Source organism: Mirounga angustirostris, unplaced genomic scaffold (assembly GCF_029215605.1).
Source record: "Mirounga angustirostris isolate CCGP_5_RB_7025 unplaced genomic scaffold, mMirAng1.0.hap1 SCAF_3, whole genome shotgun sequence".
Classification (NCBI taxonomy): domain Eukaryota; kingdom Metazoa; phylum Chordata; class Mammalia; order Carnivora; family Phocidae; genus Mirounga; species Mirounga angustirostris.
The window spans coordinates 177,712,596-177,856,774 of record NW_026991711.1 but is presented as its reverse complement, the minus strand read 5'-3'; the positions used below and the strand labels follow the sequence as shown (position 1 = coordinate 177,856,774).

General features: G+C 44.3%; 1 pseudogene; it reads left to right on the top strand.

The window, feature by feature from the left end:
- The first annotated feature begins 90,979 nt into the window (after positions 1–90,979).
- Positions 90,980–91,440, top strand: LOC123838307 (large ribosomal subunit protein uL15-like; annotated as a pseudogene).
- Positions 91,441–144,179: the final 52,739 nt, after the last annotated feature.

The window sequence follows — 144,179 nt, the reverse complement described above, 5'->3', positions numbered from 1 at the left end:
AAATTTCAGTACTTAATAATAGAGTCATCCCAAATCAGTGGAAAAATGAAGATCTTTTCAGCCCATAAAGCTGTGACAATCAGCCATTTGGGAAGAAAAGTCCATTTAAAAACATCTCGGGGGCACCTGGGTAGCTCAGTCAGTTAAGCATCTGACTCCTTGGTTTCAGCTCAGGTCATGATCTCAGGATCATGAGATTGAGCCCTGCATGGGGCTCCACACTCAGCATGGAGTCTGCTTGAGATTCTCTACCTCTCCCCACCTTCTGCCCCTCTGCCTGCATGTGCGTGTGCTGTCTCTCTCTCTCTCTCTCTCTCTCTCTCTCAAATAAATAAATAAATAAATAAATAAATAAATAAATAAAATCTTTTCTAAAAATCTCAGAAATATTTCCAAGTAAATTCTAGAGAAATTTAAAAGGTAAATAGGAGAAGTTACAATGATTAAAACAAAACTATAAGAACATGTAAGTGAATAGTATCTAATCTCTAAATGTCTAAAAGGAAATTTTAAAAAGGAAACAATCAAAAAATCTACAATTTATGCATTTAAAAATAAACAGGACAAAAAAACAAAATATTTACAGTAAATACCACACAAAAATTATAAATATCATATATATATAGGTTTTGGTAAATAGATGAACAGATAAGTGGACAAAGTGCATGGAAAAGTCACAAGCAAAAATAGAATGGCAAGCAAACAAAGGAAAACAGGCAACAGTTCAAGTAATAAGATGCAGCTTTTTAGCTCTAAAATTAGTCATTTTCTTAAAAATAGGATTGCCTGGTGTTGATGAGGTAGAGTGAAAAGAAAGCTCACTTCTGGTGGACTGTAAGTGGTATAATCTTTTTGAAAAGTGTTTTGGCAGGACACATGAAGAGCTCAAAAAATATTCATATCAGCTGAGCCATTCAGCCTGAGAACAGGAAAAACAGAATCATGCACAAAGATGCTAAATGCAGTACTATTTATAATAACAAAGAAGTTGGAAACAACGGAAATGCTTCAGATTGGGAGATTGGATAAGCAAATTATGGTGCATTCAAAAGAAAATGTTAGGCACTTATTTAAAATGTTTATAAAGAGTTTTTGGTAATATGGGGAAATGCTTACGTCAAATATTAAGCCAAAAAGCACAAAAGTATTCATTTGTTTAGTTCCATATGATCTCAGTTATGTCCACAATTAACAACTAGATATATTGTATATGCATATACATATATCTGTGTGTGTTTGTATGTGTGTATGCCAAAATGTAGCTTGATTGTCTCAGAATGGTAGGATAATGGAAGACTTTTTGATTCTTTCTACTTTTTACCACTTTTTTCAATTTCTGTAATAGGGGTGGAGGGGGCAAAATCTTGTTTAAATTTTTCAAAAAATAGTCCAGGTTTCTCATACCAATATTAGAAGAGGTTTTTGTTTGTTTGTTTGTTTTAAGAGAAGGGACTTAGAAAAAGAAACAATGTATGTTGGTGCCTGGGGTAAAGGGTTACCTGATTAATTAAAGACCGCTAAAGAAGGTCTCTCTATAAGGAGATTGTACTCCCCATTCAGGCCAAGATGACATAGTTACCTTGGAAGGGTCCGCACAACCTTCCAGAAACTGTCTGCTTTTCCAGTGGGCAGCCAAAAAAAACCGGGCTATCAATCCTAGGGGGGCACTGAAACCTAAAACAGTTGTGAGAAGCTTTTAAGTTCTCTATTTTTTTCTGACTTTTTGAAACCAGTTTCAATGGGGTTCCATCCATGATTTGCAACTATAAAGGCTTTTTCAACCCTCTGGTTTTGCCCACATGCTGCAGAAATCAGTATGAAAGTGATAGTCTCTAACGTGATTCCACCAGGGAAAAAGCCCAAGCAATGCCAGATAATTCAGAACAATAGATGGTTCCAATCAATAACCTTGGCATCTTTCTAAATCTTTTTATAGTTGTTCTTGTCTTGCCCTGGAATACATATTTGGTTCATCACCCGTGGGAAGCATGCAGCATGTTTAATCTTAAGATAACTGGTCAGAACTGCTCTGCATATATCAAGGGGAAAGCCATTGTCTCAAATCTCCACATGCCTTATTAGCAAGGAGTCTAAATCCCTTCTGAGATTCCTCTTACCCTTTGATAATCCCAACTGGCTGAGAACATTCCTGCAAGATGGAGATTCCTAAGCAGGTGATCACAGTTCTCCCTAGGAGCATCACCTAGCTTCTCAGTGTTCAGCTCCTCTGAAGCAGCATCCACATTGGGCCCCAAGATTTAGCTCTCAGTGCTTTGCAGTCACATCTGGCTACTGCTTGGGCCCAGAAAGCAAGTGAAGGTGAGGGCCAGGATCTGCCAACACAGAGTCCCAGGGCCCCTTTCTTCCCCTAGGATTCATGCCCAGAAGTCTGGACTTTGCCTTCTGAACTGTAAAAATACAAGTAATATAACTTGATGGTGTCACCCCCAAACAAAGAGGCTGCTCTTCTGTCTTCTAAAGCGGGTTGCAGGGACCTTCCTCCTAACCCCCTAAGACTTTCCAAGTGACTCCAGGTGCCCAGGTACCACCCACTCTTCTGAAGGCTACCTTCATGGTTTTTTGGCAGAGGAGAAGGTAAAATACATAAAGGTACCTCTGCTCCAGTAAAGACCTTCCGTTTCCGTGGAACTCCCCACCGCCAGGCAGAGCTGCCTCTTAATCGCCTTCCACACGTTAGGAATTTGAAGCTCAAAGACTTGCCTAAGGTTACATGGCTCAGCTTCCTTTTATACTTTTCCTTCTATCTCTTCTCTCCCCAGTCATCTTCCTCTTCCCTAGCTTCTCATTCATCAGCAATATTCATTGAGAACAAATATTAATCCAATATTTTACTAGGACACAGACATTTTTCCAGGCTCACAGAAAGTCTGTCATGTAGTTATAGAAATAAGACTCGGCAAAAGCTATGAAACAATCAAGCATTTTATTTCTACTTCTCATGTTTTTCTTCACCACAAACCCCACTCTTTCCCTTGTATCTTCTACTACCAAAAACAACAAAAAAACTTGATTCTTTTTCTTTTACATTTCATTACTGTATGCATCATACAAAGGCTGAAATATAACTATGATTTATAGAACAATAAAATAAGCATCTATGTACTCTCCATTCTATTTAAGCAATACCAGCATTCCCAAAGGTTGCCTCTTAGCAGGTGAGATCATTTGTTTCTGGGGGTGGTTCAGAATGGACAAGCTTGGCAAGACTGAGCATTCTTTCAATTCGAGAAGAGTTGAAAACAATAAAACGGTGCAGTCAGACATGTGCTTTCTGTTGGCAGCCCTTTGGTCCAGAGACGAAGTACGGACTGACAGCCACGTGCTACAGGGTCTTAATCCTAACACACTGCAGAGGGTTTGAGGAGTTGGGCGTCTGATGAAGGACAAAGGTATGACCATGAGAAGCAGTACACACAACAAAGTGTGTTGGGAAGCATTTGGGCAGGGCTGCATGAGCCTCACAGCATGAGACTGTCCGAAGGAGGCTACTATCCAAAAGGGGAGGCAGGCACAGGAACTCCTGGGAGAGAGGGAACCAGAGAGGAGCTTATATGTCTCCATGATGTCTAGGATCAGCAGGATGGCAGGGAGTCTCTCTCTCCAAAGGGCCCTCACAGCTTGGGGTTTAAAACCACAAGGCTCTACCTTATCAATGGCCCTAAATGGCTAAAATTATGTTTGTTTGGACTATTTTTTCTTAGGATTTTATTTATTTATTTTGAGAGAGACAGTGCACACATGAGCAAGGGGAAGGGCAAAGGGAGAGGGACAGAGAAAATCCCAAGCCGACTCCACACTGAGCAGGGCTCGATCCCACCACCCGAGATCACAACCTGAGCTGAGATCACAACCTGAGTGGAAATCAAGAGTGGGACGCTTAACTGACTGAGCCACCCAGGCGTCCCTGCTATTTCTTAAATAATTGAATATATAAAAATTTGAGTTTGGCACAAGTAGGATTTTGAGCTATTGGCTCTCAGTCTGCAGTGAAGAAATAAACAACCTAAGGGCCAATATACAGAGGCCGTCTTTGGCCCACTTCTATAACACATACCTATCCACTCAATATGCTAAGTGTTTGTCATCTCCCTTGGAAGAGACCTTCCACTACCCACCCCTGGTTGCTGCCTCCACCCTAACCCCTTCACCACTCCCACTTCCAATCTGACTTTCAGCCACTGGGTGATGCTGGGGAGAGAGGGGAATGCTTCCTGAAGAAGGCACTTGGACAGACCCTGAGCCTGACAGTTGGCAAAGCAACACATATGCACATCAGCCCCAAGAATGCCCTGTATTTACAGGGAGAAAAGATGGGAATCTTTCCCTCTCTCTGACCATCAGGGTTTGCTGACCACAGGTAAACTAAGAGCATTGCAGGTATCTCTAAGAGTCAAAAATGGACTTTTCCTCTTCTCTTTTTAGACACACACACACACATATCTGTATGCAGACTTTTTGTAAACTTTAGACCAAAAAAAAAAGTAAGCCGAACATCTGAAAACTAATACTTAACTGTGAGATCCTTCTCACTTTATTCCAAGATTGAAATATAGAAATAATGGTAAACTTTTCCCAAAACTTTATCTTGCAATAAGACCTTTACATCTCATGTCATCTAATGCTAACTGGTACAGAAAAATCACTCAGCCACAAAACAATGGGATGTTCAATAATCAGCATTTTAAAAATATATATATTTCTTTTGGCAGAATCAGATGCAAGGGTATTAAAAAAGTAAGAAGTATCAGATCAGCCAGTAGCCCCAGTGATGCAAGATTATTCTTATAATGTACCTACAAGGACTCATTCATCTAATGGACCCTCCATGGCACCTGGTGGAAAAATACTGCATGGTTTTACAGGTGATACTCTCAAAAAGCTTATTCTGATAATAGTGTGAAAAGAGCCAACCCCAAAGAAAAGCTAGGCATCTGGGGTTGAGACCATCCCCCTGCACAAAGTGGACAAGAGAATTAGGCAATTATCTGAATAATTCCATCTCACCTTTCCTCCTTCATCATATCTCAAGAAAAGCTTCAGAGAGCTCAGACAAACATGGGTTTGGTTTATTTTTGCTTTTGTTTTTTCACATTCATTTAATTATACAGGTAAATACATTATCCGGCCCTTTACTCGGGAAAAGGCAAAGGATCAAGGAACATCTTCCTGCCTTTACCGGCTACTGGTGAAAAAATACTCTGCAGCCCTGTACCTGGGCAATGTGACACATTTTTGTCAGTTTTCTTTTTCCCAGTGGGTGAAATTTAACCAATACTTTGTTAGCGAAGGTCTAGTTGCCCCCCAGAGGAAAATTACAGGAGTGAAGATATAACCTCTGCCATGCCACATTTGAGCTTAAAAAGATAGATTTCTAGGTCTAGCCACCGTTTTGAAATTAGATTTTAAAAGGAATAGGTTTGTTGCTATGGATTTAAGGGGCAGAAGGGCCAACATTCATTTACAGTTCTCAAAAATAACAGTGAGCAAGAATATTTCCATCCTATTACAGCTCAGAAGAAGGATTAAAAACAAAAAAGAAAAAAAAATGCTCCCTGTTGGACCAAAGAGAAGCACTGATGGCCATAAATGCTAACAACATTAACTTTGCCTTATTGAGATTCACACACTCACTCACTTCATTAGCAAAGCATCCTCCAGATTAAAAGAGACATAACTGGTAGCTTGAAACTAATAGCAAAGGGCTGCCTGGCCATCACTCTGTCAATTTCATCTCCAGGACGATTTCCCCTGACAGCTTCTTCCAGTGTATTTCAACCAGCTGTAAAATCTGCCTTCTCCCTCTTTTTTCCCTTTAAAGCAGAAGACTGCCAAAGGATTAGGACAGACTTTATTAAACAACTTAATCCATCTCTGCCTGCCTAGCATGGCCTAGGGAGTCCTAATTAATCAATAAGCATTTATTGAGTGTTCCAGTGTGCGTAATAGTCCTGAGTCAGATGCTGTGGAGCCTTCAAGGATCTAGTTAGGAAAATGGAGCACATTGCGTCCTAGAAGGTTTCCTGACAGTATGAGTTAGTACATGGGGAAAAGGATGTAACATGTGTTGAGGGCCTCCTGGGCACAAACGCCGTGCTGGATGCTCTATATACATGATTATTTCAGTTCATCTGCATTAATTTGCAGCGGCTGCCATGTGAAAGTACCATGGACTGTGGCTTAAGCAACAGAAATGTATTTCCTCGCAGCTCTGGAGGCTAGAAGTTCAAGAGCATGGTGTTGGCAGAGTTAGTTTTACTCTGCGGTTTCTCTCCTTGGCTCATAGGTGACCTTTTTCTTCCCTGTTTTCACAAGGTCTTTCTTCATTGCTCACTCATATCTGTGTCCAGATTTCCTGGTAAAACACCAGGGTGCACTCAGCCACCACCACTGAGGACCAGTTGGCAAATTCCTCAAATCACTAGTAAATATTCCATAGGAAAAAAAGAATGTGTTTCAGAGCCAAATGGTCTGGGGGAAACCTGTCCCCATCCTTTTGGAGGGTCATAGTAAACAAACAAACAAAAAGGCTTAAAGAAGTCCTGAGCTATTTCCTTTGGCTTGACCAGAATTTCCCAAACAACTTTTATTTGTTCCTCAAAACTTTTGTTTGTTGGTTGCTTTGTTTTGAACACCTATTAGTATCTTTCATATTCTGAGAAATGAACATTCTTTGGAATGTACTTCAGGAAGGAGAAATTGCTGATTTAATTCAAAGCCTGGTTTTTCAGAAGAGGAAACCAAGGGTCAGGGAGGTTAAGGGACATCACCAAGGTTGCCTGACAGGTGAGTGGCAGCCCTGAGACTAGGAGCCAGGCATCCTCCCTCAACCCAGTACAACCCATTTGTACTAACCTGCATGTGGGTGGTGGTTTTCAAAGTACTATTATGTGAAATTATTTTATGTTGAGCCCAACAAAACTAAACCTGACATTGTTCTCATTTAACATTTTGGGTCTCACTGAATGACAATGATAAGGATCATCTAAGTAGATGAGCAGTTCCTGCATTTCCAAGAACTGGTGTGTGTGTGTGTGTTTTATGGGCTCTTGCATGCACCCCACACCAGCACCAAGGGCACTCATAGTTAAATTCTTACCTGCAGCACCTACCCTACCTTACCTACTTCTCTAGGGCTAGGAATTATTTCTCTGTCCTCCCTTTCTTCTGTAGGTTTTGAGTGGATACATCAATCTATCAATCAAGAAATATTTATTGAGTGTTTACTATGCTCTCAGAACTGTTCTAGACCCTGTGGGGCACACAACTATAAATCAACCCGGTGATTACATATTGAATATTTATTATGTGAGAAGCCCTGCTAAATATTGTGGGAGGTACAAAGTTAAACAAGCTGTTGATCCTTTCCCAAGAAGCTTCCCATCCAGTAAAGGATATAAGGTATGTGCTCAAATAAATACAATGGAAGGCAACATATGATCATAGAAGGAAATTGTTGTTTGTTGGTTGGTTGGTAATGGTCAGGGAGGCGTCGGAGCTGGAGTTAAGCATCTGATCCACCTGCACTGGATCCTCTCTGCAGGTGAGGAGTGAAGTTATAAAAGCTGTTGGGCTCCTGATTTTGCAGCTGAATGCAGGAAAGCCTCTAAAAGAGGTTCTTAACCCGAACTGCAAATTGGAATCATCTGGGGAGATTTTAAAACACAGATGTCTGAGGTTCCATCCCTGACTAGCTGAACCCAAATCTTGGGGCTTAGGGCATTAGGATTGTGTTTTCTTTTTAAAGCCTCGCCAGGTGACTTTGGTGGGGTCAGGTTTGAAAGCTGCTGGCCTCAAGCTTTGCAGCAGGCCAGATGGAGTGTGGGGAGGCTGAGGCAAGCTGGGGTGGATGGGAACAGGGAGGAGTAGCTGGACCTGACACCATGGTGGAGGAAGAATCTAGGTCCTGATGAGAGGCTAGTACTTGGAGCAAAGAACAGAGTATCAAAGATGACTTCAAGACACAAGTGATGAAGCCTAGGATTACCACTGTGGAGAGTGTGCTAGACAACAAGGGTTAAAAAGAAACATCCAGAACCCATTAGAGTTGAACAACATGGATCAGGTCTGCCTGGAGCCTTTTTCTCCCAACCGGGGAGAGCATTCCCAACAAGGGAGACCACTCCCAACCAAGGAGACCACTCCCAATCAGGGAGAGCATTCCCAACCAAGGAAAGCATTCCCAACCGGAGAGACCCCTCCCAACTTGGAAGATCCCTCCCAACCAGGGAGAGCACTCCCAACCAGGGAATGAGCATTCATCCTGAACTAGTTTTTAAAGCACCTTAAGGGCCATTATTGTGCAGGGATCCCACAACCACTGCTCTGCAGCATCTTCTAACCACAAGCGAGTATGCCTCGGGATCTTGAAATAATAACCGCAAGATGCGCTAAAGCTAGTGAGTGTTTACAGTGTGCCAGAGCTGCACTAAAACTTAGGCTATCTTATCTCATCTCATCCCCCCAACAACCCCACCAAACCAGCCCAACTGTTATCCTTCCATCACAGATGAAGAAACCGAGATACCAAGAAGTTAAGGACCATGCCAGAGGTGCTACATCTTACGAGCAGAAGGACTACAATGTTGAGGGTCAATCTAACGAATGTTTTAGCCCTTCTTATTTTCCTCCGTAAAAACATACTGTGTGTAGAGTGTCCATGGTCCGATTTTGTTGACTGAAATTTTGTTGAATTTCGATTAGTACCAGCGACTGAGCTAAGTAGGATCCAAGATGCAGTCAGAAGAAGTCCCAGAGGATTCAAAACAGGGAAACATATGTAACTTCATTTAATTCTCACAAGTCTCTGAGAAGCCTGAAGTTCAGAGAGGTTCAGGATCTTCAACAAGCACCAGTGGGAAAAGGTGAAGTTGAGATGTGAACCCAAGTTTATCCAAATCTAAAAACCATGCTTTTACATCATAACCCTGTCCTGCCCCCAGTGTATCTAGGACTAACCTAGGACCCTGACCTGATGCCTGCTGTCATGAACAACCCCCCGCATGCATTTTTCTACCACCCACCTCCCCACATGCATATGCCCAGCTCCCTCTGCTGTGCTCAGACCATCTTGAGGCCAGCCAGGGAGTGTCTGGTCTGCCACCAACTGCTTCTGTCAAGCCACCTAGCTGCCAGAACAAAGGTTTGACCAGAACCCTCAAAAAGTGGAAAAATCCCCATCTCATCTCACCAGTGCCCTACAACAGAGGTAGGCTACAAGCTGAAACAAGTCAGGACCCCGCCATCAATGTGGATGGTGGGAGAGGGGTGGCTGGGAAAGTGACTGTCCCTCCTATGGGTACAACAGCCTTTGCAAGACAGCTCATTGATCACACCACCAGGGAAGGTGAGCAAAATCATCTAGCCCCTTGCTACTCAATGTGTGGTCCCCAGTGCAGCTGCAGCAGCAGCACCACCACCTGGGAGCTGGTTAGAAATGCAGAATCTCAAGGGCACCTGCGTGGCTCAGTTGGTCAAGCGTCAGACTTGTGATTTGGCTCAGGTCATGATCTCATGGGTGGTGAGATCAAGCCCCTCATCTGGCTCCATGCTCAGTGGGGAGTATGCTTGAGATTCTCTCTCTCCCTCTTCCTCTGCCCCCTCCTCTGGCTTGAACTCTAATTAATTAATTAAAATCTTTTTTAAAAAATGCAGAATCTTAGCCCCCACCCCAGACCTACCAAATCGGAATGTGCCATTTACCAAACTCCCAAGGTGACCATACACACATTAAAGTTGGAGGAGTGCTGATCTAGAGCACCCTTCTTTCTTTACAGATGAGGAAACAGATCTAAAGAGGTCCCCAAGGTCTCATAGCTAGACCACACCAGACCTGAGATGGATAATAACCCACACATGGACTGCACTTTCCCTTTGTTCATTCACTTAATCCTCATAACAGCTGCACACAGTGGGGCAGGGCAGAACTATTATCCCCATTTTACTTATGAGGAACCTGAGGAACAGAGATATTAAGGAATTGAAGGAATTGACAAACCAGGAATTGACAGAGCCAGAATTCAGGCCAGGGATTTACCTCATTTTGCCCAGTGTTCAAGGGCAGGGGTCCACAGACTTTTCTATAAAGGGTCAGATGGCAAATACTTTAAGCTTTGTGAACCAGTCAGCCTCCATCATGATTCTTCAAGTCTGCCATTGTAGCAGAAAAGCCATCATAGACAATAAATAAATTGGCATGACTATGTTCTAATAAAACTTTATTTATAAAAACAGGCAAAGGGCCAGAAGTGGCCCCCAAGCTGTAGTTTGCCAAGCCTCACATCATAATGCTCGATCTTTAAGAAGGCAATCTCTACTACATCAGCCTTCCTATCCTACTCCAGTCATTGAAGAGAGGAAGGAGTGAGTGGGGCTTTTTTCCCCCAGGGAAAGCCCCTCCCAGAATCTCATATAGCACAGGATATTTGTCTGGGGAAAGAGAGGCTTTTAGCCTGCCCCAAAGGGGTTTTGAACAGAACAAGGTAGACCTCACCAGGGATGCTGCATCTGGTTATGCAGGACATGCCCTGAGGAGGCTGTAAGGGGCTTAAATCCCTCCTACTTACCGCTCACTGAGCTAAGACCCTGGCTCAGGATGCACCAGTTGGAGAGAAGCAAGCCCTTTGCTAATTGCTCTGCCCAGAGGGGACCCTTCCTGCAAGCTCCCTCCCAGAGGGAGGGCCTTGTCTACTCTGCATGAAGGAACTTAGTGCTAGCAACAAACGCTGGTAAATCCAGGTCCCACCGCAGGCCAAGCTCTCCTCCCCAAAAGCATTCCTGCAGCGAAGATCTGCTGCAGCTGCTCCACGAACACACTCCACACACTTGTGTGGAAGAAAGGGCACACGAGACAAAAGGAAAGAAACCCCAGTAAGCAATGTCGGGCTCGGGAAACAAAGCTAGGGACTATCCTTTAATGTTTGTGTTCATTAATGTTCCTGTCAATTTTAAACACTGGGGTAGAGTTTCCAGACTTTGCAGATCATTTAAAAGCTTAAGGGATTATCAAACCAGTCATTTAAAATGACATTTTCACTGCGCAAATATTATTCTATTAAAGAGCACGCACAGCACAGGCCGCCATCAGCTTTGGCGGGGTGACAGGGCCTTCCTGCATTGCAAACCCCACTGTTTCTTCATAAAGCTGTCAAGCCCCCACTTAATGAAACATATATAAACGCAGTGAAGTTAGCCATGTCACAGCAAGCTAATTCATTTTGGCTTTTTCCCATTGTGCTGTCCCATTAAGGCTTTTATCAGTGTGTCCTCTTAGGATCAGCCCAGCAGGTCTGCCATTGGCCCAAGAGATGAAACCCAAGAAAGTGTTTAATTTCCAAAAAGGCCTAACATCTTAAAGAAATAAATAACCAACAGACCCAGTTTGAAAGCAATGGTATCATGCACAAGGCAGACAAAAGGGGTTTCACAGACCCAAGAGATACTGGAAGATTAATCAACAGCCCCGGTCCCTTCCCAAGGTCCTTTGACCTGATAGAGCTGCTGACTTCAGTTCTTGGGGGTAGGTTTCCTTCTTTAATTACTAAATGACTAAAAGAGAATCCAGTTGGTATGGCCAGGGCTTAGAAAAAACCTCTGGAAACTATTTCCAGACTGTTTTTCAAGATGTGTATCTGGCTGTTCTGGCTCTGCCAGGCTTGATCATCTCTGGGTTTGCTCATGTGGTCTGGGAGGAAAGGAGAGGCCTCGCAGGATGGCTCTCCCCTCAAGTCCAGTGAGCCAAAGGTGACTTACATGGAGAATGGGGAAGCCTTCACACACCCCAAAACCTCCAGAGTTCCAACCCTTTTAGACAGTAGTGAAAGAAGACTGGCACCGTAATCAACCCCAGGAGAATTCACGAAGCCAGGGAAGACGGTTTGCCAACCATACAAGGGGTGCCTGGACAAGAGCCATTGGACAAGTCCTGTCTCCTTTTTAAGGGTAAATAAGAGGACAGAACTGCTCAGGAGAACAACCATTTCCAGCAACTTTCTTCTTGCCATAAAATTATTTCCCTGAACACACGTCCCTGAGGAAAATTCACAAATTGGCCCAAATGACTCGATGTCACTATTTTCAGCTGCGGAGATCTGCTTACGTCAATGACAAGCTATAAATACTGAGCCACTTGGGAATAGTGTTTACAACAATTCTACCCAGAACTAGGCTTTGACCCTTGAGGCCTAGGAAGAAAGAGTTCTTGAGGAAATCTGTAAGTCTGAAAGTCCCCAAGGGGAGAGGGCAGAGCTGGACTCTTCTACCTTTCCCTTTCCAACTACGAGCCCAGATCTGTGCATGCACAAACACACACACACACACACACACACACCCCAAAGCCATGTGCCACCGTGTGCTGTGCATGACACCTGACTCAGGCCTCCTCTCTCCAGGGACAGCTAGAGAAACGCCTGCTCAACCTGCTTCTTAGAGGAGCCATTCCTGCCCATTTAAAGAAAGCAGTATTTCCCAGAATGCATCAGTGAAACAAAGGGCCACATAATTTGGGGGTTAAGAAAAAATGGATCCCTTTCCAGGTAATTCCAAACAAATTTGTACATTCAAGGCTCTGGAAAGTCCTGCAGTAAAGATACTTGTCCAATTTTGTTTAACCTGGCATTTGGCGATCTTGATGAGTGAAACTTTTATTCGACTGATATTCATGATCAAGGAACACAGTTTTAGAAACTCTGATAGAACACTAGTTAAACATAAACCACCACAAAGACGTCTGTAATCCTCGAATAGAATATTTTCAATTCAGCATAGAAACTTCCAGAAAAGGGGGCGATATGTGTGTGTATAATAATTCTGATCTTTCGAAAACCAACAACCCGCCCTCCCTCCACTGTACCGTTGACTAAAGCAAATACCCCGTGGGGTGTGCAGCTGAGGACAACCGACACAAAGGCATTTGTGTACAGGTTTTCCAAGCCATGGAGGGGAGAGGGAAATTCGTTGCTGGGGAAAAACCTAACCGCGCACTGCCAACACCAATAGTCTTCCTCCACAACAGACTTGGTGCCCGTGCCAAAAATCACCCTCGGTTCCCTTTTTAATTCTGCCCTCCTTTATCCACTAAGACTGGGGGGAAATTATTTTGATTGGAATTGGACAGCCACCTGCAGCTAGATCTTTAGCTGTTATTAGTGTTCTGTTTAAGCCCCTTTACAACAAGCTCATTGAAAAAGACAGTGGACTTTTGAAGTTGTCCAGTACTATCTCTAGTGATTTTCTCAAGTTAACCACCTCCATACCAGCCAATTGTACTGGCTGGGGAAGGTGATAATCTCCTCCCCAGGGTCGTGGTCAGGAATTAAGGGGTCTGGGATAAATTACAGAAGCAGTCTCTGCCAAGAGCTCTCTTCTCCTTGATCTCGCCCCATGCTTCCTCACTGTATTTTTATTTTGACACAATGCTCAGGTGCTTTTCTACCCTCTCTTTCCTACATTCCTCTGATAATTCAAGCCCTTGTGTCTTTCCCGAGCATCAGACCCACTCAGAGTGGTCTCATGGGTGCACAACTTCGAATTTGGAGAAACGCCTCTAAACATTGCTTACTTAAAATGATTTCTACCCAGTTACCTAATATTTCTTTCTAACGGAGAACACAAACAGCTCCCCTTCATTTTAAAACCTCCAACACTCCAACCTCCAACACCCACTACGTTTGTAATAATAAGCCTTTATATTTGCTTATTCATTTACAAAGAAGCTCCATATACAAAGTCCCCATTTATGTTCACATGGTACTGTTGCCATGACTTGGGAACATGGTTTTTGGGTGCTTATTATCCAGCAATTGAACAGGGAGCCAGTTTGTTTCCATTTTTCTGTATCAGTAACTGAAGGAACTCAACCAAGTCTGAGCTGGTCCCCAAGATGAATGACAAAGAGAGAATTCAAATTTATTTCCCACAAAGCCAAAGTCCTAAGAACTCAGAAGAGCCCTTATTTCTTTGTAATATTTAGGATGAAACTCCATGGGCAGCCACAGAAAACAGTTTTTGATCCTCCACCTTTGTTCTTCCTGCCCCTCCTGTCACAGCTGAGACCCATTCCAGGAACCATCCACCTTGTGCTACTTTTCTTGGGGGGTAGAGAGGGGTGGCGAGTTTCCATTTCTTTGCTTTAATTTTTTTCTAATCAGCGGGTATTCAACCCTCCACTGTTAACACTTTTCTATCCACAGATGAAAGTAGAAGTTAATATCACAAGAGTTGAAACAGTGGAAAAGCCCAAAGGAAACACTCCTGAAATAAGAAATAAATCCACCAGGATTCAAATCCTGGCTTCACCATTTATGGACTGGGTCACCTTGGGCAATATTACTTAACTTCTCTGAGCCTAATAGCCTTGTCTGTAAAATGAAGATAATAATACCTCCTTCATAGGGTCCTTGAAAGGATCAAAGGAGTGAATAGTTTCTAGCACCTAATACGTACTGGATGGTATTTTATTACTCTTCTGTCTGAATCAGCAGAAAAATAAGACTAATAATAATACATAACCAATCTTTTATTCTCCTTAGCACAATGAGCACCCAGCGAGCTTAAGGGCTATTCATGATGTCCTACAGCCCTCCTTTGTCATGAAAAGTCCCTTCCTTCTCTTACAGAAGCTCGTTATTAGAAAACCCATAGAAAGTGAATGTTACATTCTGAAAAATGGTAATGATATGTTGGTAAGTTTATAAGAGCTATGAAGAAAGTCTGGATTCACTTCACTCAAACATTAAAGGCAGGGAAACTCAAATTTATTGCATGTTTCTGAAGGGATTGATCCTTACTGCAACCACATGAGGATGTCACTGCCACATCCATCTCAGAATGACACAGTAGGCTCAGGCCACGAAGAACTTGTCCAAAATTCAGTAGCCTTTAAGTGGCAGAGGAGAGATTCGAACCCAAAGCTTACTGACTCTAAATTCTATCCTTTCTACCATACTCCCACCAAACATCAGAAAGGGGAAACTAACTAAGCAAAATTGTTGCTTTTATCTATTTGAGAGAAAGCAACTATCAGGTGCCCTCAGAGACAGATCTCCTAATATTGCTTTTATGCAAACTCACTGTTCCCTGGTACACCTATTCGACCCCAAAACATTAAATTAGAAATCATGACAGATAACAGGATTAAGGGAAGAGGACAATCAAATTGGAATAGAGGCTAAACAGATATACCACATCTGCCAAAATTGTACCCTATGATGTTCTAGAAGCTTCTAGAACACTGAAAGAGCCAATGGTTCTCAAGAACCAGGACAGTGATAGTGATGAAGGCCAACATGAGAAACAGTCAGCACAGGGCCTGGCTTTGGTTTTGAGTTTGGTGCTTTTTTTGTTTTGTTAACCATGCAAATTGCAGGGAAGTAAGCCTGCTTCCTACACCTAGGAAAACGCTGGGAAAACCTTCACTCGAATGATTTGCAGATGTTCAGACCACATCATCATCATAAACTAGCACAGTCCCCAGTGAAGGCTTCTGGAAACCTAACTGAGGCTCCTCAGAGGCCAGGACAGGGCCTGGGAGCTGGACACTGAGAAGAAGTAAGCCTTGAGATCTGTCCCATCTGTCCTCACTTGTGCCGGCTTCTGTCCTGCTTCACAGCGGCTACTCACCAACGAGCTGGAACAGAGACAGCCTGGACAAGCCAGCGTATGGATGGATCTATAGCTGGTTTCAGGGGTGTCCCCTGACAGCCTTAATCTGCACCCCCACCAGGGGCAGACACTAGAAGCTGCACACTCAGACCCTCACAGCTGAGAGCAGTGGGAGAACCAAGGCCCCAACCCAGCAGATGTGGCACTGGGTCCTTGCTCAGCCACATACCGGACGTGCAGCTTTACTCCATCCCCCCTTGGCTTCTTCATCTGTGAAGCAGGGTAACAATATCTACCACAGAGGCTATCATAAGAATTAGATGAGTTAATGGGGCACTTGGGTGGCTCAGTCATTAAACGTCTGCCTTCAGCTCAGGTCATGATCCCAGGGTCCTGGGATCGAGCCCTGCATCGGTCTCCCTGCTCAGTGGGAAGCCTGCTTCTCCCTCTCCCTCTCCCCCTGTTTGTGTTCCCTCTCTCACTGTGTCTCTGTCAAATAAATAAATAAAATCTTTTTAAAAAAAGAATTAGATGAGTTAAAAGACATTATACTTAGCACAGAACTTGTCATAGTAGCCATATTAATTGCTAACATTTATTGAGAGCTTACAATAAGCCAAGGCTACACACTGAGGGCTTTATGTATATATATCATCTCATTTAATCCTTAGAGTAGCTGCATGTGTTAGATTCCATTATTTTCCCCATGTTTACTGAGAAGGATGTGGAGGGGAAAGCAGCCGAGTAACTGGCTCAAGGTCACACAGACAGTGTCAAAGGGGAACAGAGTCAGGCAGTCTGGCTCCAGAGTCCATGTTCTCACTAACTAGGATACAAACATGGCTTCCATTCTGCCAAAGCTTTATCTGCAGACTCTCACCATAGATATCCACACTGAGTATCTTCTTTACACCAGACACAATTCGCAGGACACAAAGATGATTAAGACGCGGTTTCTTCCCTCGAGGGACTTAGAACTTAGCAAGGGAAGAGTGAAGTAGTCAGGGGGCTTTGAAAAAATGTGGTGCGTGCTATACAGTTACTCGAGGAAGAGGAGCTAAAGATCCATCCCAGGACCCTAGCACCTTCCTTGGGAAGGACCTAACATTTGTGCGCTTACAGCTCATCAAGTGCTTCTGGACATGCATCGCTTCCTTCCTACACAACCCTACAAGGAAGGCACCACTATTAAGCTCTTTTGATGGATCAGAAAAATGAGGCCCAGCGACTGTAATCGCTTGCTGGGGTCATGCATCTACCATGCATCCAATGGTAGAATCAGGATTCCTGACTGTGGCCAGATCCTGTGCATGCAGTGCACTAACCATAATGGGATACTACCCCCCATAGGTGCAACACACCAACTGCCCCACACACCTTCCTCTCTCCTGATCCTCTTATCAACCAGGAGAGGCTTGGAGGTGAGGAGATATTACTTGACTTGCTCAGATAAGCCCGGGGGTCAAGCACAAGGTCATAGAGCAGGTTTGCTGCTAATATTATAGCCTGGGTCTCTCCTGACAATGGTGTCTCATTGCAGGCAGCCAGGTAACCCCTGGCAGGCAGGGGTAGAGCTGGAAGCCTTGTAAAGACACCCATTGGGACACACGGGCAGCCGCTTCTGGCACACTCTCTCCAGGGAGCCCGGCTAGGTCCTTGCCAAGTCAGAGGCACAAAGCTTTCCTGTTTGAGCCATTCTGCCCTCCTGCTAGCGGGCCTGATGTGCAGAAAGGATGTGCTGACCCCTCTGTGCCTTGGAGAGCACTCTCCGGTGGTGTCCCCTTAGCCTTGAGAATGCAGAGTCATTTGCAAAGGGCCAGGATCGAGAGCTGTGGAGGAGAGAGGCAAGGGAATGGGGGTGTGGACCTACTTCTGTCTGGATCTGCTTAAAGTCAGGGATGAACAAGAACCTTCCAAGGGGCCCTCAAGGAATCTGCAGGCTCACTGAGGAAACAATAAACCTTGCAGGCAAGAGCTGAAAATCATGCAGTGCCAAAATGAGTGCCGGGCGACCCCGAGCGTGTCAAGGGTTCTGAGACAAGGAGAAGCCCCACAGTGACCGCTGCGAAGGTGTCATGAACACGGGGTCTGAGCCGTGCCCAGGAGGGTATACTGCAGCTCAGAATTTTAAATAGAGCCCCCTCTGAGCTCCTTCAACACTGCTCCTCATCCGATGACAAGGCAACTTGTTTCTGCTACAAATCTCTTTGCAACATTGCCCTTCATACCTTTGGTTCCAGATTCCATCTCAGACGCTGCTGGGCAGGGGAGCAAGACATACCGGTCCTGCATCACCCTGGCTCCTCTCACCCAGGGAGCCAGTTGAGGGTGGGCGGGGGTGGGGGCGTTGTCTAAGCCCTAGCATGGATTTAGAACCAGGTGCCCTCAGTAGTCAGACAGATCAGGCCTTGCCACACCAAGGCCTGCCACTGTTTTATTCCTGTTTCAAATTAATATAAGCATTTCTCAAGACACCCCTTGCATTAAATTGAAAAACAAAATCAAAAGCTCTCTACCTTGTAGCCAATAAAATGTGAGGCTCCCTCTACCAAACTCAGCCTCTTTCTGCCCCCAGTTTGTGTCATGGCGGACAAAGCATCTGAACAGGGCAGACAAGGGATGCTACTATGGGCCTCCCTCTTAAATACTGAGAGTAGTAAGTGTGGGAGGGAAGGCACATAATTGTTCCCTCTTCAGAGCATGGTGACCTCATTAGAGCTTATCTCTGGCGGCTAGAATGGGAATTTGATTTCTGGCTGGGAAAACCGGCAGCATCTTTTCCTTTGTTCACCTGGCAAAGATGCTGGATACCAGAGCCCCTGGGTCTTGTTACAAGTCTCATCTACAGCGGTTTGCAGGATGAACATAAAGTGAATGCTGTCCCCAAAAGGCCAAAGGTCACAGTACTGGAGATGAGATTTATAGAGTGTTTCCAACAGCTCCATTGGCTCCAATGAAGGAAAGAATGCCTGTGTTCCTATGGCAAATTCTAGTTGTTTTTTTTTCTACAAAGAGATCTATGAGATGGTGTGAGCAGACACTGGACACTATGCCAGGATTGGGACAAGTGAATAATTCCTTGCTTGTATTGCTTACAATATCTTAGACTTTAACTATTCATCACCCTAAATTTTATTTTTATGCTCATGACACTCCAACCCCAGCAAGGCAATTTGGGGGAGAATCATATTTTAAGGAATCTAACTAAATGCTCCTGGGGTTTCCACATATTTCTGGATCACTTTTATCACTGGTAGATGGGACCAGCATGTGAGCAATCATCCTTATTCATTACCAGCCTGAAATTCAGACAAGCTGAACAGAACAAATTAAGTTAAAATATTAGCTATAAAATAAAGCCATGTGTTTCATTGCACACCCCCAGGCTGATGTTTGAGAAAAGGTAGCACCTGAGTCTGAGTCCCCAGCAATCTCCTTTCTCAAAAGCATTGAGGATATCCCCACTTCTGAGGCCTATATTTTGGAATGGTTGCTTAACAGGAGGAACTCAGGATCTGGGAGGCATGGGATCAGCTGTTGTGCACTTAGGTATATATCATTGTATGCATTCAAACACTAATTTGACCAAATTAAAAGCAACTAAAAATAGAAGAATCCTTGAGAGGTCTCCCTAGTTACACCTCGCTGATCTGTCTTACTGGTAACTGTATAGACGACCATGTAAAAATCTTGGAAGAGACAGGAAAACCATGTCTTCTCCCAAAGGCCAGTATAGAGTCTAAAATAAATGCAAAGAAGAACATACCAGCAAAGGGAGCTGGGCTACTTCACTGAGATGTGAGGGAAGGAGCTCATATTTCCTGCGGTCCTACTGAGCCCCAAGCACTCATACACATCTCACACAGAAACCCTACAAAGTGGTACCATTATCACCCCTCCTGATTTTGCAAATGAGCAAGAGAGGTTGAGCTGTGCAGAGCAATTATAAAGGTCACTCACTTGGAGGTGGTAGGGTCTAAGGTCTGCCTGATCCTAAAGAAGGTTTTGCCTCAGATTGTGACACCTAGCAAAGATGCAATCACATATGAAAGGGTTTTTTGTCAAGGGAGAAATGAAATGCAAATATAAGGGACCTGGCCTGAGAGGTTCTCTCTCTCTCTCTCTCTCTCTCTCTCGCAGTAGCTACTATTTTAGTAGTGTAACTGACTCAGTTTCAGAGCTTCCCTTTTGATAATCTTCTCTCTATTTAACATTAAGTGTTGCTGATAATAAATACCCACTAAACCATACAAGAAGTTAGATGTGCCTTCAGTAGCAAGCCTCATGTTTATAAACAGAAAAAAAAAAAAAAAGTTGGCCTCAGAGCATTGCTCAGTAGATCCCTGATCTCACAGTGAGTGTGGCTTGGTGGAAGGAGGACACACAACTTGGATTCTAGTCTCTGCCCCACCATTACGAAAAACCTCAAGCTAGGCCAACAGACTGTGGGCGTCCTGAGGGCAGGAATCCTCCTGAAATTATCCACCTATCTCCAGGAACTAGCAAGGTGCCTGACATGCAGTGGACCCTCAATACATACATGCTTCTTGATTGATTAGATGAATAAATGAATGAACAAAGAGATTCTGATTCTACAGGAATTTTTTATGTAGAACAGAAAACACTGAACGAGGAATCTGAAGACCTGTGTTCAAGTTCTGGTTCTGACATTAACCAGCTGAGTGTCTCCAGAAGTCAATAAACTTCCTCTGAGTCTATATCTCCATCTCTCCAAATAGGGTAAAAATGCCTCTGCTGTATCCACCTTATGGAGATGCCGTATCAAAGGAAGCAAAATTTACAGATGAACTTGGCTTACATCTATTCGAATGTAAGTTAGACCACTGTATTATAAAGAGTCAAGGAACTGTAGTGTGTCACAGCCCATGCCATTGCTTTACAGATGGGAAAGCTGCAGCCCAAAAAGAAGGGTCAAGAATCGACCTTTTGCTTGCTGTTCTACCTTGCTGATGACATAGTGACTTAAGTTCATGGTGCCCTTGCCAGAGATGGCAGATCTTCTTCAGGCTACTTCATTGGGTGGACCATAAGCTTTTCTCAAATGGGGTACACCTCGGAAGCAGATTTGGACATAAGATTCCTCCTTGCATGCCTGCCTCTGTCTTCTGAATGTATTTGGGGCTGTTGAGCAGAGCTTTCCAGAATATGGGAAATACAGTCCAAACCAAGCTGATAGTTCTTTTTTAAAAAAAGATTTATCTACCTATTTTTTAAAGAGAAAGACAGAGAGGGAGAGTGGGGGGGAGGGGCAGAGGAAGAGAGAGTCCCAAGCAGATTCTGCACTCAACACAAAGCCCGATGTAGGGCTCGATCCCATAATCTGACACCACAACCTGAGTCAAAACCAAGTTAGTCACCTGACCGACTGTGCCACCCAGGTGCTCCCCAGCTGACAGTTCTTCTAATGATGCTTGGGCAGCTCCACAATTTGGCCCCAGTTTCTCTCTCCAACCTCAATCTCTGCCACTGTCCAGGGAACTCCTCTGTTCCTGCCAGCTGGTGTCCCCACCATCCTCTGATATACTTCACACACGCCAACCTCTGTGACTCCAGCCATATCATTCTTTCCTATCTCCCTCCACTTCTCCACCCAAATGCCATATGTCCTTGAGAAACTGCTCAAGTCCCACCACAGCCGAGATGTGATTGCCCCAATCCACAGTTCTTTCTCTCCTTTTTCCAGTCATCTCACACACTGATATCTCTTATGGGTTGAATCATGTCTCCCAAAAAGATATGCTGAAGTCTTAACCCCTGATACCTGTGAATATGGCTTTATTTGGGAATAAGGACTCTGCAGATATAATCAAGTTAAGATGAGAACTTACTGGATGAAGGTGGGCCTTAGATCTGATGACGGGTGTCCTTATATGCAGAGATGTGAATACACAGAGGAGATACCCCTGGGTTATATATGACTCTTGGGTATTGCTTCCCCTCTTCTCTCCCCTGCTCATCCTCTTCTTCACCTGGATCATCCCCTGTCTTTCCTCTCTGTGCATCCAAATCCTACCCAACCTTTAATGTTCAATTCAAGTGTGGTCCCCTCCAATAAACTTTCTTTCATTCCCCAAGTAATCACTCCAGTCTCTCAGCTCCCATTGAAACCTCTCTTTTGGCATCTGATTATAATTACCTTATTTCATGAGCATTTGGATCTATCTTTTATCTACTAGTTAATCCCAGTCTTAAAGGCTCTAGGCTCTTAAAGGCTCTCTAAAGGCTTAAACAATTAGGTCTTATAATTTCAAAGTTTTGGGAATTAAATGAGAAAATGTAATTAAAGGGCCTACATGATGCCTAGTACATAATACGTGCTCAATAAATGTCAAATCTATTCCTCCTTACATATCTCTGTATCCCCTAGAGCCACTTTGCAAAGTCCCTTGAATCTTGTAGCTGCCTAATAAATGTTAGGTGAACACATGAATCGGTGCATATAAATTGGTAGGATTTCAACCAAGATCACTGAGTACAATTTGGATATTTTCATTTTCCTCCCTCAACTCCTGAATTTGTGGGCCCATAAAGGTTATTTCTGTTACAAGCCTCTGAAGCAGAAAGCAGTGTTGTGATGCTGGAGGCACATGGTGGAAGGCCAACGTCACCCAGCAGTCAGTCCAGAAGTAATAATGTCAGATCACTGCAATAATCTAGAACAGGCTGGACAAAATGGGCAGCGTCCTAGCCTACCTTTAAGCCAGTTAATTAATTCAGTCCTTGTAAAAGAAATAGCGTACAATTAATCCTTAGTTTTGTACTCATCCCATGTCTTTGATAGTCTTTTATTAATTTCTAACATTTTCACGTTCACATGACAAATCTACGCCTCACTGTACATATCACCACTTTGCTTAGCAAGTTTAGCTTGCATAGAGTTGGCACCCTTTGGTACTCTAAGTTATTAGAGGCTGCATGAAGTCTATATGTTTCTGAGAGGAAGTAGCAGAGAACAGATACAAGAAGAGTCCTCCTTCATCCCTGCCCCTAACACCCACGAGACCTATGCATTTCTCTTGAAAGGGAGTATGAAGAATCCCAAAACCCTATAGTTGGCTGGTCACCCCAGAGCCTGGCAGCTAAACCTCTGGATGGAGCAGGCCTGCCCTCAGCATTGGGTTACCCTGTTTGTGTTAACAGAAAGAAAAGCCAGCCCAGAGCCCCAGACCCCCCTGGCAGAGCCCTGATTTCACACACATTTTCCCCAGATTCCTATTGGCTTGGCTGGAAACCACATATTAAAACCCACCAATCTTTCCACTTGAGCCTGATGAAAGCTTCAACAGAAACAGCTGCACTTCACATGTGGTTTAAGTTAATATCTTATCCCAATGGTTTAACTCTAGCTGGCTGGCCTGCTTTTTTAAGATTCACAATCCTCTTTTGTTTCCCATTAAGAGTATGTCTTTCACTACTCACCAGAGCAGAGGAGCACAATGAAGCTGGTAGCACTTCATTTCTGAAATGTCTGAAATAATTTTTTGTATTTTGTATTATTCAAGGAACACTCTGTGTTCGTTATCTCAGAAGCATACGAAAGTGTTAAACCCTAACATGAACATTGCCTGACCTACGGGGAACATTTTCCTATTAAAAAAGTAAAGCCACACACTAATGGCTCGGATTTGGTTTCTAGATCCCAGAGCTTGTTGAGTCAAGCAACATGATAAGTTCATTGTTTTGTTTCCTCCAATGGCTTTCCGAAACTTCCCATCCCTTCAACAGATAGGGAAGTTTAATCAATACGTAGCTAATTTCACACACGGGCATGCCACACACATATTTCATATCCATACTGGGCACAACTGACTTTCAAGTTCATAGAAGTCATGCAACTCTGCTTTCCCTGGAAGAACGTACATCAGGTGCCAAGGTTTACCCATAGCAGCTCCTCCTCATAGAATGTGACATAATCTAGGTGCACCTCTGCTCCATGATGTCATTTCTTGTGCAATGGTGAGCTTGAGGTGCTGCGAATATTTCACAGGTTTCTCTTTGTCCTAGTAGCTGCCTAAAAAGGCTCAAAACTGGAAAGACTTCAACAAGTCCTTTTTGTACTCATTAGTCATTAAAGATGCGGCTACATTTTTGGAAAGATCTTGAATTTTTCCCATGTTTTATTTCTGTGTTTCATCCCTGATTTTGAAGAAGAATAAAGAAAAAGAATTGCTAACTATTAATGAGTTCTTTAATATGTGCCGGTCCCTGTTCCACATGCAATCTAATTTAAGCCTTATAACAACCAACCCAAGGAGCAAGGTACTATTATTATCCCTGTTTTATAAGAGAAGCTGAAGCACAGAGAAATTAAGTAACTTATCAAGATAGCATAGTTAGTAAGTTACTATGGCAAACACTGCTATGTAAATCCCCATATCTTTTTTCTCATTCTTCTCTAGTCATAGAACTGTAGAAATCAGAGATGGATTGATTTCTATTGGCTGACTATGTGACCACCTAAATAAAGATGATGTGGTAATCAAAATTCCAGGGTGGCCCCCAGGGTCCCCACTCTCAACAGACATGCCCTATACAATCCTCTCCTCTTAAGTATAGGTGGGACCTGTGATGGAATGGTGCCTCCCTCGATTAGGTTACCTTGTGTGACAATAACAAAGGGATTTTATGATGTAATTAAGGTTCTAAATCAGTTGACTTTGAGTCAATGAAAAAAGAGTTTACCTTGAGTGGGACTTTCCTAATCTGATGAGTGCTTTAAAGGAACAGGGCCTTTGCTGAAGCAAGAGATTCAAAGTAAAAAAGATGCTCCTGCTGGTCTTGGAGAAGCCATGTTGTGGAACAGGCCACATGGTAGGGAATAGCAGGTAGCTTCTAGGAGTTGAGAATGGACCCTGGCTGACAATCAGCCAGAAAGTGGGACCTCAGTCCTATAACCACAAGGAATCAGTGAGCTTGGCAAAGCACCCTGAGCCTCATCTGAGATCACAGCCCTGGCTGACACTTTGAGTTCAGCCCAATGAGACCCTGACCAAAGGTCTCAGCTAACCCATGCCAGCACCCCTGACCCACAGAAACTGTGAAGTCATAAATGTGTTTAAGCCACTACATTTGTGATAATTTATTACACAGCAATAGAACAAGAATACAGACTACATTTCCCAAACCCCTTTGCAGCTGAGTGTTGCCATGTGACTAAGTTCTGGCCAATAGCTGAAGTAGTATGAGCAATTTCCCTTCAGTGCCCCATGCCCTCTTCCTTTCCTTCTCCTTTCTGGCTGGAGTATAGATGTTGTGGTGAGCCATCTTAAAGCATGAGGATGAGAGCAACTCCCTGAAGATGGTGGAGCAAAATAATAAGGAGTCCAGATCCCTCAAATCACAGGGCTGCCTTACCAGCCCTGAACTATTTGAAATAAACTTCCATCTTACTTATTGAAGGTGCTGTTATTTCATCTCTGTGTTATGGGAACTGAAACCATACCCTACCTAACAGTGGCAGAGCTCAAACTGAATCCAGGCATCTGACCCTAGAGCCCATTCACCTAGCTCCTGCACTATCCTGTCTCCCTAGCAATCAATATATGGCATCACAGTAGGATTAGAATGCAACACAGTTAGAGCTAAATGAGACTGTACTGGTTAGGTCAGCCAAACTAGTTATGCAGACAAGGAAAAGGCACTCAGACTACCTTGGATGATGGGGATTATTGCAAGGCTCCATGGGAAAATGGGGTGCCATAGAAAGTTGCATCATTAACTTTGCATCCCAGTTCGGAGATATACATCAACCTCATGGAGACTCAGGTCCAACTCAACATCTTTGGGTAGAACCAAGCTCAAGTGACCTGTCAGGTTTCTTGACATTCACTTTGAAGAAAAGACAACTTGATTTGGCCAGATTTCCAGCAATCAACTGAGCACCTTGGCTACGAAGACTCTCCACCAGGGACCTCAGAATCATCTGATGTCCCTTGTGCCAAACGCAGACATGGCTGTCTATGGCTTCAGCATGTCTGCCCATCCAATCAGCTGTAGCCAGAATAAAAGTTGGTTTCTCTTAGCCCCATGTCCTGAGCCATACATGAGATGTAAGAAAGAAGTGGTCTGAGTTCTGTTATCTGACAGAGGTGATGTTTGCTTACATGTGCCACTCCAGTACTGAGATATAGCTGGTCTCCCATTTCAGGGAGGAAGATCCCAAAAAGGGAAAGAGACTTGCCCTAGTAAAGAGAACAGTTACTTTCCTGCTCACCAGGACTGAGGCTGGTCTGCCTCCCCCGACCAGGCAGTACCTGTGGCCATGGCTTTTCTGCTTCTGGAAGTCACCCCTTGGGTTGCCTGAATGTAGACCTTTATGGTATCTCCAGGACAACACTTTGTCTTCTGTTTGTTGGTGACAACACTTTCCAGATTCTTGTCACTTTCTGCAGAACACTATTTCAGAACTCAACAGACACATTATATCATACAAAGTGAAACGAAGAACTAAGGCAATTAGCAGGTTTCTTAAATTCATTTCTAACTCAAGTAGCTAGATACCTCATCAAGTCTCCATTTCACATGTGTTGTGTTGATGTAAATTTGACCCTAGTGTATTTACTTTTCAATAAGTCCAAAATTCAAAACAACCCAACAGAGAAACCCCTCCTGGGATTTCACAGCCTTGGTAATGAAGTTCCCGTATTGAAACTCACTTAAATCTCTCTGGAGCTAGCTTAAGTCCTTCTGTGCCATCCTCAGAAAATACAGAACAGCCGGTGTGCGGGGTAGAGGGGGCAGGCATGGTAGGATAGTGAAATAGGTACACAGACCTTGATATTAAAGTTTTCTGATTCTTCAGACTGTCCAGGTGCTTGCTTTTTGAAATTGTACATGGCTTATACTGCTATTCTTGTAGTTTAAGGGGAAAAAGTAAGTAAAAGCATCAAAGAAAGCCAGCAGCATTTTAAGAGATTTCACTTCTTCTTGATGCTTGTATCCATTTTCTGGGAGCCAGGAGGAGGTATTATATTATACAGGGTCTCTGGAAATACTTAAAGTTCAGAAAGACCTACAACCTCAATCCCAAGCAGATCAGGGAGGGTGTAAAAGCAAAATGCTGACCTTATTTTCTTCTATATCACGTTGGGGTGAATGGTTTGCCCCCTCCAGGCCCAGCCTCTACCAGACTCTCTACCTGGGAGGCCAATCCACCTGCACAGCATCAAGGGGTTCCCACATCCTCTGATTGAGATTGACCAATGGGCAATGTGGTAGTTAACTTTATGCGTCAACTTGGCTGGCCATGGTAACTAGATATTTAGTCAAACAGTATTCTAGATATTTCTGTGAATGAGATATTCTTTTGGGTGAGATTAGCATTTAAATCAGTGGACTTTGAGTAAAGCAGTTTACCCTACAGAGGATGGGTGGGCCTCATTCAATCAGTTGGAGGCCTAACTAGGACAGAGACTCCCCTCCCCACAGAGAGAAGAAATTCTATCAGCAGATAACCTTTGGACTCGAACTGCAACTTTTTTTTTTTTTAAGATTTTTTATTTATTTATTTGACACAGAGAGAGAGACACAGTGAGAAAGGGAACACAGCAGAGGGAGAGGGAGAAGCAGACTTCCCGCCGAGCAGGGAGCCCGATGTGGGGCTCGATCCCAGGACCCTGGGATCATGACCTGAGCCAAAGGCAGACGCTTAACAACTGAGCCACCCAGGCGCCCCGCGAACTGCAACTCTTCCCTGTACCTCTAGCATGCTAGCCTACCCCATCAGGATTTGGGGCCTGCCAAATCTTATGAGCCAATCCCTTAAATCATTGTGTGTGTGTGTGTGTGCACGTGTGTGTGTGTCTGCATATCTATTGGTTCCATTTCTCTAGAGAACCCTGACCAATATAGGCAGCCATGGTAGAAAATCAGATGCAGGAAAGGGAGCAAGTATCTATTCCCAGCTCCTCCCCTCTGGAATCACCACAAAGGTCTTCACTCCTGACAGGCACTCTCACCACACAGCAGTGGCCACCTCTGGGGAAAGTAACCACACCATCCCTTGCATGGTCAGGCCTGCAGATGATGACCAAGCCTCTCTTACTAAGCCCAGGGGGACTGCACTAACCCTTAATGCTTTCTCTACACTCTGCTCACCCCTCCATAAATAATCCTTTTATTAAACTCTCTTCAAATTAATCCTACCATGAGCATGCTGGGACCCCAACTTATACAAGTGTCACCAGAATGTGGGGGCCACTGTGAAGTTGGTGTGGCATTCAGGGCCTTCCTTTATCTGACCCCCAACCTTCCCTTCCATATCATTTTCCATCAAGTCCATTCACCCCAAAAGACACGACACCCCACCCACAAAACATTCAGTACTTCTGCACTCCACCTGCTGGCTCCACCACAGCAGCTTCACACTGACACCTCTAATCACCACTGTGGGTGTCAGCAGCCCACTTTAAGTAGCCCCTTTCACGTTACTTAACAAAACAGAAGAGTAACTTGAAAACTCATGAAAGCTGGAGCCTCTGCCCATTATGGCTCTGCCCTATTTCTTCATATCCCCCAACTTCCATTCTAGAATCTTCTAGCTTCCATCTCACCAACCACTCAAGTTGTTTAAGTGTATTGATTGTTGCTGTGTTTCAATCCAAGTCTTCCAAGTCCCTGCTCCCCGCCTATAGTCGTATCTGTGGCCAAGTGGTTATGGTATCTAGATGGGTACAGAAATCTGTTAGAGCAAGTGACTGCTTCACTTTGTTTTCACACCATTTGCTCAAGAATATTTGAGCAGCTGCGGCGCTTCTGTTTTGTTTTGATATTTCTTAAGACTCTCCAGAGGCTTTGTTTTAAAATAATAATAACAATAATAATAATAATAAGTAAATGCCATAGGGGAAAGTGAAGAATGATACAGGTTTCAGAAAAAATTACACTTACTTCTTCTCTTGTGGGTTTTCCTAGATTGTGTTAAAAATAGTAATACATGTTTTTTCAGCCTACCACTGTGTCTACCACAGAAATAATGAAAAGCAATGAAAAATGGAAATGAGCCGCATGACAGAATCAGTCCCCCTGAGGTTTCAGCTAAAAAAGCAAAATGGAACAAACAGAACCAAGGCTGTAGCAGTACCTACAATTAGGATAATCAGCATCAATGAGGTGTCAAAATATCAGAATTAATGAGCCCAGTTCAGCCACCCAGGTAGTGGCCACCTAGTCCAAGCACACAAAAAGGGACTCGTGAGGGAGGCCTGTGGTCAGAGAAGAGATTCTGAAACTCTAAAGGGGGAAGACAGAAAGCAAGGTAATGAGCCACCCAAAAAGGCAAATTGTCCGTGTATGTGTTCAAATGGTTAACACTAGGTAACTGGGTTTTCGAAAACCAACACGTGTTCCTAATCTGGACTAGCCCGAAGAAAGCCTGGAAATTTACCACAGATGGCAAAAGAAAGGAAAAGGAAGAATCATTCCCTTGCCTCCTCCCACTTAGGCAACCCAGCCTGAAAACCCCACCCCACTGGGGTCCGTGGAAGGTTCCACGAAGCCCTGCTCTCAGTAGAGGACTAATTTAAGACATAATGGCTCCTAATGGCATACGTCTCACAATGCATACTCTTCACTGCAGTGGAGGCTGACCCTGATCCCTCATGTCCTGAGTTCCTCCAAGATGGATCCTAGGCACTCATGCACATTTTAGGTGCCATGTCCTACTACATCTGGGTTAATTTTAATATGAAAGGAATACTGTGCATTTCTTACCAGGTTTCTGGGGCAGGTTCTGCACAGTGGGCTTCTCCATTTCTTTCATTCTTTTTTTTTTTTTTTTTTTTTTTTTGAGAAAGAGAGAGAGAGACCGGGCAGAGGGGTCAGGGGAAGGGAGAAAGGGAGAGAATCTTAAGCAGGCTCAACACCCAGGGTGGAGCCCTACGCAGGGCTCAATCTCTCAACCCTGAGATCATGACCTGAGCTGAAATCAAGAGTCAGACACTTAATGGACTGAGCCACCCAGGCACCCCTGGCTTCTCCATTTCTGTTGATATCACCACACATGGCAATTGGACAGAAACAGATTTAAAATATCAACCCTTTGGAAAGTAGCTGAATTTCAGTGGAAGTCTCTTGAAGCTGGGAAAGCTGGGGGAGTTGAAGGAATGCATGTCTAATGGTGGAAAGATAGGCAGCTGGGCTAATACTTTTGGAAAGAAGATTTGCCCTGTCCATTCCTCTCTACCTCTTGCAGTGATGTGGCTTCTGGGCAAACCCTGGTCCTAGACTATATTTCTAAAACTGTATATCTATTTCCCTCTTTCAAGCTCAGAAGTAAGCAATGAGTTGTTGTTCTTCATGCATGAGAAGAGAGAAGCCTTCCCCTAGACTTTCCCTGAACTTCTGTGGCCTGGCACCAAGACAGAGGCTGGCAGAGACTGCCTCAAGACCATCTCCTCACGACACAAACATCAGCAGCCATCTCCCCTGTATTGGTCTGAAGCTATCTGTCTGCCTCATGCCTCAACATGACCAGAACACACAATCAGCTAAAGGACTGGAGAGCTGGGGGCAGGACTCCTCTCTTAGAAGCATAGACTGCGGGGCACCTGGGTGGCTCAGACGGTTAAGCGTCTGCCTTCAGCTCAGGTCATGATCCCAGCGTCCTGGGATAGAGCCCCGCATCGGGGTCCCTGCTCAGCTGGAAGCCTGCTTCTCCCTCTCCTACTCCCCCTGCTTGTGTTCCCTCTCTGTCTCTATGTCAAATAAATAAAATTTAAAAAAAAAAAAAAAGCATAGACTGCCCCTTATAACACAATGACTAGCAGGGCAGCTCTAAAGCCAACTTATCTGCCCATTCCCTCATTCTAGCATCTTCTTCCAATCAGGAGGACATCAAATTATACCTATCCATGCATCTTGCCATTACTTAATTTCCCTATTTGCTCCCTTTAAGATGGTAAAAATAATTTTTAAATTATTTTGTGGATGAGCCTACAATTTCTAGCTTAACCCTAAAGAATTGGTTATGCCATAAATAGATCCCCCAATAAGCAAACAAACAAGCAAACAAACCTCTCCTTTTAGAGTTGATTCACAGCAAAGAGTCTAAGGGAGGCTCTGTACCCCTCCTATCTTCACTGAACTATGGGCAGGAAAGACTTCGGCCCAGTGCCTGGCAGCAGAAATTAAATAAACATGGCCAGTTAACCCAAATAGGAACTCAAAGAATGGTGGCTTTTTTTTTTTTTAAGATTTATTTATTTATTTGAGAAAGAACACGTGCATACATGAATAGGGGGAGGGGCAAAAGGAGAGAATCTCCAGCAGACTCCCTGCTGAGAGTGGAGCCCCACCTGGGGCTCAAGCCCATGCCCATGAGATCATGACCTGAGCCAAAACCAAGAGTCACATGCTTAACTGATTAAGCCACCCAGGTTCCTGATGGTGGCTTTTTAAGAGCTTAATTCCAACCACCAGAGTCATCTCCAGGTGCTGTTACAGGATCATCTGAGGGTCTTCCATGGTCAGGCTGTGACAATGCATCAATCTCAACCAAGCCCTGGTTCTGGTCCCTCTCCAAAAGGGGAGTTCACCAGGACGGCTGCTCCCTGGTCCCTGTGGGTCAGGTCCTAATCCATGTCAACCCTATTCCCCTGCAATGTCTTCTCTACTACCACAATAGCCTCTGGGGTCTCAGAATCAACTTTTAAAGAGGTCCATCATCCCTTTGCCTCTGGCATAAGAGATCCACCTCTAGAATATGCAAGGTCTATCAGAGGGTCCTCATATAGGAACTTTGGTCCTTCCTCCACATGAGGTGTTGCACACAGTTACTTGCTTAGTTTGGTTTGGGTTTATTTGTTCAGGCGTTTGAGGTTAAAAAGTATTTATTTGTTAAATGCAAACACTGAAATATACTATAATTTTTCTAACTCTGTCTTGACTTTACTTCATTTTCCAATAGGTCATAATCCCCATAACTGGAAGTAACCCTGACCTCTTGATCTTCTAAAGAGCCCTTTTTTTTTTTAACAGAGCCACATCTGCCATGTTCGCAGAAGCATAGTACCTGGCTGGTAGCAGGTGATCAGTAAATATTCCTGATTCAACATCGCTCAGATGGCAATCAAGTCCCCATTAGTTCTGAGCTCAGTACCAACTAGTAAGTTCTTCCTTCATTAATTTACTCCAACAGTCTCAATCCTAAATGATCTCTCTTCTTCTCAGTGAAAAGCTGCTTTCACTCACCCTCCATGCTTATCCCCTAATCAATACACACCACTGGCATTCTCCTACCTTCCCCCGTGGTAGTCTTCTCCTCCGACCTTACAAAGGTACCATGGCAAAAAGGCAATTTTTCAAGCACCAGAGGGTGAAAAACATAAAAAGCTAACATAGCAGAATACAACCCACATTTAAGTACCGAACACTTCTCAGATACAAGATAAATTCAAAGACTATCCTTACACCTAAAGAAGAGGGGTTGCCTACAAATCCACAAATCCTTCCCAACTTACCGAGTGTGATCACTTGCCTCTAAAGATGACCATCATCAATTTCTCTCCCCTCTCCCCTCCCAGTCAGGAAGTGAAGTCTATACCTCTACTCCTCTCAGTCTGGGCAGCTCTGACCAATTGAATAAGGTAGAAATGACACCTCACCAGTCCTAGACATAGTCTTTCAAAGGACTGACAGTTTTTGCATTCCCCATCTCAGAGCCCCAAGCCACTGTTTAAAAAGACCAGGTTATGCTGCTGAGGAGAGAGGGGTCATATGGGGACATCACTAATGTGCCAGATAGGTGAGTCAAGAAACCACCTTGGATATCTTAGCTCCATCCATTCAAGTCATCCCATCTGAGGCCCTAGACATCCTGGAGCAGAGATGAGCTGTCCCTGCTGTGCCCCATCCAAATTTCTGCCCCTGAGACACATGGAAAATAAGAAAACAGAGGTGGCTGTAAGTCCTCAAGTTTTGAGATGGTTTGTTATGCAGCAATAGATAACCAGAATGCCAAGAAAGAATCCATGTCAGTGAAAGATTTCAATTTCAGAGTTAGGAGTTGCATTTGTATGCAAATAACAAAGACTAGGAAACACTGCTTTAAGCATATTAGGGCTTTATTTTCTCTCATAGAACAAGCGGGTACAGCCTCCCAGCATCACTTTGGCAGTTCAGAGCCCAGGTCTCTGCAAATCTCTGTTCTTTCCCTCATGCAACCAGGATGTCTGTTCTGGCTCCAGCTACCAGCATTCCAGGCATTAGGAAGGAAGGGATGGTGCCTTTATTAGAAAAGCAAAACTTACAATGAATCATGGAACACTACATCAAAAACTAATGATGTACTGTTTGGTGACTAACATAATTAAAAAAAAAAAAAAGCAAAATTTTTCTAGAACTCCCCCCACAGGGATCTCTGTTTCTATCTCATTGGCTAGAGCCATTCTGCATAGCCACCCCACACAAGGGAGACTGAGAAATACAGGTGTGTAACTGGCCATGGCCACCCCAAACAAGACTGGGGTTTGGTTAGTAAGGAAAAAGGAAAGAAGGACATTGGAGAGGCAACAAGATGTTTTTGCAACAGTCAATCAGGAAATCAGTTACATTAGCCGAAGTCCAGAAGCACAGCAGGCTTCTGGGTCAAGCCAGTGATGTCATCAAAGACCCAGGAACTTCCCATGTCTCCATTCTGCTATTCATAGCATTGGCCTCCACTTTGTGGGAAAGCTGACAAAAGTAATCAGGCTCCATGCCTCGTATCCAGCAAGAAAGTCTGGCTTCCGGTCCGTCTTTCTTAAGAGCAAGGAAATAAGGGGTCACTTTTAAGCATGGACATCAGTACACATTGAATACCTTTCCCTATTCCAGAGCCCACAGGAGTCTCACTGCCAACAAAGGCTTTCATTCACAAGGTTTGGTTAGGCTAAGAGTGAGGGCTCTGTAGTCAATCTGCCTGGGTTTATATCCCTATCACTTTTCTAGCTGTGTGTCCTTGAAAAGTTACTGAGCCTCTCTGAGCCTCAGTATCCTTATGTGCAGAAATGGGTTAACAGTATCTACTGGTATACGTTTAAAAGGAATAAATAATAAAATACATGTAAAGTACTTAGCATGGTGCCTAGAAACCAGCAAGTATTAAATATATGTTGGCGATTATGATTATGCAGAACAGTTTCACACAGGCCCTGTTTGAGTCTTGCAAACACAGAAATAAATGTAGGGCGCCTGGGTGGCTCAGTTGGTTAAGCGACTGCCTTCGGCTCAGGTCATGATCCTGGAGTCCCGGGATCGAGTCCCACATCGGGCTCCCTGCTCATTGGAGAGCCTGCTTCTGCCTCTCTCTGCCTGCCTCTCTGCCTACTTGTGCTTTCTCTCTGTGTGTCAAATAAATAAATAAAATCTTTAAAAAAAAAAAAAAAGAAAGAAAGAAATGTAAATCAGTGATGCACCAACCCTCCCTTCTCCTTTCTTTGCAGTTTTAATGATATCAACTTTCACACCCTGGAAGACCAGAGATACTTATTTTTATAAGCCCCTCTTCAGAAATGACCTGTCCCATCCCTCATGCTACTTACGGGTGAACTTGAAATTCTAACCATCCATCTAACACACAGACTTATCTGAAAAGATATCTGCAAATTTACTACTAAACAATCCACAGAAGGACCCCATAATTAATCCAATTCAGTCATTATCACATCTCTACTAAACATATCATTAAATAGCTGAAACAGTGCTTTCAGGGTTGGGTTTTTTTTTTCACAATTTATTTCAACAAGAATCTAAGCACCTAATAACGAAATCAGATTGTCTATGCAGTGATTTCATTGTACCATAGTCAGCACTTACAATTACCCCATAAAAGTAAATCTACAATATTATTTCAGTTTGACTAAATAATAAAGACAGAGCATAAAACATGTTCTATAATAAAAACCAATTGCTAATGGTTATGAACAATAACAGTTGGCATTGGTACTTAATTTACTGGCTACCAGGCATCATGCTAAGTGCTTAAATGACATTACAGAGAGTTACTATTATTATCCCCATTTTATAGATGAGGAAACTGAGAACCTAAGAAGTTAGGTGACTTCATTTATGATCAGAGCTCCTAAGAAGCAGAATCAGGATTCAAAAATCCAGGTCTGTTCTGACTGCAGAGCACAAGTCCTTGAATAGCAAGCATACCAAACAATGCAATATCACCTCTATAGAGAAACAGGCAGATCCTAACAGCTCATATCTCCACAGAAAGCACAGTAGGTGCAGAAATCATAGGTCTTGGGAGTAAAATCGGAATCTGGATTCACTCTGTCTTCATTAGTTGTATTAACTTTCTGAGCCTCAGTTTCCCCATCTCAAAGTCTGAGGCAAGGAGGGAACAGGTGCAAACATGCTCAAGTGGTCTAATGCCCCATACGACATGGGCCCTCAATAAGCCTTGGCTTCACTTTCCCTCATTTCCTTTCCTCTTCCTGTCTAATCCTCATACTATCCTTTGAGGAAAAGCAATAATAAGCAAGAGTTATCACTGTCACTTTCATCTTCATCACATTCTAAAAATACAGAGTACTCGAAATTTTGTTGAATTAATGACCATCGATAGATAGTTCATGTTTATACAAATCAACATATTTCTTCTAAACAATGCCTTAATAAGAACTCTCATTTTAATTATTCGATAATTACATCCAACATCAGACTCACTCCTGCCTAGCATCTGTGGTGCCTCCACTTAGGGTTACATTGGTCCCTGAGAAGGCTCAGTCCCCTTCTGGCCATACACCTGTGAGACTGGAACCAGGGAGGAGTCCTCCTGGGAGGTCAGTGGCTGGGAGGGGCCTGGGAATAAGAATGGGAAATGTAATCACCCTTCTCAGGAACAAGCCAATTGGAGTGGACAATTTGTCGCTCTGAGCCATCCAGCACCTTTGAACACCTCTTCAGTATCTGAAGAACTCCCCACCTTATGAATTCTCATCTCCCATTGTAGAAGTCAAGTACTTCCTGAGTCAGATTATTAGCAAAACGGCCACGATAATCCTCATATGTCCGTTTGCCCTTCTCTTTGCCTTGTGATATTGCTGCTCCTTTTGTCAGGAAACAGTATGTATTTCTGCACCACTTGAGCCTGGGCATAAGTGATATTTTGGCACTTTGGAACCTATGTCTCAAGAGAACTTGTGACTTCCATTGTCACCCTCTTGAGCTCATGCTGTCCTGTGAAGAATCCTAGGCTAGTCTCCCTGAAGATGAATGACCGAGCAGAAGAAAGCAGCACTCATCCAGCAACAATAACCGCTAGTAAAGTGAGGCCATTGTAGACCATTGAGGCCCAGTTGAGCAGACAGATGGAACAGCCACAGGAGTGACCACAGTAAAAAAAAAAAAAAAAAAAAAAAAAAGTCGTCTAGCTAAACACAGCCCAATCTGCTAGTTATGTAATCATGAGCAAATAAAATAGCTGTTTTAAGCTATTAAGTTTTGAGGTAGTTGGTTACACAACAAAAATAACTGAAACACTTACTTTCCAACATTCCTTATAGCTAGAAGGAAAACATGGAATCTAGGGTCCACCAATGAGAGACACACACTCATCCCAGGCTTTGATCAGGAGTTAGTGGCTTGAAGAAGCATTCTGTCAAGAGTAGAGGTAACAACGTCTGGCTTCCAAGGGACAATGGCAGAGCTTCTAGCGGTAATGTCCAGTGCCAAGATCAATAGCGACTTGTCTGTGGCCCAATGAAGGATGACTTGAGGCATCATTTCTAGCTATTTGGTCTCCCAGCCTGGTTTTCTGGCTCTCCTAGGGACTCCCTGAGCTTCCTGTTTGGTTTGAGTTCTCTCAAAAGCAGAGCCTAAGGCAAAGACATGGGTGCAAGTAGCTTATTGGGGAGATGATCCCAGAATCAGGAGTGAACAAGAGGGGAGAGTAAGAGAAGGAGGAAAAGTCAGTAAGTATGAGTAACTGGGGCTCAGTCCTACTGGGGACCCACTGAGGAATCATGCAGAATGCACTGCAGAATTGTCTCTCTCTCCAAAGGATGAATGTCTGAAGCATCTATTCTCTGGCTTCCAGCCCCCATTGGTTGAGTTTGCACCTGGAAGCACTGACTCCCCCATATAACCAGGCTGCCCTGTGTAAGAGCTGGGCAAATTTCAGGGCTTCAGGGGAAGCCCTGAACCAGAAAAGAGGATAAAGACAAAGGATACTTGAGGTGGGATGCACTCTGTGCTCAGTGCAACTGACCGACATAGCTATAACTGAAATCAGAAGTAGACCAAGGAGATGAGACATGAGCCCAGGAAGAATTTGCTATGCTACCTAATCAGCATCCAGCCAGATGCTGGTAAATGTTTAAAAACTGGCTCTCCAGAGGAAAGATGGGGCAGGCGGCTCTGGACTATATTGTTTGCCAGTTTCCCTGGTGCCAATTTCCATGGTGTAAATACTCCTACCACGTCTGATTTCATGCTACCAATGTGACATCAACCAGTTCACAAGACTTAACTGGCTCGCAGGAACCATTACGAGCTGGGTCCATCTCACCACAGCTTAAGATCTCTTAAAAAATTCCTTTTATGCTTAAGCTAATTTTAATGTTTTCAACTAAAAACCTGAGCAACTAAAATCAATGACACGAGGGAAGGTTTCACAGGTTGGGAATGGGGGTTTGGGCAAAGACCAACAGTCTGCCATCCTAGGTATGCCTCTGGGCTCTCCAACCAAAATGGCACAAAGCCTTCCCCAGTGGCTCAGGTGATAATTCTTGATCCTTCAACTAAGCAGTGGAGATCGCTCAGGACTGTCATTTCAGTCTGAGCAAGAAATTTGGAGGAAAGGGCTGGGCAAACATTAATAGAAACTCTTTTAAAGAGAAACTCTGTTCAATGTCAGGAAATTCTTCTTTCCCAGAAAATCAAATCCCCCATGTAGTAGTTAAATGTTTTTCCACCAGTTTTATTCTTACTGGAGACAAAACAATTATCCCCAACCTTCTGTGGAGTGGTCTTTCACATACTTGAAGCCTTTTCCTCTCCAGAGGAAATAGTCCAAGTTAGGTTGGCCTTTTGTCAGAAATTCAATTTTCATGCTTTAACCTTCTCTGGGGGTTTCTTTCTAACCTCGTCCAAGCTCTGCATGGCCTTATTAGCTATAGAACCCAGACCTGGAGCCAGACTTCTTGCTGAGCTTTTCGGAGAAAATAAGGAAGAAACGGGCCTCTTAGGGTCCACGCATCCCATGGTTATTTATAGATTCCACATCATCGGGTGTTTTCCAATTCAACAAACAGCTGAAATGGGGCAAGGGGACAACTGGGGGAATTGAAGTGGTCACCTTTGTGATTGTGATGGCCTCCCCTTTACAGGTGGAACAGAAGGCCTCCTGACCAGAAATGACAGCCTGGTCATTTCTTATAGCTACCCAGTAGAAGCTCTTGCTGTCACAGTCTGCCCTACCACCATGAGGCCTGCCCTGGAGCCTACTTGCATCAAGCACCAGGACACTGGAACATTTTTAAAGTTCCAAAAGGCACACCGAGGTAAGAGAATTTAGTAAATCTTAGAATAGAAACTAAACTCAAGAACAGGTCATAAAAATCTAAGGCATTTTTGCCTATCTCACTAATTCTCCCTCACTAATTCTTGAATGCCCAAATTCAGACCCAAAAGATGGCTTAAAACAGTGCTATCCAATGGAAATATAATACAGCCCACAAACATGAGTCACAGGTGTAATTTTACATCCTCTAGTAAACATAGTTTTGCAAAAGGGGAAGTAGGTGAAATTAATTTTAGTAACATATTTAGCCCAATATGTGCAAAATACCATCATTTCAACATGTAATCAATATTTTAAAATTCCTAATGAGATATTGTACATTCCTTTTTCATACTATGTCTACAAATTCTGGTGTATATTTATACTTAAAACACATCTCAATTCAGACTAGCCATAGTTCAAGCCTGAGTGGCCACCATATTAGTTAGCATAAGTTTAAATTATTGATTCCCCAAGTGTGGTCCCCAGACCAGCAGCATCAGCATCACCTGGCAACTTGGTAGAAATGCAAAATTTCAGGCCCAGACCAGAACTACCGAGTCAGAAACTTCGGGCACAGACCAGTAATTTGTGTTTTAACAAGCCCTCCACGTGAGTCTCATGAATTTGAAAACCACTATCCACATACTGCGAAATCAGAAATGCTTAATCTGGTTTGAATTCATACTATCACTAATGTCTAATGGGGGATATGAGTCTTTAAGAAACTAACTCTCCCCGTTTTCCTGTTGCTAAGGAGCCTAAAATAGCACATTTGGTTCCCATGAGATATATTTTTAATTTTTATTTTTGTGCCAATTAAACAAGTTTTCCATTGGCAATGTCCTATTTTTCAAATGATCCTTCCTTCCTCTTTGTCCTTGGATTTGGTTCCTTCATCTTCTTGGCTCTTTACAGTGACCACAAGTACACTCACCTTTTCACGTATTTCAACGGTTGCCAGATTTAGCAAATAAAAATACAGGACATCTAGATAAATTCAAATCTCAGATAAACAATGATGTTTTAGTATAAGTACACCCCATGCAACATTTCCCGGAAATTGCAAGAGATATACTTATGCTAGAAATTATTCATTGTTAATTTGAAATTCAAATTTAACCGGGCTTCTTGTATTTCCTCTGGCCAATCTATTCATATCCCCCTACGTCCTTCTCACTCCAAATTCCTCCAGTGACCAGACCGTGAAGTCTCCCGAGTCAGCGAGGGAGGGCCTACAGAAGAGCAGCACTGACTCTGAGAACTGCAGGCCTGTGTCTCACTTCCCAACAAAAAATCATTCTGGATAAAACCCGCTGCCCAAATGTATTCTTTGGCTTTTCAAGGATGGGTCCTCTGGCTTCTAGTGAATGCCAGCTGCCTCTCAGGATCAAGCTCTCATTTAAAAAAAAAAAAATCAAATCAAACAAAGAGTGCACTGTCAATCAATCAGAGCTGCACAAATGCACCCACTTAGCTCACAACTCAAAATGGGCCTCCAGATTTGTGCTATTGAAAAGGAAATTGGCCTTGCTTGCTTCGAAAGAGCCCCAGAGTGGGGAAATTAATACAGAAGACGCCAACTCATAATGAAATCTGGCAAAGGCAGTGGGTTGTGTGGCATCATCCAATTACAGCAAACATAGACACTGCCCAGGGGGAGAAGCAGGTCTGGACACCAAGCAAAATTAGGACCCTATGCTGTCTTTACCAGCAGAGAGAGGAAATTTGTTAGAATGTTTCAAAAAAAATTAGAAAGTTTGGTAAATGCAAACGGCCCAACAAATGCATGGGATCACTACTCCACACAGCTCCACAAAAAAAATGTTCTCAATACAAACCAGACTCTGAGCTCCTCCTGTGGACAAAGCCCCTAGAAACCAGATCTTGGCTTTCTTATCACCTCTTCCCTGAGCCCACCACAATCCACCTATGAACCCACATCTTTAGTGAATGTGTGTGTGCCTAGAGATGGTGTTCTTTCCCCTCCACAGCCAGGTAGACTCGAGGAGCCCTAGCCACCAGAATGGAGCCAGGAACAACACCCCAAAGGCCTCAAATTCGTCTTGTAAACCAGGATGACACCAAGACCCTTGGTAGGAACCTCAAAGTATGCATGAAGGAAACAGGGAAGCAAGACAGGGAGACCAGAGAGAGAAGCGACTCCAAACCATGCTCAGCCAAGGTCAATCCATTGATCTGAAAACCCCTAGTTGATGGTGAAAGCAAAGAGATACTGTCCCCCATGTTTGGACCCCACATGGGTTCATAATCAGGTAGCATTATCTTATTTCCCTCTGCAATCTCTTCCACACTTGGGGGAGCATAATAGAGGGCTGCAAACGAACAAAAAGGGCTATGAAACCTGACTGTCTTCTATTCATGATTTCATCTTGGAGTTATCTTTAAGGTGAAGAGCATGATTTCACGGTGCCTGGCTGGCTCAGTCAGAAAAGCATGTGACTCTTGATCTCGGGGTAGTGAGTTCAAACTCCACATTGGGTGTAGAGATTACTTAAATAAATAAACTTTTAAAAAAAGTGAACAGTGTGATTTCCAACCTAATATTAACAGAAAAGTGATTGTATGCCTTTGTCCTGTTAAAGATAGAACAGTTCGTTTGATTTTTAAAAGAAAAACACAGTAATGTCCAAATAAGGGTTAAATACCAAATGAATAAAATGAGAAGTTTATACCATCAAGTCACCTGATTTCCAGAGGCTAACAGAAAATAAAATAAAAATATAGCAGATATGGGTCTCGTATAGATGATGTAACAGGAAAGAAGAAAACTGTTATTTTTATAAGCATAATGCATTTTGAGCCAGGAAACTGAGGAGGAAGACAGAATTTCTCCTTGAGAAAAACCTTTTCTTTTGGTTAGAAGAACATATCAAAATATTTGATTATGGAAGATGGGACCCCTGGTCATCTTCTAGACAGAAGAAGGTAGACTGTTCTAGCTAAATAACAGGATTTGGGGAGTTTATGGGTGGCTGCTTACTAGTAACTTAAGGAAGAGATTTGGGGAACATAAAAAGGAGAACAAAGTTTCACAAGGATGGGGCCACCTGACATGAGCAAGTCTGGGGACCTAAGAAGGAAGGTTAGAGAGAAATTCCCATGATGGAAAGGGCCAGGAAATTTGGGAGCAGGGGTGCACAACATTCAATAACACCTCTGTAGTTCTGCAACATGATCCCAAACATTGGGTAACATCTGCTGTATGCAAGAGCTTTGGGTTGAAGGAAATTTGTGGGGGCTGCAGGCTATGTTCAAAATGATGTAGGGCAGATAAAAGAGATACAGGAAGCAAGACTTGCATGAGAGCAAGAATTTCAGCAGGAACAGGAAATCAGCATGAGAGGCAACCACAAGACTATAAGCCCTCTGGGAATTTGCAGAACCACTGGGTAGAGGGCCAGACTTCCAGCAGGACCTCTGATGGAGGTTTGAAATAAGGTTTATTCTATTTTAGATCAAGCTAACCCCAAGAACTAAGATAAATGATTTATACCTCCAGAATTAAAACAACTAAATACTGGGAAGGAAGGAAGGAAGGAAGGAAGGAAGGAAGGAAGGGAGGAAGGGAGGAAGGGAGGAAGGGAGGAAGGGAGGAAGGGAGGAAGGGAGGAAGGGAGGAAGGGAGGAAGGGAGGAAGGGAGGAAGGGAGGAAGGGAGGAAGGAAGGAGGAAGGGAGGAAGGAAGGAGGGACGAAGGGAGGGAAGGAAAGGGAGAGGGGGGAGGATAAGGGAGGGGAGGGGGGACAGGAGGGAGGGAAGAACAAGATAACAAAGAAAAAGAGAAGTCTGATAACTAAACACTTTATCTGGCATTGGGTTAGTCCTGAAGGATATACATAATTTAGACATCATGGATAGAACAAGTAAAACTGGTACTGATGAAGGGAGAAAGTAAAATGTAAAATAAAGCAGGTGAAATCAATACAAGTAAACTTTGTTAATCACCATGTACAAAGGCAGTATGTTTTCAACAAGTTAAGAAGGGGCTCTCAAGTCAGACTGCCAGGTTCAATCAATTCCCAGCCCCACCACTTCCCAATTAAGTGATCTTAGCAATTAAACTAGCCCTCTCTGAGCACTGTCCTCACAAGGAAAAGGAAGATAATACTACTTTCCTTACAAAATGGTGAGGAATAATTGAAATAATAATGTATGCCTATTAGAGTGCCACTCCAGACCAACATTCCCACTAAGATTAATCAGAAAAACTGAACAATTCCTTTTTACATGAGGAGTAAGACCCCACAGGTCTTTGGGGTCTCCTCCTGAACTCAGACCCAATGTCTCCCCTCCGCAGCTCTTCCTTGAGTTCAGCCACTAGGCTGAATAAAATAAATCAGTGCCTTCCCTACCTTCCCTATGTGAAAGTCTGACACGGCTTTAACCTCCTTTCCATAATTCCACTGCAAGAGAAATATGTGTGCAGCTTGTCTCTAGATGTCATGGTTTTGTTTTTGTTTTTTTTTTCTTTATAAGAACTCTATTCTGCTTGAAACCTGTTTATTTATAGCCAAAGAGTACTTTTTAGTAATAAGGGCCCTGGCAGGTTAATGGTGTTTAAAAAAAAAAAAAAAGTCAAGGTCAAGGAAAGAAAGACAAAAAAATAGGTAGGGAAGGGGGGTTAGGAGAGGTGAAGGGAGAGAGATGAAGTATGAAAGAGAGGAGAAAAAGTAAAAAGGAGTAGAGCAAAGAAAGAAGATGAACCCTTGGGCAGCTGCCTGAGGGTCAGTGCCAACCACCAGTCCAGGAAAAGAGATAAGGACACACCTACTCAAGGACATGGTACAGAAGACACCAGGTGCATCAACATGACTTTGTGATTTGGTCTAAATTCTTGTGAATACCCAGATCCTCAAATAACCCATGTTCATCTGCCAATATAACAAATGCACATGGAGTATTTAGTATTAACAGTGCCACTCAAAAGGAAAACCCAGGGTTTTCTGAACTTGTTTTCACATCCAGCATCTTTAGTTTTTAACCAGGGATATAAAACCGAGGTTCTGGCAGATTTCATTCATCCTCACAATGACCCCTGGAGAAATATGAAACTCGTGTAATTGTTCACATTTTCTGGTCTCACACTGAAACTTGTATGGAAAATAAGAGGGCTGTCCAATAAACGTGACCCCAAATATAGAGTGTATCACTTTAACCACAAGATAACCCTGTTTATCATAGTGTGTGGTTAGAGGGAAAATTTGTGTGTTTGTGTGTGTGTGTCTTAAAAAACTGAATGATTTTACATAAACCTTCTGATCTGTTCCCTATGATTTCTCCAGAGCTCCAAGCAGGATATCAAGGTGATTCACTGGATAAATGACTTTCTGATCTCTACAGCTAAAGTGATCTGGTTTAGTCTAGGGAAAAGTAGGAATTTGCAGTGGCAGTGCTCCAACCCCGAAACCTGGGGACCTGAAAATAAGAATTTTAAGCTCAGAAGCTACAGTGAGGAGTGAAGTCACAGCTGGTTCCCTCAAGGCTTGATAAGATCAAGGGAAGAGGTGTAAAGCGTGGAAGTCCCATTCCCAGTGCCACTCTTTTCAACAAGCAAGGTCTAATTAAGGAGACTTTCCACCTGTTCATCTGTTTGTCCATGAGTTTGGTGCCTACTGCTATTAACTTCTGTTAAAAACCCATGGGCTTACATTGGGCTCTGTTGTTCCTCATGAAAATAGAGAATATGCAAGAGGGAAAACATACAAGGACAAAAGGGTTATCTTTTTAAAGGATAAGCTCCTTGTGGAAGAAGGATATTCCATGGTCTCGGTGACCACTTAGGAATGCTTGCTTAACAGTGTGTTTTGTTCCTGGTTCTCAATCTATGGAGAGGAACGTGATCAAGTATTTGTCACAAAGCACTCCTCCGGACATCTGGGGAGGCTGTAAAACCTAAGACATAGTATCCCTCCTCAAAGACTGTAAAGTCAAGTTGGGAAGGCAAGAAATAAAGATATGGAAAGGTAATTAAATAACAACACAGGTTAATTAATAAGACAACAACAAAGGACAAGTCATGAAGCAATGCATTTTTAATTTCCATATGAATTGCACAGCGAATAAATACCTCAAGAGTACATAGAGATTACTTCAAGCTGTGGTGGAAATGAAAACTTTCATGAAGGAGGTAGGACTCAAGCTGGGCCTTAAAATTTGCATCAGATTTGGATAATAACAGAGCTTATGAGGTGTACGTGCTATGTGATTCAAATACAGTGGCTCATTTAATAGTCTCCTAACCATGATAGGGTTGATATCCTTGTCCCCATTTTGCAGAAGAGGAAAGTAAGGCTCACTAAGGTTATATAACGTCACCCAGCCCAATCCAAACCCAAGTCTCACTCCGAAACTCACATTTCCAGAACACATTGCATGGCTATTTGATACCTTGAAAATATTTAAGCAAAATTCAGAGATGGAAATGCATAATGGCCAGGGTGCACTGAATATACTGGTCTAACACAGTGAGAAGTCCGTTGGAACCCTCAAGATCAAGATTCCTGGAAAACAGTGACAGAGCTGAACAGGTAGGTTGAGTGAGATTTACCTACACTCACCAAATTGTAAACAGTGGTTATTATCATGGAAGCAAATTATGAAGAACTGAACTGTTTAACTCAGAATATTTCTACTTCTTGTTCTCTATGTGATTCTACAATACTGAATTCCTTTTAAGAAAAATGCCAGACCTCCGAAACTTTTCATTCTGAACCTAGGATAATCTACATATGATTTTGCATAAGTTTGCATATCAAGTTCAAGAACTCCTCCTCCCCTTGGCTACATGATGTTAATTAATTGACTACTGCAACCTCCAGCAGTTTCCCCCTCTGCTGCCTCCTCTGCTTGCTGCCCACCAAGGTGCAGGTGTTTTACTCCAGGGAGAATCCGGGGCCATTCTTGCAGAAAACAGTTGGCGTGGCTGTTTATCAGCCCCAGCTCTGAGGCTCTGGAAGAGAGAATCTGCCTCACCTTGTTGGGAAGAATGACAGTGAGCACTTGCCCCCGTGATCCCTGCCTGCCCTCCCTGCAGCTCAGAGGCAGAGAGGAGGTGTCCAGAAGCCCTTGGTCTTTAAATAACAACCTGGGAGAGGAAGAGGTTGGGGGAGAAGAGTCAGCCTCAGATTACCTGCAGAGAATAAAGAAGAGCTAAAGACAGAAAAGAAAATAAGAAAACCACAGTCAGATGGGGTCTTCGTGAGATTTCAACTTTTCTTCCTCTTTTGTCTTCAGGCAGTAGAAAATTACGGAACTCAGAGTCCCACAATATCATGATAAATGGATAACACCCCCTACCTGAAAGGGGACAACAAGCTCCCCTCACTACAGTTCAGGAGAACAGTCACCAAGGCCTTCAAGACAGCCACGGTCTCCTTCTGAATGCCTTGGCTGAAGTCTCTCTTACAAGCTATAGGAAACACCACCTAATTCCCTCCTCTTACCTGCTGCAGAAGAGGAAAAACTAATTTCCCTCTACCATTCTAGGTTCTTGGCTGAGAACCCCACCCCATATTAGAAAGACAGATTAATAGGAGAAAAACAAATAGAAGTTTGATACCCAGGGAAACTGAATAACTCCCTAAAATGGCCCAAGTTACCACATTAAATACCATCTCCAGCTAAAAACAAAAGAGGGTGTTGGGGGGCAGGTTGGGGAGCCAGTTATAGGAGGTTATCAGGCAAAACACAGTCAACAAGGGTAGAGTTGTTATTTATGTCATTCATTGCCTTTTCTGTTGATTAGAGTTTTTAGAGATTTGGTCATCCTCCTCTTCCAGGTACAGCAAGGGAAATGGTAAATGTAAATGTCTTAATAAAAAAAGATTTATTTATTTTAGAGAAGTGGGGAGGAGCAGAGGGAAAGGAGAGAATCTCAAGTAGACCCCACTGAGCACAGAGCCTGATGCAGGGCTCAATCCCACAACTCATGAGATCACAACCTGAGCCAAACCAAGAGCTCGTCACTCAACCAACTGAGCCAGCCAGGCGCCCCAAATGTAAATGTCTTATAATAAATTTCCCTCATAAATGTGTCTCTTATAAAAGGGTATCTTCTCCCCTTTTCAGAGCTTCTCCTGTGCCTGCTGTTTCTTAAAAATAACCAACTCCAGATCATCCTTATGCTAAAGAGGCATATTTGGGGTAACATATTCTGCTCCCCTTCACTGCCCACCACCTAGATCCAACCATCTGCACAACCCAATGTGGCAGTCAGGTCCCTGTTTTTCAGAATCAGCAAAAGCCCGGATTCTCAGTTCCTGGAAAGCCGGGCATGAGTCCCCCTCTAAGCCCTTTTAGCACCTAAAACACCTCCCCACTCAGCTTTTCTTTGGAGATGTGAGAATGACTTCAGTCAAAGTGTTATCTCTCCTTGAGCTCAGAAAATGGAATGCTCAGAAGAGTGAAATAATTTTAGCAAATAGTGAATTTTAGCAAATAGTGAATTTTAGCAAATAGGGGGGTGGCAATGCAGGGGACAGAAGGACCTTCTTTTTGCCCCCCAAATCATATCACACTTGTGAGTCACCATAAGGCTGATCTTGAAGGCAAGCCAGCTTTAATTATTTTAAGATATTCTGAAAGAAAAAAAAAAGTTTGCTCGAAAATCTACAGCCCTGAGTCATAAAGGATTAGTAGAAGAATGATTGAAACCAATATTTCTGAGGAATCAGATTTAAGTACTTGTCTTTTGACAAGTCTGTGTCAGTGAATAATGCTTGGTTTTGGGTCCCTCCCATGAGAATTAAACTATATCCATGGTGTCAGGCAAAGAGCCAACAGTATGACCATTGTTTTTAAAATACTGAAGAACTTGCAAAGCCAAAAGAGAACAACTATAAAAATACACTTTCTTCTTAAAAATAAATAAGCTCAATTATTTGCAAACCATTACCATTTATTGCCTAATTAATATACAAAACAATAATCATGCATATTGCCAGATTAACTTTTAACATTATTTATTACAACCCTGAAACATTTATGTAAATGTATTCTTAGTCTTTCTCTCCCATTCCACAAAAGCATATTCTAACCTCCCTGACTCAGTTTCTTCTCCTCTCTTTTTGAGAAGGGCTCTACCATTGCCAGGTTTGTTCTGTGGAGCTTTTGTGAAGACTTGGGGGCAGGGGGACAGACAGAAAAGGGTAGAAAGAACAAACACACAATTAAGTCTAGACCTGAGGGGAGTGAGTTCTCAGAAAGTTTAGAGGCAAATCCAGGGAATGTGAGAGCATTAACCAAATAGAAAAGGTAATTTTTTTAATTATTACTGGGGACTTTGCATCCAAGTCACGATGTTTGAAAAATTACAAGAACCAGAGATATTATAAAATTGTCTTTTGGTTCCTGGGCTATTTCTTTGACTGTAACTTTGAGAGTGCATCCCATGTGGTCACAGCTTCAATAGGGTTGCATGGGCTAATCCTTCTTAGCTTGTACTTAAAACTTAAAAAGCAACTGGAAGGGAAATTGCTCAATAATTGCAAACTCTACCCCTCACCACCTCCATCAGCCAAAAGCCTTACCATGCTGGTATGTTCTTCCTTATATAGACATTGAGTTGAGTATTGTGTTTGCATATACAACTAGTTAAAGCTGTTTCATGAGACCAAACAAGTTAATGGCAATAGATCAATGCTCCCAGGGTGATTTCGGTTTTCAGCTTCCCTCCCAAAGGGGTTATGAAGATTAAGTGAAATAACACAGAGTGCTTATAAACTGCAAAGAACCATATGAATGTGACATCTCTGCTAGTGATCTTGGACAGCAAACTCTGCAAAAGATGCAGAGGTTTGAAGCATCATAATTGCTGAATTGATCATTCAGACTTCTATCAGAACTTCAAGAAAATGAAAGCAAATCTATCCTGCGTAGATAAACATCTGGGGTCCCATTTCTTTACAATATGGGAGGAAATCTGACTTAAGCCCCATCCTACATATCAAATGATTTTTAATTGATCCCCAGGGGTCTTAGATGGTCTCCCTCATTCAGATTTCCTGTTCCTGGTGATCTCACAAATTGTCACATATCCCCTTCTGTGGTCACTCTTTCTGTCCTGTTCCAAGCTGAATATGAGGTGCAGCTTTTTTCCTGTTAAATCTCCAAAGCCCCACCCACACTAAAGTTGTTGCATATTGCAGATAGACTTTTTTAGTAAAGGTAGGGAATTCCAGAAGGAATTCTATCATAGAACCACAAACAACTTAAAAGCCAGAGCTCCTGGGCCATTTCCACCAGAGTCTCCCTCACCAGACAACTGTCTTCTGCAGCGTCCCCCTCCCCATCCAGTGGCTTCTGTCTCTGCATCACTCCCTCCTCCCATTCACTTTTCTGTGTTCTCTCCCCTTTATTATATAGTCATTCCGACCTCTCTTTGCCTCACTCCTTTTCAAATCAACCTCTGGAGGAGGAGGTAAGGCTTCATCTTTCACACCGAAGAGGCCATTAAGGTACTTAGCTAAACAAAGAGCCATCTCCCCAAATGTGAAATATGCCACTAGCCTAGTAAGGCAAACGGTATACACCTGCAGTCAGTTCTTTTTCTCAGTAGAGATGTTCTTTCTTCCTGCTCTGCGTGCATGCACTGATGAAGGAAAGGGAGGGGCTTAAGGAGATTTTCTTGAATTACCCAGACTATGCCCTGCCCTTAGTGCTTGATTTTATGTGGCTAGAGAAAGCCAGAGTGTGCTTAAGTTTTCCTGCTGTTTTTCATGTCTGTGTAATGAAGGAACAGCTGATCCCTGTTTTTAAAAAATCTAGCAAAGTAGCCAATAGCTTAAATGTGCAAATCAAAGTTATTACACTGGACCAAATTGGGCCACTGGCCAATCAAATGGCTCTGTAGAGGCACATTTATACTCCTATTAGATCCCCGGGCTGAGAAAACAGCTGGAGGAGCATAAATGAGCATCAGCCACAAAAATCCAGCTGAACCTGTTTCTTGACAATTCATGAAAAAGACTTAGAACATAATGGTTCTTGCTTTGGATTTTCTAGTGATTACAGAGAATCTTGGTGAGGGGGAAGAGTGACGGCAGATCTGAGTTCAAATCTGCACACTGCCTCTTCCTAGCATTGACATTTTGGATACTTCATCTGGAAACTACCTTAAATCATTTCTGGAGCAAAATTAATATGGATCCATGGATGGATGGATAGATGGATGGACGGATGGACGGGCATTCATCTGTGAAAGGGAGACAATACTGTCCACCCAGCCTGTTTTTCAGGGGTTAGTGAACACTTTGCTACTATTGTGGACTTTTTTTCCTTCTTCTTCTACAGCCAGAAGAGACACTACTATTAATTTTTTCTGGAAATGCAGATACCAGTGAATTTCTAAAGGGCCACTACCAAAGGAAGTTCTGTAGTTACAGAGGACACATCTTGGGAGCAAGGCAGAAGACAATAAACAAGCTTCCCCCCACCCACCCACTTCCCCTGCTAGTTCCCATCCCTTCCAATCTCCCCTGCAATACTCCACATTTGCCATCTATCATTTCCCACCCTGTCCTTTTTTATCCTAAAGCAGTACTTGTTAAAGGCTCTGTGACCACTCCAGCTATTTCCTTTGAGGATGATAATGCTGCAGCAGAAGCTTCATTATTATGCTAATCGAGCTTGGCCTGAGCTGCTTTCATAACTGCCGCATTAAAGCAGCCCATGAAGGAGAGACCTCCAGAGCCATTTGCAAGGCACTGGGTGAATATTAACAAAGGATGAGTCCAGAGGAGTTGTTTTTGAACCCCAGCCATCAGGTAAAGGGGCCCAGCTTTCACTACCATAAATAAATAAATAAGTGAACAACCAAACAAACAAGCAGACTATAAAACACAAATGAGAGAGAGCAAAGCTTCGGAGGAAGGAAAAAAGGAGACTACTGCACACCTCAAATGTCGTCCACTGCATGGTGTGCATTGCTCTTTCAAGGAGAGCATGATTATCCGTATTTTAGAGATGAAGGAACTAGTCATCATAATTGTGAAAAGATTTACCCTGGACCCTACAGGTCCTCAGTGACAAGGCTTTGCTCCCCTTCTGCATGGAAGCCAGCCAGTGACAAAACTGGGGAAGCCAAGTTAGGTCAAACTGCTAAAGGTAAGAAACGAGAAGATGATAGATCCAAATCAAGTTGGATATCTTCAAGATTTGGACCCCAGGAAAAGAAGTGCATAGCTGTACATCCTGATGAAAAGATATTACCAACAACCTCTCTGCTTACTTGGCTACTTTTCAGTGGCATCTTTTGGAAAAGGGAAGAAGGGATAAGGCCTATAAGTCCCAGAGGCACTTCTGGACCACTGGGTGGACATGGGAGAGGAAAGGCCCCTGTACCGGCAGCATCAGGGTTTGGGAGAGGAGTCTCCCTTCCTTCCTGGCTGTAAATCAGGAAGCTGGGCTAGAGGAGGAGGTCTGTGCTGCTCCCCTCCCTATACTCCAGTTTCCCACCATGGAAGCCCACGTCAATAACTCATATATCCTGTAGGATTTCCACTCCTCTCTACTCCTAGCCCAAAGAAGAAGAAATCCTGAAAACAGCATCGCTGGCTGCTACTCTCATGAAGTAGCCGTGACTACATGTTCTGTATCTTTCTCACTAAGTCTGTGGCCCCTAAATCTTTTAGTCACATGGGAACACTCCTCATTTATATAGGTGCTCAGCTTAATTCTTCCAACTAGGGAAATAATGACTCATATGTTGCAGGCTACCCAACAGTATTCCCAACCTCTTCCTTCCTGGCTGGCAGATATCTGCAAATTCTCCAGATATTTTCAGCAACCCTCCCTTTCTCCCCTTTGTCTTTGGCCAAGGACACTCCACTCCCATCCAGGAGTAAAGGTTAAATGTTGATTAGTTTAAGCCAATCATGTTGATCCTTTTCACGTGCCAGTAATAGATTTAGACCCAAGCACAGGATGTAACCCTGGCCCATAAGACATAAGGACAACACTCTCATGGGTCATTGGGGAAGTTTCCAGTGTTCTAAAAAAGGGACACAAACCGGAGACTTTTCCCTCTTCCTGCATTTGAATGTGGCAGTGCTTTGAGCTGTGACAGCCATAGTGAAACCAAGCATATCCATAAAGCCAAGAGAATCATGGAGAGACCAACATCCCTGAGCTGGCAAATCCAACTCTGGAACCACCTACTACTGGTCTTCTTGTTACATAAGATAATGAAATTTCTCTTATTGTTTAGATCATTTTTATTTGGATGTCCTTATACTTGCAAACAAAAATTGTCCTAATATATCCCCTGTTCCACTGGAACAGAATCCCAACTTTGTTTGAATAACCTGTACCCCTACAAAGACTATGTGATTAGCTAAATTAATGGTGGTAGTCACATTTCCTTACCTGGAATTGGTTTAGGGTGCAAATGTGACCCAAATCTGCCAATCAAGTTGAGGAAAGGTCTTCTGGGAGCTTCTAGGAAAGGTTTCTTGCTTTAGGAAAAAAAAAAAACACACAAGAAAGAGAGATTTTTCTTACCCTGCTGGATATCCTCATGTTTGGTTGTTCCATTCATGGAGTTACAGCAGTCATCCTGCAATCATGGTGTGAGGACAAGTTAATGGGTTGAGAGTGGTGAATCCTTATTATTAAAAGAATTTCAAGTTGGGTCCTCTTTTATGTGGCCATGCAATGAAGAGCTTTAGCTTTGCAGTTTAAGAACAGATTACTTATGGTTATCTAGCCAGTCACTTGCCTTACAAATACTCTCTTGAGTGGAGAAGAAGGGATGGTATAGCAGCTAGATAAAAGGAATTTGTACACACTGGTATCCTGTCCTATATAGGCCACAGGAGTAGTGAGTTAGGGATGTACCATTAATATTTGTGGCGACTACAGGTTACTGTGGTGCTTGTTTTTATTTTATTATGACTTCTGTTTTCTTTTAATTTAATCATCACTAAATTTTTTATAAGGAAGAAGGAAGGCAAGGATAGATTAAGAAAGCCTGTAAAAGACATTACAGCTTTAAAAGATGGATTTTATTACTCACATGCTTGTAAAATGCTTTCATGAATATCAAGGTCCCTCATACCCTCCCCCACCAAAAAAAAAGAAGAAAAGAAAAGAAAATGGGAAGAAGGATATGGTTATGGTGCTATTTGCTTTGCTTGTCTACAAAATGGTTTGGATTCTTTGAAAACCTAGGTGGGCTCATTACCATGTATCTGGCATATGATCACCATCTAAGGTGTGTATCAGGACAGAATGTGACTGAGAACCACTGCTCTGGCCTGTGATCATTGACTTTGACTGCTACTCATTGGGCCTATCAAATAGTCAAAGACAAAGTTGGAGAAATTATCATTCTAATTTACAAACCTGCCATTGAACATCAACAAATACAATCATGCCAAATAGATATAATAAGTTCAGCAAAAAAAAAAAAAAAAAAAAAAAAAAAAAAAATATATATATATATATATATATATATATTTTGTGATCCCTTATCTTCTTTTCCAAGTGGAGAGAAACATCACCTGCACAAATCAGTGTGAGTTGGACTAGATTGATTAATGTGGTTTAGGCTAGTAGAAGGCTGCACGGTAAATGCCAGGTCATAAAAGGGGTTCTAATGGAGAAAAAAAAAAAGATATATGTAACCAATGACTTAGAAGACAAAAGTTCATTCTTTTGAGAGACAATATAGTAGAGTGCAAAGAGCATTTGTCTAGGTCCAAAAGATCTGAGTTGCAGCTTTGATTTCATCAATAAGTAATTGTATGTCTTTGGCAAATCATGTTACTTCTCTGGATCTCACTGCCCAGTCTTACGTCCACCAAAAAGATATGTCCAAGTCCTATTCCTTGGTGCCTGTAAATGTGACCTTATTGGGAAATAGGGTCTTTGCAGGTATAATTAAGGATCTCAGGATGAGATCATTCTGGATTTAGGAAGGACTCCAAATCCAGTGACCAGTGTCCTTCTAAGAGAAAGCAGAAAGAGATTGAGATGTGGACACAGAAACACAGTGAATGAGGCCATGTGAGGACAGAAAGAGAACAGAGGGAGGCCTCCACAAACTGAGGAACCCAAGGATTGCCAGCAACCTCCAGATTTTCCTTCAGAGCCTCCAGAAGGAACCAACACTGCCAACACCTTGATTTTGGACTTCCAGCCTCCAGAACAGTGAGAGAACAAGTATCTGTTGTTTTAAGCCCCCCATGCGTGGTGCTTTGTTACGGCAGCCCTAGAAACTACTACAGATTTTCCAATTCAGAGAGAATACCTGAGGGCATCAGTTTGATTAGCATCAGCTCTCTCCATTCTGTGATTTGGGGTGAAGCTGCAGGGAAATTAAATTTATATTAAAAAATGAAGACATCTGAATCCTCTGTTTTGGGGTCCGAGGGAAGAACAGTGTTCAGATTTTCAAATTCTTTTCTTTCCCTCTCACCCTCATCTAGATAAGGCACTAGAACACTCAAGAAAGGACTATTTTTAAAATATTCTGGGCTTGTCAAAAATAAAAGCAACATAAATCTAAGTGGAAGATGTATGATTCGACCAGGACAATCACATTTACATTGTGATTAGATTCGAATAAAACTCCATCTTGTTGGGACATGAAGAATGAAAAAAGCAAAAGGGTGTTTATTTCAGCAAGATTGTTCTATCTTAAAAGTTTCTCCTAAAACATACAGATTACAACTCAGGAATGAATCTTGTATTCAAGTTGATGCTTAGCTGGAGACAAATACGCCACTGCATCCATCCATCCATTCACTTATTCATTCAACAAGCACACACTGCACCTTCATCATGCACCAGAAGCTGACAATACATTGGAAAACAGAGAAGACAAGACCCTGGTCTGATGGAGGACCAGGAGGTGGAAGGAAGTAAGAGGAGACAGAAAATAACCAAGTGCACAAATGCATAATTACAAATTGTTATCAGTTCTATAAAGAGTTCAGGATCAGACAGGGGATCTGAGACATGGGAAGGCCTCTCCATAGGTACAGTGCATAAGTCTATAATATTTAAGGTCTGAAGATGAAAAGGAGCCAACCAGGCAAAGAGTGAGGCAGAGGGAGTGTTCTAGGCAGAGCAAACCACATGTAAATGCCCGACATGAAAGAAGCCAGTGTGTCCAAGGGACTGAAAGGTGGCCAGTGTGGATGGAGGATAGGGTTGGGGGAAAGAGAGTTATCAGATGACCTGGGAGAAGGAGGCAGTGGTCAGATCTCGCAGGGCCTTGAGGGCCATGATAATATGACTGGGTTTGTCAAATATGCAATGGGAAACTGCTAGAATGTTTTTAGCAATTTGTGTTTACAGGAATAGGAATAAATGTAGGGAGATCATTAGGAGGTTCTGGCTGTAATCTGGGACAGAAATGACGGGGCTTGGATGACATGGTGGCAATGCAGGTGGAAAGTAGTGGATGGATTGAGATGCATCTCTACCAAGAGGTAGCTAGGAATGGTTTCCTTCACTCCCACTGGCATTCATTTGTAGAGTACTCGGAAAATCCTCTGGGTGAAATCACCAAAGAGAGAGGCCTAAGCATTAGCCCTTGACACGCTTGTAATCCAGAGAGTCAGGGAGGAAAAGAAATGTTCACACAAGTCAACACTTGGATTATGAACTTGGACCTATTTGGAAATCTCATGAGAAATCTCAATTTATTGTCTTTGTATTTTGAGATTATTGCTCCATTTCAGAAACTGGGGCTCAAGAGCTACTAAGGAAGCCAAGCCAAACTTAATCAGCATTCAGAGAACAAGGATGATGGTGCTATCCTGCCAGGACATTCCAAAAAGGACCATCAAATATGAGGGTGTGGAAAACCAGGGTGTATCAGAGGAACTCTAGCAGAAATGGGGTGCTTGGCCTGGAAATGAGAAGGCTCGGCGGGGGGGCACTTCCACAAAAAAGAGTCCAGTTATTTCCTGTAGCCACTAAGCCCCCAGCTGAGTCCAGTGTTAGAAGCTGCAAGAAGCAATGGAATGGAAAGGAACTTCGAAACTGTCAGAGCAGCCATACTACGCTGGGCTACCTTGTGGGAAGTTCCTCATCTTTAGGGCAGTTTAGGCAGATGGGGAAGACTGCCTACCAGGAATTTTGTAGAAGGATTCATATATCTGGTACAGGCTGAGTGGTCCCTAAGGGCCTATTAATCTTCCTTTTAGCAGCTGTTTGTGTGTATGATCACAGGGAACCATAGGTTGGAAGAAGATCCATCCCTCCGAAACATTCCCCAGCCTTTTGAAAGAAGACGGTCCAAGACCAAATTCTTTCTTTCCTCTCCTGAGCATTGCACCAGCTGATACTACAGCCCCCACAATAAACAAAATTTCTGCCGAAGAACTTGGCAATCTCTCCCTGTCTCGATCATTCCTTTCAACCGCTTCCACGGCCAGCAGACTCAGGGCTCTCACTAGCGGCCGCAGAGCTGCCTCACTAACCTTGCAGTGCAAGGAACCACATCAAAAACTTGTCATGTTACAATGCCTTTCTCCAAACGATGCTAAGTTGTGCCGCGCTCCTGGTGCACATGTGAGGCATCATTAAATCTCATGACAGGATGTGAGCGAAACATCAGGGGCCTTTGGGGATCAAAGAAGTGCAACACAGTTGAAAAGCAGCTCTTTAATAGAAGGGTAGGAGCAGGAAGTCTCCCTTTGTTCAACAGCAGTTCTAATGACTTCTCTCTGCTTTCCTCATAAAGGCTGCCTAATTATGTCACATATGTCTGCACCTCACATTCAAGGCCCCCTCGGTGTCTGGGTCCCCTACTGTCAACCTTGCAGCCCTGGAGGTCATAAAAGCCAGGGGGAGGCTGCTGTTAGAGAGCTGGTTTTTCTGGCTTCGGACAGACAAACAAACTCTCATTATATTTTAGCAGTGAAACTGGGGAATGAAGAGGAACAGTTCTTCCTCCAATGAATCTCTGCTTGTTTCATCTTCTTTCAATCCTGCGGAACCATCACACTGGTGTTTAAGACGAAAGTTGGCATCTCATTTTCAGACAGAGAGCTAAAGAGGTCCAAAATGTATCTCAGCAGTAGGTAGACCATATATCCAATTTGTCAGCTCAGGCTGTATTAAGACTAGAACTAATTGGACTCCCGGCAGTCTCACAGGTGCCACGGCAGTCCCTGAAGGCAACCAAAATGGCCAGATAAGCCTCACCACATCCTGAAAGACCTCTCTCTTCTAGGTCTCTGGAAATACCCAGTATCTGGACCACCCATTTTGATATTTTAGATACCTCATTACCCTATGGTAGGTCTCTTCTTACATGCATCTCTCTCTTTCTCTCCAACTTGGATGAAAGCCACTTAGGAGGGTTTGTTTGGTTTGGTTTGGATACACCTCTACAGGCCCCTATAGGGGGTAAGGCAAATAGCAGGTAATGGATGGATGGATGGATGGATGGATGGATGGATGGATGGATGGATGGGTGGATGGGTGGATGGATATGAATGGATGGATGGAAGGGTGGGTGGATGGATGGATGGATGGGTGGATGGAAATAGACATTACCATGTTCCATATCATTAAATACCATTTTAAGATGTGAATCCACAGCTTCCCAGGTGGGTTGTAGGATCGCATTGATCACATCTACAATATCTGAACCTCAATTCAGAAGAGCCCTTGCCTTAAGGTTAATTCTGTCGCAAGAAGTTTTTCTGCCTAATACTGGACACTGCAGTGACTCATGAATATTCCAATATCATAAATCTGAACTCTGGCCTTTGGAAAAGAAACATGAAAACCTCCCTGGTAGAATTTTATTTTAACTCTTATGTAACCTATTTCTGTGGGCCCCCTTGTGGCCCTTGCCACCCATCATAACTGCCATGCAATGCTCACCCACCTGGCTTCAGGGGCAGTGCTCCTGAGGGGCAGTATAGTATGATGGATATCCTCCTTTTTGAGTTGGACAAATCTGAATTTAAAACCTGATTCTGCCACTTTCTAGCCATGGGGCTTTGGATGGAACCCATGACGACCTCTGAGCTTCAGTTTCTTCATCTATAAATTAATCTGCACTCTGTTGTCAGAAAGGTTTAAGGAGATAATGTCCATACAGGCCTAGCATGCAGCAATCTGCTCACTGAATAGTCACTATTCTTACTATTCCCTGGTAGAAGAGCTTGTTCTTCAAGATTCACGGTAACTAAACTGGGTACCCACCTACAAAAGACACAACAAAAGCACAAATACATCATGCTGAAAAATATTTACACATAATGCAAACCAGCTAACAAACATCAGGTTTTTATGAAAACGCTCAAGAAATGTCCAGATGCAGAATCCCATCAGGATTTGACCCCTGGTTTAAAATGGTTCTGATTTACAGCACCTTCATTAGGAAAACAAAACACAGTCATGAACGCTGATCATTTCTCCTTGGTAGCAAGGCAACCACTCTGGAAAGCAGGAAGAGATGATATAGCTTGACATTGAAGGTGGTTATTACTCATAATAAAGTTTTTATCTACTCTGCCTCAGTTTTCTTACCTGTGAAATGGGACCATGGACACCTTGGTTAGTTGTATAATTCAGAACTGGCACAATTGCTGATACAAAGAAGGCATTCAACTAATGTTTGTTGAACTACTGGTCATCCCAGGTATTAAAGGCATTTTTGATGGTATTATATAGAATTTTAAGTCTTAAGTTTGATTCAACACTTGAAAAGATATTAAAATGGCAGCTTCTGGGACACCTGGGTGGCTCAGTTGGTTAAGCGTCTGCCTTCGGCTCGGGTCATGATCCCAGGGTCCTGGGATAGAGCCCGCATCAGGTCTCTCCTCAGCAGGGAGCCAGCTTCTCCCTCTCCCTCTGCCCCTCCCCACACTCATGTTCTTTCTCTCTCTCTCAAATAAATAAATAAAGTCTTTAAAAAAATTTTTTTTAAATCCTGCAGCTTCTTTACAGTAGAGTTGTAGGTAGATTAGTTGAGTGAAGGCTGTAAAAATGAAGAGGCAAGAATATAGAAACATCTGACACTCGAATTTGCTTCTGAGAAGAAACTCTTTTTGGATTTTGCTTGTTGTGCTTGACAGGTTACTGTTGTTAGGGCAATCACAAAAGCTCCCCAGTATGTGGTCCATTTGGGAACAATAAAAGAAATACAAGGGCCAGAACCAGCTCCAAGAAGAACATTTTTAGTTTCTTCTTTGAAGCCAACATTACATTGTTGGCAGTGGAACTAAAGGCTGTCTCAATCTGGAGCTATGTTTTATCTCGAGATGCAAATTTGTCATGCAAACACACATGTAGCTCCTTCACGTTGGTGCAAAACCCTGAGCTGCGCCCTTGCGGGGCTCTAGGAGACTCATTTTGCTGCTGACTGCAGCAGGAAAGAGAGAAAAGTCTCCTTCTGGAGCCCTGCCTGCCTCCTCAGTCACCCATGAGGGAGTTTGGTGTCCCTGCTCCTTGGGTAACCTGATCCCATTCTGGCATCCTGCTATCCCACTATCACCGAGTCGGCACTGATCTCTAAGGCATTAATCCAATTTCTCTCCCAATGCAAGAAATCTCTTCACTGTCACTCTGACTGGTGGTCCTACAGTCTCTAAATGAACTCCTCTGTTGACAGGGAGCTCACTCCTTTGCAACCAAGGTCGTTCTATGTTGAACAGCTCTGACTTTCAGAAATGTCTCTCATAGTGAGCTGAAATCTGCCACCATATACTTCCTACCTATTGCTCTTCGTTCTGCTCATTGGAATGCTAAAAATAAAATAAATTAATACTTGAGAGGGTCAAATGATATTGAGTTTACCACAAACACAAATATTTTTCATTTTGAGTGTTAAAAAAAGTTGCGAGACCCATATGGCTTTCCCCTTCCCTTCCTCTTTCTGCTTTAAAAAAGTATTTATCAGCTTCCTCCCTTCTTTCCTCTATCCCTACCACCCACCTTCCCTCCCTTCCTCCTTCCTTTTTACCTTCCTTCATCAAAAATGCCATTAGGCAGGGGCGCCTGGGTGGCTCAGATGGTTAAGCGTCTGCCTTCGGCTCAGGTCATGATCCCAGGGTCCTGGGATCGAGTCCCACATCGGGCTCCCTGCTCCTTGGGAGCCTGCTTCTCCCTCTGCCTCTCTCTCTCTCTGTCTCTCATGAATAAATAAATAAAATCTTTTTAAAAAAAAAATGCCATTAGGCAGGCCCAAATGAGACAGGAGATCTCGGGAAGGCAGGCCCAAGCTTGTGTCAGGGTTCACACACAAACTGGGGGTCATGGGATCTGGAGGTTAACTATGTAGAGTAGCTGAAATAAGGGGAGCCCAGTTTCTCTCAAAAAGGAGGTACAAATATGGAAAGGGCAAAACTAGAATATACCCTGTGATGTTGGATTGTAATTAGAAGCATCAATAGGAACTCATGGTTTTCAATATAAATGTACATTTGTGTGTATTATATACTGTGTTATTTCCCAGCTCTGTTCATGGATGGAGCCTGAGAGCTGTACCATCCCACTAGCCATGAGCACACCTCTGGCCCAAATCTTGGTTTGGAAATACTGTTCTTCACTAAAAGGAGCCAGAGTTTCTTGGAGACATGGCTGATTCTAGGGCAAAGGAAGGGAAAGTAGATGTGCTGCCAGAAAGTAAGAAAGGGCTTTAAAAATGATGGAAATGTTTTAAAACAATACAGGAGCCAGTTTGAATGGGTCCCTACTGGCCAAATCTGGAAAAATTAGGGCATCAGAATAAACAGTGATAGTAACAGATTGTAGCCACTGAATAAAATAGGAACATAAATCCACGGAGATATGAAATTGTAATGAATAAATAAATGGAAAGAAGAAAAGCTTTTCTTTGCAGTAGAAAGGCAACCACCAAATGAAGACGGAGTCACGGTATTTGAAATTCACCATTTGGCAACCACCATAGCAACAATTAATTCAGGCAAGAAGCATCAAGAGAGGCTATAGCCTGTGGGTGAAGACAGAGTGAAGAATGGATTTTACACAGTGCCAAAGTACCTTCCCACAAAACATTCATTAAAGAGGAAAAGGGAGAAAGGATCTCTTTAAGTGGAGAAACCTGCAGACACCGTCTTAAGCAAGTGATCAAAATTAACATCACCACTTACAGGACCAACAGACATCACACACCGACCACTAGAGAGGTTTCCGTGAAAAGAGTACAGCATTTATGATATTCTGGCTAAAAACACATAGCCTGGGTCTAATGGAGAGGAAACAATGCACAAACAGAAACCAAGGGACATTCTACAAAATAACTGGCCCGTACACCTCAGAATTTTCAAAGTCATGAAAATCAAAGGAAAAGGAGGAATCAATCCAATCCCAGATTGAAAGAGCCAAGAAAGACAAGACAACCAAGTACTACGTGTGATCCTGGACTGCAGCCAGCGCTAAAACTGAAGTTACTGAGACACTAGCAAAACCTGAGCGGGATCAGAGTAAAAGGTATACAGGACTTCTTTGTACTGTTTTTATACTTTTTTAAGTTTGAATCTGTTTCAAAATAAAATACATATTTTTTCATTCATACAGGAATCCAGTGCTTTTTGAAGTTTCCCCCTTAAGAAAACCCTCTCTACTGATGATACCTAAAATTCCATCAATATGGCTTCTACCTAGAACCGCCCTTTTCTTACTGAGACTTAAAACTTTGAACTTTGTTAGAATGCAAGTATCCATGGGAGAGGTAATATTTTAAGCCAACACTCATTTTCATTGGTGTTTCCCAAAGCATCTCACAGTATATTAGGTCTATGAGACCCTTATTAGTTGGTATTAAGGAAAAGGAGGGGTTTTTTGTTAAAGAAATTTGGAAAACACTGAGGTACACAAAGATTCTTTACTGCAGGACTCCTCAGAGCCTTTAAGAAGTTGATGTGTATTATAAATTGTCCTGAGAGGGAAAGGTGCATTTGGAGTTATACGATCATTGCACCATAGGTTCCAGAAAACGTATTTTAGAAAATGCTGGCTGGCAGATTCCAATCAGCAGGCAATAAAGCATTGAGTTTGGCCTCTGGTGTAAGATGGGCTGGGTTTGAATCCTGGCTGCCCAGGATTTACTAAGTTACACTTAGTAACTGTATGGCCTTAGGCAAGTCAAGTAAATCCCCATGTAATATGGTGGTAATAAGAGTTGTACCTCAGTGTTGGGATAATTAGCCATGATAGTAAAGATAGCACGTAGCATGGTGCTTGGCGCTCGTTAAGGACTCAGTGCATTTTTGCATTGTGTGTTACTGTTACTCCTGCTATTATTTTTCTTTCTTGGGAGTCTGTTTAGACTGCAACGGAGTCTGAGGGTGTTAGGAGTTAGTTGGACAGTTAGGTAGTCAGGGCCAGAGTCCCCAACAAGAAAATACGGAGTCAGGACAGCTAAGAGAAAACAGCACTGACATCCCATTTTGCAGCTTACACAGAACTGCACTAATATTCTGCTTTGCAGCCTTTGCAGAAATGACTTCAGCAAAACATCCTAAAAGAAGGCAATTAACCACAAAGCACTTGTCATTATCACAGGCAAGGGGCAGTTAAGACATAAGCCCCCAGATGTCAGCAAAAAAAGACCATCAGCACATTGACATTAACCTAAGAGGTAGACAGATACGTGATCAAAGCCCTGATTGGCATGACTCAGCACACCCTGATTGCTTAAGATAGTCCCACAAAAGAGCTCATTAAAAACCCCTAAACTCAGAAACTCCAGGGGCAACCCTCTTGGGTCCTCCTCCCTCTCTGGGAGCTATATACTATTACTCAATAAACTATGCTTTGCTGCCCACCATTCTTCGTCTGGTCTACCTCTTCATTCTGCAAAGCAGTGTGACCAAGAACCACGTGCACTAAAAGCAGAGAATTCCTGCAACAAGGGGGCAGGGACATTATAGAATGCCACCAAGGTCAGGAGAAAAGGGAATGGGGCAGCAAGAACTAAGAAGATGAAGGTACTCAACACAAACACCCTCACAGCCTGCCTTTGAGAGTATTGGTAAAGCCTCCCCCTACCTACGCCTCCATCTAGACTCCCCCAAGAGACTTTGTGTGCCCTGGGGGCAAAGACCCAGACAGGCCAGATTGCCCCATCCTTCACCCCCACCAGGATACCCATCTTCCCCAGAGAAGAGCAAAAAAACATGGTTCCCCTTTGCAAATAATCGTTGCCACTGTCCTCTCTGTAAATGTATTCAACAGGTCCACTGAGTTAGCAGCCCACTGCCCACCCCTGGCCCCTTGGCCATTCCCTCCTGTTGCAGCAGAAAGGAAGAGTGGTTGGGAGACTGGCTGCCTGCCAAATGGGGTTTCCAAGCCATACCCCCATGCCCCAGAGTCACTGCTGTGTTGCTGACCCATGGGGCTGTCAGCTCACCACAGACAGACTTCACCAGCGCTTCAGAAAATGAAAAGCTTTATTAAACTTTCAAGTCCAGAACAGATGTGTCCAGACATAAATATTCAAAATATCCCATCTGTTAGGTAAATCGTCTTTCGATGGGATCTGGGACCATACGTTCATGAGACCCCATAGCTCTGAGGGCCCAGGAGTGTCGGAAATCCTGCAAGCAGATGCTCCTAGAATCAAAATAAAAGAAGCCTGAGTAACAAAGAAAAGTCAAGGCAAGACTGGGCAGTGGGGAATTTCACGGCCGTGCCAATCAGGACCCCTGTGGGGTCAGGAGCCCCCAGAGAGATGAGGCCAATGATGGAACCCTCCCCCAAAGAGTGGTTGGGTGGGGGGCAGGTGGGGTGGTCAAGAAAAAATAACCAAGGGACAACCACACACACCCACAAGCCAGATCTGGCTGGAAATGTTGAGGTTCTCCAGGCAACAGATGCTGTGTGCTCCTTCTGCCCCGGTCAGTTTGTGCCTCGGGCAAGACACAACCATGTGCACCTGGGCTTCCACGTTTAGAAAATTAGATTACCGAACACCGGCTTCAGGCCACAGTCTACATTAAAGAACACATTGTGGAATGGAACACATAATAACAAAAATAATAATAAGTCGCTTATACTTCAATAAACTTACTCTGCGTCGGGCACTGTTCTCAACACTGGAATGTTCCCTGACTCATTTCAACTTCCCAGCAACCCTCTGAGGTAGATACCACTATTATTCCCATTTTACAGATGAGGAAACTGAGGCACAAAGAGAGTGAGTGACTGGCCCAAGGGGCCATGGATGGTAAGCGTGGGGCCAGGATTCACACCCAGGCAGACCACATCACCACAGGTTGAGCGCGGGACCACCAGGCTAAAATGAGAGAAAACCAAGAGGCAGAAGTGCTCCCTGCCAGGAAGGGGCTCACACTCTCATGTAGAAAAGTGAAAGGCATATTGGAAGACTGAAGAAAACATATCCTCCACTGCTGAGGAATCCCACTCCAGAGAGTAAAACAGGGTGCTTCAGTTATGGGGCTGTTGGGGACAGAGGTACTGACCCCCACCTCCCAGGTCTGGAACCCCAAAGCTTGGGATGTAAGCTCCCAGACCAGTCTGCCTGCTGTGTCCTCCTTCCCTAAGCTTAATAGTCAGTCTGATCTACTCCCTTCATCCTGACCACACTTTGCATTGCCCTCTGTCCACATTGCTCACCACCCACCTGCAGCCCCACCCCCCTCCTCCTTGCTGGCCACGGTCTCCCAACAGTCCCCCAAAGGTTCCTCCACAGTCTCCCCATAGGCTCCTACAGGCTCTAGCCTTCAGCACAGCCACCCAGCAAGCTTCCACCCTCCCCCTGGAGTCCTTCAGCACCTATCCCATGCCCCATGCTTTTAACATATGCTTTCAGTCCTGTGTAGTTAGATATTCAAGTGCCAAACATGGGCTCAGTTCCATACACACACAGACAGACACACACACACACACACACACACCCCCCTATACCCAAGCGACACTGAGCCTTTCACCCTCCTATTGTTATCATCACAATTTCTATCTGGGTCAGAGCAGACTCTTCATTGTAAAATAGAGAATTCCAACCAAAACCAGTTTAAGCCAAAAAAAAAAGGGGGGGGGGGGAATGTACTGGTTCCAGTAACTGAGATGTCTGGGCGTGCTGAAAGCCTCTGCATAAACAGGTCCAGCTGGATCCAAATGCTCAAATAGGGTCCATCTCCTCCCTGCCAGCCCCACTCTCAGACAGGTGCCCAGGACGCCTCAGCAAGATGCCCATCCATGGCTTCAAGCTCGTATCCCACCAGCCCAGCAGTCCAGCAGAGAGAGGGGTCCTCTTTACAGTTCCAACTGGCTCGGGTCAGGCAGCAGGCACCATCTCTGAATGAGTCACTGTGCAGCAGGATTCACTGGTCTCCCTGGCCCAGCCTAGGCTATGTGCCCCCGTCTGGGTCCCACAAGGAGGGGCAGAGGAAGCAGCCACACCAATATGACCTGACAGAGGGAGAGGAGTTTCATCAAGTGCTGTTACCAGAAAGAAGTGAAGGGACGCCAAAGCAGGCAGATACTACAACATCAACAACCACCAAAACTGATATTCACTAAAGAGATCCATTTGTTAAGTGTTTACTCTGTGCCCAGGATTGGATGAACAAGACCTACAAGCGAAGATTCTATAACATATTTCAAGCACTTCACCCAGGCTGCGTGCATAGTAAATGCTTAGCAAATGGCAGTAAAATACAGGTGACTAGGTAGGTTGTATTATTATCTGCAATTCACAGAAGGGGAAACTTGGTTGAAAGAGAGTAAGTCATTTGTCTCAGGCCACACAGTTTTGAAGGTCCAGAGATGCCAGTTTTCGAAGTCTACTGAAACCTACCTCCCCTCCCTCCCTCCCTACTCTTCCTGGCAAACCAGCCGAGAGCTAGCTCACGTAGTCAATAGCATCCTTCCCTTGCATTTTGAATACCCCTCTACTACAGCACCTAAAGCTCCACATTATACTTTATTTCTTCCATTTTAAGATGTGTATTGTTTCCACATTTCAAGGTTTCCAAAATTAAAACTCAACACACACTGTGTATAACTAAAGTGGTAGCAGTTCTTTTATACCCAAAATCTGTTTTTAAATTAACATTGCACTTTACAATCAATCAGAGAATCAAGGAAATACCTATTATTTCTCTACAGGTCTACACTAGACTGTGAGTTCCTCAAGCAGGAGCTTACTCGTTGTGTGTCCTACTTAGACGAAGTCTTTTCTGTCTGTGCCGGTTAACCCAAGTAGTGCTATTCAAGGAAAGATACCTTTAACTTTCATTCATTCAACAAATATTGATTGAGCACCTACTATGTGACAGGCATTGCATAGGAGGTAGGGTTTATAATGTCAAACAAGCCTGGTTGGGGGGGGCCCTGCTCACCCATCTCTGTTGTGTCAGTAGGAACAGACATGAATCTGAGGGGCAAGGGCAGCGTCATGCCCCAAAGCTAGCAATTTATGTGTGTTGTGTCGGGCCAGCACAGAGATGAGAAACCAGGAGGATGCAGGAGATGAGGGCAGTTAAACGTGAGTTTGCAAAGGTCTTAAAACCCATTAAGTTTAGATTAAAGGTGGGAAGCAAATGGGAGCTCCTGCTGATTTCTGAATGGACAAGTGACAAAATCAAAATAGTGCTCAGAGAAAATTAGCCTAGCAGTTGGGTATAGAATGTGACGGGAGGCATGGGGCTGCAGGTGGGAAAGGCTCACTAGGAAGGAGGCTGCTCCAGAAATCAGCATATGAGACCGTCCGAGCCTGCATGCCAAGGGAGGCTTGGCTGTGCCAATAGCTCAACAAGGTCAGATCCCAGAGATAGACCTGCCAGCCCATTCTGAGAGGGACAGACCAAAAGAAGAAGCAATCGAAGGTGAAAGGTTGAAGGCTTGGGTGGCCAAGATGCCCCAATGCCTGTAGGCAGAGGACAAGGCAGAATGATAGGAGGCCAGGTTTTTGATGCCCTTGGGAGACCCATCAAAGAGAGAGGGTGAAGGTCAGGGCTGAAGAGTAAGAGAGAAGATGAACCACATCCACTAAGGCATGGGGTGCCAAGTGTGGATGGACTGTCCAGAAACCAAGAGAAACCCTTCTCCTTTCTGGGCCTCGAAAGGCAGCTCCGTCTCCCCTTCCTGGCCCGAGAGAAAGACCAGAGTAAACTCTCACCTTACCTATTTGTCTTAATTTAAGTCAACAATTATGCAGAAGACCCAGGCTCTGAAGGGCTAATTGGCATAACCTTGAGTCACCGCAGAAGCAAGATAATCAGGGAGGATTCATTAAGCAGCAAAACGAAAGGCCCAGAGCCCAGGGCCACACAGAGCCCGGGCTCAGCCTCCAAATCTCCATGGAAGCTCACTCTCCCCCTATGGCCACACGCTCATTAAAGGCCTTAATACTCACTCCAACTTCTGGTCATGCTTTACTGCACTTTATGGGGGAACAAGGTAAACTACAGTGGTATTTTTGAATTTGGTGAGTCTCAGGACCTCAGCCTTCCAGATGTTAATGGACCAGAGGACTAATGAGCAAAGGAACAAAAGTTCCTTAGAGGCCTGGCACATAGTGAGTGCTGCAGAAATGCTTCATCCTAAAGATGCACTTGGCTGTTAGGGGACTGGGAGAAATAGGTGAGAAACATAGATTCTGGTACCTGCTCTGAAAGAGACTCCTGAAATCAACAGACCTCGCCTTAAATTGCTACAAACTCTCCTTCAACCTGACTTCTAATACAGGAACAAAGACCCACATCTCCACTCTTTTACCTTTGGAATGGTGAGTGTATCTTTCCTGTTAAATGCTTAGTCTGGTCCAGTTACAGATTAGAATCAACACCTCCCCAGGGTCATTTACATTTCCGGCTTCCTGGCATCTGAGACCAGACAGATCCAACCCCCCCTCCTTCTCGGATGGTTCAGACCGGGGCAAGCCCACTGGCACATCTCCTGCCCACACATCCTCTGGGTGTTGGAGACCAGAAATGGCTTTTTTTTTTTTTAAGATTTTATTTATTTATTTGAAAGAGAGAGACACAGCGAGAGAGGGAATACAAGCAGGGGGAGTGGGAGAGGGAGAAGCAGGCTTCCCGCAGAGCAGGGAGCCCGATGCGGGACTCGATCCCAGGACCCTGGGCTCATGACCTGAGCCGAAGGCAGTCGCTTAACGACTGAGCCACCCAGGCGCCCCAAGAAATGGCTTCTTAAGAGGAGAGGCACCAAACTCGCAGGCCTTGGTGGTGGGGATGTGAAATGTACAACTATATGGCGTGGAGGCATAGAATTACCACATGATCCAGCAATTTTGATTCTATGTATAAATTCAGAATGATCAGAAGTGGGACTCGAACAGATACCTGTACATCCATGTTCCTAGCAGCACTATTCGCAATTGCCAACCACCCAAATGTCCATCAGTGGAGGAATGGATGAACAAAATGTACTTTATACATACAATGTCTATTTCTTAAAAAGGAATGGAATCTTGACACATGCCACAACATGGATGGACTTGAAGACATAATGCCAAGTGACATAAGCCAGACATGAAAGGACGAATAGTGTATGATTCTGCTTATATGAGGTGCCTACAGTAGTCAGTCACACGGAGATGGAAAGGAGAATGGTGGTTGCCAGGGGCTGGGGGAGGGGGACATGGGGAGTTATTGTTAAAGGGTGTGGAGTTTCAGTTTGGAAAGATAAAAAAGTTCTGGAGCATTTAACGCCACCAAATTGTACATGTAAAAATGACTAAAATGGCAAATTTTATGTTACGTGTATTTTATCACATAAAAAAAGACGTTCGAAAAAATATAAAAAGAGTAGAGGCACTTAAAACGCTACCTTCTCCTATATTTCAGCTTTGTAGGGCCATTTCAGAGCCACTGCAAACCTTTGGGGTCCCCTGCTCCAGCCTCAGCCAAGTCCATCAGTCACCTTTGTGTACTTTTCCCCAGAGTGGCTGCCCAGCCTCTGACTGAATGCGTCCGAGCCCCGGAAGCTCACTCTGCCTGTCAAATGGCTTGGCTCTCGTTGGTGACAGCTCTGGGTGGCCGTTCACTTTTCTTTCCCACACTGCTCAGCCTTCCCTTAATCAGATTCCTGGGAGGAAACTAATTAGTCCAACCCCCCTCTGCTGTTTTCCCACAAAAAATAGACTCCAGCCGTTTTATAGGGGATGTGACTAGACCAGTGGGCACCTGTTTTTCTTTACACTGTCTTAAAATGGGGAAACATGGGGATCTTACATCTTAGCCAGACTGCAAAAGCTGTCAGAAGGCAAGGTGCAGGAATTTGCCTCTGGCTTGTGGATCAGTGGCACTGTGGATTCCAGTTCGTGAAACGGCCTTGACTATCCACTTAAATGTCTTGTGGAGAGGACCCACACAGTTATCAGGATACTCCTGAAACACAAGCCTACTCACGGCAACCAAATGACAGCACCAGGAATCCAGCCAAGAGAAAAATGAAAACATTTGACCATGGAAAGGCTCTGAGAGTCTAAAGCTGCTTTGATCAGATCTTGAAGGAGAAAAACAACAGAGGCTGTTTCTGCACAGAGGGCAGAGGTACCCACCAGGGCACACCCTCCCCAGGATGCCGGCAAGGAACACCAATCAGCTCTCCTGTCCTGGGGCAGCAGAAGCCAGCAGGCTTGACTCACACCCCTTCCCTCTCAGGACAGGCCCACGGCCCCAGCGCCCTCCTGATACCTGACTTATAGTAAGGACAATAGGGCTACTTCCATGCTTCTCGAACTTGAAAGGTCATGGCACTTTGCAGAACTGTTCGTTTTGGGGTCGGGGGAGATAATTTGGCTTTGCTGTAAGTAAGTGGCTGTCCACTTTGGTTCCTACTTGGCCTCACAAGCAGATATGAGCAGTCAGAAGATTCAGATAGGCCAGAAGTGGAAGAGACCACCCCCCAAGAGCAACTACCCCCACCCCGTTGTTTTGTAGGTGAGGCCCAGAGAAGGGGCGCCCCAGCCCACTCAGTGAGGGGCAGAACAGGACTAAGCCTTAAGCCTGGCCAGGCAGATTACCCCCAACCCTGGGCCACAGAACTCATCTACAAACACCCCTAATGGCTCTATAAAGCCTTTCACATCTGTTAGTTCTTTAAGGATAAAGACTAAGAATTAACCTTGTTCCCTACTCCCCGACCTGTCCAGCCCAGCGCTGAATGTGTGGTCGGAGCTCAGTAAATTCTTTCTGAATGATAGAATCCCCAGGACAGGCCCAGGAAGGACATGAGGCCAGGATTAGTGTTCCCACTTACAGAGAGGAAGGCGAAGTCCACAGAAGGTCCCCCCAGCGTCAGCCAGGACAGGAGGGGGCAAGGGGAGCCTTTCCGTTCCCCTGCAATGACATGAAAGCCAATAATGTCATGTCTCCTGTACATGCCACCTATCCTCATGTGCTCTCGTTAGCTCGGGCACCTAGAGTCAGGCTTAAATCTCCAGAGTCAGGCTTAAATCCCTCTAGAGTCAGGCTCAAATCCCTTTCCAACTTACCGCAATCCCCAAACCCCCCCCCCATCCACACATGCCTTCTCCCCAGGGGACAACCCACATCTCAAGTGCAAGCTTGCTCAGCAGTATGATCTGACCCTTTCCACGTAATGCATGAAGCAAGGCAGAGCTCCTCATCTCTCCCTTGTGTCCCCTCCTCTTCCCACCTCCCTAAGCATTGCTGGTGCCCCTTGCAACAACAAATGACTTGTCGTGCTGTTTATAGGTGGCAAAAAAGAAGCAGTGAGTTGGTTTGATACACGGTTGTCCAGAAGGCCACTGTCCATTGACTGCTCTGAGGTGGGGCCACCTTTCTCAGTCACAATCTCGTTCCCAAAAAGGATCAGCAAATGGCCAGCCTGGTCGCTCCACACAGCCCCAGCACAGAGGTAAACCCGGGAGTCTGATACTTTGAGGAGCTGGGCTTTAATGAGGCAGATTTTCTATTTCATCTTTACTTACACTTTCGTCCTGAAATGTGTGTGTCTCTGTGGTACTGATCTCTTTCTTCTCCAAAGTCTGTGGACCTCAGAGGAGAGGTTCGCTGTTGCCCTTTCCTGTCTGCCCAGCTATGTGTCAGCCCCCCGTCTCCCCGATTTTGTCTTTAACACCCTCGCTGGTCCCTATAAACAGGTGGAACCTTTTTACTATCAAAAGCCACCACCCCCATGGACGCAATCAAGGACCACACATAAGCAATCACATTCAGCTGACTTTATTGCTTAGCTGGTTTTGGAGAAAAGAAAATTTTCAACTTGCTCCATTTTAAAATTATGAATAGGGAATGGGAAACTTTATTTTCAGTAAATCGAGCCCACCTCTAGCAATCCTGTAAGATATGGAGGTATACGCTTTGTTTTCTAATTTGACATTGTCTCTTTACTAATCCTCTCCATTACAATTTCTTCAGCGATTTACATGATCCTGTGGCATGTACTTGGGAGAGACAGCTCAATTTTTTTTAAGTCAGGATGCAAAAAAATACATAAATAAATTCAACTCAGAGGTACCTGAGTGGCTCAGTTGGTTGAGCATCTCACTCTTGATTTCAGCTCAGGTCATGACCTCAGAGTCAAGGGACCAAGTCCCACATCGGTCTCCGTGCACAGCAGGGAAGCAGGGAGTCTGCTTGTCCTTCTCCCTCTGCACCCCCCAACACTCGCTCTCCCTCTTTCTCAAAATAAATAAATAAAATATTTAAATAAATTCAATTTGTCACAAAAAATAAGAAAATACATTTTTGTAACATATATATGTATATTATAAAACATGTATATATGTATAAAACATATATATATGTTTTATAAATGTATATATATGTATATTATAAAACATATATATATATATGGCCAGTGAAAGGAAAAGGAAAGCAGAGGAGGGAACAGGAAGAGAGGAGAAAAGATAGAAAACTAAAGAGTAAGTCAAAGAGCAAAGAGGGAAAGAAAAGGAGCGAAAGGTTGGATGGTGGGAACAAGTCTCATTAGCCTGTGCTTCCCTGAAAGCTAGCACGAGAATGCGTGCACATGCATGCAAGAGTACACACACACACACACACACACACACCCCTCCCCACTGAGTAGAATTCTCTCACCAACTGGTCCTCTGGACCTAACAACCAGAATTGCTACTAATTGCTGAAGGCCCACCATGTGACAGGTGCTATGCATTTGTTATTTACAGTCTTCAAAATAGCTATGAAGTCGGAATTTTACACTTGAAGAAAGTAGGCTCAGAGCAATAACATCATTGCTAAGGTTGTATTGTAGTAGGACGTGGGCTGTTTCTGTTAGTTCAACATCCATATGCTCTTGCTCCTCACTGACAAGAAAGTCTTACTTTCCCTCTGGGAAAACACTCTCCTGGCCAGTAGTGTACTCTATCCCCCCACCCACCACCACTACCACCACCACCAAGACTGATTCAGAGGCAAACACAAGACCCCATCCAGGCCAATGAGATTCAACTCTGAGAATTTGGTTCAAAACATTCAGTAAAAGGATTTCTTTCCATTAGGGTAGAAAATGAAGCCATGTAGAAACAGGAGGAGGTAAGGATGGTCAGACAAAGAAAGAAATCAAGAGGCAAGTCTTTACAAGTCCCTTGAGCTCCTGCATACAGCTGTGACTGCACTTCCAGTTTTGGAAGCCAGTAAGTACCCCATCCCCACCACCACCACCACCACCACCCGCTTTTTAGTTTTGTCAAGCTAGCTCAAATTCTGCCACATGCAACCCAAGGAGTCTTGACTACCATTCTTTGTGTATGAGCAACTGATTCAGACCAGGCCCATCCAACCCCAAATTGTGTGCCCTCCCTCTCCCACCACACCACTCCCCTGGAGCATGGCAGGTCTGGCAAGACAGGCGTCCTGACCCCATTCCCTCACTAGGGAAATCTGAGCTTTTGGCCTGCTGCCTCCCCCAATCCAACATCCACCGTGCCCACTTAACCTCTGGAATATGTGGTCTCAGAGCAAAATGAGCAGTCATCCAGCAAGGGCCTGGCACAGCTAGACTGTGTAGTTGACACATTAGTGGAAAATCTGAGCCATTTGAGAGACATATAATCGAGCTCGTTGATTCCAGCAGGAAAGGCTGAGATGCTGAAATGACAATGCAGACAACGTGTCTCAAAGAAATTAAAGCCACAAGAGTTAGAGCAAGCTCAGAGTTCGAGGTTCCCCATCCTTGGCAGAGATTTCTAAAGAGGGGAAAAACTGATAGGAGTCCACCCTGACACTGTGGCAGAGTTTACGGGACACAAATCTAAATCTAGGATCTTGGACATGGTGGGAGCTTATAAATCATCTGGCCCAGCATCGCCCAGAATCAGAACTTTCTCCCAATCTCCCTGAGCACTGATTCTCCAGACTTCATCTGAATTATCCCCATGACAGGAGAATCCCTGCCTAATGGAGTAATCTATTTCATTGCTGAGCAGCTCTGCTCGTTAGCAACTTCTTTCTCAAATGATGAAAATAAAAATGATTAATGTGTGAGTGTCCCCCTCCTTCATCCTTTTTAAGGAGAATTCTGTCTTTGCAATCTCAGTTTCTGGGACGATGGAGAGAAAAAGAACAAAACTGGAAATGCAAAAATGGGATATATGTATCAGAAGTTGGCATGGAAACAATCAAGGCAGAAGGAAAGGGGGAAGAGGAAGAAAATACGGGACCTACTAAGGCAGAGTGATGGGAAAATGCTCAGTTTAGAATCGGAGTGAAGGAGAGAAGACTTTGGTGGGGTGGGGAATGGAAGATACGGAATATACCAGAGATGGGAAAAGCTTAACAAGTCTTGCTGTACATTAAAAATATATTTACTTTCCTTGACATTCTTCCCAGAGATACCAGTAAAGTTTTAATTTAACTTAATTGCTTTTGGTTGCTGGACGGTGTTCCTTAGAGTGCAATTCTCTGCCAAGGCTAGCCCACATGAGGCCCAGTTTGGGGTTGAATTACAATTATATTAATTTCAAATCTACTTCCTTATAAATCCCACCCAGGTTGTAAGGGAAGAGATGCAGGGATGAAGGCATAGAACCAACTACGGACCTGGGATACAGGATGGAGACCTGATTATAAAAGAGACAAAAATGAAGTTACTACAAGTACGGCCTATGGTCAGAAGGAAAGTAGCTAGAAGAATGACTGATTTGACAATGAAACCTAAGTAAATTTTCCAAGAATGCCACTGACAACAGCAACCACACACTGAAGTCAAGTGTGGAGAGAGGCAAGCCACAAAGATGGGGACCCATGAAGGTCATCACAGCAGGGGTCTGTTGGGGTCCTTCATTGCAAACAACAGAAGCTCCTCTTCCAAGCACAAAGGAGTATGGGACGATCAGCAGCCCAAGAAGTGAACTTTGACTAACAAAAAAATGGGAGAAAGAAGGGGGCTAGCCATTAAACTCCCCAACCATAATCTCTCCTGGGGACAACTATGAGGTGTGGTTTCTTCTTCAAGTGTAGTTTCTCTTTCCAGTCCTTCTACAAAGTCCCACATGCCAAGCAAATACATTTGCTGAGTGACCTGCCCTGTTTCATTAAGGACACTTCACTGCGAAGTGCTGACCAGTGTCCTCCATTGTATCCCAGTGTTTCACATCCTTCTTTGCCTCACTTCTGCTTTTCCCTCATAGTCCTAGGCTTGCACCTCCCAAATAAAATGTTGGCACTTTAACCCTTGCCTCAGGCTCTGCTTTCTAGAGACCACTAGAAAATTCCAGAGAACTCTACACTAAGACTTCCATTATCTTGACTCCCAGCTTTAATGTTTTCTTACCACCCTCTAACATCAAATGTGGCCCTCTCCCCTCAAAATATATAAATACGTAAGTGTGTGTGTGCGTGTGTGTGTGTGTGTGCATTTCTCCCTGACCCTGAAACCCAGTGCTTTAACCTAGCTCTTGACTGCCTCCAAGGAAAGTTAATCTAATTCCCTGTGAGGTCTCATCCTCCTCCCACAGGAACCACATTAGTAAATCTTTAGTGGAAGTTACGAAGTCCTCTTTCCTCACTTGTTTGACACTATGATTCTTTGTCCTCAAAACTCTATGGATATCTACATTAAGCTATTCTTAACTCCAAGCCCTACTCTCCATCTCCTTTCACTCATCCCAGTTTCTCCTACTCACTCCCTTACTCAAGTAATTTCTGCACTACAGACTTAAAGCTTTCTCTGATGCCATTTTCTTTTATTTTCCTAAGCCTTCTAAGCCCCTCTCTCCAGCTTTTCAAACATCTCTTAAAATTCCAGCTCTCTAAAAATGTATTCCTTAAAAAGTACAGGTGGTGTCTGGTTACCTCCACCACTCAATTCCAGAGTTAATAGGATATGACGCTCCAGACAGCACAACCTGTACGTATAACCCATACCCAGTAGACCTGCTGCTCCTGCAGCTCCCCAGACATACCTGTGTTAGAGCACTTACACCAAGAACTGTAATTGCTTGGGCGCCTGGGTGGCTCAGCTGGTTAAGCGACTGCCTTCGGCTCAGGTCATGATCCTGGAGTCCCGGGATTGAGTCCCGCATCGGGCTCCCTGCTCGGCAGGGAGCCTGCTTCTCCCTCTGGCCCTCCCCCCTCTCATGTGCTCTCTGTCTCTCATTCTCTCTGTCTCAGATAAATAAATAAAATCTTTAAAAAAAAAAAAAGAACTGTAATTGCTTACGTAACTGTCTTCCCAAGTAAACTGTGGGCATCTTGACTGTAAGGGGCAGGTCTTATGTATTTTTGTACTTCTAATACACATTAATACTTCTTGCATGATTGGTGAGTAGAAGAATAAATGGATAGATACATTTACGTATATGGATTAATTGCTCTTGCAACAAGTTCCAAGAAATCCATTTGGATTTGTTGGTACTCTGGGATACTTTGATATCAAATACTACTTAAAAGACTCCAGTTAGGAAAAAAAATTTATTATGACCCAATGGAAAAATGGGAAAAGATAGTCACAGCCAATGCAGCAAAATATAAACAGAAGTGGCCAATAAGCATGAAAAGATGCTCAACCTCACTAGTAACCAGAGAAGTGTAAATTAAAAGAATAAGCATCGTTGGTGAATACAAATTGGCATAGACTTGGGCGCCTGGGTGGCTCAGATGGTTAAGCGTCTGCCTTCGGCTCAGGTCGGATCTCAGGGTCCTGGGATCGAGTCCCGCATCGGGCTCCCTGCTCCTTGGGAGCCTGCTTCTCTCTCTGCCTCTCTCTCTCTCTCTCTCATGAATAAATAAATAAAATTTAAAAAAAAAAAAAAAGGCAGTGAAGCCTTGTCTTTAAAAAAAAAAAAACAAATTGGCATAGACTTTTGAAAGGGCAATTGGACAGTATTTATCGATATTTGTTTTGATGAGACAATTCCAATTCTCAGGACCTATCCTACTGAAAGGCCAGAAAAGGTATATGTATAAAGGTGATAACTACAGCACTATTTGTAATGATGAAAAACATAGGTTATCTTAAATGTTTGTTAAAGGAGGAACAGTTAACAAATTATGGATATTTATATTATAAAATATTAAATAAGAGTTTAAAGAGATATGGTAGAGCTACGTATTTATAGAAAGTCTGCTGAGAGGGTGCCTGAGTGGCTCAGTCAGTTAAGTAGTTGCCTTTGGCTCAGATCATGATCCCAGGATCCTGGGATCGAGCCCCACATTGAGCTCCCTGCTCAGCAGAGAGCCTGCTTCTCCCTTTCCCTCTGTCTCCTGGCTTATGCTCTCACTCTCTGACAAATAAATAAATAGAATCTTTAAAAAAAAAAAAAAGAAGAAGAAAGAAAGTCTGCTGAAAGAGAGAGAGGGAGAGAGAGAGATGACTTACATGTGTATACAGGAAAGGGAGGGGGACAGGGCCATAAGGGGAGGTGGTTGAATAGGAACTCTTACTTTTCATTCTATATGCTCCCATGTTATTGGAAGTGTTTACACTGAGCATATGTTCATGTACTACTTTTGCAAGTTAAAAAGATGGCTGGTGTTATGCAGATATCACTCCTGTGTCAATCCTTAGAACCAGTGAATGTGTGAACTGCAAGAAAACTTAGCATCATCTACTCTGGGAGTTTGTAAATTGCTTTCCCTAGGGCTCCACGGGCTTACCCAAATGTGGCAGAAGCCGCACTTAAATCCATTGCACATTAACTTGTGCTTGGAGAAGCTCATGTTCATGCAGTCCTCACACCAAACCTTCTCAGTTCAACTAAAAATCTTCTGAGACTGCAAGATACACTACCAAAAACAATTACATGTGCAACTACTTATGCATATGAAACTTGACATTCTCACTGATGCACATCCAATATAATATGCAGAATTCAATGTGATACTTAACCCTTGGTGGCAAATGTCACCCATAACCCTGATTTCAAATGTTTATATTCATCAGAATAGCCCCATTGTTCTCAGTAACTGAATTTATAATAGGCAAACCTATAAAATAAATCCATGCTAATAAAATACTATTTATTTTATACTGAGGTCTATAAATGATTTTATTTTTTATATTTCCAGAAGGGAAAAAAAAAGTTTAAAAATCACAGCTATAATCTAACCTGCTCATTTTTCAGATGAGGAAACTGAGCAGAAGTAAAGGTGAGTGGCCAAGAACCCTCAGTTCACTGCTCGGAGCTGGGCCGCCCAACCCTGAGCCAGAACTTGAGGGCTAAGCTCTTTTCACACATGTTGTCTAATCTAATCTCACAGCAACCCAGTGGAGTAGGGATTGTAATACTGTCAGTGAGACAAACAAGGCTCTGACATATTGAATAACTTTCTCTAAATCACACAGCCAACAGGTGGCGTGGCTCAGCCTCCAAAGAGAGACCTCTTCCGTCTACATCGCTGGATGAGATCACTACAGGGGGTCAGGAGGTAGGGTGGTTTGTCTCTGGAGTCCTTGGGCCAGGTACAATCCCTAACATTGCCATCTCCACAAAGCTGCTGATAGAACAGAGGATCATATGAGAAAAGATGCTCACTAATTAGCCTTCCAATCCACACAGACCTACTTGTCACTTGCTCTGTGTCTAGGCAGTACTAAAGGCAATGGACATTTTTGAAAAGAAGCCACAACCATCATTATGAAAATGTACTTGAGTGCTGTCCCAGGCATGGTTCCTGATTGTATAAAATATAAACTAATTTTGTTGAATTTCAATGGAATCTCACATTACAGGAATTGCTAATAAGACTAGAGATTGAAGCTCTGAAAACAGGGAGAACTCACTTGATGCCAAATAGGCAGAATGACGTCCAAAATCACACCACAGCAGAGATCGGGCCACAGACCCCACCCATCCTTGCATGTGGCCCACCAAGCTGGCCAGGCCCACAGTACAGAAGCATACTGCTTATTCTCATTGTTGTCAACAAAAGACACCATTTGCTGATATTGCTGCTTCTGAAGGAATTAGTTCTACACTGGACTCTGCTTTATTATAACTCTCTTTAGATTCAAGGTCTTAAACACAAGCATCTGATTGACCCAGTGCAGGTTGCAAGCCCAAGCTTAAGCATCCAACTGGTTCAGTTGAGACCACGTGCCCAAGCACTAACTGCCAGGAATCTGAAAGAGGAAATTTCCACCCCCACTTTGGCTTCCATTGTGGGAACCAACTGGGGCATGCCTCCCTCTGTGTATTAGTTATCTATTGCTGCATAACAAATCTTCCCAAAACTTAGCAGCTTAAAACAAGAAACATGTGTTATCTTCCACAGTTTCTGAGAGTTAGGAATCTAGAAGCAGTTGGGTAGTTATGGCTCAGTCTCTCATGAAATTGCAAATAAGATATCAGCCAGGGCTATGGTCTGAAAGCCTGACAGAGGCTAAAGGATGTGCTTCCAAAGTGGTTTGCTCACATGGCCCACTAGTTATTGGCAGGAGGCTTCAGTTCCTCACCACAAATTCTCCATCAAGTTGTCTGAGTGTGCTTATAACATGACAGCCGTCTTCCCCCAGAGCAAGGGATCCAAGAAAGAGCAGAGCAGAATCCACCATGTGTTTCATGACCTAGTCTCATAATCATATGCAGTCACTTCTGTGGTATGTTATTGACCACACAGACCAACCCTAATAGAATGTGGGAGGGGATGACACGAGGGCATGAAGATGGGAGACAGGGGTCCTTGCTGGCTGTCTTCAAGGCTGGCTAGCATATTTGGGTTTTGCAAAAACAAGGAAAGGTGTTAAGAGACTGGGTAGTGCATAACAGTTAAGGTCCATTACAGGTAACTCTCAGGCACAAAGCCCACCTTCTAGGTTGTTGGCACTGTGATGGAAGAAAATATTAACAACATATAAGATAATGTTATCTCAGTTTAATATAAATAAGTGTCAAATTGTATCTGCTCTGGGTGACATAATACACTACTTTGAATTAGGTCATGAGTAAATGGAGGTGGGATAGCCTTGAAGACTTTATAATTCTACTTGGACTTCGCCCTAGACGTAACCATTTGTACATTCAAAGCTGAGAGCCGATAGAAAAATAAATATTTCCATTTTGAGTGTGTTCCTAGGTGTTCTTTGTTCCCCTGGCAGCAATAATCCCAGTAATTGGGGTAATCCATGACCTGCCAAGGGGTTCCAAATCTTCAGAATCAAGCTCATTAGAGTTCTGTTTTCATGATGGACTTTTCTATATCTGATTACAAATTAAAGGAAACAAGTATCATGAAAAGCTGGCCAGGCCCAAGGTATGGAAGCACAAAGCATATTCTCCTTCCTTTTTCCAAATCACCTTTTTCTTAGGCATGAAAATACCCAGCCCAGCCTCTCTCGGACTTGACCCATTACCTTGACTTGCATCCATTCTATCCCTTCCCTCCTCTCTTAAATTCCCATTCCAGTACTTTCTTTATATTCCCTTTATTCAAGATGAGATTGCCTTCAAGTATTCCCAGAGAAGAAAGTACTAAATGGGGCTGGGGGGGACTCCATATCTGTTTTGTTTTCCTATTCTAGACAACCAATGTCATTCTCAGAATTCTGAGCCAAGTGCCTAAGAGAGAATGGAGTCAGTTTTTAAAAATTGGAGCATCTGGGGTCCCCAGTGAACTAGAGCCCACTACATTCCTAGACTACTCTAAGCAAGAAACAAAACATATCTTTAAGTTTCTCAGCAAACTGATGTGCATGTGACAAGAGCTGTAATCAATAAGTAACTTGATAAAGTGGGTAAAAATTGACCCAGGAAAGGAGTGTAACATCCTATTAAAGCAAATTCAGCCCAGACCACTTTCAATCAGGCATACCACACTGCAAAACTCAGAGACCGAAGTCTCTGTGGGAGAAGCTGGATCAATATTTTAAGCCCAGACTCCTTAAGTTTGTGCTAACAACAAACCAGGAAAAAAAATTATTCCCTCTAAATTTAAAGACAGAAAAAAGGATGGGGAAAGCAGGGGAGGGGCAGAAAATATGTAGGTTGTAAGTTACACACAACTCCCAAGGAATAAATCTGTCTTTCCTGAACTAGACAAACACTTAAATCCACCAGCCCAGCCGCAAATGATTCTTCATGAATACTGAAAAAGGAGAGGGAAATATTCAGGTCACAAATTTATCTGATTGAAAGTCAGGAACTAAGTGAAGGCTGCAAAAGTTTGATTTCTTTTTCATTAATTTTGGGGGAGGAAAGAAAATACCCTGAGATGCTGGGGCACACAAGAAAGGGAAGCATCACAGTCTGCAATTTTTTCCCCCAAATTGCATGAATACCACCATATAAATATTTTCATTTGTGCAGGAAGTGTGATTCTGTGCAAGAGTTCTCATGAATAAGTACCAGGAATTCAAAGCAGACCTCCATTGGAATTCCAGAAGCATTTCGGCCGCCCTACCTGAGCACCCACCTCTTCTTACCTAGCCACAATAGCCAATCAAGAAAGCAATTCTCAAAATTACAGTCGGCTGAGAGAGGATATCAGAGGCTGAGGTTTGCAGCACTTTGATTGGATTCTAACTCATGGGGGCCATCAAATGTCTACTCACATAAGGCCCAAACACGGAGATGAAAAGTGAGAAACAAGCCAGTAGGACCAACGTAAATTATTCTATAGCCATTTCTCCTCCACCCTGGCTCCCCTTGAAAAGAAATTACTTAATCAAAACTACTTCTAATTGTTCCCTTTGCAACCTAATTTATGGTGGGTTTATGAGAACCTACTATGTGTTAAGCACCGCAGGGTATGTAGAAGGAAAAAAGTGCCTAAAGCAGGTCCCTCCCTCAGGTTGCTCCAAACCATCCAGCGTTTGGGGGAAGAAGAGGTAGCTAGTAACAGATGGTGAGCCAAGAGTCAGAGCCAAGAGCCAGAAAGTGGGTGTCACCATTCACACCATAGGTGTTTGTAAACGTGGCTGAATGGAAGCGACAAGGGCTTTTGAATCAAGCAATAAGGGTCCAGGAGCACCTGGGTGGCTCAGTCAGTTAAGCATGCAACTCTTGGTTTCAGCTCAGATCATGATCTCAGGGTTGTGAGATCAAGCCAGCTCTGCGCTGGGTGTGGAACCTGCTTGGGATTTTTTCTCTCTCTCTCTGCCCTTTCCCACCTCTCTCTCTCTCAAAAAAAAAAAAAAAAAAGAGGATCCAGGTCCTGGCTGTGCCCCCTGAATTTGAGCAAGGAACTTAATTTACTTGGGCCTCAGTGTCCCCATCTGCAAAATGGAGAGAAAATGCCTGCATTGTTTGGTTTCATAGAAGATTAAATGAGAGCTAGGAAAGTACCTAAAACTAAGTAGGTAATTGAGTAAACATCAGCTACTTCCCCTGGAGGCAGCAAGGAAGATGAACTCGCCAGCCCACGCTGGCCCTGTCAGCTCACCTGCTCACTGCTGCAGAGCTGAGTAGGAAAAGAATCGGAGTGGGGAGAAATTGGATCCAACTCTGGGAAAGATGATTGAGGCATTTCGAAAATTGAAATGGTAATGTGAACAGTTTTCAACGTCATTCCTCCTCCTTTGTAACTGAACTAAACAGTCTGCTGACCCTTGGAGGAGGGGAGTGTCTCTGGAAGGAGCCCCTTGAGCACCCAGACTCACTGAGCAAAGAATTGAGCTGGATACTTGCATGGATACAGGGGCAGTCAAGACAATGCCCTGCCCCCCAACGAGCCTACAAGTGAGAGGAAAAAAAAAAAAAAGACAGAAATGGATTAAAAGTTGGGTGTCAATTACAGTGTCTGCCAATGGCCACTCCCCATCTAAGGGACACCCCCACCCCAACCCCACCCACACGCTTCGTACTATGTGATTCCTCCACCTGTAGCCATGGGAGATGAAACCAAGAGTAGTTGAACAAAGGAGCCAATTTATAGGTTTGCCAGGCATATTTGATGTGGCCCAGATATAAGAACAGACTCTGAGCCCATCTGATAACTTGCTCACAAATGTTAACTCCTTAGCAGTGGGAGCTAAAGCTGAAAAGTTATAACCTAGAGAATAGCAATGAGATGGACCATGTGCCAGGTCAAGTTGGGAAGTTGTAAGAAGTATGAATGAGAAGGCAAGGGGGAAAAAAATTAGGCAGCGTGGGTTGTATCTGTCAACCCACCTGTCAGGATCCTGGCAGGAAAAGGACCATACACTCAAATTGAGTAATTTGAGAAAGGTTGGATAAAGAGATTATGTTCCAAGCTAGGGGCAGGGTTTAGGGAATTAACAAGGGATAAGGCAGTACCTGAGGGCCAACCACACTGAGGTCTGATGTCGTGGTCTGATGTTGTCAGACCAGGAGAAGGGAGCTGAACGAAGGAGGAGACTGCCTTGGGCAGAGGTTGTGGCCAGCCCAGAAGGAAAGGAGCCAGGGAGTAAGTCTTCAACTTAACTCCACTCCCTCCTGTCCCATCCTGTGCTGCCTCCATTAGCCAAACCAAACCTGAGCCAGTGGATCATCCATTCAGGTGTAGAGGGAAAATGTCCTCCTTGCAGCATACTTTGCCTCCAATGATATCAAAACTGAATTTGTGTAGTGTTGTGGCTGGTCCTGACGAGCTGGAATTGTTCACCCACTGAGCCTCTTGGGTGACTCCAGAAGTCCAGACCTTCAGTGGACCTTACTACTGTCTCCTTCCTCACCAAGGAACCATGGGACCTATTTGAATAAATTGGGCTCAGACCTATGGAGAGTACAGGTCTTGATCCTTCACTGGCATGACCATTCTGACACCCTTTTACTAAGTCTTTCAAAAAACACCCTGACTTTTCTGAGAGCAACTCAGTGGATTTATTCACTGGTGTGTGTTCATTTGCCTGGTAGGTTCACAAACTCGGTTTCTGCTTTAGCTCTAATGGTCATTGTTTTACATGGTTCAGCCTCCCAGGGCACAGAACAGGGTCAGGATGAGTGAAAGGTGGTTCTGGAGGGGTAGACATAGCTATTCAAAGTGGATATTTGGGGGAAAGGTCAGTAGAGAAAGAAACTGAAGGAGTAGACAAACAGGGAGGAGCAGAGTCCCTGAAATGATGGGACATACTTCCATCCATGGCCAAGTTCATAAACTCTTATGTTCCCCAAAGCCATGTTTGGGGCTTTAGGTTGAATCTCCAACCCCACTCTTCCTGAGGCTGACTCTTTGGCACTGTCTGGATTCCCACACAATTGTTCCCTTAAGTACCGAGATATCAATAACACTAGCCACCTGACTGCATCCCTTGAGTTTCCCATCCAGGAGCTATTCTCCTCACCTGCTATCTTTCTCCAACTCCTCCCAGGGACCCAGTGGGCTGCCATTTGAGGGGTTAAATGTAGGTCCTTCAACAGTTAGGATGCCCCTCCCCACGGAAGTCATCAAGGAGGTGGAGTGGAGCAGCCCCCTACTCCTTTACACTCTGTCTGCAGTCTCCCAGAAACTTCCATACCAGGCTGTACAGGTGTTTAGGAAGTTCTTTATTGAAGACTTAGGACAAATCCCAAAAGGGAATGATAACATAGCAGAGGACCAGTTAAAGGTCTTAATAACTTAATCTTTCCCCAGCGTCATCCAAATAGAAATGCAGTATGGCTTCTTCTTAGCTCCATCTTGGGAGCCAAACTCAAGAGGAAAGGAGCCTACTTCTCTTTTAACAGTTACCCCTTGGTTACCAAAATAGATCAGTCTGGAAAGGTCAGGATTAAATGTTGTTGTTCTCCCGCCAGGGAAAGGGAAGGGGGGCAGAGAGAGCGTAGTCAGCCTCCTCTAGTTACACTTATAAGAAGGTCCAGAATGCATGGGCAACCCAAGAGAAGTTTGGTTCTTGCAACCAAAAGCCAGGGAGAGATCACTGTGGGCTAGTGGGGTCCAGCCAAAGACCACACTAAATATGTCATCCTAAATCATCATCAGCCTCCAGGCAGCAAGGCGGGAGGGGTAAGGGGGGTCAGTAACACAATACAGTCAACTCAGGACCGAGGGCAAGGAGGAGTTAATTTAAGCAGACACATGCACTATTTAATCTGCAATTGGAAATTCTACAGCCAAAACATGTGGAAAGCAGCTCTGTGAGCAATATTTTACAGTTTTCATCAAAGAAACTCTGCTGCCTGCCTCTCTTGGGCTCATTTCCCAGGAGAGAAGAAAGGAAAAGCATGCAGAGGTGCCCTCTGTGTCCTTGACTCAGGTGTGTGTGTGTGTGTGTGTGCATGCGCGCATGTGTGTGTGTTTTGGGGAGCATGTGGGGGAGGAGTGAGAATCACTCCAAAGAAGACAGCCCAAGAGAGGATGCATCCTAACCATGTCGGAGAAGGAAGGGAGTGCTGGCAGTGGGGTGAGCTGTACAACCTGCTCCTTGGGGACCTTCTCAAAGATATTATAACCCTACTATGAGCAGTAATATCACCTACCCGAAGCCAACTTCATTTAAGATGGCCACTGGGCGGGTCTCACACATCGGCAAAGCAGGGAGTCATCTAGAGGCCTAACAAGGGGCCCAAATGCTCCCCTAAATTTCACCTCCTCCACTGACTTCCACCGTGCCCCCAAATCCCCACCAGGAGAGTCACCTCTGTCCACAGATGTTCCTCTGCTCCAATGTAAATGTCACTTCTACAAGTCTGTACGGGTGATTCTCAAATTCAGCATCAGTCTGCTGGAGGGCTTGTGGAATTGTGAGGTGCTGGGCCCCAACTACAGAGTTTCTAACTCCATAGATCTGGAGTGGCGCCCGGGAATTTGCATTTTTATAAGCTCCTGGGGGATGCGGCCACTGCTGGTCCGGAGACCACTTGCTGAGAAGCAAAGGCCTGCGCTGAGAGACACCGCTGATTTCATTGAACCCGCTTCTGTTATTTGGCAGGGAGCAGATATGGGAGAAGGGACAGGACACAGGAGCTGTAACATTTGACAGTGGAAGGTAGGAAAGGTGTCCTGGAGGAGGTGCACCGCCCAGCAGTGAGCCCCCTCCCACTGGACGACCAGCCTATGCCAGCAAATCCTGGAGGGCCGGAAGAATGCGGTGCGAAATCAGATGGGATGTGAGGGGGGCCTTCACTCCTTTCCTTTTGTGGGGGGCAGACACAGCCAGGACCCTCCAAAGTGGGAGGGCGACCTACAGTTGCCACCTGAAGTCTCCAACGTGGCAGGTGTGGAGCAGCCCCACAGGGGGGGCTCGAGGGCCCCTGGTTCCTTTCCTTTTATGTTTACTGTTCACATCCAAAGCTGCTTCTCCACACTCAGCCCTGTTTACCCGAACACTACAAATGAGGGGCCCTGCATGTGACTTTGAGACATCTGTTTTCTCTTTGCATGTTCTCATTCTGATTCCTCTCTCCCCCCTCCTTGTCTTTCTCTATCACAATGCAGTTTCCCAGAAATAGAATTCTGACAAGCTCCAGGAAAATCCGAAGGGTCCACTCGGTTTAAACTACAATTGAAAATCTTCCTGCTTCCACTCTGAAAAGGAGAGCACGTGTTTTTCGGAATTGGAGACAAAAGGGCCACCCCCTCCCCCCAACCACACGGTTCTGCAGGATTGTTTCAGGACTGCAATTAGAAAGAGCTCTTTGGATTTTAAAAATGGATTTCTAAATAATACATGTGGTTTGGTTTTTTTTGGGGGGGGGGGGTTTGTTTTGTTTTTTTCAGAAAGAATAGCTTTCAAAGGTCCAGTTAGCTATTCCTTTGCATATTAAGGAATGTCTTTTATCTATCAAAAGTATTCTGTGGATCAGGCCAGGAGCAAGGACAGAAACTTAAAAGACTGGGAATAATTGGCTGACCAGTGAAAGATATTAATCATGGTTTGATACCTCTACAAAGAAGGCAGCGTTCCTCTAAGTACTGATGCTAAAATGCCTAATGCAAAAGACTGTGGCCTAATGGAGTAGTGGAATGGCCTGGAAAAGAGATGGGCAAAGATATCCCTGCGTTAGTCAGCGGCTTCTTGGATGCAGTTTTGCTTGGGGCAGCTCTTTAAGGAGAATAAACTAAAACTGTGAGTCCACACTCCCCAGCCCCCATCCTCAAACCCCGCAGAGTTCCTCTGTGACCCGATGGTCCACTTGTCCCTGCTTAAGCATCTGCAGGGATTTCCTTTGGCAGCCCTGTCCACCCCCCCCACCCTGACCCACCAGGTTGGTCTTGCTCATAGCAGTGCGAGCACTCACACACGTACACACACACCAGCTATCTTTCCCCATCCTCGCTAAGCTGCAGTCATCATGAGATGTGTTCAAATAACAAAATCACTGTTCTGTGTATTTCTTGGCATTTACAGCAACACCTTGTCAGGTTTCCCCAAACCCATAAATACTCCGTCACAAAGGTCCCCCTTTATAGGCCAGCGTGGAGGAACTCAGCCATCTGCTTTCGGCTTTCAACCGTTTTCACTTATCTTCCACTTTGTTTTATGGGAAGGGATTAGGCCTGGATTTCCGTAGGTGCCCAGGTTTCATTCCACTGCCTGTCAGTTCTTCCATCTCTGGCCACATGTGTAGGCTGATAAGCGGAGCTCAGACACTCATCCTGCCTCACCAATGGGTCCCTGTCAAGGAACTTTAACCTCCTCGGTGTCGCCCATATTACAAAGCACATCTTTCACCTTCTCGGGGATAAGCTAAAAAAAAAAAGAAAAAGAAAAAGAAAAGAAAGAAAGAAAAAAAGAAAAAAAACAAACCCTGCCCTGGCATGATGTGGTCAAATGGGGCAGTTCAAGAAAGCACAACAGCTGTGGAATCCCTCAACATGAAAGGACACTCCACCCATGGATGGTTCTTGGGTTCTGAGTGCACAGAGTAGCTGCACATGCTTTTGGAAAAACAAGGAGATTCTGAAACAGACCAGAATCGTGTCCTTGAAGGAGGAGGAGAGTTCAAATCTACCACATGGGCTCAAGGCAGGTGCGCTTGTGGGAAGGGAGAGTTCTACAACAGCCTACAGAGTGGTTCTCAAGGGTGGTACCCAGAGCCGCCCCAGTAGAGTCACCTGCGCTCGTGTCAGAAAGGCAAATGCTCAGCCCCACCCCAGACCTGGTCACCAGAAGCTGCATTTCATACACCCTCCAGCTGACTAGAGAGCACACTGGAGTTGGAGGAGCCCTCGCTTAGTGGTCAGGGTAGGGGTGGCGTGTGTGGGCCCTGTGTAGCTGGCAGCCTGCTTGGGGTAACAGGGCAGATGCCCGCCTGGTTCTAGACCAGCTGGCAATCTGGGTCAGTCACTTTACTACTTGGGACAGCTGTAGAAGATCCCTGGTTTTCCAGATTCCAAGGAGTCAACTCCAGATTCCAGATGGAATCATCTGGAAAATCATCAGATTCTCCGCCCCCCCCCCCCCCCAAGATTCTGATATAATGAGTATGGAGTGCAGCCTGGGCATCCAAATTTTTTAAAGCTTCCCAGGTGATTATGATATGAAGCTAAGGATGAAAACTGGAGCACTTGATGGCCCTCAAGGTCTTGCTAGCTCTAAAACTCAATTATTTGGCCAATTCCATGGCTCTAGATAAGTACTAGAAGTTAAAAAAATTAAATTAAAACAAATTTAAACCTAAAGCTAGGATACACCTAAGTCTTGATTTATTTTACTATATACCTGATTTAAGTAGGTTTAAAAATAATAATTATTGAAATCTCTGATTAATTAGTTTCCAGTTAATTGAAGCCTTACTCTAATATTTCTTTTAGTGGATTTCATACTTTATGTGAGAAGTTTCACGTCATGGACTCTGTTTCTCAACAGATCTCCACTCTTAAATTTTATTTAAGCAAGTGGATGAATTGCCTATCTATTTTTTTACTTTGAAGTTAAGGTATAAATGTATAGTGAGTTCTATCCTCTAATACCAACCTAGGATCTTTTTCAAAACCACATGTTCACTGAAGTTAGAGGAAGATACTTAAAAATAAAGAGCTGTTTTCAGTCTCCCTTCTAAAGCATTGCATTGCATTTCATCCCTTCCTAGGTGGATTTCTTGCTGTTTTATTTGGTGAAAGACTCTGTGGTTTGGGTTTCCATGGACTGACCTATTTAGCTTCCCCACTTTGGATAAGTTTGGCTAGGTGAATCAATTTATATAGTCTCCTCTGAATTGTCACTCTTTGTGACAAGCGAAAAATTGAAATTTGCAAGCCATTAACTGTTAAGATGGTACACAAGATTTTAAGATTTGTTAGGGGGGAAAAAGGAAAGAAAAACTCAACTGGTCAGATTAGGAGTTCTTTTTTTTAAGCTCTATATATACATGGTGTATTTTTAAGAGGGTTTTAATAAATTTAATAGAAGAGAATGCATCTCAGCCTTAGGCAAAACTGAAAACTTGTCTGTGGAGCCATACGGAACCAGCAGACCCTCCCAGTTTCTCTCTCAGAACCTCCTGCTTTGGGGGGCCGTGCTCTCTAAACACCTGCTTCATCCTTCTCTGTCCAAGGACCAGGTTTTTTGGATTCCCCACACTCATGACAGAAAATGGCAACCCACCACTTTTGAGTTTATAACACTCAAGCATAAGCAAATGGTCCCTAATTAACATGACTCTTTTGGTCATGGTTCTGAAAACCCACAAGAGAGGATGTGATGGCCCAGCACAAGTTGTGTCCACACTTGTTTCAGTCTGTGGCCACAGATGGGTAGAAGGATATTCACTATAAACATGGCTGTCATCACTCGCCATATTGGAGAACAAGAGTTAAAACTCAGAGAAAGGGGGATATCAGGAACTGGGCAGATTCCCCAAAAGGAGTTTTCAACCGTTACCCCCTTATTTGAATAATACAGTTTCATCAGCATGTTCTCTGAGCCTCACCATTATTCCTTCAAGTTGGGCTTTTGTCAGGACTGTCAGAGATATGGCCCCCCACCCAATCCTTCCCATGCCTCACTGAGCAGTGATGGATGCAACAGATGATCCTGTGTTCTATATCATCTCAATCATGATTCACATGACAAAGACTCATGATTATCCCCAATATCTATTCCTTCTTCTCCTGTAAAATTAGAACTTGTGGTTAGGCAGATGGCCAGCCAGAATAAAGATTACATTTCTTAGCCTCCCTTACATCTAGGTATGACCATTTCACTAAGTTCTGGCCAATCGGTTCTGAGCAAAAATGGTAAGTGCAACTTTTAAGCCACACTCATAGAAGGGGCTTTCCCTCTCCTCTTCCTTCTTCCTCCACCCTGCTGCTGAGAACACGAGCATGGCAGCTGGATATCTTGGATCGTGAAGATCAGGGAATGCTGGCAGAGCAACAACATAGAAGGAGCCTGGGCCCTGATGATGTCAGAGAGCAGAGCCACTATATCAGCTGACCATTTACATGAGAGATACGTACAGGTCTACCTGGTTTAAACCACTTTTATTTATGTCTGTCGCACACAGCAGAAACTATGTCCTAACTAACACTGCTTGTACAGTCATAAACTTCCAGAACTTTAGTGTGATAATGTAATTTAGAAATTATCCAGCCCAACCCTTCATAATACAAATGAGGACTTGGGCGCCTGGATGGCTCAGTCGGTTAAGCGACTGCCTTCGGCTCAGGTCATGATCCTGGAGTCCCGGGATCGAGTCCCGCATCGGGCTCCCTGCTCGGCGGGGAGTCTGCTTCTCCCTCTGACCCTCCTCCCTCTCATGGTCTCTGTCTCTCATTCTCTCTTTCAAATAAATAAATAAAATCTTATTTAAAAAAAAACAAATGAGGACAGATTTAGCAACTAAGAAGAGAGAGTGAATGCCTCATTGCACATCTGGGACTCGACCTAGGTCTTCCGGCCCCTTCTGACCCCCCTTCCAGCCGCAGAACTTTCTATCTGACTCCACCAGTCTCCTCCACTCAAAAGGTAGTGAATATTCAGCAACATATGATCAAATTTGGTTTTTAAAAACTTTTTCCTACATACAAGATGATGTGTACATAAAACAACAGCAATCTCCCTTTCATACAAGGAAAAAAGAGTCTCTGTTCTCTTCTTGGTCTGCCTACTTTTATTTCTTTACAGCTCATACTTTGAATCCTCACTGTATCTGCCCTCCCTCAAAGCCAGACCCAGCATAAGGTGGGTGCCATGGGACATGCAGGAAGACACTGAATCTCCCTGGGCCTCCCATTCCTTCCTTGAAAAATAAAATTAGACAAATCCGTTCACCTCTGAAATTCTGCAGTTCTGTTAAGGTTGTGTAGGCTCTCCAGTCTGATCCTGACAGAAATGTGATTTCCTTGGAAACTCTTTCCCACTTTGAAAGGACAAAACTAAGCTTTCAAACATAAAGGCTTCAAGCACCCTGCATTCCATGCTCCCCACTGCCCGGACCTCAAGAAGACCCTGCTGGGTACACAGGAGTTGGCATATGGTAGGTAAAGTGCCACGACCAATTGTTCACAATCAGCTCTTGTTTTGCTAACCTGTTATTTGCCCTTTCCCTTTTGTGGAATGGATGAGCCAGCTGGGTTTCCTGCACCCCAGAGTGCATCTGGGAAATCGGGACCTACAGAAGCAAAGGCAGACAGGGAAGATCAATGGTGATACCACTCTTGCACTTGACTTCACTGAGCCCTTCTTGGTGTTTACAAGCCCAGAACCTGGGTTTGAACTCCCATCTTCGCCCATTTTGTGGGAAAGGAAAGGCACATATAGAACCCCCAAACACTAACAATCTGATCATACCTCACCTGAGACCCATCATCAGTTGCTTTTAGAAAGAAAAAACTAAATACATGGGGAGATGAAATCAGAAGAAAGTAGAAAAGGCCCCAAAAAGTTGTTTGCCTCAACTGAGAAAAGAGCAAAGACTATAGAAGGAAAATCAAACCAGAACACAATGGTATATATATAGTCATCTACTTCTTGCCTTTAAAATAATTTAAGAGGTGCCTGGGTGGCTCAGTCGCTTGGGTGTCTACCTTCAACTCAGGCCATGATCCGGGACTCCCAGGATCAAGCCCCACGTCTGGCTCCCTGCTCGGCAGGGAGTCTGCTTCTTCCTCTGCCCCTCACCCTGCTCACACTCTCTCTCTCTCTCTCTCTCACTCAAATAAATAAATAAAATCTTTAAAAAATAAATTAATTAAATAAAATAATAATTTAAAATTATGCCATTACTAATCTAAAATTAAATTTTGCCTCTCTTTTACTTCTTTGCTGTCCACACTTTAGCTCATCTCTGGAGTGTCATGTCACTCACTACAGAGCAAGATGTAGCCTCCATGACCCCCTCACAAGGGGATTGATGCTCAAGCACCAGTAGTCCAGGACAGAGAGTGATCACACCTCCACCAGGGAGAACTTATGGAGCCTTTCAAGGGGGGTCCTAATCCCTCAGTCAGAACTGGGGAGATAGGAGGAACAACTCGTGAGGCTTGCAAGAGTGTTCTCTCTCTGCCTCTGGGGCAGAAGCAGCACCCGGATTAAGCCACATCGTACCCTTACCATAGAGAGCTGCCCAGGAGCTCATGACATCCTGTGTACTTCTGGCCTCAAAATGCTTCACCTTGCTTTTCCGTCTGGGCTGCCGACATGCCATCCAGACTGAGGAAGACCTGGAAACGTCGGGGCCACGTGAGCCACAGCCACGGCCACCTCGGCAAGCAAAGAAGCACCCAGGAGGCCGGGCTAATGCTGGTGGCATGCATCACCACAGGATCAACTTTGACAAATATCACCCAAGTTACTTTGGAAAAGTTGGTATGAGACATTACCACTTAAAGAGGAACCAGAGCTTCTGCCCAACTGTCAACCTTGATAAACTGTGGACCTTGGTCAGTGAGAAGACATAGGTAAATGCCACCAAAAACAAGACTGGAGCTGCTCCTATCAATGATGTGGTGCAATCGGGCTACTACAAAGTTTTGGGAAAGGGAAAACTCCCAAAACAGCCTGTCATCATGAGGGCCAAATTCTTCAGAAGAACAGCAGAGGAGAAGATTAAGGGTCGGGGGCGCCTGCGTTCTAGTAGCGTGAAGCCACGTTGGCAGGTGGGGGGAGGGGGTTCATTAAATGCTAACAAGTGCTAAAAAAAAAAAAGAATGTTTCACCTTTCCCCATTTGTCTCCTAGGCCCTAGGGAAACATGGCTATTTGTCTGCTGGACACAGAGGATGAACCTAAGGGCCAAGATGCTACCCAAAGCCCAAGCCCAAGGCTCTCCTTGGAGTCACAAGATGCTCTGCCAAAGGGAAAACAGAAGGGTCTTTCAGGACAAACATCTCCAAGTTGAGGATGAGGGTCTCCAAGGCAGGCTGATTTCTCCTACCTCTCTTGAGCATGACCACACTTCTCTTCCTAAACGACAGTTTGGCTAGTTGTACTCCAAGAGGCTGAAGCTAGGAGAGAGTCATGTCTGGGGCACTAACCACACATTATCTCATTTAATCTTCACAGTCTTCCGCTTGAGAGCTTTGCATGATCGTTATCCCCCATTTTGCAGATTTAGAGAAAGTGAATTGTCCAAGGTCATAGGGCCAATCAGTGGTGAAGTCAAGATTCCAATCCAGACCTGAGCTCGCCACTAAATCATAGCGCCTGCCGGAGCATAGATGTCCACTGGAGAAGCCACTCTGTGGGCCCCAGGCACCAGTGGGTATCACCATCCCCTGCTTCCTGAAGGAAGGGCCTGTAACAATGTCCCCTTGGAGGACAGCTGGGACCGCCGGTTACCTTCCACTTAGGAGTTGCTTTTTTTCCAACACTTTTGCCAGCCTGTGGTTCCCATTCTGGGAAAGTCATAATCAGGATAATAAATTTTCTTTCTAGGTTCCTGTTTTTGAATGCTCTCCATTTTAAAGAACACGGGTTCCCGTTCTAGGAACTATTGGTTGTTTCTATCACTGGGTTTCTCTATGTATTTCTGAAAAGCTTTAAAAATCCAAAGTGGAATTGATGACATTGTCTTTTTCTTTTGCCACATAGTGTTTCTCTGAAATGAGCGACCATTTCTATGCCTCATAGATACTCAGGCTTTCCCTTAAAAAAATAAATGCAAGACCTCCTTTGCAAAGGGCAGCTCAAGTTCGAAACATGGGCCGGGGAGATTTTTATGTTCGCATGCTGGATCAAGACCTCAGTCTACTGAGCCAGTCCCAGCCTGTATTTACACTAGCAGGCAAGGGTCTGGGGTGGGAGGGCCGGTGCAGCCCCCACCCTCACAGCTTCTGCTCCAACCCTGGCCCCTGCTCCACCAGTTGACACCAACTGCAAGTAACTGTGAATTATAATCTTTCCCACATAAGAAATTGTCTTTAAGAAAAATGATTATTCTTTATCCATTTGAGATAGCCACTTCAAATTTCAAAAGTTAATGGGTTAAAGAATGCTAAGGAGGCAAAAACAATCAGCAGACAATGGTAATTAAACCAGAATCAAATTACAAATTAAGAATAGACCCAGGAAAACAAAACTTGCTTCAGCCAAATTGAAATCTATGAGTTACAAGTTGAACTCATGGCATTTAGGCTTTCGACGTAAGTCATGATAAAATTTCAGGCAGAGAGCCTGCTGAGGACAAGCAGCTCTCTCCACTGCAGCCAGATTCTAACACCTCCATCGGAGCAACATTGTAAACTGCACGGATAACGTATTCAAATAGCCTCCGCTTCCATAAATTCAACCCTGCCAGTATTTGCAGATACTGAATTCCGAAAATCCCGTCATAAATAAAAAGTTTGCAAGCCACCACCTCTTCTTTAAACTCGGCCACAGACCATAAAAAATAAAAAATAAAAATTATGAAGTTACATCTCTCCAAAATGTGCATAGTCTCCGGGGCCACGGGAGCCTTAGCAGGTGAAAGAGGAAGGCACGTGACCCCTGAAGGCCCAGGCAGCCTTTCCCTCAGCCGGAGAGATGCCTCAACATCTTGTAACTCCTGCAGCTTTGCCCTTAGAATGAAAACTTAGATGCCTGCCTCACCTTCCCAAAGATGCTGCTTGAAATCCCAATTTAGAAGTCATCTGAGGGAGCGCCTGGGTGGCTCAGATGGTTGGGCGTCTGCCTTCGGCTCAGGTCATGATCCCAGGGTCCTGGGATCGAGTCCCGCATCAGGCTCTCTGCTCCTTGGGAGCCTGCTTCTCCCTCTGCCTCTCTCTCTCTCTCTCTCTGTCTCTCATGAATAAATAAATAAAATCTTTTAAAAAAAAAAATCTTAATGGAGCAGTAACTTTAAAAAAAAAAAAAGAAGTCATCTGAGAACTGGATGATACCATAAAAACAATTGTATGTCACTTTGTTAATCCATATATCTAATTATCTCATTTGATTCCTCAAACTCGGTTTGTAATGTCGGAAACAAGTTCACAGAGCCCAAGGATTAACTCCAAAATCACAGGGCTCACAAACGCAGAAGCAGAACTCATACTCAGGTCTTCTGGCTCCAAGTCTGTGCTCCCTGCACCAAACGATGCCTTGCTCTCATCACAGAAACCTCGAAATGTTGTGACCTGTGTTAAGTAAGAGAGCTGAAATATTGCCGCTCTGTTAACATGAGTTCAATGCTGTGGGCAGTTGCTAAAGGTAAGTTTCTTGCTGTCCCAGAATTGGACCAGTCAAGGCCTGGATCCTCAAATCAAGGAAAAATGAAAATACAAAATTTTTGCTTTTTTTTTTTTTTTTTTTTTTTTTTAGATTTTATTTATTTGACAGCGAGAGAGGGAACACAAGCAGCGGGAGTGGGAGAGGGAGAAGCAGGCTTCCCGCGGAGCAGGGAGCCCGATGCGGGGCTCGATCCCAGGACCCTGGGATCATGACCCGAGCTGAAGGCAGACGCTTAACGACTGAGCCACCCAGGTGCCCCACAAAATTTTTACATTTAAGAGAAAAGCCTTCGAACACGGATGTGGCATCTAAAGCAACCTCGCTTTTGTTCCTTCTAAAAATTAGCACACCATTCCCGAAGATCTCTTACACATCTATTTACAAGTAGCTATGAATCCAAATCAGACGGCAACCTTGGATCCAGCTGTTGTTTCTCCAGCTCACAAAAATCTCCATGAACCCCCCCGACCCCAGTGCTAAATTACTACCTCCATCCTCTTCGTTTAACCTCAAACTGGGTCACCTTCTAATCAAGAAAAATTAATGACTAGCAACATATTTTTCTCTTCCTCTTAATTAGAGTAATTCTACCCTGGCAGTAACTCTCAGACTGAAATGATGCTAATGACAAAGTTTTAATTCAGAGAAAAGGGGCAAGCCATCAAAAGCAACCAGCCCCGGCTATGCCTGGTTAATGGCTAGTCAAGAGACCAGGCCCACGGCCCATTTACCGTGAAACGAATGGGACTTCAGCTCCGGGGACCCTCACATAGCCGGCCCCCTCCCCTCAAGGCCCGGAGCCATAGTGCACATGGTCGCAAGTGTTTGTAAAATTTTCAGAAGTAAGACATTCTAACCACAATTGGTTAAGATTAATCTCTTTCCACTCTAAGTTTCCCTCAGCCATACTTCCCTTCAGATTAGGCTGGACTAGAGTGACTACTGGCATTTTTGGAATCCAGACAAGGGGCAGTGTGGAATTCATTTAGTTTGGGTTTAGAGACCCATGTGTCTGTAGCTCGCAGTCATTTCCATGTATAGGTAGGTTAGCGCCGGCTCTCCTGGTATAGAGAGGGCTTTCATGAATACTGCTCCCCGCCATGAGGCCCCCTCACCAGAGCCGCAGAGGGGAAGGGCCAGAGATCCCACCGCATTCCGTCGCCATGTTGGACAAAGTCCTTGAACCCCTCAGAGCCTCAATGCCTCATCTGTAAAATGAGGATAGAACATCGCCTTTCTCAAAGACTGGCATGATTTACTAAAATCGATTACTATCAGGGCGCCTGGGTGGCTCAAATGGTTAAGCATCTGCCCTCAGCTCAGGTCATGATCTCTAAGTCCTAGGATCTAGCCCCAAGTCGGGCTCCTGGCTAAGCGGAGAGCCTGCTTCTCCCACTGCCTCTGCCCCTCCCCGCTCATGCTCTCTCTCTCTCTCTCTCTCTGTCTCTGTCTCTCTGTCTCAAATGAATAAATTTTTTAAAAATCTTTAAAAATAAATAAATAAATAAATAAAATGTATTATTATTAACACTAGCATTACTCTGTATCAGGCAGTGTTAGGTGCTTAACATACATTACCTCAATTAAGCCTGGGCTTAGAGAAATTAGGTAATTTATTCAAGCTCACACAGCTGATAAACTGAGGAACCATGAGGTGACTATGAGCAGTCTTTCAACCACCATGCTACACAGGGGCTCAGCCTAGATGCTCAGTGTTACCATTAATGCCTAACATTTATGGGAATGTGGGCCAAGCCAAAGTCGGGCACTCACAGGAGAGTGATGGCAGCCAACGTCATGCCAGGGGTCGGGGTTGTACAGGACAGACAGAAGGTCTAGGCTATGGTCCAAGGAGCAGGATAGGGATCATAACCTACAGGGAAACATCAGCAAAAACAACTACCATGTGCCAACCTGCATGCTAGGCATATCCCATATATTTAAATTAGGACCCTTTTATACATATTAAACCAGCAAAAAAAAAAAAAGTTCAAAAATAATAATATTCAATGCTGGCAACATTTTGCCCACCTGCTACATTCATTTATTCATGTCAGGTATGTAAATTGCTACACTCCTAGAAAGCAATTTGACAACATATATCAGAAACCGTGAAGATATTCATACCCTTTGACACATTAATCCCACTGCTGGAAATGTCTCCTAAAGAGATCTTTGAAAGAAAGCAAAAGATCTATTTACACAAAGATGCTCACTACAATGATATTTGTGATTCTGAAATTCTGGAAGCTTCTGAAATGACCAAAGAGGGGAACTGGTAGATAAGTGATAGCACTCCACCTTGATGAGCTCGTTAAAATGAGTCACGGGGTCTATGCAGAACACAGACAAGCACATCACACGTGCGCAAGGACTCCACGGCAATTATACTATTTTTGCAACTATAGATCTGTACAGACGATGGCAGGAAGCAAAACCAAACAATTACCTTAGGGTGAGGCATTGTGGGAGATCTCATTCTCCTTATACCTTGGAGTGTTCTTCTGGTGGTGTTATAGCTGGAGGGAAGCAGAGCCACCAAAGACCCACACAGATGACAGCATGGGTCATGGGGCTAGAGGACAGAGTTGGTCAAGGACGATGGACAGTTCCAGCAAACAGCTCAGCTGTGGTCCACCAGCCAAACCAGGACTCTGGCCTCTCCACCCTCCCCATCAGCAATACCCAAATCGCTCTCAGTCTCAGTTTCCTTCATTGTGCTATTACGGTTCAATGTACTATAACCTTTTGAGGGACAACCTCACAGGGTTATTGGGTGGGGGTCCATTCAGATGATGCTGTTTCATTTCATTTAAGAACATCTTTCTGGCATCTGTCCAAAGACATCAGAGAGTAGGGGTACCTGGGGGGCTCAGTCCATTGGGCATCTGACTCTTGATTTCTGTTCAGGTCATGATCTCAGGGTCGTGAGATCCAGCCCCATGTCGGGTTCCACACTCAGCCTGGAGTCTGCTGGAGATTCTCTCCCTCTGTCCCTCCCCCCTCCGCACTCCCCACCCTGGCTCACACCTGTGTGCTCTCTCTCTGTCTCTCTCTAAAATAAATAAATAAAGCTTAAAAAAAAAAAAAAAAAGACATCAGAGAGTCAACGGTACAGCTCCAGCCTTCCATTCCAGATCTTGGGGTGGAACAGGTTTACAGGCTGGCACCTAAGTCTCCAGCTCTAAGTGCTCTCATGTAATGGTCTGGCAGCCTCATGAGTGTGGCAAAGCACAGACTCAAGTTAAGTCACTGATCATGGGGGTTATCATTTTGCTCTTGCTGTCTCCAGTGTTTTCTTTCCTGGCATGCTGGACACCCACCCTCTTCAGGACCAAGAGAACAAATTCCTCAATTCTCTCTCTTGAGCCACCATCAAAAGGAGCAAATACCATTCTCTACCCAGTTACCCCTGACTTGCACCATGACGGGTGCAGGAACTACCTGGAGCCAGCTCTGAAGCCATCCAGGAACACCATCATTGTGAGCTGAGCCCCCCAAACCCAGAGCCTCATCTCTTCTCAGTCTGGCTGCCCCACCATCCCCAAAGCCAGAGGTGGAGTGAAGGCTCTGAGCAGAATGGCCTTCCCTAGTTGCTGCCTGGTAGACTCCAGCCATGTTTAAGGCCCAGCTCAGACAGACCCTAGAGGATTGTTTCTCACCCCTGCCACTCTTGACATTTTGAGCCACATAACTGTTCCTTATAACAGGCTGTCCTGTGCATCGTAGATAGTTAGCAGCATCCCTCTACTCACTAGATGCCAATAGTACCCCCAACATCCAATTTTGATCATCAAAGATGTCTCCAGACATTGCCAAATATTCCTTAGGGGACAAATCACCCACTGTCTCCTCCCCCCACTGGAGAAAGATTCCCTTTCCCATCTATTCATTCCCATAATATGTATATATAGTATATTGTATATTATATATATTGTATATACATATATAGTATATATATTGTATATGTATATATGTGTAATATATATAACATGTATTTAGTTATATGTATTACATATATGTGTAATATACATTTATATGTAAAATATATAAATATCTCCCTTTTATCTTTATTATTTCATCCTATTTCATCCTTTCTCTACCTGTCTCTTCTGGGGCAGATCTTATTTTCTCCAAGGCAAGGCTGTATCCTGAGTAATGTTACATCCCCAGCACATTGCACAGAGCTTGGCACAGAGCAGGTGCGTAACAAGTCCAGTGGAGTTCAGTGATGGCTTAGTGGATCCCAGGACATTTCAGAGATGAATAGAGATGACCCTGACCTAGAGTTGTAACACTTCATTCCCTCCCAAATTGGGGTGGAAACGCTGGATGGTATGTACATTTATTGGTGAGGGGGAAAAAAAACCCAGACTTTATTCTTTTTGCTGACAGACATGCTCAAGAAAGTTTGGAGTTGTGTTGGGGATTACTTTCAGTAAGTTTCTAGTTTGAGATCTCACTAAGCCATACCCATGGGGTCTAAACTGCATATTCCAAGAGAAAAGACAAGAAGGAATACTCCCAAAGCCTCAAGGCATTGATTTACACTTGGTGAAACTCTCCCTAAATCTCATCTGACTTTACTTACAATAAGATGTCCCGTGCCTCCCCAATGGATAGACTAACAAGTGAAAACGTGCTTACCCCGAGCATTGAGGGATTTGGATGAGCCACGGGTTAGAGGCCACCGTAATCAGGGATAGGAGGCACTGAAGCTCAGAGTCAGGTTCCAAAAAGATGGATGCTGAGTTGTCTCCAATGCTCTAGAGAAGAAAAGAAGAAAAAAAAAGAAAACACGAGAAAAGTGGATTTACTTTCTGTTGGATAAGCAATACCCTTCCCTCCAGCAAAATCTATGTAAATAACCTTGATGTAGAGCACCTCTGAAAGAAATTGACCTTCTGAAAGATAAATGGAGCCTTTGAGGAATTTTCTTAAGACTTTAAATGAGCTTGGAGAGTCTGTAGAAAGTACCTCTGCCCCGCCCTCTCTAGATTAATGAGTGTACATGTGTGGGTGCCCGCACACATGGACTGTGCCTCTTTTCTCTGGTGATCATTCAGGTTGCCCTGCCTTTATGCTTGGGACTCCAGGAAGAGGAGTGGATGATTTCAGCGGGACCAGAGCCAACGGTGGGATCCAAGAGCTCTATTTCCCCAGGTGTCCTCTGTACACTTAGGGGCCCTCCACCCCATCCCACCAAGCTCTGGGGCAGCTGAAGAGCCCAGGCCCAACCCCCTCCCACTTGGCCTAGCAAAACAATGTCCTGTACAGACCTATCAGCCCCAGAGCTTCTTGGCTTCTTTCTCCAGTGGAATTAAAAACAGCCTTCAAGTGAGGAGTAGGAGTAGGCAGGGGGTGGGGCCTGGGCTGCATCCAAGAACTCTCAGGAGACCCCCTTAAGTTAAACCTGGCTATAAAGGTGAGAGCAGGTGTGGTCAGTAAGGGCCCTCAGCTCCCAAACAAATACCTTCCCTCAGTCCACTGAGCCCAGAAATCCCCCATGAGAGCTAAGGCTGAGAGCGAATACACCAGGGAGAAGTAATAAATCACCCTCAAAACATTCACTGTAAAGTACAAACCACTCCTCTCTGAGGTCATCCGCTCCCTTCCCCCACTCCTTGACCTCCCTTTTTCAATAATGGTACCTTCTTATCCTTCAGGCTGGAAGTTAAATGCCTTCCCCTCAGAGAAGACTCCCCTGTCCACTCTGCCCTGAGTTAGACCCTCCTGGGAATCGTGATCATGGCTCCCTGCGCATGTCCTTCATGAACAGCGCCCCGCCCCCCACCATGCTGGGGTTATGTCTGTGGTGTAAGTATCTATCTCCCCCACTGAACTCTAAACTCCCTGAAGAAGATCAAGCCCGTCTTGCTCACCTGAGCTATGCCCATTCCTCATTCCCAGCAGTGCCTGGGGAATAGCAGGCTCTTTATGAGTACTGTGAAATTCACTCATTCATTCATTAACCAATAAAGATTCTTCTCCAGAGAAGGTTATTCATCAGTAAGTAGAAGGAGGTAAGACCATATGGTCTGCCAAGCCAGGGGTGCTGGGCTTAGTCTTCCTGGCCTTATGCCACAACAGGCAAATGACCAAGCATGCCCACAGACCAAATATGTGATTCCTACTAACAATATAGTCTATGGCTAATACAAAAATAAGGCACTCTTAATATGGTGTGACCTTGTACCTAGAGCCATAACAAATCCCAGGTAACATGGTTTGCTAAAGACAGTTGTTGTCGGGGTGCCTGGGTGGCTCAGTCATTAAGCGTCTGCATTTGGCTCAAGTCATGATCCCAAGGTCCTGGAATCGAGCCCTGCATCAGGCACCCTGCTCCACGGGAAGCCTGCTTCTCCCTCTCCCACTCCCCCTGCTTGTGTTCCCTCTCTCGCTGTGTCTCTCTCTGTCAAATAAATAAATAAAATCTTAAAAATAAAATAAAAAAGACAGTTGTTGCAACCAAACAATAAGGCTAGAATTTCAGAGGAAATTCTATGAATTCTAGAAAATATGGATGAGAGCCCAGGTATCTAGGAAAGGCCAGTTTTAGGGCTTCTGCTGACTTGTAAGATCTCCACCTAAACAGGATGGTAACCAAAAGTATCACCTGAGTGCCTCTCTCATGTTGGAGCTCAACCTGATATCAGCTCATATCTTTTGGGGAGACTTTTATCCTCTAAGCTCAAGGCTATAAAGTGTAATTTGTACAAACTATATTTAAGTGTCCATTCTTTTTTTTTAAGATTATTTATTTGAGAGAGAGAGAGAGCATGTGTGCAGGAGAGACAGAGAGAGGGTCGAGGGGCAAAGGGAGAGAATCTTCAAGAAGATTCTGCATTGAGTGTGGAGCCCAACATGAGCCTCGATCTCACAACCCTAAGATCATGACCTGAGCCCAAACCAAGAGTCGGAGGCTTGACCAACTGAGCCACCCCCGGGTGCCCCCGTAAGTGTCCATTCTTAATGCCAAACCTCTGTTAGACTAACCCAGACTTCACTGAGCATGGGAAGAAGGAAAGAAGATAGGAAAGATTAAAGGAAAAAGACACCAATAGGTTCTTGAAAGTGTCAGAGACAATCTTGACCAAATTTGCCTATTGCCTGGGATGGAACCTGTACCCTCTGCTGCCTTGGGGAGCTAAGGAACAACAAAATAACAGAATTCTGCATTCCCATCCCCACTTCACTACTCCATGGTCATGTGTCTTGCCTTTGGTCCCTTCCTTGGACTAATATGCAAGAAGACTGCTCTGAAACATGGGTAAAACCACAGTATAACCTGGAAATTGAAGAACAGAGCTTAACACATCAATCTGAGACAATCCCTAAGTCATGACTCAGGAACCTAACTAAGTCCAAATACTAGATCTGCAGTGACTCTATCCCTCGGAAGATGTGTTAAATCAGCCAAATGTGAAGAGGCTCTCTAGGGTAGCCGCAGGTAGAACAGAGTCATAACCACGCCTCCAGGGGGAGAACGATTCCAAATGAATCTTAAACCACATGAAGTTTGGGCCCATCAAATACTAAAGCTCCACAGGTTTCATTAGTTTCCTGAAATGTAGTTGTTTATGCAAAATCAAACATAAATTCTGTTTGGGTGATAATCTCTTTGAATCCCTAAATCCCCCTTTTGATTTTCAATCTCAGACAAGTGAAGGAAGAAAACCAAATTCCTCTGCTTTGAACCCCAAACATCCTGGCAACTTTGGGCCCCTGAAGACTGCAGGTGGGATCCTCACTTGCCTTCCTCCAAATCTCCAAGTTCCATGGAAGTTTTCTGGATGAGAAACTAAATACAGCACCAACTCCATTGAGTACGACTCAGTAAGGTCATGGCCAAGAATTTTTAAAAACAGTCACGTTAGACACTATTAAAGACTTTAAGGATTTTTCTTTCCTTTTCTTTCTTTAATGTGGCATTGGCATGCAACCTTCCTCAGGTAGATCTAGCCAGTTGCAAATAACCAAAAGCCATTTTATTTATTTATTTTTTAAGATTTATTTATTTATTTGAGACAGAGAGCATGAGCAGGGGGAGGGACAGAGGGAGAGAATTCCATGCAGACTCCACGCCGAGCACAGAGCCTGATGCTGGGCTTGACCCCACAACCCTGAGATCATGACCTGAGCCAAAATCAAGAGTCAGACACTGAATTGACTAAGCCACCCAGGTGCCCCAAAAGGCATTTTAAATCTTATTAATGGAGTTCCTTTTCTTACTAACAATACAAGAAAGTAATGGCCTCTAAATTTAACCCATTAATGAACCTTTCCGGCTTCAAATATATGTGAAATGTCACAAAGAATTTAGATAAGAAAACATCTAGCACGAACACAGAGGGACCAGTGAGACAACTTCAAAGAGTTTCACTGGAAATTTATCTTCCCTCCATTCAGACCTCAACACAAAATACCTTTGACAAAGTGAAGTAACATATTATTATTAACTGAGGGTTTGACCCTAAACTCCGTGATGCGGGGGGCACTATTTTCCTAAACTAACTAGCCCTAACTAACCTCCAATCAAAGCAACATAAGGCTGATTCTCTCTATCCCCCCTAAAGTCTTCAACCAAGGCTCAGATTTTATCTTCTGCATGACAAATACCCCAAGACTTAGTGGTTAAAAACAGTCATTTTGGGGGGACCTGGGTGGCTCAGTTGGTTAAGCGTATGACTCTTGATTTCGGCTCAGGTCATGATATCAGGGTTGTGGGATCAAGCCCCGCATCGGCCTCCACACCCAGCATGAAGATGCTCCCTCTCCCTGTCCCCCTACCCCTACCCCCACTCTAAAACAACACCAACATCATTGGCTTTGGTTCCTGACTTGGTCGATCATGAATTAGAGAAGGGATCAACTGTGTGTGTCTCACTCGGGACTCCTCATGCAGTGGCAGTCAGGACCAGCAGCCCTGGGGCTCATCCCCATGTCAGAGGCTTCCGGCTCCCCCTGCCATGTACTCTCCAGTTCCTCACTGTCCTGTCACACTTACTGCTGTGTGTATGGGAAGAGGAAGGAGAGGGACCGCATACCCGCTGCTCTATAGCCGGCAGTAGAATGTACAAAGTGCTGGCAGAGTGCAGATGGGCAGGTGCCTCAGGCTGAGGAGGTAAAGGAAGGCTCCATGTGAAGATAGCCTCTGGATGGACACCAGGGACACCTCTGATCTGAGTTAGAGGAGAGAGGAAGAGTCATTCCCAGCAAAAGGAATGACGGTATAAAGGCATAAAAGGGAAGACATAACCAAGTGATGGAATAGAGGTGCCTTTGGGTGGTGCCCAGGTTAGCATAGGGAAGAGGGGAAATTAGGCAAGAAAGAGGAGTGAGGCAAGCCACCAGCTTCTGTGGACAAGCACCCTCTCCTGAGGTGCAGCAACTCCTGTCTGTGTCTGCCCAGGTCCCTCCCAGGTGCCCTGTGACCCTCCCCAGCCTCCACACCTGCTGCAGCTGCAAAGGACGTCCCCCTGTGCCCGGAGGCCCAGGAGCACCCGGGAGTGACAGCAGGAGCCAAAGCGTGCCTGCTGAAGATTCAGGTCACCCAATAGGTTGGAACATCACCTGGAATCTCAACCCTGCTCAGCTTCCTCTCCTCCCCATCCTGCTCCTCCACTCCCCTACTTGGCTCCCCCAGGGGAAGTCCATAGTCATAATGGTCACTTCACATGAACGCACGTGAAGGAACCCAATCTGAGACATGATGGGTGTGCCAATGACCATTCTTGGTTTGATTCTAACCTAATTAGGCCTAAGTAACCTCTCACCAAAGAACAAAAGGCTGACCCCTGACTATCCCTCCTACCTCCACCCCCATCCCATAAAAAAAAGAAAAAAATTCTTTCACTTTAAAAGCCAGACTCAGATTGACCACATTGCAGCATAGAACGCCCAGAAGTGTTGGCCCCATTCCTGTCATGGCACATTGAAAAGAACAAGAATGGCTTCTCACCATCAGTATCCCCTTCACTCTAGAGCCCCACAGAACCTCCCAGCCACAGACAAGAGGCATCAGTCACCCCAGTTTCCCTTAAGCAGGAGTAAGAGTCAAAATATTTAACAACAGCATGGCACAGGCACCAGCCAATCAGAAGGGATGGCAGCTGCAAAGAATTGGCACACCTTGGTTCTCTAACTCTTCTTGGCCATAAAAAAGATGGCCCTCCATAACCCGTAGCTTACTACTGCCCAAAGATAACATTTTGAGCATCTTCACCACTTCCCCAGTGCCGGGTCTGTCATCTACTATCTGGGTGTCCTCAAACAAGTTGTTTCATCTCCTGAGCCTTTGTTTCTTCTTCTATAAAATAGAATAATAATGGTGCCCAACTTGAGGCAGGGCGGAGCAAGACACCGGAGGAGTAAGAGACCTGGATTTCGTCTGGTCTCAGGAATTCAGCTGGATAGGGATCAAACCATTCTGAACACCTACGAACTCAACAGGAGATCGAAGAAAAGAAGAGCAACAACTCTCTGAACAGAAAAGCGACCACTTTCTGGAAGGTAGGACGTGCGGAGAAGTGAATCCGAGGGGATATTCGGGAGGATAGACGGCGGGGGAGGGGCCTCCATTGGCCGCTTCTGGCAAGTGATAGAGCTGCAGAGCACAAAATCGGAACTTTTAAGAAGTCGGCTCCACTGAGGGACGTTGTTCCAGTGGCTAAGTGGGGGGTGGAACCCTCGTGGGACAGTGTGGTCTCAGGACCCTCGGGGTCACAGGAAGACTGGGGGTGCCTGAGTGCAGCGGAGCTCCCAGGTATCGGAGCGGGGAAGCCGGCTGCAGAGACAGAGCCGAGGTGCGGGCTCTCAGCTCGGGGTTGCCATAAACCATGATCTGCGGCACAGTCGGGCACTGCTCCTCCAGCAGGGACCCAACAAGCGGCAGATCCGGGGAGACTCCCCTTCCTCCCCCAGGAGGAGCAGCACGGGAGCGCACCGCAGGGATCTGCTGGGTTTGGAGACTCCACACGGGATCGGGTGCCAGAGATAGAAACGCTCGGTCACAGGCTGGGTGAGCATGGAGTGTGGTCGGAGACCGGGGAGACAGGAGTGACTGATGGCTTTTCTCTGGGGGCTCACTGAGGAGTGGGGCCCCGAGTTCTCGGCTCCTCCAGGGCAGAGATTGGGAGGCCACCATTTTCACTCTCATCCTCCAAAGCTGTACGGAAAGCTGGCGGGGAACAAAAGCTCCTGAGAGCAAACCCAGGCAGATTACTTAGCCCGGATCGGCAAGGGCAGGGCAATTCCGCCTCTGGCAAAGACATTTGGGAACCATGGCAACAGGTCCCTCCCCCAGAAGATCAGTGAGAACAGCCAGCCAAGACCAAGTTTACCGATCAATGAGAACGGCAGAACTCCAGCGCTAGGGGACTACTGCACATAGAATCCGTGGCTTTTTTACTATGATTCTTTAGTCTTTCAAAGTTAATGGGTTTTTTTTGAAATTTTCTTTTTCCCTTTGTCAACCAACATCTTATCAATCCCTTTTTTAAAAAAAGACATTTTTATTTTTCATTTTTAGAGTCATATTCTATCCCTTCATAGTAGTTACCCTTATTTTTGGCATATATATATATAAGTTGTTCTCTCTTTAAAATTTTGAGATAGTTTCTTCTAAAGGATCAAAATATAACCTAAATCTCTAGTGTATGGCTTTGTTCTAGTCTCTTGCCTGATCACATTCTCTCCCTTTTTTTTTTCTTTTTTTAAAATCCTCTTCTTTCTTTTTTCAAACTTCTTATCTTATCAATTCCTTTTATAAAATTTTTTATAATTTTCATCTTTGCAGTCATATTCCATCCCTTCATCGTATTAACACTTATTTTTCTACATATATAAATTTTTCTTTCTTTAAAATTTTGGGAGGCACTTTCTTCTAACAGACCAAAATACACCCAAAATCTAGTGTGTGGCACTGATCTATGCACCAGCCTGATCATATTTGATCATATTCTGTTTTTTTCTTTGTTTTGTTCTGTTTTTGTTTGTTTTTATCTTTTTCTTTTGCTTTTTCTTTTTTCTTTCTTTCCCTTTCTTTTCCCCTGGTGTCAGGTCTTTTCTGATTTGTTTAGAGTATATTTTCTGGGGACGTTGTTACCCTGTTAGCATTTTGTTCTCTCATTAATCTACTCTCTGGACAAAATGACAAGATGGAAAAAGTCACCTCAACAAAAAGAACAAGAGGCAGTACCAACTGCCAGGGACCTACTCAATACGGACATTAGTACGATGTCGGACCTAGAGTTCAGAATGATGATTTTAAAGATACTAGCTGGGCTTGAAAAAAGCATGGAAGTTATTAGAGAAACCCTTTCTGGAGAAATAAAAGAACTAAAATCTAACCAAGTCGAAATCAAAAAGGCTATTAATGAGGTGCAATAAAAAATGGGGGCACTAACTGCTAGGATAAATGAGGCAGAAGAGAGAATCAGTGATATAGAAGACCAAATGATGGAAAATAAAGAAGCTGAGAAAAAGAGAGATAAACAACTACTGGATCACAAGGGCAGAATTCGAGAGATAAGCAATGCCATAAGATGAAACAACATTAGAATAATTGGGATCCCAGAAGAAGAAAGAGAGAGAGGGGCAGAAGGTATATTGGAGCAAATCATAGCAGAGAACTTCCCTAATTTGGGGAAGGAAACAGGCATCAAAATCCAGGAAGCACAGAGAACCCCTCTCAAAATCAATAAAAATAGGTCAACACCCCAACATGTAATAGTAAAACTTATGAGTCTCAGAGACAAAGAGAAAATCCTGAAAGCAGCTCGGGAAAAGATATCTGTAACCTACAATGGTAGAAACATTAGATTGGCAACAGACCTATCCACAGAGACCTGGCAGGCCAGAAAGGACGGGTATGATATATTCAGAGCACTAAATGAGAAAAATATGCAGCCAAGAATACTATATCTAGCTAGTCTGTCATTGAAAATAGAAGGAGAGATAAAAGGCTTCCAGGACAAACAAAAACTAAAGGAATTTGCAAAGAGGAAACCAGTCCTACAAGAAATATTGAAAGGGGTCCTCTAAGCAAAGAGAAAGCCTAAAAGCAACATAGATCAGAAAGGAACACAGACAATAGACAGTAACAGTCACCTTACAGGCAATACAATGGCACTAAATCCATATCTTTCAATAGTTACCCTGGAGGTAAATGGGCTAAATTCCCCAATCAAAAGACACAGGCTATCAGATTGGATTAAAAAACAAGACCCATCGATATGCTGTCTGCAAGAGACTCATTTTAGACCCTAAGACACCCCCAGGTTGAAAGTGAGGGGGTGGAAAACAATTTACCATGCTAATGGACACCAAAAGAAAGCTGGGGTGGCAATCCTTATATCAGACAAATTAGATTTTAAACCAAAGACTGTAATAAGAGATGAGAAAGGACACTATCTCCTACTTAAAGGGTCTATCCAACAAGAAGATCTAACAATTGTACATATCTATGCCCCTAACAAGGAAGCAGCCAATTATATAAGGCAATTAATAGCAAAAGCAAAGAAACACATCAACAACATTACAGTAATAGTGGGGGACTTTAACACCCCCCTCACTGAAATGGACAGATCATCTAAGCAAAAGATCAACAAGGAAATAGACTTTAAATGACACAGTGGACCAATGGACTTCACAGACATATTCAGAACATTCCATCCCAAAGCAACAGAATACACATTCTTCTCTAGTGCCCAGGGAACAGTCTCCAGAATAGATCACATCCTAGGTTGCAAATCAGGTCTCATCTGGTACCAAAAAATTGGGATCATTCCCTGCACATTTTCAGACCACAATGCTTTGCAACTAGAACTCAATCACTAGAGAGGAAAGTCAGAAAGAACTCAAATACATGGAGGCTAAAGAACATCCTACTGAAGAATGAATGGGTCAACCAGGAAATTAAAGAAGAATTTAAAAAATTTATGGAAACCAATGAAAATGAAAACACAACTGTTGAAAATCTTTGGGATGCAGCAAAGGCAGTCCTAAGAGGAAAGTATATAGCAGTACAAGCCTTTCTCAAGAAACAAGAAAGGTCTCAAATACACAACCTAACCCTACACCTAAAGGAGCTGGAGAAAGAAGAGCAAATAAAGCCTAAACCCAGCAGGAGAAGAGAAATAATAAAGATCAGACCAGAAATCAATGAAATAGAAACCAAAAGAACAGTAGAACAGATCAACGAAACTAGGAGCTGGTTCTTTGAAAGAATTAACAAGATGGATAAAACCCTGGCCAGACTTATCAAAAAGAAAAGAGAAATGACCCAAATCAACAAAATCATGAATGAAAGAGGAGAGATCACAACCAACACCAAAGAAATACAAACAATTATAAGAACATATTATAAGCAACTATATGCTAGCAAATTAGATAACCTGGAAGAAATGGATGCATTCCTATAGATGTATCAACTACCAAAACTGAGCCAGGAAGAAATAGAAAACCTGAACAGACCTATAACCACTAAGGAAATTGAAGCAGTCATCAAAAATCTCCCAACAAACAAAAGCCCAGGGCCAGATGGCTTCCCGGGGGAATTCTACCAAACATTTAAGAATTAATACCTATTCTTCTGAAACCGTCCCAAAAAATAGAAATGGGAGGAAAACTTCCAAACTCATTTTATGAGGCCACTATTACCTTGATCCCAAAACCAGACAAAGACCCCATCAAAAAGGAGAATTCCAGGGGCGCCTGGGTGGCTCAGTCGTTAAGCATCTGCCTTCGGCTCAGGTCATGATCCCAGGGTCCTGGGATTGGGCCCCAGATCGGACTCTCTGCTCAACGGGAAGCCTGCTTCTCCCGCTCCCACTCCCCCTGCTTGTGTCCCCTCTCTCTCTGTCTCTCTGTCAAGATAAATAAATAAAAATTCTTAAAAAAAAAAAAAAGAATTACAGACCAATATCCTTGATGAACATGGATGCAAAAATTCTCACCAAAATACTAGCCAATAGGATCCAAGTACATTAAAGGGATTATTCACCACGACCAAGTGGAATTTATCCCTGGGCTGCAAGCTTGGTTCAACATCCGCAAATCAATCAACGTGATACAATACATTAACAAAAGAAAGAACAAGAATCATATGATCCTCTCAATAGATGCAGAAAAAGCATTTGACAAAATACAGCATCCTTTCTTGATCAAAACTCTGAAGAGGGTACATAACTCAGTATCATAAAATCCATCTATGAAAAACCCACAGCAAATATCATTCTCAATGGGGAAAAACTGAGAGCTTTCCCCCTAAGGTCAGGAATGCAGCAGGGATGTCCACTATCACCACTGCTATTCAACAGTATTAGAAGTCCTAGCCACAGCAATCAGACAACAAAAAGAAATAAAAGGCATCCAAATCAGCAAAGAAGAAGTCAAACTCTCACTCTTTGCAGATGATATGATACTTTATGTGGAAAACCCAAAAGACTCCACCCCAAAACTGCTAGAACTCATACAGGAATTCAGTAAACTGGCAGGATATAAAATCAATGCACAGAAATCAGTGGCATTCCTATACACCAACAAGACAGAAGAAAGAGAAATTAAGCAGTCCATCCCATTTACAATTGCACCTAAAACCATAAGATACCTAGGAATAAATCTAACCAAAGATGCAAAGGATCTGTACTCAGAAAACTATAAAATACTCATGAAAGAAATTGAGGAAGACACAAAGAAATGGAAAAACGTTCCATGCTCATCTATTGGAGGAACAAATATTGTGAAGATGTCAATGCTACCTAGAGCAATCTACACATTCAATGCAATCCCCATCAAAATACCATCCACTTTTTTTCAAAGAAATGGAACAAATAATCCTAAAATTTGTATGGAACCAGAAAAGACCCCGAATAGCCAGAGGAATGTTGAAAAAGAAAAGCAAAGCTGGCGGCATCACAATTCCAGACTTCCAGTTCTATTACAAAGCTGTCATCATCAAGACAGTGTGGTACTGACACAAAAACAGACACACAGATCAATGGAACAGAATAGAGAGCCCAGAAATGGACCCTCAACTCTATGGTCAACTAATCTTTGACAAAGCAGGAAAGAATGTCCAATGGAAAAAAGACAGTCTCTTCAACAAATGGTGTTGGGAAAATTGGACAGCCACATGCAGAAGAATGAAACTGGACCATTTCCTTACACCACACATAAAAATAGACTCCAAATGGTTGAAAGACCTAAATGTGAGACAGGAGTCCACCAAAATCCTAAAGGAGAACACAGGCAGCAACCTCTTTGACCTCAGCCACAGCAACTTCTTCCTAGAAACATCACCAAAGGCAAGGGAAGCAAGGGCAAAAATGAACTATCAGGACTTTATCAAGATAAAAAGCTTTTGCACAGCAAAAGAAACAGTCAACAAAACCAAAAAAGACAACTGACAGAATGGGAGAAGATATTTGCAAATGACATATCAGATAAAGGGCTAGTATCCAAAATCTATAAAGAACTTCGTAAGCTCAACACTCAAAGAACAAATGATCCAATCAAGAAATGGGCAGAAGACATGAACAGACATTTTTCCAAAGAAGACATCCAAATGGCCAACAGACACATGAGAAAGTGCTCAACATCGCTCGGCATCAGGGAAATCCAAATCAAAACCTCAATGAGATATCACCTCACACCAGTCAGAATGGCTAAAATTAACAAGTCAGGAAACAACAGATGTTGGCGAGGATGCGGAGAAAGGGGAACCCTCCTACACTGTTGGTGGGAATAAAACCTGGTGCAGCCACTGTGGAAAACAGTATGGAGATTCCTCAAAAAGTTGAAAATAGGGCTACCATACGATCCAGCAATTGCAATACTGGGTATTTACCCCAAAGATACAAATGTAAGGATCCGAAGGGGTACATGCACCCCGATGTTTATAGCAGCAATGTCCACAATAGCCAAACTGTGGAAAGAGCCAAGATGTCCATCAACAGATGAATGGATGAAGAAGAAGTGGTATATACACATACACACAAACACACACACACACATATACACAATGGAATATTATGCAGCCATCAAAAGGAATGAGATCTTGCCATTTGCAATGACATGGTTGGAACTGGAGGGTGTTATGCTGAGCGAAATCAGTCAATCAGAGAAAGACATGTATCATATGACCTCACTGATATGAGGAATTCTTAATTTCAGGAAAAAAACTGAGGGTTCCTGGGGTGGGGGGTGTGGAGGGATGGGGTGGCTGGGTGATAGACACTGGGGAGGGTATGTGCTATGTGAGTGCTGTGAATTGCGCAAGACTGTTGAATCACAGGTCTGTACCTCTGAAACAAATAATACAATATATGTTAAAAAAAAAAAAGAAGAAGAAGAAGATAGCAGGAGAGGAAGAATGAAGGGGGGGAGATCGAAGGGGGAGATGAACCATGAGAGATGATGGACTCTGAAAAACATACTGAGGGTTCTAGAGGGGAGGGGGGGTGGGAGGATGGGTTAGCCTGGTGATGGGTATTAAAGAGGGCACGCTCTGCATGGAGCACTGGGTGTTATATGCAAACAATGAATCATGGAACACTACATCTAAAACTAATGATGTAATGTATGGTGATCAACATAACAATAAACAATTTAAAAAAAAAAGAATAATAATGGTGCCCTTAATAGGGTGGCTACCAAGATTAAATGAGATAGTGCATGGAAACGTTAATAGGAGTAAGCTAAAGGGATACAACAAATAGACCTTAAAATGTACGATGGCTCAAATACAAAAGATCTCTTGTTCACATGATAGACCCAGAAGTGTGAACCCGGTTCACTTTGGCCTTACTCCACGTGGCGATTCAATGGCCCAGACTCACTCCATCTCGTGGCTCTAGGACCATGTCATCATCTGCATCCAGCTGGCAAAGGGAGGGAGTCAGGAGGATACACATCCATTTTTTGAAATGGCTCCGCCTGGGAACAACACACATCACTTCCCCTAACAGTGCCATGGAGGAACTTGGCCATACCTCCCCACAAGGGGGTCTGGGAAATTCAATCTGGCCATGTGCCTGGTTACACCGCATTGATCGAGGGGAAGCAGGGACTGGATTCTGACAGCCAGCTTGCATTCTCTGCCCCAGAGAATAAATGTAAGTGAAGGTCATTACTGCTCTTTTTTCTTGGGTAAGCCAGTAGGTATTTGCCAGTCCCTTGAATGATTCAGTGAAAAAAAGAAAGAAGAAAGCAGGTAAATGGATGTGGCAGGGTGGAAACAAGAAGAAATGAGAAGAGATGAGTTGAGAGAGGAATGTGTAGGAGGGTGGTACACATAATGCAAGTGTAGAGGGAATAGCTCATGCCCACCACCTCAAGAAATGCTATGAGGGGTGCCTGGGTGGCTCAGTTGGTTAAGTGTCTGCCTTCGGCTCAGGTCATGATCCCAGGTTCTGGGATCAAGTCCCACATCGGGCTCCCTGCTCAGTGGGGAGCCTTCTTCTCCCTCTGCCTGCCACTCCCCCTGCTTGTGTGCTCTCTCTCTCTCATTCTCTGACAAATAAATAAATAAAATCTTAAAAAAAAAAAAAAAGAAAAGAAAAGAAAAGATAGAAATGCTATGACCAGAGTCTTCCTGGGACTTTTCACCAGGATCCCACAACAGGCTTCCGAGCTTGGTCTTCTGAGTCATGGCATCCAAACAGGTTGAGAGTCCCCTTGTGATCCTCACACTCACAGAGTGGCAGAAAAACCCTCTCTTGCCTTAAACTTCAGGCTGTTTTAAGTCTTCAGGCTGAACTAATTTGCATTTTCAGCTTTGAGTGGGTTAAGGGCCAGAGGAAAAACCAGCCACTCTAACGGCATCGGAGGATCGGAGGAGTGAGCTCAATTCTCGTGGATGGTCATTAGCATCTAGCTTCTTTACTCTGCCCGTACAGTATTTTCAAATCAATTGCTCGGCATTGGTGCTTCTGCTGGGATTGATTTAATAGTCTAATATGAAGTCTCAGCCCTTCTGTACAGGTTAATTACATGTGGTCTTACACATTCTAATTTAAAATACTGCCTTTGCAATTACCATCAGTACTAAAACGGAGCACTAGTAATGAAGCTGGGCTCGAATTTTTTTCTAGAAGTAATGAATTGAAAAACCGAAATGACTTTTAATTTCTTTGGTGCTTACCATTTCAATATCTCTTCTCTTCTGCAGGAAATATAAATCAGGGTCTCCTCCTCATTGCAGATTGTTATGAAAACAGGCGAGATTGCCCTAAAGAAAGCAGAAAGCTTTGATTCTGAAACAGCCAAGACTTGATTATGTCAATTTTTGACCAACCCAAAGGACATTTCCTTTACCCTAATCCCCCAGTTGGGTATGTATTTCCGTGTTAATTTATGTTTCACAAACCCCTACATGGTGTTTAACTGTGTGGCGGGTATTGTTCTAGAGCTTTACAAATACTAACAACTCTATGAGGTACTGTATTAGTTATGGAACAAATTATCCCAAATGTATCAACTTAAGACAACAAACATTTGGGGCACCTGGGGGGCTCAGTTGGATGGGCCTCGGACTCTTGGTTTCTGCTCAGGTCATGATCTCATGAGTCATGAGATCGAGCCCCACGCCCAGCTCCATGCTCAACGGGCAGTCTTCTTGAGACTCTCTCCCTCTGCCCCTCCCTACCACGTGCTCGTTCTTGCTCTCTCAAATAAATAAAATAAATATTTTTTAAATAAACAAACAAAAATAAAACACTTATTATCTCACAGTTTCTGTGGGTCAGGATTTGGGGAGAAGCTTAGCTGGGTGGTTCTGGCTCGGGGTCTCTCACAAGGATGGAACTTTGGCCAGAGCTCTGTCATCTGGGGCCAGAGGATCCACTTCCAAGTTTACTCATGTGGCTGTTGACAGGCCTAAGTTCTTCCCCACATGGGCCTCTCTACAGACTGCCTGAGCGTCCTCACTTGGTGGCATCTGGCTTCAGCTTGAGCAAGTAACCTGAGAATAGGAGAGGCAGAAAGACAGTAGAGACAAGAGTAGAAAGATAGGGAACAAAGTTGAAGCCTCAGTGTCTTTTTAACCTGATAACCAAGGGGTCCACGTCACTTCCAGTGTATTCTCTTGGTCACCCAGACGACCTTGGGACATGAAGGAGGAGATACACAAGGGTGTGAATACCTGTAGGTGGGGATCACTGGGGGCCGGCTGGCTACCACAGGTAGGTGTTATTATTCTTCCTGATTTATAGGTGAGGCACAGATGGGTGAAATCACTTGTCTGAGGTCACTGTTAGTAAATGGCAGAGCCAAGATTTGAATCTGGTTCATCCTTCTGCCTCTAGAATCCAAGCTCTGAACAACTACTCATGCACAGAAGGGTGTACACTCATTTAACACAAGGTTCAAAAGCAGCTTCCAGGCCGGCCAACAGTGTTTATTCTAAATTAGTAGTCAGTGGAAACCCTTTGCTGAGAATACAGGTCTAAACGACTTGTCATCATCAAAACACATTCCTTTGTGTCCCCTGGCCGCGGTTGTGTACAGTTAAATATCCCTATTTCCTGGGAATTCCTTCTTTTCTTGGAAAATCAATCAAACAACCATCGCTATCCCTAGATTCTTTCTAAATATTGTACCTCCTATTGCACCAATAACCCATGTCTTCCTGTTCAACCCTCTGAGGAGACAAAGTCAGCTCTATGTAAGGACACTGCTTATGCTAAAACCCATTATTAATCACACTCATCCTTCACATCCCAGACCCTCCAGAGGTCCCCAATACCAGCTCTGGCTTCAGATTCACGTTTGAACACCCATGGATCATCCTGGCTCAGAGACAGGGTCCAAGAAGGGTTGAACATAAGAGTGTCTTCCATTGGAGTGTAAAAGGGATTTTGCTAGCCAATATTCTAGGCACTTCACGTATATGATTTAATTTTCCTGTATCCTATAAACATAATAATGATAATCAAAAATCACAGCTAGGAGAGATTGCAAGCTTACTATGTGCCAGGCTCTACATTAACTGCTTTATATACATTAATTCATTTTATCCTCAGACAAACCTGAGAGTTAAATTTGACTATTGTTCCCATATGACAGATAAAGACCATGAAGCTCAGAAAAGTTAAATGACTGGCCCAAAGTCATACAGAGATGGGATTCAAACCTGAATAGGTTTTACTATAAGAGCCGCCTTCTTTCTAACCGCACAAGGAAGCCTAGGGACAGGGACGTCCGTCCTCCATTTTTATATGGCAACTGGGTGCTACTCCCCACCTACCCTGGGGCCTGTCCTTTAACATCCGAATGGTCCATCTGAGGATTTTTCTAAACAAAGACAATTCCTTTTCTAGAAGAGAATCTGGGCCCAGGTGTTACAATGCCTTTTTTAACTTTTCTCCACTAGAAATGAAACAATATATCAGGGAGTTAGCAAGTCTTTTTAAAGGACCAGATAATAAATATTTCCAGCTTTACTTCTGGACCATATGGTCTCTATCACAAATACTCAACTCTGCCATTGTACCAAAAGCAGCCATGAACAATATGTAAATTAATAAGCATGGCTGTGTTCCAATAAAACTTTATTTATGGACACAGAAACTTGAATTTCATATAATTTTCTCAAGTAATGAAATATTCTTCTTTTGATTTTCTTTCAACCATTTAAAAATGTAGAATCCATTCTTAGCCCCCAGGCCTTACAAAAACAGATGGCCATAGTTTCTTGGCCCCCACAATTTACAACAGAGGAAGTCAAATTCTCCCAATGAGTTGAGTGACTTGGAGTTTATCAAATCAACAAAGAGCCAATTCTTGGGAAACATATTGTCTAGAGGGGTTGTTTTAAACATAAATGTACAGGGATAAAATCAAATGGAAGTAATTTCTCACTTTTCTCATTTCCCACACGCTTCCCAAAAGATTGGCTGGGAAAAGTCAATGAGGGATGTGATGTGCATTCAAGCAAATCATGCTTTTGTGACAGAGACTCCGATTTCACCTTATCTCTCCTGTTAGATCATAACGGGGCTGAGCCGTATTCACCTGTATGTCCCCACACTGACCCATTCCAGCCTCTTCCAGAACCTTAAACACACCCAGGAGCCATATTGCTCAAGCCAGAGAGAAAAGCCCAAAAGCCTAGCGAGGGTTTTTTTTTTTTTTTTCCCCATTTTGTGGGTTCTGTTATGTGAAAAGTTTAACAAGGATATTGAAACCGAATCACATTTAGTTAAATATTTCATAAAACATCTTATTAAAAAAGAATAAAATTATATAAAATTGGGTCTATACTGGAAAACCCTAGATATAGAACACCATGAATGCAGCAGGTTTTCAATAAATGTTAAATTAAAAAAGAAAAAAAGAAGAGAGTAGTGGGTGGAGAGGGAGGGAGAGGGATAGAGGAAGGAGGGAAGGAAGGAAGGACAGACGGACAGAAGGAAAAGGAAGAATATAGACTATGTCTTACTAGGCTCTTCCCTAATGGGTTCAATAATGTATTTAATAGGCAACAATTATCTAATAAAGTCAATGATTCACTCCACATCATTTTTGAGTAATGTACTATTTTCCAGAAATATCATCCTCACTTCCTGTTCAACAACCTTTTACAATAATAAGGGAAATTATTTACATTTGTGTGTATGTCCAGAACCACACCTTTAAAAATTTTAAGACTATCAAGATTATGTTCAGTCTTTTCATGCACTACATTCAACTGCTCCTTGGAACATAGGATAAGATAATCCAGCTTCCCACAATACAGTACAAGTTTCTGAGACAATGGGACCAACCCCACTAGACACCGGGGTTTGGAGGGCAGCGACTGTCATACTCATTTCAGTACTCTGGGGACCTGGCACTAAGAGGCATTTGATAAAAGTTTGTTGAATGAATGAAAAAGCAAATGAGGGAAATGTTTCACCTTAAGAGATTTAAAGCCTATTTTCTAACAACACAACAGCATTTGAACAACGCAAGTGTTCCTGGGAGATAAGAGACACCCAGGAGAATCAAACGGCAAGAAACAAAGGTGAGTGTTGCAAATGTTGGGGAGGGCAGCACCAGAGGGGTATTCCTGTGCTTAGAACAAATGCTCCCTGTAAGAAATGACTCCACGGTAATCCATCTAAACACATCTCTTTGCCTAAAATGAGAAAATTTGTCTTAAATTGCCCCATGCTTACACAGGGTTAAGTTGGAATCAACATTTTCTCGTATAAGGAGAAAAGCAAGGGAGTCCAAACACCACTGTTAGATCAAAGCTGGAGCCACTGTCAAAGTTGTGTTTTATTTTGCAAAGACCACCAACATTAAAAATAGTGATAAGCACTGTTTCTGAGTGTGCCTCTGGGTTGTTCCTCCAGCTAATAATCAATTCACTTTAGCCAGAACGATCTAATGCTTTTCTGACCTCCTGACCTTGTCTCTGAGTCTCAGTCAGTTGCCACCAAATAAATACCAGTCAGAAATGGAATCGTCCTTAGTTTCCTTGTGTGTGGAAATCGGGAGATTTTGCAATCAGGGCACCCACAGGGCAGGGAAAGGGACTTTTGTATTAGGGAAAGGACACGCTCACTAGGCAGTTGTTTACTGGAGCACCAGTGTGAGGCCTCACCTCACACAACTGTTGCCTTGGCAGATGGGGTGACCCCACACACAAGGCCATGGGGCTGGCTCCAGTCTCCTCTGGGGCCTGGCTTTGGGAGAGGAAAAACAAATGGGGCTGTTACTTTTTATATTCACACTTCTCTACAGTTGTTTTTGTTTTTGTTTTACAAGCACAAGTTTCTTTTATAAGATATAAAGTATATGCCCCTTTCTATCTAACCCTGGGATCTGAGAGAAATCATTGCTGTTTTCTCATGCAACCTATTCCAACAGGGTAGTTAAGAGATATGGCCAAGACTGGGTGGCTAATCCCCAAATCCGTTTCCTGGTGCATAGGAGACTACAGTTCCCAGCATCCTTCACAGTAGCTGTGCCCATGGTTAGAACAGAGTTCTAACCATGGACTGTGAGTGGTAGTGGTATACACCACTGCTTCCAGATATCACCCATAAGACCATTCCCCCACTACCGTCTTCTTGTAGACAAGCACACTGACTCTGGAAACCATGTGTTGGAAGATGGCAGAGCCACAAGATGGGAAAGGCCTGGGTTCCTGATGACTCCTTGGATGATAGCCACCTACCCATCATGAACACTTTCTCAGACATTCTATTAGTTTACCAAGGGCTGCTGTGACAAAGAACCACAAACTGGATGCCTTCAACAACAAAAATTTATTGTCTTACAGTTCTGGAGGCTAGAGGTCCAAGATCAAGGTGTTGGCAAAGTTGGTTTGTCCTGAGGCTTCCCTCCTTGGCTTGTAGATGGTCGCCTTCTCCCTGTGTCTTCACTTGGTCTTCCTTCTGTGCCTGTCTGTGTCTTAATCTCCTGTATTTATAAGAACATCAGTCATATTGGATTAGTGCCCATCTTCCTAACATCATTTAACTTAATCACCTCGTTAAAGGACTTTATCTCCAAATACAGCCACATTCTGAGGTACTGGGGATTAGGATTTCAACATATGAATTTTGGGAGGGACACAATTCAGCCCATAACACACAGCCAAGCCCAACATCAATGAGACAGGGAAGTAGACTCCACCTGTCATAGCAAAGATGGGAAAAGAAGCAAGATATGAGCCAAATAACATGATCTGCCACCGGCAACAATGATGATATGGTGTAGTAAGTACCAAGAGGAAGTTTAATACACTTGGATAAAATTCAGAAATATCTGGCATTCAAACCCTTCCAAAATCTTACCACTGACTATCTGTCCTTCCTGACCTCAGCTTTACTATAGAATAGCATTGAATCCCTGTACAAAGGGGCAATGACAAGTACAACGTGATGTAGTAGAAAGAGTATCCCCAGATTCCTAAGACCTGTTACTTTCTACATGAGATCCTAGTTTCTCTTCCAGCATGAGCCAAAAGCCATCTGTGTGATCCTGGGGAAATCGTTTTCTCTCTCAGGATCTGTAACCTGATTTCTAAGATGAGGAAACAGACTCTAAGGTCCCTAAGATTCTTTGACCCGGTTTCTTTTCTTTGCAATATGTGTTCCATAGAACATTAGTCCCAAGAGATGCCATGCAAATAAATGTTTCCATGAGCAAATCACTTGGAAAATGCTGCATACAATATCCCTTTCCTAGAATACCAAAGGTTATGAAAAGTCCTGTAATAAAAAAAATAAAAAAAATAAAAAATCCTGTTTTACTTCAACTGGTTCCCAGATGTATTGGGCCTAAGATTTTCTCCTTCTGCCCCTTGTAACATGGCCCAGAAGCAGTGAACTAACTCCCTAAGTACACACAGGCTTGGAGAGTTAGATTTGTTAGCATCCATGTCCAGCCTCTCCTTCCTGCCCCCAGGGAGCATGGTACTCAGTGAATCCTTGCTTCTAAGCCAGGAAGTCCCACAACTAAGATGGGGTTACCTCTCGCAGGCCCTCTCAGGGCATAGCCCAATCTTCCCTGAACAACAAAAGCAACAAGCATCCCACACGCCCATTGACATGTGGGGGCTCCGTGCTCTTATTCCCACTGTTACTCAAAAGACTTTTTGCCTCTCCTTTCTGGAGATTCTCTTCAGTCTCTGAAGAGAATTTTCAAAATCTCTTCAGTAGTGGCACCTCTTTGTCCTTTGCAGGAGGGATCTGAGTATTGGAAACAATAAATGTCCACTGGAGCCAAGTCTGGTGAATACCTTGGACACTGAAGCTGAGAAAGAATGTTTCTGCATCAGAAATGGAGAGAGTACAATCCACCTCATCTTTCAGTCAGCCTCATGCTCATCTGGCTCCCAGGCTTCTGGAACAAGAATACTCATTCCAAATGAGATCGCTCGTGCATTCCGGAATCTCCACACACCATATGCTGGGCGGTCTGTGGCTCCCTTGAATGGCAAACAATTATGTCCACTTGTTTGTTTTGTTCCTTTATTTGGCCCCTTGTCTGAACGGAGACACAGAATCCAGTGTCTCTTGCATCGTGAGTTCTTACAAGGCCATTCGTGTTTCTGTTGCCAGCTATTGTTCTGAATTCAGGAGACTATCACCAAATTGCGCGTTCACATCTCTAACTGAACCGGAGCCATCCCGACACCTCCCTGTCTTCCCTCTCCCCATAGCCCCTGCACACCATCTCCCTGCCTCTCTCTGGCTTTGATCCCAGGGTAAGGATTGTTAACACCGTTCCCGTTATTCAGTAGTCAGCTTGCATTTTTTTCTTTCCTTCAGATAACATTTAATTGCTTTAACACAACTTTTTCAAGGAGGCAGAGGAGTGTTCTTTGAAGACCCAAATTATCCTCAAAGCTGGTCTCTCAATGTTGCAAAGATTCGTGCTGACTTTTAATAACCAGAACATGAAACAAAAGAAAGTTTTATACCACCTTCTCTGAGAGCATTTGAACTGTGGCTATAGAACCAAAAATTGTCAGAGCCAGAAGGTCATGTCGGGGTCATGGATCCTTAGTGGGTTCCAAACTTCTTTAGCTACAGGACTCATTTCCAGCAGAAGCTTCCAGAATCCCAGTTATTAAACAAAAGCGATGCGCAGTTCTCGGGATAGTTTAACTCTTCAGACGAGATCAGGTTCATGCAGGGTGGTATGGCCGTAGACTAGTTTACAGCTTCAGATTGGTTTCAAATGCTTCCTTGTTTACAGGTCTGAAGCATCTGAAGAATCCTCTGCTCCTGGATTTTGATCCCAGCTTAAAAACACAGGCATTTTACTGAGGTCAGAAGTGAAGTCCAAAGAGACTCAACTGGTGCCTGACAGAGCAAAAAACAGAACCTTCACCTCCTGGTTCCCACACCAGGTGTAGCCTTAAAGTCGGCTGTGTATCCGAAGCTCTGGGGAGCTGGTTAGAAGCACAGATTTGGAGGCTCCAGCCACTGAGGATTCTGATCCAATGGGTCTGGAGTGAGAACTTGGAATGAGTGCTTTCTAAATGTTCCCTGTGTGGGGGCGCCTGGGTGGCTCAGTTGGTTGAGCGACTGCCTTCGGCTCAGGTCATGATCCTGGAGTCCCGGGATCGAGCCCCACATCGGGCTCCCCCTTCTCTGTGGGGAGCCTGCTTCTCTCTCTGCCTCTGCCTACCACTCCCCGTGCTTGTGCTCATTCTCTCTCTCTCTGTCAAATAAATAAATAAAATATTTTTTTAAAAAAAAGTCATTCTTCCTTTCAATAGCATATGTTACACTACGCCAATTGCCACTTTGAGTTCTTTCAGAATGCACTATCCTTCAGCATGGCAAAGTGAGACAACCCACTTTGATATTTCAACTCAAAGAACTAAAGGCCCTGGGCGCCTGGGTGGCTCAGCTGTTTAAGCGACTGTCTTCGGCTCAGGTCATGATCCCGGAGTCCCGGGATCGAGTCCCGCATCGGGCTCCCTGCTCAGCAGGGAGCCTGCTTCTGCCTCTGACCCTCCCCCCTCTCATGCTGTCTTTCATTCTCTCTCTCTCAAATAAATAAATAAATAAATCTTTTAAAAAAAATAAAAATAAAAAATAAATGTTCCCTGTGTGTCTGATGGAAATCCAAGCTTAGGAACCACTGTAGTATCCAGGCCTCCATGTCCTGGTCCCAAAGGCCAATTGATTCTTCTTAGGAAAAGCAAACCAACCCACAGAAGAACCTCGATTTGCTCATGCTGTGACCATCAACACAAATGAAAGAGTGAATTGGGAAGGCTTTAACCAGGTCCAAAAATTAATTAGTGGGCCCAAGGGGTTATTTACAAAGTACCCTTCAGCAGGAATTTGGCCACTGTTTTGTGTACCCAGGTAATTGTGTGGCATTTTATGGGAATAATCTCTGAGCAATAGTACCTAAAGATTGGTCACACTTTCTTTTACAAAGTGGCTTTCCATGCATTCTCTTTTTCAGTCCATTCAACAACCCAAATTATGGGTAAGGCAAGTCTTATTTTCCCTATTTCACAGACAATATGACTGAGATTCACAGAAAAGAAACAGCACACTGAGAAAACAGAGTTAGTAGGGCTTGATCTAAAACCAAAATCTTGGATTCTGTTTCCAATATGCCTCCTTAATGCATCCAAAAAAAAATAATGATAATAATCCATAGTACCACAGCCTCCTCTTTTCTGCTCACTCCAGCATAATCACAAATGGTATTATAAAATGGAAAACCCGATAACTCTAATAGCTATTTAAAAAACACTATTGATGCTCACAGCCAGGACCTCATGATGTTTATTCTAATGTCCTCATTTACTACTAAGCTATCACTGTAAAATGAAAACCATTCAACAGAATTGTATGCTTTGACTTCCCGAAATCAATTTCTATGTAGGTTAGGAAGTACAGTAGTAGGTTAAAACTCAAAAATGGGAAGACTCTACATCAGAAATGTTCATCAACAACAATAAAAAATCAATATTTATTTCAATTTTAAGAGGAAATAGAACTTGTTAGGAATCAAAATAAAAGGAAAAGCTACTTAAGAAATGTGAGCATTCATACTCAGATTACATTCAAGGGAACCAGGTTAGCCACGGCCTGAGTAATTTGATGATTTTCTTCTCATCATGATCAACTTCGCATCAGTGGACTACATGGAGGATGTTGCAATTTAATTATTACCCTGGCTAAAGGCATTGCTCCGTCCCTGGGACGTCTCATTTCAGTCACACAGATGTTGCTATTGTCACCCAGACAGGAGTGAGAGCAGAGCAGATAGCTCTTTTTTTTTAAAGATTTTATTTATTTATTTATTTGACACAGAGAGACACAGTGAGAGAGGGAACACAAGCAGGGGGAGTGGGAGAGGGAGAAGCAGGCTTCCCGCGGAGCAGGGAGCCCAATGCGGGGCTCGATCCCAGGACGCTGGGATCATGACCTGAGCCGAAGGCAGATGCTTAATGACTGAGCCACCCAGGCGTCCCTAGAGCAGATAGCTTTGACGGAACCTGAGGATACTCTAGCAATGCTCCCTCCTGGGGAGTAAGGAGAAGTCCCTGGGCGCCAAAATCTTTACCAAGCAGAAGGGAGTTTCCTATCCTCTCCCCCTCCCCAATAAATCCCTATTTCCCCCTTCTCCATATCTTTACCCTGTTATCTGTTTCACTGATCCTCTTAAAAACAGTTCTGAAAGTCTTGCCCTGGGGCACCAGAGTGGCTCAGGCGGTTAAGCATCCGACTCTGGGTTTCAGCTCAGGTCATGATCTCAGCATCGTGGGATGGAGCCCTGCTTTGGGCTCTACACTCACTAGGAGTCTGCTTGAGATTCTCTCCCTCTGCCCCTCCCCCCACTTGTGAATGCGCTTGTGCGCACGCATACTCTCTCTCTAAAATAAATAAATCTTTAAAAATAAAAATAAAATAAAATAAAATATAAAAGTCTTGCCCTGCCCAGTGTTAAAATGTACTATAAAGCTACAAGAGTAAAACAACATAGCAGAAGTTCAGGAATAAACAAATGGGTCTCAGTGTCCACTTTGTTTCTTTGTTAGCCAAATTGTTTCTCTCTCCCTCCCTCCCCTTCTACCTCCTCCTCTCTCTCCCTCTGCCTCCCTCTTTCTCTCTAAATGGGTCTGTAGGAGTATGAGGTCTCTTTGGCTCCCTCTGAACACCTAAAGCTGAGAACAGAATTGAAGGACAGCTTCGCACCCAGGTTCTAAATGGAAAAAGACATATTCTCGGTCCGATAAAGGAGGGAAAAGGGGCTGAAAGCAGTAGCCAGTGAGAGGGAAGGAGCGGGGAAAACAGAAGAAAAATGCCAAATGGGAGTTGTTGGCTGCTCTTGTTATTTTAATAGGAAGTTATCCTTCCTGTGTCTTGTTAACCTTTAGTGAAGCCACAGCTTAACAAAACACATGCAAATATGCCACAGTAAATAACTATGAGGAGGGGGGACTGGGGTTGGAGAAGCATTTTCTCTGCATTTTTATAGCAGAGATATTCTTGTTCCTAAGAGGGTATCTTTGACCCAGCGATACTAAGATTCATTTTATGAAAATAATTGACCAAATTTTAAAAAGATGTAAAAATGATATTTATCTCCAAGTTATTTATAACAGTGAAAAAATAGGAAACAACCTCAAAGTGCTGCAACAGAGGTCTGGTTAAGTAAATTAATGTGCACTCATACAACTAGGCTCTATGCAGCCGTTTAAGAAATAGACAGTAGATTGTTATGGAAACATAGTTGCAGAATATTGTTAAGTGAAAAAAAGCAGCTAATAATAGTATGCGTAATAGGAGATGCCTTTTGAAAAATATAGATACTTGCATAGGAAAAAGGTCTGGGAGAATATTAATAGCTGTTAGTTCTGGAAGGTGGCATTTCCCCCCATCTCAACCTCTCATGGTAATTACTTACTTTTAGAGAAACTACAGTTCCTTTTTCCAGAACATACAGCAAAATACACTATAATACATTTTTACAAAGAAAAATATAGTTATTTTTCCACCTTGCTATCTAACTTTCTACATACAGAATTTTATTTCTTCCCACCAACTCGAAAAGACGTGCTTTGTCCATTGTAAGTGTTGGCATCATAGGAGAATTCAAATACAGGCTCAGATTCAGTCGATTTCAAGACCAGAAATAATTGTCCCATTCTGTCGAATGCCGCCCGCCTACAGATGATCAAAGGTGATATTTTAAACGTTTAGATTAAAGATCAGCAAGATAATTGACGGAAAAAGTCACATCTTGGAAGAATGTACGAACTACTTCACTAACTTAAGAATAGCCAGTGTAAGTCAAGGAAAATTCCCCTGTATTTGGCAGGGGACGGAGCCCCCAGGGGAAAACAGAAAAGATGCTTATGGCTCCTTTTACAGTTCAAATCATCTCCACTACCAGGGTCATTACAACATCATAGCCACCTCTTCTGCTTACATGTGGGCTGTAACCAAGGGAGCAATTTCCCCTCCCGCCCCACCACCGCCCCATAAAAGCATAGGGAGAATGGAAGAGGAAAAGGGAGTTCAGGAATTTTCCCCTCTGTGTTCCCAGGACCAGCATCACCAGGACCCAGTCTCCTGGGTTCAAAGGCGAGAACAGATTCCCAGAAAGAAGGGAGCGAGGGAGATAGTCACTCTTCCCTCCCAGAGACAACATCATGGCTGAACCTGTGTCAAGAGCAGAAATTGGTTTCACAAACACGACAGATCTGAGAAACAAAATTGTCATCAGCTCATATGTTCCACCGATTTGATGTGGTTATAAAAGTAGAATAGCCTCCGGATAAAAACCTGGTTTCTGAGATCATGAGCCCTATTACAATAAAATTTCCCTGTAACAATTTAGATCCAGGTATATGGAAAACACTTCACTTGCATAGTTTTTCCCAAGTGTATTAAAATTTTTATTTCATCCACAATAAAGCCTGTTTTCTCCCAGAAAGAGATATGAGAGGTTTAATAAGGGAGTGGCGTTGCAGTGGGTTCTGACTGTTTATGGAGGCCAGTTTTCTCCTGCACGCCAGGGACCAGGGACTCCTGCAGACACAGAGAAGGTCACTCTCCATGAGTTTCCCATGATTAATCCTAGAACTGAGCCTAGGGACAAGCTTGGCACAAAGTTCTGACTGCAGAGCTATCCTCTTTCACATGCTGCCTGCTCCAGGCCTTGGTCCCCTGTTATTCTAACAAAGGCTTAGTGAGGTCTGAAACCTAAGAGTTCTGGAAATGCCCAGACAACAGAATCTTGTTAAGCCTTTCCTTTCTGGGCCCTTTTTCTTACTCTCTAGGCACTCAGGTTGCTTTCCATATCAAAATTTCCTCTCAGGGAAATGACCTCATGTCAGTCATTCACATTTTAGTGTGAATTCAAATACCTCCTCTTCTAAAAGCATTTTAATTTATTGTCCTTCTAATTGTGAAAAGAATATCTTGTTTCTTAGAAGAATCTCAGGCATGTTCAATTACTCTTTGGGGAAGGTAACTGAGAAGGAAGGGGCGCCTGGGTGGCTCAGTCAGTTAAGCATCTGCCTCCGGCTCAGGTCATGATCCCAGGGTCCTCCACATCAGGCTCCCTGCTCAGTGGGGAGCCTGCTTCTCCCTCTCCCTGCCCCCTGCTCATGCTCTCTCTCGCTATCTCTCTCTCTCTCTCAAATAAATAAGTAAAATCTTAAAAAAAAATAAGTGAGAAGAAAGACTATTCCAGCTCCTTGAAATCTCACCATTTTCTGGGTGGATACTTAAAGCAAAAAGGTCACAGAAGCAGAGTTGCCCTTCGGAGGATGGGTTCATGGTCACATCAGAGAGAAATCTATTTTCGAGCCATCTTTTAAATGGTTGCCTCCCACACAGACCAACCCCATGTCTGTTCCCTTACAACACTGCTCATTTCCCCCATGCTGATTGAGCACCCCACTGGAATGGGTCCCACCCTCAAGGAAATAGAGTCTCATGGGCTGGAGAGTAAATATGGCATAGTTCGATCACCTGTAACTTCCAGAGATGGGTTGCATATTTACAATTATTTTAATTACACTTGAAAGGACAAAGATCAGGAACAGATGTCAAACATATGAATTGAAATTAATGATCATTTGTTAATGGAGTGAAGAGCCATTCATCATTTTATTAGAACTAATTCTTAAGGCCATATGGAACCTTTTACCATGGAGCAAATCTTTGTTCTCTTTAGAATATTAAGATCTTGATTAATAAAACGCAAGGTACAGGGCTGCCCAAGTAAAATTTCCTTGTACTAAATGTAGTAGTTCCCAGTTAGTATGACAAACTGGATCTGTTCCAGTAACAGAAGTATACAAATGGTGACCAGGGTGAGCTGTCCCTCTTACCTTCCATCCTTCATCTATTTATACAGCAAATGTTTATCGCATGTCGAGGACCATGCTAGGTGTAGAGAGATGTAAGAGTGAACAAAAGCAGAGGTGGTCCTGCAGCCTGGATCTAACTGTAGAAAGGAAACATAATAATGAGACAATTACACTCACAAACATAAAAGCACAACTGTAACAGGTGATAAGCAAAGGCCCCGGGACAGAGGGTATCCTGGAGCATGAAATGAAAGAACCAGAAAGCTGGAGTGACTGGAAAAATATACCTGAGGAGAGACCTGGTGTGAAAAGAGGTTAAAGAGGCAGGCAGGAGTTTATAGCCACGACTGGAGTTTTCTCTTTTTCCTAAGTACGAGAGGAAGTCAGCAAAGGGTTTCTTGTTGTTGCTGCAGTTTTACGATTTATTTATTTATTTGAGAGAGAGAGAGAGAGCACGAAAGCAGAGGGAGGGGCAGAAGGAGAGAGAATCTCCAGCAGACCCCCTGCTGAATACGGAGCCCAACACAGGGTTTGATCTCACGACCCTGAAATCATGACCTGAGCCAAAATTAAGAGTTGGAGGCTTAACTGACTGAGACACCCAGGCGCCCCAGGAAGCCAGCAAGGGGTTCTTAAAGGGAGAGTGGCAGGGTCAGATTTGAATTGAGATCCCCTGGCTACAGTGTGGAGTCTAAATGGGAAAGAGGAGGCAGAGTGGCTATAGGGACAGAAGGTGTGTTAGGTAGGTACTTTGCCGGGGTCCAGGTGCGAGATGATGAAAGCAGAGCAGGGAGGGAGGACACTGGCGGAGTACTGATGGTCGGGCTGGGGTGGAGGTGGAAGGGACGGAAGTGGTTGGGTTCAAGAGATATTCTGAAGCTATCTAGGACCAAGGAGCAGATTGGACGGGGACAGTGGTGAAGAGAAGCCAGCCATCAATGGACGGCACTTGGGTTTCTGGCTTGCAGAACTGGATGAGGGTAATGAAATTCACATGTTGGATGAGGTCCAATTAAAAAGGGAAGTTTCTGGATCCTTGGGTGATAGCTGCATGCCTGCCCTTCCCTGATCAAGCCACCCCTGCAGAAATCATGGCTTTAGACGGTGGAATAAAAAGGAGCAGTTAGTGTGGCCATCTCTACTTGATCAAAGTGCTCTGTCCTCCACTCCTGAGGATATTAGCACTGGAAAGGATTTGGGAGATTACCTAGCCCCTCTTCCCTACTTGACAGGCACATGAAGACATCTTGCCCAGAGTCACCAAGCAAATGAGCAGGAATGTGGAGACAGCCCAGAGGTTACCTCAAGGAGAAGCCCCCAGCCAGCCCCCAGCCAGCAGTCACTCAGCAAATGTGGCTCTGGCCACTTGCATGCCCAGCACCTTGCCAGGTGCCATGGATCAAAGATGAGCAAGTCACAGGCCCTACGATGACCCCCAGGAAGGGAAGAGTCGGGGATGTGTTCCTAGGGTGACACGAGCTGAGCTTCGAAGAATAATGGGGGCTGGGGGAGGGGGTGAGTGTTTCCAGGGAGAAGAAACAGCAGGACAGAACATACACGGGCTGTAAGCAGGCTCGACCTTTGGTGTCCCTCCCTTCCTTCTCCTCCCCCACCCCCCAACATCCTTCCTCGCATAATCCCCTCAAGAAGTTCAAGCTTTGGACAACACAGCTAAGAAGAGCATTTTGCTCTTCTGCAGGTAACTCCCACTTTCTGCCCAGGAAACACAGACCTCTCCTGGGGCTGGCTGAGCAGAGTCTGGTGACCTTCGTCAGAGGTAGGCCTGGGCTAGGAGTCGTCGTGAGGGGGGAAATATGGCAAGAACAAAACACCAATGGACTTCTCAATACATTATCCTTCCCCAAATGTTTTAGAAAGTTCATCTAGACTACAGTATGGAGAAAGTGTTGGGGAGAGGAATAGGAGGTTGTTTAGGAGACAGCATCTGGCACAAGACGGAAGGGAATTCGAGCATCTTGATGTGGGCAGCGTGCAGGTGTTTGAGCAGGCCAGCAACATCAAACCATCCTACGTAATCTGCCACGTCTTTCCCTCCCCAGGGAGCAACATCCACCCCAATAAGGCACCAAATTAGAACAGGGTAAACACGGAAGGCAAGGGAAAAAGTAGACTGGTTTCTGCTCCAACAGAAGCTGACAACACAAAGGGGTTTTCTCCCTCCTCTCCCAGTTCTGAAAACCCAGACCTCGGGCCCCGGTGGGTACATGGGGAACACTCGCTCAGCCAGCCTCTCAGCTCCTTCACTTGAGGGGCCAGAAAAGGGTATCAATTTCGCAAGTGTGGCAGGTTTTATTCTGACCACTTGAAGTGGGTACAAAGGAGGGACTCTCAGGATGAAAACAACAATGTGACGGCAGATGTCACAGCCTTGCCCTCAGCTGACCAGAAGGCTGTTGGCTGCCTCCAGTCCACCACCAGTGTCCCTGCTACATACAATCCCTACCTGCTCTCTCTCTCCTCACCGCCTTACACACATACAAGCACACAGACACATTCATCTAGGAAGGTGAAGGAGGGCATTGTCCCCATCCCCTCCCTCCTCAAAGCCTTTGCTCCCAACAGACACCAAATGCCCCTCCCCCTGCCCACCCTCCTTCCCTTCCTGAGGTCTCTCACCCCACGGCAAAAACTTAAGATCTCTTCACAAGGGCGCCTGGGTGGCTCAGTTGGTTAAGCAACTGCCTTCGGTTCAGGTCATGATCCTAGAGTCCCAGGATCGAGTCCCGCATCGGGCTCCCTGCTCGGCAGGGAGTCTGCTTCTCCCTCTGACCCTCCTCCCTCTCATGCTCTCTGTCTCTCATTCTCTCTCTCTCAAATAAATAAATAAAATCTTTAAAAAAAAAAAAAGATCTCTTCACAAAAAGATGTGGGCCCCCGCTTTAGCAGATCGGGGGTGACCATGTAGGAGAACTGCTTGGGGGTGTGGGGGGAGTGGGACCAGCCATTCCACAAAGCTGACAAAAAGCACCAGTCCCTCTTGGGTCCCTGGCCCCAGGGATAGATTTGCCCCCAGGACTTGCCACTAGGATGCTCTGAGGATTGATCACCTTATCTTTCCCATACTTGGTTTTCAGGAGCCCACTCAGGAGGACCATTTGGAATGCAATCTGTGCAGTTCTTTCTTTTCAAATACAAGGCAAAAATGAGTTTCTGGAGATTGAGCTGTGGAGCCCGCTGGACGCATTCCTGGGTACGAATACTTCAGGGCCCTGGCGATCAATTCCCCCCCCTCCTCCACCCCGTCACCAAGACTGGGCCAGCCTTTAGCAGGCTCAAGTGTAATTTCGGGCTGTGCTTATTACAGGCTCAGACCTTGTTTGATGCACTGAAGTGGAAAAAAGTTCCCTCTCTGCATGTGGCCGTGTCCTATGTGTCTGTCGTATCTTTAACAATGTAAACATCAGAAACAGATGGGGAAATCCAAGCCAGCGCCAGGCCAAACAGGGCTCGCTGCAGACAATGCGTCTCGGTGCCAAGACAAATACACTCTGTGGTATCACTAATTTCTAGTGCACTGGAACCAAGCAAAACAAATAACAATTAAGGCCCAGAAATCTTAAAATGAATAACCTTTCTGTACACAAACTCAATGCCACTATTAAAAGGCCATCAAGTGCGACGAATATACGAAACATAACAATGAAATCCTTCTTATGTGAATAATTACTGAATAATTACCAGGAAAGGGGGCATTTCTCTGGTTCTCAGAGTCTGTGGATTTTGCACACGGAGCTTGGCTTTGGCTGAGCCCACAGATATTTCCAAAACGCCTTCACAGACTTCATGTCACCATGATAACAGTGCAAGGGGTGGGAGTTGGGGATGGCAGCCCCTCATGTCTCCATTTTCCAGATGGGACCACCGTGGCATGGACTGAAGAAGAGAATGGCCCAGTCACAGTGCTCTCATGGACAAAACAGGGTCTAAATGGACGAACCTTTTAGTCCAGAGTTCCTTCCACCAGTGTGCATAATAAGCCTCCCTTAGCCACACCTGTAACCCCCACTATATATCTTAACCCGCGAAGCAGGTGCCAGAATGGGCAAAGCAAGGGTAGAGCAGGGACACAGCTGTTGCAATGCCCAGGTATCCTTCCAAGCCTTCGCCCACCATCTCTTCCCCAGCCAAGGCAGGTGCCTTAACGGGGTGAAAATTACCAATGCAGTCACAAGCTAGGAGGCAACCAGCTTCAGCCTAATGGCTTCATATTTCAAGCAGGTATAAGCCTGCCTTAGGGGTCACAACTCAGTGCAGGGATTGGAAAGAAGAATCTGCCTGAAAACGTAGCCAAGCCCCTCTCTGCCTGCAGCATCCATCTGATGGATCACTCACTTTATCAGGGCATAGCCCCGCAGCAATGCTGCCCATCTTGTGGGGTCTATACCCTGGGGATCTGGCTCCCAGATGAGAAGGGTCCCCCCAGACTGCATAGCCATATGGCTCTTGAAAGTCACTGATAAGCACAATCATTCCATTCTTTCCCCCATCTGATTCACAGAACACTTGAAACACTGATCATTTTAACTGTGGTGAATGCTTAGGGAAATGGGTACAATTATAAACCATAGGGAGGAGGGTAAATTGATACAGTATGTTTAAAGGTGATTGGGCAATTTCAATTAAAATATATTAGGTCAAACCAGATGAGACTGCCAATATTCAACAATCCTGGACCTATAAAAAATTTTATGTTTCAGCCAAACACAGTGTGCACCCCCTTCAACTTTGCATATCTACTTCGTTGTAGCTATCCTAGAGAAATGTTGGCACGTTTGCACAAAAATCTTACACTAAGATGTTCACTGGAACATCAACAGTGGAATGGTAAAGTAAACCATGATGAATCCCTCCTGGTAAATACTATGCAGCACGCAAAAAGGTAGAGCTTTCAAGAAGTAAATTGCAAGGAAGGAGATTGGGAGGGGGACGGAGAGAGGGAGGGGAAACCTACAGGCTAAAAAAACTTAAAAGATACATCAACCAATTGCAATGTGTGGATCTTAACAGAATCTGGATTCAAATAAATAATGTTTTCAACTAGATAAAGTTTGATATTAAGGAATTGTTGATTTTTATGTGTGACAATGGTATTGTGCTTATATTTTTTAATAACCCTTATCTTTCAGAGATACATAATAAAATATTTATGGTTGGAATGCTGTATCTGGGATTTGCTTTGAAATAGTAAAGCAGAAGAAAGGAAGTGGGGTTAGATGGTCCAGACTGGGTGAGGTGATAGTTGCTGAAGCTGGAGATGGGTACATAAGGGCTCATTACATTATTCTGTCTACCTTTGAATGTATTTAAATTTTTCCATAATAAGGGGTGCCTCACTGGCTCAGTGGGTGGAAGGTGTGACTCTTGATCTCAGGTTTATGGGTTCAAGCCCCACATTGGGTATAGAGATTACTTAAAAATAAAATCTTAAGGGGCGTCTGCGTGGCTCAGTAGGTTAAGCGTCTGCTTTCAGCCCAGGTCATGATCCTGGTCCTAGGCCCAGGTCCTAGGATCAAGCCCCACATCGGGCTCCCTGCTTGACAGGGAATCTGCTTCTCTCTCTTCCTCTGCCCCTCCCCAGCTGCTCGTGTTTTCTCTCTCTCTCTCTCAAATAAATTATTTTTTAAAAATAAAAATAAATTAAAATCTTAAGGGGCACCTGGGTGGCTCAGTCAGTTAAGCAATCAACTCTTGATTCCAGCTCAGATCATGATCTCGGGGTCATGGGATCGAGCCCCAAGTTGGGCTCTGCGCTCAGCAGGGAGTCTGCTTGAGATTCTCTCTCTCCCTCCCGCTCTGTCCCTCCCCTCACTCATGCATGTGCGTGCACACACACACACACACACACTCAATAGATAAGCTCCTAAACAAAAGATACAGTGATATATGTACAGTCAAGGAAAGAATGTATTAAGTGAAATAGCAAATTGCAGTATAATTATACACGATGATACCAGTTACTTAAAAAATAAAAACACAAAGCAAAACCACACATATTGTATAAATGTGTCTTTTAAAGTTCAGAAGGTTATACTCCAGACTAAACTGTTGACAGTAATTGCTTCTGAAGAAGAAACTGGGACTGAAGAGGGTGGTTGAGAACTTGCCCTTTCATCGTTGTTTCTGTTTTTACAAGAATATATTCATGTGCTACTTGTGTCATTAAAAAATATAGAGTATGCATCATTAGCCCAAAACTGTTAACTGGCATTGGGGGAGTGCCAGAGTCATTTCCAAAACACTTCCTCAGCAGTGGAGGTGTCAAAGAGCAGGACAAGCCTAGTGTGGGGGCAGGCAGGTGATGGTGTGTTGGGTCGTTTCTTGTTGATCAGTCACAACATCCATGTGGGTGGAGAGAGAGAAGAAGCTGCCCTTTCACTAAGCACCTACTAGATGCCAGTCATGGTCCCATCCATTAGTTCCATAATCCTCATAATAATCGTGGACCAACCGTAATGGTCCAAAGGTTAGGGACTTGTCCAGTCAGTGAATCTGGGTCTGACTCCCAGGTCCCTGTTCCTTCTGCCATAACATGTTGGGGATGGTCAGGTTCTTCCCTGTTTGGGGCTCCCCCTGGGGACAAGCAGAGCAGGGATGCCATCGTAGTGTCCGTAGGAGGAGAGGGAAGAGAATGGCCACCTGTGACAGGTTACGGGAGGACGAGGACAGGCAGGAGGGGTACAGGAGAGATGGGGCATGGCCAGGAATGTTGGCAGCAGGCCTGGAGACTGAACATCACCGTAGCCATGACAGCAAGCGTGGTGCTGATGATGAAGCCACCAGGCTGGTGGTAATGAGAATCCCGGTGAAGGCAGCTGATGAGACGCAGGAACCTCTTTCTCACTAGCGAATCCAAGCACCCCTGATGCAGGACAGGTGGAGGAAGCAGCAGCCAAGGTGCTGATGGGCTCAGAGCTGAAGACAGTGAGGTGACAGTGGGGTATGGGAGTGACAGCGGGAGGGGGTTTCTTGACAGAAGAGAGAGTCCCCCCCGAGAAGGAGAGGAGAGGGAAGAGAAGAAAAGAAGAGATTACTTAAGAAGAAGTGCCAAGCTCTTGAGAGTGCCAGGCAAGCAGTTCTTTATAGACATTCCATAAATAAAAATGTAGGAAGCCAGTTCCTCAAATCAGTCATTTTCTGCATGCATTGGTTCCTTGGCTTGGAACATTCCCCTTCTCCACCCTCACAGGGGCTCCTCATCCTTCCAGACTCAGCTAAAATACCCCCCACCCACCCAGAGAAGCCATCCTGTCTGCGCTGAGATGCCACCCCAGCCTCTCCCCCTCCCTCCTACTTATCACTTGGGGGGGGCACATTTTTAAATTACTCATTCATTTGTCCACTTGTTAATTACCATCACCGTATTGGTTCGTAAACTTCACGTTGAGGAGGAGGAGCACGTAGATCAGGTTGGGTTTTTTTTATCACTATCCCAGCACCCAGCAACGTGTCAGGCACAAAATTGGTGCTCAATTATTGTTTGAAGGGTGGGTGAATGAACAAAGAAAGAAGGGAGGGAGGGGGGAGAAGGGGGAAGAGGATGGGGGGGTAGAAGGAAGAAAGGAAGAGGGACAAAGGGAGGGAGGGAAGGTGGGAGAAAGTAGTTACGATATTCCGCTTCAGCTCTCTGCTACCCAAGGGCAAAGGGGTACCCAGCAGGCAAAGAAAATGTTCCTGAGCATTTCTTCCAGTAGCACCTACTCCGAAGTAAGATTCTCAGTTTGGAAGCCTAGGCTGTAACCCTGCGCTAAGCTGATTCTCTCCTGGCTCTATCCACACCCAGTCTCTCCTCCATTACTCAGGACAGTGAAGAACTGGCTGAAATTTGCATGTTGGATTCTGCATGTGCCTCTGAAATATTATTCAGTTATCTGAGAGCTGCTAGACTACACTCTAAGCTGGCTTCACTGAGTATTTATAACTGCCAAAACAACTTATTTCAAAAATAAACATGGTATTTTTAGCCCAATGTTGCTGATAACCTGCTCTGTCAGGTCATACACTTGGCTCAGAATTAGCAGTGTGTCTCTGGTCAGCCCCAGTTGCCTGGAGTCATCTTTGGTCACTGGGTGGCCAGCTCACCAGGTGATGGGACCAAGCCCTGGCCATCACCTTGAGATTGTCCACCAGCCCACGATGGGCCAAGAAGTCTGATTAGCCCTCCTTGGAAAGTATGGCTCACCCTCCGCTCCCTCCCTCACATGTTTTTGGAACCCTTCTGTGGGTGGCTGAAATCGGAGTGAGAGAGATGGCCACAGTGGGCATGGAAAAAGGGAAAGAAGTGTGTATGTGAAGAGGGGAGGGGTGACCCAAATGCCCAAGGCAGAAGCCAAGGGCAGCCCAAGAGCGGAGGTAGGAAAGGAAGGTGAGAAGGCAGAGGAGAAGGAAGGCCAACAGAAGGTGCCAGCATGGCCAGAGGAGTGTGACCCACCTTAGCGTGTCAGGATGCCTCGGGGCCCCCTGACCGTGGATCTGAAGGCTGCATGCCTGAGACAGAGGTTTCTGAGAAGGGAAGCAAGAACACAGGGAGCCTCAGTCTTCAGTTCTCTTCAGGTTTTCCAACATTTTCCTCTCCCACTGCTGCTCTGTGATGGAGATTTTGGAGAAACAAGTGTGGAGGAGAGAATGTGCAAAAGCATCAGCATCGGACAGACTGGGGCTTCAACCCCAGCTCTGCCACCTAATAAGCTGTGTGACCTTGGGCAGGTTACTCAGCCTCTCTTGGTCTCTAGTTCCTCAACTATGATACATGGAAAACAATGGTACCCAACTTCCAGGGAGGCTGGAAGAACAAAACACTCATATTTACAGAGCACCTGCCATATGGTAGGAATAAATAGGGTCTCTTGTTTTCATGACCCTTTAGCCTCCTATCCCCAGTCCCTGTTGTTATAAGTTCAGGGGTGAAGTGGTTAAAGACCACAGGAGGGAGCATGGACCCAAGAGGGGTCTCCCTGCTGGAGGGAGACCAACAGGACCGATGATGACAACAGCGTTAATGCCTAAGGCCATGGTTTCAAATCCCACCTCTACCATCTCCTAACTACGTGGCCTTGGCACGTGTACTTAGCTTCCTCTGGTAACATAAAAAATTACCACAGACTCAGTGGCCTAACGCCACACAAACATATGCTCTTACAGTTCTCGAAGTCAGAAGTCCAAAATCAGCTTCCCTGGCTAAAATCAAGACGTTGGCAGGGCTCGTGCCCTCTGAAGCCCCCAGGGAAACCCATTTCCTTGCCTTTTTCAGCTTCCAGTGGCCACCTGGAGTCCTTGGCTTGTGGTCTCATCCTCCGTCTTCAAAGAACATCATTCCAATCTCTCCTCTGTCGTGACACTATCCTCTGACTGACCGTCCTCCCTCCTTCTCATAAGAACCCTGGTGATTACCCTGGGCCCACCTGGACAACCCAGGATGATCTCTGCATCTCAAGATCTTAATCATATCTACAAAGTCCTTTTTGCCAGATAAGGCAACATTCACAAGTTCTGGAGACCAGGACATGGACATATGGGGGGGGGGGGGCATTATTTAACCTCCCACTACCAGCGAATTAATTTCTCTGAGATTTACTGTCCTCACCTGTAAAAAGGAAATCATGCCTATTATGATGGTTCATTTTATGTGTCAACTCAGTATGTGGTCAAACACAGTCTAAATGTCACTGTGAAGGTATTTTTCAAGGACATTAACATTTCAATCAGTAGACTTTGGGTAAGGCAAATTACCCTCCATAGTATGAGTGAGATTCATCCAATCAGTCAAAAACCTCAAGAGAAAAAAGATTGATGGCCCCTGACAAAGAAGGAATTCTGTCTCCAGACTGCCTTTGGATTCTAGCTGCAACATGGGCTATTCCCTGGGTCTCCAGCCCACCAGTCTGTCCCACAGATCTTGGAGTTGCTAAACTCTACAACTGCAGAAGCCAGTTCCTTCAAAAATAAATTATATACGTATCTATGTGGATGTGCATATGTACACATATAAATACGTGTGTGTATGTGTGTGTGTATACACACCCTATGGGTTCTGCTTCTCTGGAGAGCCTGCCTAATACACCTACCTCTGTGGCATTCTTAACCAGTTTAAATGACATGAAGCATGCACAATGTTCAGCACATTGCTCAGCACATAAAGGTTACTAGACATTAACTGTGGTGGTTGTGCCTTTAAAAAAAAAAAAAGATTGATTCATTTATTTATTTGAGAGAGAGAGAGTGCATGAGGTGGGAGAGGGGCCAAGGGAGAGGGAGAGAGAGAGAAGCAGACTCCACGCTGAGCATGGAGCCCAATGCGGGGCTCGATCTCATGACCCTGAGATCGTGACCTGAGCTGAAATCAAGAGTCAGACACTTAACCAACTGAGCCACCCAGGTACCCTGGTTGTGCCCTCTTATTAACAGGAGGAAAAGATGCTTCCCACTGTGAAGTACGATTATTATGCCACACTGGACATGGAGTTAGGTGTGGAAGGAAGAGAAGGACCAAGATCAACTCTACTGGCTCTTTAGAAACTTCCTTAGAACCTGGTAGGGAAACTCCTAAGGGCATTTCCCATGGTCCCCTATTGGTCCTAAATTAGGGTTGTGCCCTCAGGGAGTCATTTCCTGTGAATAAAAGGTGAGTTGAGTGCTCTGAACAAGCCACCACCCCTGGATGTGGCTTGCAGCCCTCAGGGTTGTCGATGTAGTCCTGGGAACGGAGACAAGAAGCCAACGAAGTCAGAGATGTTTGCCCGCAAGGAAATGTCCTGAAGTCATGCCTCTCATCAGAGGCTGGGGGCAGCCCAATGTACCAAGCCTGCCAACCTCAGAGATGAAGGAGACCTCCCATGTGAGCAGCCCGTTTCTTTGCTGACCCAGTGAGTGAGACAGAAGGAGGGAAAGAGGAAATGGGAAAAGAAAGACCCAGCATCCACGTGTCAGCAATGCTTCAGTTGGCAAACCTGTGTCTCAAGACCTACGCAGAGCCTCATGCTACAACACTGGTCAGAGTTATCCTACTGCTGGCATTTAAAGAGGAAACTTGCTCAAAGGTCAGCAGGGACACACCTTCAGGCTCACTCTCTTTGGGGTGTCATCTATTTTAGCAGCCGCTCAAGCGTATTTACAGGAGCTTGCTGGAGTCAAGCATATGGGGCTGTTTAGGTGGTTCAGCAGCTTGGCTTGGAAGGTACTTGCAAGTCTCGCCTTCAGTGGGAGTCCCAGAAGCTCAAGTTCACTGAGCTGCGGCAGGCAAAGGTGACTTAAATTCAAACACTATGGCAATTTGCATGGTAATTTACACTGGAACCCTTTACCCCCTGTCATCCCCAAGAAGCCCTCCCAAAAGTTGAAAGAAAGCAGCTCAAATGTTTACAGCCTGCTTGACACACTGTGGTTTCACCCGTCCCCTTGCCAGACAGAAGGGGAGGGGACAGACTGTGTGGGCTTTAGTGTGGAAGCTGGCATTCTCTGACATTGTTCAGTGGAAACACTGGGATAAAGACAGAGTAAACTCTTACATTTGCGTTGTAAGAAAACCTACTATTGGAAACTATTTCTGATTAGCTAGACATTAACCTTTCAAGTAGTAATAAAGATGATGTGTTCCATGGGTATAATGCTCTTCACTTTTTAAAATACGTTTCCATTTATTGTCTCTGACAGAGAAAAGAAAGTTCTATATTAAAAGTGCTATGGACTGAATATTTGGGTCCCTCCCAAACTTCACATATAGAAGCCTCCACCCCCAGTGTGATGGCATTTGGAGGTGGGGCCTTTGGGGGGGCGATTAGGTCGAGACGAGGTCATGAGGGTGAAGTCCTCATGATGGGATTATTGCCCTTGTAAGCAGAGACCAGAGTGCTTGCTTGCTCTCCCTCTCCCTCTCTCTACTCCGTCTGAGGCTATGGCAAGAAAGTAGCCATCTGTGAGCCAGGAAGAGAGCCCTCATCAAGAGCTAGACTACACTGGCGCCCTGACCTTGGACTTCCGGGCACTAGAAGTGTGAAAAATAAATGTCTTGTTTAAGCCACACAGTTTGTAGTAGCTCCAAAACCCCTGGTTCTAAACTCAAATTTTAACACATCCAATTATTTTATTTAGCCCAAATAAGCAGATTTTTAGCTATTTAGAGCCTGCGTGCTCTGCATCGCCAACATCTGCTAGCCATAGATAAGATAAGCCCCGAGGCTATAAAGACGCCCAGCCGGTTCTGCTTTTCAGAGCTCTCTGACCCAGGCCAGGCTGCTGAGCCACATTATTAGACACCTAAGCCACCCCCCCAACCCCCCTCTCCCCTGGAGCTCCCTTGTCCCTCTCCCTTTCTGAGCAGTGACTCTCATTATGTAGCGTCTGGACAGTCTCATGCTGGGAGGGACTCCCACATGCAAACCTGTCAAAGCATCACCCAAATAAAGCCTGAGTTCTATTTTATACCTCAAACTCTCCACAAGCAGTATCTCAAGGAATGAAATCAATACAGGTGATGGCCTCAACCCACAATGACACGCGTCTAGGAAGCAGCAAACTCTCACAATCCAACAGACAGAAGCCACAGGCTCAGAAGACAGCTAGATCCTTACCAGTGACTATACCATGGGAGGCTCCAACCTCCCTAGGAAGGGGGCTGGCAACTGCCAGGCTGAATGTCAGGACTCCAGCCAAGTAGAGAACTGAGCAAGGAAGGAAAACAAAGAAGAATCCATACATCATGGTTGGGAGAAGGTGAGGCTCACACTCTTCCTCAGAGGTACAGTGGCTCCAGCCAAGCCTAGAGCAGAGCAGGGGCCCGAGATCTGCCTCACCGCCAGATATTGCTACATGTCAGGGACCTAGAGAGAGTCTGCCGCTGCTGCTGATGGTGGTGGTGATGGTGATCATGGTGGTGATCATGGTGGTGATCATGGTGGTGACCATGGTGATGGCCATGATGATCGTGCTCATGACGAAGATGACAACATTAGCTAACAGGTATCAAGCAGCCATTGACTTCCCAGGCATTGTGTTAAGCACTTCCCATGTATTATTTGATTTTATCCTCATGGCCGCCCTATCAAGTTGTTTTCCTCCCATTTCTCATATGAGAAAACGGAGTCTCAGAGAGGCTGAGAAAATCATGCCCCCCAAAAATGTTTTGCTTTTGAATCAGAACTCGATCCCAGGCAGCACTCCCCAGTTCCATACTCCCGTGCCATCCTATCGCAGAAAAACAGAAAAGGCAAAATTTGTTCCATTTTGAAAGTTTCCAAAACCACACAGTCTCCTGGGAAAGAAGAAGAAACACTGAACATGCAGCACACGGCGTTGTTTCTAACATTAAAGAGGCTGGAAGCTCAGAACCTATATCTCCGCGGCCCCCGAACATCCGGGTGCAAAAGAACATTTCAGCCTCCTGTGCAGATGTGCCCGCTCTTGGAAAGCAGCTGCTTCCACACTGTGGGCAACACACCTAGAATAGGGCTCTAGAAAGAGCATGGCATCAGGTGCATATCAAAGAGGAGCAGTGGGAATTAATCCACCCAGGAATAACAAGTTAAAAACACGCATTTTGAAAAGGCACACAGCCCACAACAGCATCAACCAACCTGTCAGAAGTATAAGTGGATAGAAAATTCTAGTTTCCATTAATGGCAGGGTACTTTGTTTTACTTTCAAATGCCTCAAAAAACAACCTGCTCCAGGTGGGTGGTGAGCTATGTTTCATACCCTCTTGAAAACTGTCAGGAAAGACACTCGTGGCTTCACGGAACAGCTCCTAGGGAGAGCCACGTAAGGATGCAGAGGCCAACAAAACCCAGCTTTGAATCACTGCTGCTCAGAACCTTGTGCCTCTCTCTGTGACCCAGATGGATGGAAAGATGGAAAGTCCTCCTTTACGAAGAGCCCAGCACCATTAGAAGACGTTGGCATCAACCTGCAGTGTAATTAAGACACAGTCCTATTCATTCCTACCATTGTCCAGTCGTTTTTTCATGTCCGTCTTATCTCAACTAGCTTAGAAGCTCCTCAAAGCCGGGGATTATATGGCTCATGGCTCTAATTTCCCCCATAGCAACCAGCGCAGAAGTGATGCAGCCTGGCCACCAATTGTTCTAGCAATGAAAATCTCATGCCCACGCTAGAGGCTCTTCAATTCGTTTGGAGCCAAAGATGATCACTATTGAATCTATTCCTTTTTCTCATATCAGACAGCAAATAACTGTCTGAATCATAACTTCCCTTAGCAACAATCTCATGATTGGGAGTTCCGTTGCTAATCAAGAATTCAGCATCAAATCAATCATAAATATGACGACAATACTTTAAATAGAATCCACAATTACTTTAAAAAATATTCTTTTTATTCTCCAAGTCAGAGAACTTTCGAGCTTGAAAGGACCTGACAGGCGCTTCGGTCATCTCACTTTGCTCCACCCAAGCAGAGGTGGAGACCCTGGCATGTGAGCCACACAGAGCCACCCATTAGTGAGGCGCAGAGTCACAACTTGACTTCCAGCCTGTGGGGTTTTCTTCACAACACCCTACCATGCCCTTATAAGTCCTATAAGGCAGTCTTACAAGATTGGCATGAGTGTATCATCTTCATTCATTTTCTGGGAGTCCCCAAAGTGCCCATTTCAAAAGTCCAACACTACTCTATCATAATCAAAATCCCCCAAAGTGGTTTTCCTAATATTCATCCCACCAAATGTTAATATATGCTGTGCCAGAGACTCACTCATGTGGTTTTAGCCTTCACCCCCACCCTTCTGTGCTGGATTATGGAAAAGCTGGGAACCCACAAACTACATCTGTCAGAACTCCTTGCCAATGGGCTTCCAGTTCGATTCTACAAATGTGAGGGAACAGCAGGTGATTCAAAGATGGGAGGGAGTATTAATTTTCTATTGCTGCCTTAACAATTTACCACAAATTCAGTGGTTTAAAAAAAATGGTTCCATAGGTCAGAAAAACCAGTGGGCTCCACTGGGTTCTCTGCTTAGGGACTCACAAGTCCAAGATCAAAGTGTTGGCCAGCCTAGGCTCTCCAATGGTTCTGTAGGTCAGAAAAACCAGTGGGTTCCACTGGGTTCTCTGCTTAGGGACTCACAAGTCCAAGATCAAAGTGTTGGCTAGCCCGGGCTCTCCTCTGGAGGCTCTGCTGGAGACTCTACTTCCAAGCTCATTCAGGTTGGTAGCAGAGTTCAGTTTCCTGAGGCTGTAGGACTGAGGTCCCTGAGATTTCCTTGCTGGGTGTCGGCTTTAAGAGGCTGCCTGTACACCCTGACTCATGGTCCCCTTCATCTTCAAAGGCAGTGATGACAGACTGAATCCTCTCATGCTTCAGCCTTCTCTGACTTCTCATTTGGGCTTCCTCTTCTACTTTTAAGGGCTCATGAGACCACCCATGGTCCATGCCAGGGAATCCAGGATAAGCTCCCTGTCATAGGTCAGCTGATTAAAACCTTAGTTATGGGGCACCTGGGTGGCTCAGTCATTAAGCGTCTGCCTTCAGCTCAGGTCATGATCCCAGCGTCCTGGGATCGAGCCCCGCATCGGGCTCCCTGCTCAGCAGGAAGCCTGCTTCTCCCTCTCCCACTCCCCCTGCTTGTGTTCCCTCTCTGGCTGTGTCTCTCTCTGTCAAATAAATAAAATCTTTAAAAAATAAAATAAAATAAAATAAAATAAAAAAATAAAACCTTAGTTATATCTGCAAAGTCCCTTTCACCACGTTACGTGACATACACATGGGCTCAACACCAAGAGGTAGAGATCTTGGGAACCAGAATTCTGCTGATCACAGAGGGCAACACCCTCCAGGAAACAGCTGTGGGTTCCAGGATCCTTCCACAGATCCACTTGTTACAGCTCAAGCCACGTGCATCGTCCCAGCACCAGGGGTTAGTATCTCCCCAGTGTTCCCGCCATGCCCTGTGCCCCTTTGCTGGTCTCAGCACCCCATGGGTTACCCCCAGGGCTGCAGAAGCAAGTGTGTCCCACATTGTGATCTCACCCACATCTACACTTTGGGGTTGCAGCTATGTCCCGCAGTTGTGAATCTCCAGGTCACAATACCTTTTTGGCTCTTCCAGCTCTCCCAACACTTTATAAATTAGTCTAGGTAGTCTATCCTCTCTGGACTATCTAGCTTATTTTCAATGCCCTGAGTAGACTCTGACTGGTGGAGTTGCCATATCACAAAAGGGCCCCGTGACCGTAGGACACACAAACTACATTTCCCAGACCCCCTTGTCAATGGGCTCACCCATAGGTCAGCAGACTTCCTTCCTGCAGCACTTCTCAGAGCACATTCACATTGTGAATACCCAGGAAGGGGATCTAGCATGCAGCATCACTGTTTCTCAAACAGTTTTTACCAAGGGACCCCTGTGTTATAGAGCATCTTTTGTGCCTAGAGCTCATGGAACTCGAAGAAACACTGAAATAGTTGAGATCTTCTCAAGTTATCACATTAGCTCTAATCAGCACTAAATATTTGATTAAAAAAAGTTATATTTTTACAATTCAGACTAGCATTTGGAGTTGATTTTTGACACCTTAACACTGATAAGTTTGTTTTCTCAGTCAGTTTCCTGCAGACCACCATTCCTCCAGGCGTCAAAAGTCACTCCCAGGGCCGCCTGGGTGGCTCAGTTGGTTAAGCATCTGCCTTCCACTCAGGTCACGATCCCAGGGTCCTGGGATCCAGCCGTGTTGGGCTCCGTGCTCAGCAGGGAGTCTGCTTCTCCCTCTCCCTCCACCCCTCCCCCTGCTTGTGCTCTCACACTCTCTCTCTAATAAATAAAATCTTGAAAGAAAGAAAGAAAGAAAGAAAGAAAGGAAGGAAGGAAGGAAGGAAGGAAGGAAGGAAGGAAGGAAGGAAGGAAGGAAGAAAGAAAGAAAGAAAGAAAGAAAGAAAGAAAGAAAGAAAGAAAGGAAAGAAAGAAAGGAAAGAAAGAAAGGAAGAAAGAAAGAAAGAAAGAAAGAAAGAAAGAAAGAAAGAAAGAAAGAAAGAAAGAAAGAAAGAAAGAGAAAGAAAGTCACGCACAAAATGTAAATGAAAAATTCATTCTCAAAAACAGCCACTGGTGAAGGGGTTTCACAGGCAAAGGCCAGGCTTCTGTCCAGCTCTTGGCGTTAGGTGTCTTAACTGTGAGTGTACATACAGCATTTTCCTTCCTATTCTTGCTTCTCCTGAAGTTGTTCCTCTCCTGCCCCTGCTCCCCACCCACTCTGCTGCTTCCCTCCCCTGCCTCTCATACCCAGAGGACAGCCGAGGGACATGACATCAAGGACAATCCCAAAGGAGAAGCAGAACACGGAAGGAGTCACAAAAAAACCCACAACAGAACAAGGGTTAAGTGATCTACTCCCCCCTTGATGAATTCTTACAC